At 45.7% G+C, this 144,179-nt stretch overlaps 1 protein-coding gene, 1 long non-coding RNA gene and 1 pseudogene across 2 annotated transcripts; 2 read left to right on the forward strand and 1 right to left on the reverse strand.

Annotated features, from left to right (window-relative positions):
- Positions 1 to 47,752: 47,752 nt before the first annotated feature.
- Positions 47,753 to 50,916, forward strand: LOC115330331 (annotated as a pseudogene).
- Positions 50,917 to 52,713: 1,797 nt separating this feature from the next.
- LOC8025186 (zinc finger protein Gfi-1b) lies at positions 52,714 to 73,200 on the reverse strand. Its single transcript, XM_029992158.3, has 5 exons — positions 72,775 to 73,200; positions 62,779 to 62,838; positions 58,999 to 59,149; positions 55,859 to 56,208; positions 52,714 to 53,948 (listed from the first exon to the last, which is right to left on the reverse strand). The coding sequence occupies exons 1-5, from the start codon at positions 72,908 to 72,910 to the stop codon at positions 53,722 to 53,724; spliced, it is 924 nt and encodes a 307-aa protein (XP_029848018.2). The 5' UTR covers positions 72,911 to 73,200; the 3' UTR covers positions 52,714 to 53,721.
- A 39,712-nt stretch (positions 73,201 to 112,912) lies between these two features.
- Positions 112,913 to 114,135, forward strand: LOC120836640. The gene is made up of 3 exons (XR_005714706.1): positions 112,913 to 112,989; positions 113,635 to 113,742; positions 114,082 to 114,135. It is a non-coding gene; the product is annotated as an uncharacterized LOC120836640 (long non-coding RNA).
- The last annotated feature ends 30,044 nt before the right edge of the window (positions 114,136 to 144,179 follow it).

Genomic DNA, 144,179 nt, shown 5'->3' on the forward strand with positions numbered 1-144,179 from the left:
GTCACTACGGACCGCGGACGACAGTTTGAGTCGCACCTTTTTGCTGAACTGATGCGACTCCTTGGCATCAAACGCCTTCGCACAACGGCGTACCATCCAGCCGCAAATGGAATGGTTGAACGATTTCACCGCCAACTAAAATCATCACTGCGTGCTCACAGCTTCATCCCCTGGACTGAAGCGCTACCCATTGTTCTACTAGGAATTCGTTCCACGCTCAAAGTGGACATTATGGTTTCTACTGCCGAGCTTGTCTACGGCACTACGCTACGTCTACCTGGCGAATTTCTTCACAACACGTCACCTGATGTGCCCACGTGTGCCCAGGATTTTACAAACTATGCTCACCGTCTCAGACAACATTTCAGACAACTTCGCCCATGTGCACCACGAGAGATTAAGAACCGCCCTTCCTTCATCAGCCCCCACCTTGAAACCTCCACTCATGTTTTTGTTCGCATCGATAGAACAAAGAAGCCACTTGAACAGCCATACCAAGGTCCGTTCAAGGTCCTCAACCGAAAGTCTAAGTTCTTCACCATTGACATGGGCGACCGTCATGAAACCATCTCAACTGATAGATTGAAACCTGCTTATACAGACGAATGCAGCTACAAACAATACTTTAACACAAACAAACCAGCAAGTCGGTTACAACCATCGCATTCGGTGAAACGCAACTTGCATGTGCATTGGGATTAACACTTAAAACTTTTCCTAGCGGTGTAAATAATTGTACATAATCCTTATGGCAGTGTCCAGTGCCAAAACATTTAGTTGCAATGTATGTGTCTAGGATATAACTTCGTTTCTACCGAGGGGAGTATCTGTGGTGGCTGCGGAAGAAGAAGAAAACGTCTTCCTCGAGCCCTCGGGACAATGATCATCACGAGGAGACACGGGTTAGAATTACTACAACGCTCACTGCCGTCTCCACGATTAAATTGTGATATATATAAAATTGAGTCACATCAAGAGAATGTGCTTATTGGCGGGCAAGACACGGGACGTTCGACCTGACGTCGATGGGCGAGGAGGACGTCGTGCGGCAGTTCAGGTTCTCGAAGAAAGATCTGCCCTTTGTCCGATCGGCGCTGCTGACTGAGAGTGTTCTAGAAGGAAAGACAAAGGCGGTGTTTTGTAGTCTTAGCTTGAAATACCGCCTTTGGTTGATCGGCGCTGCGCATCCAAAAGACGTTGACAACCAACGGCTGGGTCCGGGTGTCAGGGGACGAGGCCCTGGCGATCAGGCTAAGGCAGGCTTACCGCAACCACCTCGGCGCTCATGTTGCTCTCGTAGTCGCGTACGGTACATATAGCAGATGATCACGGTCGTACGGCTACGAACCGATCGTCGGGCCTTGTACGGTACGACCACGAAGAAATAATAGAGATATCTTGTTGTCACCTTACTGCTGTGCACTTGTTTTTCATTATCACCCAATGTTAAGATGGCTCGTTTTATAGGATATATGTGAGCAGTATTAGTGCACGCATTTTTAAATCATGTAACGTTTTTAAAGTAAGTATCAAGAGTCTTGTTGGAAAAAACTGTTCCCACTACTCTGTTGCCACTACAGATAACCTCTGTTGCCGCTGCCCTGTATCCACTAGATATAACCCTCATATCCATAACGGCAGCTGTAGAAACGCTTGATAAGTGCCCGAAATGCACATCCCAATGCTTGTATTGCAATAATAAAACCTAAGTGTTATAACATAAAAAAAAATTGTAGTTAAGTTGGATTTGAAATTCCCACCTTCGCTCGCCTATGAGCCCGAAACCAGTATTTTAACCGACTGAGCTACTGCACACGCGCATGAGGCATTGACTCAACGTTAAAACAGTTCTGAAAAGGGAGGCCTATCGTATTTCGTTTTGAACTTCCTAATTTGCTGACTCCAACTTCATACAATTGCTTCTGTCAGGCACAACAACGAGTTATTGCGCCTCTGTCAGGCACTACAACGAGTTATTTCATTCATGTATGTAGCCTCGGCCTGCTCCTACATCGTAATAGCTGTTTTGGAAACAAAGCGAGACTGCCGATCTCGACCATTGGTCGATCCTTACTGTTCGTACGGCGCATTACGGTAAAGCCGCAGAAGACTCGCACATGCTTAGTTGGTACCGGAGGGCCCATCGTGCCGTATCGGATATGCGAAAACGGTTCTCTAAACTAACTAATAGGTCCAGAACAGTCTGGTAGGGCCTGCTGGTGCGCACTTGACACGGAGGTTCCCCAGTTCAGGTGTGGAGAGTGGTCCGATACTTAAGCAAGAAATCTTGTATGGGCGTCTTCCTCTCTATTACTGAGGACCTACAAAAATCAGTGTTCAACATCTTGACAAATCCGTCGCGGGGGGAGGGGGGGGGGGGGGGGTGATACGGCGTGGTGAATATATGAGTGATTCCGCCGTTGTCCACAAATTCCTCCAACTCAAAGCTAAGGAACTGTCCCCCATTATAAATAACAAGTTCTTCTGGCAGGCCATGAGGAGAGAGAATCTCCTGCAAAATCGTCGATGATATCGGCAACTTTTGTGAACCTCATCGCCATACCCTCGGACTATTTGCTGAAGGCCCTCATAACAATGAGGTAACTCTGCTTTTCTAGCTCTGAAAAGCCAGCGTGAAGTCTCTTCCATAGTCTTTCCGGAGCTTCCCAGCAATGAAGGGGAACTTGGGGCTTGTCGCAAACGATGCTGCAACGCTCGTATTTCAGCGTCGTCCACTCAATGTCTCTTTCAATGTATGGCCATAAGACGTACGACCGTGCCAGCATCTTTATTTTCGTTTTTCCCACATGTTCCTCATAATTGAGATTCATAGCTTTGTACTGGAGCTTGCGTGGAACTATGGTTCGTGAATTCCAGAAGATGCAGCCGTTCAGCATGGTTAATTCCTATCTGTTTGTAGAATGATGTGAGGTCGGCGTCCGTCACCTTTTCTGTCCAGCCTTGACTGACGTACCTCTGTACTCGGACGAGGACACCCTTACAAAAATGAACAATGAGTTTCAATTGAGCTTCTAATGTGTTTTTATAGAGTCAAATGAAACTCATAAGAAACTCATCATTAAATGAGTTTTATCATTACCCACTCCATATCTATTTTTTTGAATTTACTCATTACAAATTCAAGTGAGGTTTATCGTTACCCAATCAATATCAATTCTTTCGAGTTTACTCATTACAAATTCAAGTGAGGTTTATCGTTACCCAATCAATAGCAATTCTTTTGAGTTTACTCATGACACATTGAAATGAGTGTTATAAAAAAAAAATCAATAAATCTACTCCCTACTGCATTCCACCCGAAACAAATAGCGCGTCGGTGCTTGTTCTGATATACAGATTTATTTCCTGTGCTTAAAATCATAACTGTAATCACTCTCTTTTACTCCTAAAGGCTTATTCACACGATGTATCTCTTCAACGCGCCACAGTTTAGCGAAACCAAGATTTCGCGAAATCGGCCTGTTCACACGTGGAGTTTGACGCGCGAAACCTGTGACGTATTGACTCACGAGAATTCCGCCAAACCTTGTCATCTGCACCGGGAATACCAAGCGTTTCGCATCAAAATGATATGAAGTACGCACAGTGTGAAGGGACAGCCTGTTTTATTAATGCCACTCAATGAATTTCGTCAGATTCGGCTCACTGGGTTTACTAGTCCGGCCAAACCCGGGAAAAACCGCGAGATGATCTCGAAGCATTTTAGACATTTTTACACCGCTAATAAAAAAACGTTATCCCCAGTCATCATGTTTCTATACGGTGCTTGCACCCGCCGCGACTGTTGACGAATCTGCACCGCGCCCCCAATCCGTACTGTAGGCGCCGTTCACACACCTGCAACCGAGTAGGACCAAGACTCGTCGCCCGTACGCACCGCTTCTTCGCTTGTCGCATAGGGGGGCTTGTCGCTCGCCATGTTTGTTTGTTTTCTTTCGGCAAAGCTCGGATACGGGATCGGCCAAAAATCAGACTCCTCCAAAAGCTCGCTCCTCCTCGAAGGTCAGACGTCATAGCGAAGTCGAGCGGCCATTGGCAGCGTCCGCGTTTCTCCTTCGGGTGATTGACGGGCGTCGGTGAGGTTTCAGCGAAAAATTGCTGCAGAAGTGAGAAACACGCGCCACTTTTTTCGGAGGCGCGCCACTTTTTTCGGTCGAGTTCAGACGGGGAATCTGTTTCCCGAAACCTAGTTTTGCGCCACAAGATTCGCCAACACGATGCATCATGTGAACAGACCATAAACGGCTCTGGAACAGACCAGAGGAACAGACTTATTTACAGCGCCCCACTACCGCGATTTGGTCAGTTTCGGTTTCAGTATTGTAACTTTACTGGTTTCGGTTTCATATTTTAAGGATCGCGTCTTCGACGCCCCATCGGTAGCGACACCAGTTCTTTGTTTTTTTTCTTTTTCCGCCATGGTCCCATGGTTTCGCCCACAGTGGTTTCGCCAGTTTCGCCAGTTTTGCCGACCGTTGGGTGAGTGGTGGGATGGAAATGGCCTTTAGACATGGAAACGTGCTAATTTAATCAAGTTTATCTATCTGTGAAGTTTCTCTTGTGATGATTATGTTCAAGAAGTGCGCGGAAGACCGACGACGCGACAGAACGAGCAACTCAACGCAGTTGGTAAGCATACTTCTTTGTTTGCATTGTACGCGTTGAACGAGAAGTGAACATTATGGAGTTTTAGAGTAATCTCGTGGCTGCTGTGCATGCGGAGACCCAAAACAAGCTTCGGACTCGAGCTTTGGGGCCCGTTATTTCTCGATAATGGCGTGGGTACCGCAAAAGGCGGCGCCCACGACATCTCCGTTGATCGCGTCTTCGACGCCGTCGCCCGCTCGGGAACTGCGTGAGTCGCACTCGGCGCCCGCGGTCGGTATGGTCGAAGCGTTTTCAAAACGCCACGGATCGCTGGATTCACAGCTCAGAGCTATCGAGGCGCAAAGCTATCGAGGCGCGTGTACTGACGATCGTGGCAGACATCTAAGCATGCCTGGGTAGTGGATCGTCTGGGCTTCGTAAGTACTACAACCAAAGTCCTTCAATGCTCTGGTACAACAGAGCAGCTTGGCAGTGACAAAAACAAAACATGCGGCATTGAGTATAAAACAACTATAAAAATGTTACTCTGGACAAAAAGCTTGTTTAATTTTCAAGATTAAACGTTCTAAATTCCAAATAAAAGCTGTCGCGACATCTTGGTGGCGTTTTAAGCGCGAGACGCTTGCGTTTTGGGGGGTCCCCGGCAGAGAAACGCTTTCTAAAACTCTTCGCCGCAATCCTCGCTATTTTACCGTCCGTAACGCGCGGTAAAGTAGCGCCCAATATTCTAAAACTCCCTATTTTCTCGGCACACGTTTTCTCGTTAAGCTAGAATTTTTTTTCCTTTTTTTAACTAGTTGGGTTTGCTTTATTTGTCCTAATGTTTGGTTCTATGTGTAGCGTAATGAAAAGTTGCCACTCATTCTGTGTATGGTCCAAGAAATTGTAGCTTATGTCAACAGAGCATGTATTGAATTCCTAATGCTACTTTCACTCCGTTGCTTTAGAAAATGTCTTATTGGTTTAGCAGTGTACTGATGTCATTCAACTATAAATTGATTACATTGATAATACTTCATTACATTTCAGAAGTTAGACTTCCTTGGAATTCGCTTCATGCAGAGCCAATATTCCTTTTCAGTCAATATGGTTGAAGAGGATATCCATCTTTTGTTTTGAAGTTATGGAAGTGGACTGGATTGTACTGTTAGGACAAACTTCGGTCCCCTGGCTTTCTAGAATTGAACTGGGTTTACATTTGTCGGTTAGATTGATAAAGCAGTTGTTCCTTTTGCCTTTTTTTTTTCTCTCTTTCATTTTGCAATTGTGATGTGATAAAGCCGAGGGCCGCAGTTATTCCCAAATGAAGCAGCAGCAGTGTGTTCCCAGCTTGCGTCACTTCGATTCATTTCAAGGCATGCCACGAAATGGATGCCTTTATTCATACACCGTTGGAACTGGGACTGACTTCAAAATGCAGTTTGACACAGTGTTTAAGTGGTATGGGACGTGTGTTGAGTGACCTATGCGGTTGTCACAGGTTCGTGGTTGGTCAACCTGAAACGCTCCAAGTCCCACTTCCTTCTCCTTGTCTTCCTCTTCCCATTGGTTTGAAGTTCGGCCGGCATTATACTCTGTTTCATACTTAGCTTGCAACGCTGTCAAAGCTACTGGCGCGGGTGCGTGGCTTTATCTACGGTTTTGCTTGCGCGAGAAGGCGTGCAAATGATCAACGAGATCAAGCCCCACGCTCGCGCCAGTAGCTTTGACAGCGTTGCACCCTAAGTATGAAAGGGAGTATAGTCTGATACGAGCTCATGCCTTTGGCGCTCAGGTAAACATGTGCGAGAATCGCAATTGACCCTCCCCCAAACCACCCTTAAACAGAACAAAATGACATAAAAGACAAAATTTGTGACAGCGGTGTTCGAGAGAAACTGCAGACGTTTATTACCCTGCCTGAAACTTTGCAAACATTTCAGTGTGGTTGCAGCTGTGAGGGTGAGGTGGATCCAATATGAAAACTGGACCCTGAAGCGACACCTTCAGGATGCCGAAAATAATTATGGTAAGTTAGAAATTATCCCACTAGTATACTTCCTAAATATTTGGGCCGGGTGTCGGTTAAAAAATTTTAACCCAGTTAATTTGTCACAAATTTTCAGGCATAATATCTTGAAAAGAATGAAACTGCAGATGTTCCAAACTGGCTGAGGTAAAGCAGCCTTGCAGTGCACCAAGGTTTACACTGAACATACTTTTGTGTATTGTCCACGAGGTGTAGCTCGTGCATTGAAGTTTTATGAGTTAGTTTCTTCAATGTTTGAACTTTCAGCGTGCCAGCTGGGTAGTGTGTAATTGTTTTTTTTTTATAGCGCAAGCAATATCTTAATTCTGGCGGCAGGAAGATTCGGCTAGCAGTTGACATGGTTGGACAACGGTGTGCATGCTTGCTTTCTCTGAAGCGGCCAATGAAGCGAAATAACAGCATGTGCGGATTGTCCATGCATTTAATTTTTTGTTTGTTGTTTGTTTCAGACTACATGTGCTCCCAGTACAAGGGGGTGGCCCTCCAGGCCCTGACGACCAGCATGTCGTCTCTGCTCTGCTGTCGAGGGAAATTTAAAGGGTAAATATTGCAGCTGCTGTTTTTTCTATTCTTTCCCTGCTACACTTCCTGCAAATTTCTCTGCATACTTGGTCTTTTTGTTTTCATGGTACTGTAAACTTTTGTTATAGTCCGTTGCAACTATAGCATAGCACAAGCCCCTCCCACAATTCCCTTTGCTCGCCACGATTGGCGGTGTCCTCTTGGCTTTCCTCCTCTCTAGTGTGTGCTTATTAAAAAGAGTGAAGGGCTTTGTGGGAGGGGCTTTGCTATTCTAGAGTGGCAACAGAGTATAGCATGACCTCAGTTAATTTAATCATTTCGAAGAGTCCTAGCGGGCACCCATGCATTGTTATGGGAAGGACTCGGTGTCATATTTTGAACCGAGAAAATGACCCTACAAATAGGAAAGCACGGGCCTTCTGCTACAAAATTAACCGAACCAAACTTTGTTTTCAAGATCAGACCGGAAAAAGTCGACTCCTGTCTTATAAACGGCGAGTAACAGAAATCCTGTGCTAGTCTCGCCACTTTAGGAAGCTAATGCTATGACCCCCATCTTGATTTCTTTAATGCTTGTTATGGCTGTTTTCACATCTGGTATTTTCACTGTTCTTTGGCCAAAAGTGAGTGGCAGGTCACCATAGGTTTCCAGAAGAAAGCGGTCGCATATGCAGAAATTTCTAGCAAGTTCGTAGCGCAGTGGCGCTTCGTCGCAACCGAGGAAAAACTATGGTATTGTTGGTGCAAAACATTAAGCCTCACGACTAGCAGCAACTTAATCGTGGATATACTGCACAGTACGGCGTTTATTTGAGCTCTACTCCACACAAAATATTAGAGGGGCACTTAGGTATCCCTTTGTGGATTGAAAGCGAAAGCATTGCCATTCCTAACGACACTTCCTTTTATTCCGTTGTAAGTCACACAAATATATTATAATATATATTATATATTATAATATAATATTATATAATATTATATAATATATAATATAATATTATATATTATATTATAATATACAACAAATATTCCGTTGTAAGTCACACAAAAGTTGCGACAATCTTGTTTTGTTAATAAGGATTTCTTCTCGGGTTTTGTCATACGCAAGTTTTTATCGTAAGTTTGCTTTTTGAATTCGGCCTCTGATGTCTCGATCCTCCCAATAATTCAAACTTAGTGTGGCGGATCCAGACCTCCGTTTTGGTGTGGGCGGAAAATTTTTAAGGATACTATTCTCCCATTCTTTCTTGTGCAAGGGGGGTCCACTCATATCAAATTGCCCTCCGAAAAGGGGGGAGCGAGGGGGGTCAACTTTGTATGGGGGGCCCCCCCCCCCCCCCCCCCCCTTTGGATCCGCCACTGTTGTGAAAGCTGCAGTTGACACTCACCCATTCGGAGCATGGCTTTATGATCCGCATAGAACCCTATTACCCTTTCCTTCGTGTCCGTTGTGATTAAAAATACTTCTTCAAGATAGTAAACAAACACAAAAAAGTAAATAAAAGTACACAGGGACAACAATTGTGGGCATAAAACACTGGCGCCAGTGTTTACCACCACTTATTGTCCATGTGTTTTTTGCGGCGCTTGTCTACGATCATGGATCAATTGGCTCGAATTGCCATATTAATTCTGCGAGATGCTTATAAGTCTTAGCTTCTCTATGTTCGAATTTGGTAAACTTCATAAGCGGCAACATCTGCTGGCTTATCTTTGGAAGACCTTTTCAAAAGCCGAAATAAAAAAGAGTGCAATGCGGCGGCAAAACAGTGAGCGATTGATTCTCGCAGACTCGGGAACAAAATATACTTTTGCATTATGGTGCCCCTGACAGTGTTATTAGTGCCACTCATTAAACTATCAAGGTAGTGTGTAAATTAAGTGCCTGGGTGAGCAAAAATGTAGGAATTTTGAATGTGACTTTCTGCATTTAAGGCTGGTTCACACATACAGTGCAGTGCTAACTCAGTCCTGTTAAGGCAACGAGTCACTGCTACTTCCATGGCCTGTATCGTGTGTTCTGAGGGTCCTCCTTTCATAAAGGACTGATGTCCCGGTTTGTAATACTGATTCAGCGCTGAGGTAGTGCTGCGCTGTGATCAGGATACCTTGCGCGGACATTGAAGTTTAGATAAGCAGATCAACGTGTAACTGTGCATCTTTTTTCTTTATAGGTTACCAGTACAAGGTCTCCCATGGACATGAAGGCAGTACAAGGTCTCCCATGGACACGAAGGCAGTACAAGGTCTCCCATGGACACGAAGGCAGTACAAGGTCTCCCATGGACACGAAGGCAGTACAAGGTCTCCCATGGACACGAAGGCAGTACAAGGTCCCCCATGAACACGAAGGCAGTGTACCGTATACTCGAATTTTGCATTTTTAATAAACCAGTTATTACTCCTTCCCACGGTTTTATGCAGGCATTTTCCGAACCTTGCATGCGTATATAGGCGAACATATAAGTAAAACACTTGCACTCACTTTCCCCTTCCCTCAAAACGACGGTTAGATCCGGACCACATGTTATGCAACCTATTGCCGTCTTCTAGAAACCCATGCTAGGAGTATAATTTCTAATACATTTCATTTGAAAGTCTAGATACACTGCTTTGAGTCTCTGTTGAAAATCAAATGTTATTTTCTACAGCGTTGCAATTCAGGTTTTGATGGGCCATCTCATTTCGTATATTCCGACTCGTCGGAATATACCTAATGAGGTGGCACGTCAAAACCTCAAGTACAACGTGGTAGAAAAAAACATTTGATTTTCTACAGAGACTAAAAGCAGTGTATCTAGACTTTCAAATGAGATCTATTAGAAATTCTTATGAGGTGGCACGGCAAAACCGTAATTGAAACGCGGTGGCCAATAGTTTTCGTAAACTCCTTAGGGACTCATTACAAAAAATCAATTGTTTTTCAACACAGACTCGAAACGGTGTCAATAGACTTTCAAATTATATTCATATGAAATACATTGGAAACTTTATGCGGTAGCTTTGTCGAAACATCAATTGGAACGCGGTGGCCAATAGTTTTCGTAAACTCCTTACGGACTCGTTACAAAACTCGTTTGCATTTCTATTGAGACTCGAAAAGATGTAATGAGTAGACTCCATAAACTGTCAAATGAAATTCATTAAAAATTTTTGTAAGGGCAGTGCCTGACCTAGTTTTTGTTGCGATTTCCTATGCCTTCCCCTGTAACTTGGACAAACTTCGGATGTGAAGCACACAGATATGTTGTGGATTACAGGAAATAGTGAAAACTCCGCTTGGAATTTTTTTTGGCAAAGTACTCATCGGGACCTTCTGCGAAACGCGAGGGCCCATGCCCGTTTCCGAACTTTACCGTTAGGACGTATTCAAAGAGGTAGCTGGAGTTCATGTAATGAGTGCCCAACGTTAGAGTCTGTTCGCCGACGTCAAGAGGATACCGTTCATGGGGACAAAGATGATTGTCAATGGTTTTTGGTCAGTGTAAGGTACAAACTTGCATCCAAAAAAGTATTTGGGAAACTTCCGGGTTCCAAACATAACGCTAAGTGATTCATGCTTCATTCTCCATTTCCTTCTATCACTGTGCCTACGCACACTCTAATGAATTCGATATCTTATACCCATGTCACTCGGGCACGCTTAACCGCCATTATGCAAACTTTAACTCCTGTTACGCGTCACGACAGTCACCACACTATATTCTCAAATAGCTATTTTACAATAAGTGAAGAGTACGCGTGCACTGCTTTGATGCACTCAAGGTGTTTGAGCATACGTGCACCCTTTGACCGCATAGTTGCGAAATGTTGTCCGCAAGCATTGTGTGGTAACTGCCTTAGCGTAACTGCAGTTAAGTGTCCCCGTGTAACAAGGGTATTAGAATTATGTGCTATCGGACGTTCCTTGCCATTGATCTTGCAGTAGATCACCGCGCCCACGCCTTCAGACAATGCATCTGCCGCGAGGTAAATGGGAAGATCAGGTTGAAGTGGACTGGGGGCTCCGTAGCCGTCAGTTGTTGCTTGACGTTTTCAACCGAATCTACGCATTCGGAGCTTCATTCCGAAGTAATGTCTTTTATCAGTAGCTTGTTTCGTGACACACAGTTGTCAGCCGGGTGCGCAAGAAACTTGAAGTAATTCTGCACCATGGCTAACAGAGATCTCGGTTGGTTCATGTTCTTCGGCTCTGTCATTGTTAGAATGGCCGCCCTCCGGAAACAACTTTCCCGAATTATTCAACCTTTTCTTAAATAAAGGCACGCTTTTTGCTTTTGAGCTTAAATCAGTATTTCTGTAGCCGCTGGAACACTTGGTAATTCCGGATGTTTTCAGGAGTATCTTTTCCAGTGAAGATGATGTCGATGAGGTTGCAGGCAACGCCGTCCAGCTTTGTAGTTACCCGGTTTATGATTCGCTGAAACACTGCTGAGGGGGAGGCGACTCCAAAAGGCATCCGGTTTAATTGGAATTGACCGTTTGGCGTATTGATCACGAGAGCCGTTCTTGCCTCTTTATTGACTTCCAGCTGGAAATACATCTCTTACAAATTTAGCTTCGAGAATTTGTTTCTCCATTCAACTTAGTAAAGAGTTCTTCTGGACGTGGCAGTGGGTACTATACTTAATGTCGATTGAAGGGTTCACACTAGGGTGACCACCCGTTCCGCGACCCGCGGGACTGTCCCGCATTGAAGGCTCGTGTCCCGCGTCCCGCGAGAAATTCCCAAATCTTCAAAATGTCCCGCATTTCGCACCGTAGTAAAATTCACTCTGCAACTCGTGGTGCTACGAACAATGGGGAAGCGCGGAGGTCACTGGTAATCGTGTGAATCGCAATGGTACGCCATTTTCTATCCAAGAATTGCGGGAAGCGATCGTCGTTCTGCAGGAGGCCCGACGAGCATGAGCCGTTGTACCTCTCCCCTTAGTGGCAAAATATTGTAAGAGAAAATTGCTGCTCGTTTCTTGCCATTATTTTCATATCGCTGTTTTAACGCAAAAGGGTTGCTGTGGATTTCTTTTTTTTTTTTTTGTAGTGAAGACAGCCACACAAGGCAAAAATACAAAGAACATAATGTTAAAAATTTGCGTAGGACCATTTTCATAAAAGTAAGCGTTGACAAGAAACAATAACCCGAAAAAGATTTACTGTTCCTTAATTTCATTTGATGCATTGAGTGCTGCTGGTGCTGATTTTTATGCTTTGAAATTCGACAGATTTAGTAACATATCTCGCATAAAAAGATGCATCACTGGGAGTGAAAACTATTTTAGCTTAATTGCTGCAATACAGTTTGCAGGTGTATAAACAGCACAGGATATTAAATGTGTTAACAGGGCCCCGGTTCGTGGTGTGCGTGTTCATAAATTTCCTCTATAACCCTCCCTCCCCCTTGCCCCGCGCGTCCCGCATTTCGCTAGCAGGAAGGTGGTCACCCTAGTTCACACTGACACTAAAGTAAGCACAGACTCCAACTGATCTATCCGATTTTCGAACGACAACAATTGGAGTTGCCCACTGCGAGAAGTCCACGGGTGTGGGAATCTTATTCTTGACTTGCTTGACCAAGCCATTTTCTACTTCTTCTCGTGTAGCAAACGGTATGGGACAGGGCTTGAAAAACCTTGTTTTTGTTTAACGCTTGAACTGTAAGTGGATTTTGACTTTAGTGTGACTAAATCACCTATGAGCAACGTGAGAAACCTTGCCGACATTGTTTGAAGCGAGGCTTCAGCTTCAAGTTCCACATATCAAATAAATATTTTGTTGAGATCAATTTTCAACCTGTCGATCGAGCTTCTTCAATTAAGGTTTGTGTGTCGCTTATCAGTCACTAATAGGGAGTTTTAGTAGACCGTTTTCAAAGGTCGGCTACCGCGCTACGGGTGCGCGCTTCAGAGCATGCATTAAAGTGGCAGCACGAGCTTCCGCTACAAATATCGTGGCCTGAAAACACAATCTAGTAAACCTTCGAGCTCCGCGGAGGGTTTCCTAAGCGTGACCTAAAACGAGCACCAACCCTGCACCGTGATTTTCTTCTGGTAGAAGCAAAAAAGGCTGTATTGGCATTTCTTCTGGCTGGGATATCCAATCTTCTGTCACGTGTCAATCTCAAGAAGTGTGAACTTTGGTTCTCTGTCGACCTGCAATTAAATGGGTGTTCCACGAATGCGACAAGTTACAAATTCGCCTTTTGATTCATGAGCGACGAATACGTGTTTGATCATTTTAACCTCTTCATTTTGCTTGCTAGCTTTCTTGTGGTGCTCTGCTGATCGGCAGACCTTTGCAATGTGGACTCATTTGTCACGAGAGTAGAGTTGCACCACTCGGTTTGGAAGCGGCAGGAACTCTCCGAGTGGTTAGGTTTGCAACATCGGAAACACTTGACAGGTGCAGAAGTGAACTGCTTCACCTATTTGACGACCAGCGCAGCGTGGTCTTCACTGTCTAGACGTAATTGCTCTATTTCGGTGTTGAGGGTCGACTCGACCAAGTGAAGTGCGACGTCAAGAGTGAGGTCGAGTACCAAGCGCGCTTGGTCGCATGCGTGACGGAGACCCATGATGAATGCTGTCAAAAGAGAGAAACTTCTGACGTCGGCTTCAAATTTACACTTGCAGCTCGTGATGATTGATCAAAGCCGTGCTGTAACGTCTGACTGGTTCCTTTTCTTCCTGGCGAGCCGAAAACAGCTTCGCCCATTCGAATTCCTTGAAAGCTTTATGTGCCGAGTGTTCTTCAAGCTTCTTGAAAGTTTCTGACGCCGTGTATCCACAAAGCTCCCTGGTTTTCTTAAGAAGTACAGCAACTCGAAAGTCTCAAAACCAATTAAAGCAATCAATAGCTTTCCCTTGTCCGCGTCCGCTGTGTTGTAACCTTATCTGGTATGGCTTCCAGTCCTCCTTGTTGGAGTCGAATGTCCATGGGCCATGGAAGCAGTGGGTATGGTTCTCCACCGTCATCGCTGCTGCTTTGTCGTGCTCCTCTTGACCAAGGGTTGTTTTATTTATATGTCTAGACAGCAGGTCGAAGAGGCATGACCAGCTGCTAGGTTTCCAGCTCGTCGAAGAACGGAACCCAAAAGCTCGTATGCCCGAGCAGGGGCTGTGCGGAAGAGGACGACGATCGCCTTTTGCATCACCACACAACGGAATATGATTCATTAAAAAAAATGTCGTAGTGCTACCGCCTTTCGGCGTAGTCTGCAGCGAAGCACCTAAAAAAAACTATTTTTTCAGTATCGGATATTTTTATTAGTTTTCAGGGATGCCTTAGTCTAGTCAAGAGATCAAGAAGTCTGGGTTCTCCTTCGCGTCTCTGACCAAACTCTTCAGCACGTCATTTCTATCTTATTTTTCTTTAAAGGAACGGTTGAGGCCCACTGTGCAGGAAAGTGTTAAAAGTGAATATCTACTTAAAATGTTGCTCGTGTTCTGCGCGCGGAGAAAGAACCCGTGGCAAGCGCACAGCGAAGTAAGCCCTGATCGTGGCCCTGATTGACCGGTTGGTAGACTCGAGTGCTCGGGATTGCCGCGAGGTATCAGGGAGAAATGGACAATGTTAAACTACACTTCATGTTTGAATTCATCATAAAAGACAAGGAGTACCCCATTTCGCCACTACATAAAAGATTCGGGCTAAAGTTCAAAATAAGCGTCTTCTTTTTTTTATCGCAAACACGGAGTTTTTATGCTTAAAATATTTAGAGCGATCCTTTGGGAAATTTTTAATCGTCTTCAACAATAAAACATATCGATGCTGGAGTTGTCATTATTGCCTTAACGACCACATGATAATTTTTATTGGCATCAATTTTAATCTTTGCAAAGCTAAAACTTGTTTTAGCCAAATACGCCTGCGTTAAAAAAAAAATGCATTTTAGTCTCGAAGTCAGTTCTGACTTAGCCTTTCCGAAATTTCGCCTGCCTCAAAAAATGAGTGCGTCGATTCACTTAAGGTGCGGCATTACCAACGCAGTATATGGAGCTAACGAGCTGACACAACTCTGCAGGTTTGTCAAAACACACGTTTCGCAGGCCGGCATTATAGGAATTCCTTATTTCCCGGTGACGGTAGCACACAATAAAAACTATAATGAATTCCTATCAACGCAATGTCGCAGATAAAGTGCTACTCTAACGAGAGAAAAAAAACAACCGCATCTCCACGTGGTGAATGATGTTGATTGGGGCGAAGCTCTGGTGGTGCACGTCTACGTAGACGCTGAGCCGCAGCATGCCGAGCCTTTCGTTCGTTTTCATTCATGTCACGCTGCGGTCAAATGCTCAAATGCGTATATAACCACGTTCCATACCACACATTCTCTTTCTGACATGGATGGAGGACTCTGCACAGGAACGGCCATGACCCCAGCCAGAATAAACAAGTTTAAATGGAAAGACACCGAAGAAGACCCACAAGCCCGATTATGCGAAGAATGCCTTGTGCCCGCGGATACACAGCATATATTCTGGGATTGTCCAAGTAGTGCAGAAGAAAGAACGAATGCTTTGGAGCCGCTCTCCCAGCCTGTGAGACCAAGCTGCCTGCAAGAATGGATCCTCCCTGTAGGCTGCCCCGAACACCGGAAGGCAATATTAGATTCTCTTATCGACTACATAAAGTCGGCAGGGCTTGTACATTGTATATAACTCCCTTCACCTTCCTCCCCTTCCTCCTATCACCAATGTCTAGTTTCAAGGGCGACAGGCATCCCCCACCCTCAGTTCCACAAATAAAACATTTTGTCTCTCTCTCTGACATGGATGAAAACGAACGAAAGGATCGGGATGCTGCGGCTCACCATCTACGCAGACAAGCACCACCAGAGAACCAGAGCTTCGCCCCAATCAACATCATTCACCACGTGGAGATGCGTTTTTTTTTTTTTCGCCCTACACCAGCACGGGAGCACGTGCTCACGTGCTCGTGAGCGCGTGAGCTCACGAGCAGGAGCACGTGCACCCGACGGCGGACCGACGGCGGACGGACATACGGACATGGCTAGCCCCTAACGAGCTGCACTTCTAAAATGATGACGGTTCAAACGTCTCTACTGTTCGATCGCGGCATATTACTGTATGTGCGTAGTTCAAGAATGCAACAATCTTCAGGTATGTTAAGATAACAAAAAACTGTGCTTCCATTTAGCACCAGCTCAAAAAACAAAAATGTTTCAGCATTGCTAGTTCGAAGTGTTCCAACACATAAAAAAAAAAAAAAAAAAGCACACGACACGGGGCAGTTTTCACTTCGGCTCGTTGGGCACCTGGCGCCATCTCTCCATGCTCCGGGACAACTCCGATTTTCGTCACCGATGCCGCGAGATACGCTTGTGTCTTGCCATGTATCAAAAAGGTTTCGTTCTTGGTATAAGTAGTAAACCGTAGACTCTCAGGTTTAATCGGGAAATCTATAACCTACAGAATTCTACGGGAAATTCGTTATCATCAAGAAACATCGATTGCTTGAAATATTTCTTCAGCTAGGTGTGTTTTGGTCTAAAACCCTCCCCTCCTAGGTAGAACTCTTAGCTTTTCATAAGATTTCTTTTTTTACCGAAGATCAGAATGTTTAGCGCATCTGAAACAAATGACAAAATGCAGCGATATCTAAAAAAAATATATATAAGCACTGAAAAACATTTTCCCATTTTTCTGTAAATAAACACTTGTAAACGTCTTCCCTACAATAAATGTTTCTACACATTTATTAAAACGAAGCTATTGGTGCATGTTTTCAACTCAGCAGGGCAGCAAGTTTCCGTAATTCTCTTCCCGCCTGTGATTCATTTTTTTTCTATAGTTGAATTTTCGGGAGTTCACATGTTCGGCAGTAATATCTGCCGATACGTAGATGAGGTGACATTCTTTATTGAGGCTTATAAAAAGTAAGCTGTCTTATTGAGGTATGCTGCGGCCAACATCAGTGGAAGTTACAGTGAACTTAAGGTTACTGCCAAGAGTGGGCACTATCTATTCTATAACAATTCTAAAAAAATGTTGTGTTTTTATCACTGTGTCGAACCGAAAAAAATACGGGTTCGGTTACGGTTCAGGTTCAGGGAAATTTATTTTGTTCCGGTTCAGTTCCGGTTCAATTAATTCGATCCGCGAACCGGTTCGCGAACCGGTTCGGAAATTATAAATGACAAATTCCAACATCAAAATAATTTACAAATAAAACATCTGAAATCAGCACATACGAAACGGGATACATCGTAGTGTAAGGCTCAGGGATTTCTACCAGGAATGGTTTCTTTATGTGCACTCAAAAGTTACCTCACCGACGTTAACGCATTCGGACTTCATCTAACTGGGTCCGACGCAGTAGCTGTAAAATCCGCGATCTCCTTACAAACGCACTTACAAGTAGAACTCGCTAAATATCCCGCCACCTCGGCGTGTAAGCAATTGAAGGAACAGTGGGGAGAAAATACAGCTTTTTTTTTTTTTTAAACTAGCCTTCGGTAACTCAAATTAGACCCTTAAAGAAGTTTTCATTAAACAAGATACGGAATATGAAAAACACTTCACCGAACGCAACGCCAGAAGGACGTAATAGGATAAATATTAAAATAGAAGAGTTCGCTGTCTCACAAATATGTTACCTTCTAAGTGCCTATACGACACCGGATGCATTATTATCAAACTCCACATCGTTTTCTTTTCTTATTCCGATGGAAGCAAGCTTCAAGAACTCGCGCGTTCTAGAAACGTGTTATGAAATGAGCACACAGCAGCATTTAGGATTTACGAGATTGTAGAAAAATAAAATCCCGTGACGCGATTTTTTTTTTTTTTTTTGCACAGCTGTCTAATTCTTTTTTTTTTCGTGCAAGCGGCGACCAGCGCAATGCTGGTTCCTATGTCAAGATTCATGGATGCAGCGTTTGTCAAGGTTCATGGATGCAGCGTTTATATTCCTAAGACTGAGTGGAGCAGAAAAATACGTAAGCGAGGTGTGTGTCAGTTGACGGCACTTAAATAACAAATGGCATTGATAGCACATTCATTGTCAACAGCGCGTGGCCGAACCGTTTCGACATGAGCCGGTAACCGTTATTTTTTTTCCGGTTCAGTTCCGGTTCGGGTTCATCGCGATAACAATATAACGGTTCGGGTTCGGGTTCAGTTCCGGAAAAAATACCGGTTTGGTTCCGGTTTTCGCTTCGGTTCGGTTCCGGTTCGACACCCTGGTTTTTATCTAGAATAAGATAGCTACTTTATCTCAGGAGAAAATTTTAAAAACGTCAAAGCCGATTCCAGGTTCTACCAAAAGAACAAGTCATACTGCGCCTGTTCAACGTTACACTGCAATATTTTTTCGTTGCAATGAAAGAGAAAATGACCTAATCTTTTTCCGACCTCCGTTCGCAGAGCCAAATGAGCGGCGCTCCGAGTGCTTTGCGGGGAAAGGAGAAAGCAATTTTAGAGTTTCTATATAGAGATGTTCGTAGAACTATTGTGTGAAATGCACTCCTTAAACATTATTCTTTGCGTTGCGCCCGTTACATCAAAATTTTATTTCAGCAATCCTTCGAGAGTGGCATCGGTCCCTCTGTATTGAGGGCTGGTAAATCAGTCCTAATATTTTAAAACTGGAAAAATCTAAATTATTACTAAATGACAGTCAATATATCTCATGTTATTCTCCTGCAAGCGTACCCTGACTAATCAACATCATAGCTTCCTAAGGAATTGTCAATGTCTAGTCCATCTCATTTTCTCAATATTCATTATTTAATTAATTATCCTCTACAATTCCAAGTTGGCATCACCTCAACGTTGTATCGTATCCGTGTTCACTACACTTTTTAAATGTTTTTTTTTTTCTAAGTGTTGATATTTGGAAACATTACTATAAGAATATGGAGAGTTTTTAGGCTTGATTTTTTTTAAGGTTAATAGCATTTGTAAAATATGTTCGCTTTAATACTTGCTTTCTATGCTGCGTTGTTACTGATTGCGCGCAATCTCAATTGGTTTACTGAGTTGTTTCTTAAACCTAAGTGTAAGAGTGTATTCTGAACTTCTGAAGTGTTCCTCTTGATAATGATTAGTGAAATTATGTCTTCCATATGCAAGAGCTACCTTGTTCTAACCTCTGTATTTGAAGCTTTATTTACTTTTCCCGCACACCACACCTTGCATGACCTTGTGAAAAATTGCAATGCTTCAAAATGAATAAATAAATTGCGTTGAGGCGTTAAATTGTTTTCCTAGTTCTTTCTACAATTTACTTTCTTGCTTTTCTTATGCATCTTACTTTCGTCAAGCTTTCCCTGATATAGAAAACCCCAACGTTAAAGGTGCTGCCATACCTATTAAGCCTCAGCTAGAATAGCAGTTAGAAATCCGCGGGTTTACCTTGCTAGGTACAGTTTGCCGAGCAGCCGTTGGCTGGCGCCACTTACCCCTTGCGCGCGTATATGGGCATGCCAAGATTAGAAGCATTGGGCGTAAAGTGAAGCCGAGTTAAACATGACAGGAGTGGTGCAACACAATCGCTCCGACATACTGCTCCGCAAACTTTTTGGATCCCGCTCACGTGCTTTTAGGACATCGCTCGTCAGAGTTGAGCAATAAAATATATTTTAGCTTGAATAGAAGACCCAAAGGACTTTTAAGTTGTGTTTCACCTCTACGAGCACAGAACGCTATAGCAAGTATATTTCACCATAGCAATTTATCGTACAAAATTGAATTGAGAGCAATGAATTTTTATTTTTATTTTGCAGTACTAATCCTTAAAATTAGAGATCGATTTATAATCGTGACCAAAGGAATTCCGTCCCCTCTCGAGTCAACCGATAATATCCTCTGCTTTGGCCACTTTTCAAAGCACGTCGGTAAAGCGGTATTCATACGGCGTGAACTTCCGAGGAGGGATGCGCGTGACATCGATAGCGGGCGGAATTTCACTCTTAAGGCCTGTTCACACATGGAGCGGAGCGCTAAGGTAGCGCTACGTGAGCGCTCCAAGGAGCGCTCATGTGGCGCTTCCTGGCGCGTGACTTAGTTCTAACACAGCGCGCGATCAACGCTTCTGTAGTGCCTTGTTAGCGCTCCAGTAGCGCCTTGTTAACGCTTCAGTAGCGCCGTGTTAGCGCTTCAGTAGCGCTTCTTGTACCGCGTGCTGCGGATTAGCGCGTGCACTGCGGTTCCGGTTCCTGTGGTTGGATGTGCGTCAGCAGCACCATGGCGGACATGTGGGATGCTGAAATAGAAATGTGACAAATGCTCTTACGTACGCGATTAGTGCATATGTGTGTGGACGGCTTAACGCCCAGAAGAGCTTTCTGGGTGCGCGAAATCTTTCGCCACCGTGATACCGACGGGTACCTGGTGAAGCTTGTTCCTACGCTGAAGGACCAAGACACAGAGCTCTTTCGAAGGCGGTTATTTTTAACTGCGTGTCTTTGAAACCAGGGTCACGCATATCGAATAGAAAGCGATGAGGTCGTACCCAATCAGTTAGTCGCTCAAAGTCCATGACTCTGGGTCGCCTGCCCAACCCTTTGCTTGGAGAGCGGCTGAATTCTTTTAATGCCAAAGGAAAAGCAACAACAAAGGAATCGCCGTGCACTCGCTGTTCAGCAGCAGCAAGCACGGCACAAGGAGCGTGAGAGCGCTAACAAAGCGCTTCTGTAGCGCTAACAGAGCGCTAACAAAGCGCGTCTGTAGCGCTAACAGAGCGCTAACAAAGCGCTTCTGCAGAGCTAACAGAGCGCTAACAAAGCGCTTCTGTAGCGCTAGTAGAGCGCTAACAAAGCGCTTCTGTAGCGCTAACAGAGCGCTAACAAAGCGCTTCTGCAGAGCTAACAGAGCGCTAACAAAGCGCTTCTGTAGCGCTAGTAGAGCGCTAACAAAGCGCTTCTGAAGCGCTAACAGAGCGCTACTGAAGCGCTAACCAAGCGCTACATCACGCGCTAGGAACCGCCACATGAGCGCTCCCTCGAGCGCTCACGTAGTGCTAACTTAGCGCTTCGCTGTATGTGTGAACCGGCCTTTAAAGGGGCGATGCAGCAATTTTGGTGCATTGCACAAGTACCGCTTAGAACGAATCTCTCACGTTAATGACATTTGAAACTCGTGTTCGTTTTTCACCACACGCAATACAAGTCGTGGAAAAAAATTACGGAAAACGAGCAGCGTTCACCTCCTTAACTCGCAGCCACAATAAGCGGCCACGTGATCTGGAGCCGATTATATGCCGCCAATTTTGATCATTGTAACACGCTGGCGTTGCGAAAGCACATGACACGCGCTGAGTTACAGACATCGTTGTGGTACGGCTATTGTCGTCATTGCAACGATTGGACACGGGCCACTACCCGAATGCTTTTCGATCTATCGATTGTCACGAGCTCAAATCAAGTGCACACGCAGTGTTCGGGCCCAATCTATGAGCCGCATTGAAATATTGTCATTGTGGGATACTGCGACCCCCCTCCCCCATTAAGTCATCACGTTTCGCGAAGGAGAAACTGAAAGGAAACGCCAGCTATTGTCCTTGAAATTGCACCTCAGCAAGGGAGTTTCTTGGACAGTGACGTTGTCTGCGACTATGCTTCAGTACCATTAGTGCCAGTAAGCTCGTGTAAAGGCTGAACTCCATGGAGCGAGTTATGTGACGAATAACTCACGAACATCGCCCGACGGCACGCTCGCTTTGCGCGTGACGTAGCAGCCGCTGTGCTAATGCCACGCGCAGAGAAAAAGCCGCCGCGCAAAATTCGTCAATTTTTCGCAGCACATTCATACCATGGAGTTCAGCCTTAAAGTGGAAAAGATTCAAATTGAATATTGTCACATTCACCCTTTAAGCTGAGAATGCAGCCAAAACTACAAGCGCGAGCTAGCCCGCTCTCCTGGCTTTCAGGTGTGCGTTTCTGGCGCGAGCGCTCGTTCAGCAGAAGAACGCTTCGAAGTAGCGATCTCTTGTTCTCGTGCTTCTGGCATTGGCTGCGGTCTCCCCCCCTTGTTTAGTGTGATTCTGAACCAAGAGATGGCGGTGCGATCGCCTTCCAAGCCTGTTCATCAATCCGAGAAATCGTGTGTGGTGGCGTTTCGATACAATGGGGTATTTTTCTATATCCTGAATTTGACATCCCTGGTCCCTTGCTTGTTTTTCTCTGCACGAGCTTTCTTTAGGAACGCGCACAGTTGCGCCAGTTCTCGTGCAAGGGGGCCAGTTGCCTACGCTCCGAGCTCACGTCTCTAGCAAATGGGGGCAGAACAAAACGCGAAAATCGTCCTGAGCCAAGTGGCAAGACACTTGCACAACCAAACCACCCGACGTGTTGAAATATATAAAATTGCCTGTGCGCCGTTACCGGAGATTTCAGAGGCCAATTACACATATTTCAATATGATCAGATTTATGTTGACACGAATGAAGGTGACAAGAGGACGAATAGTGAACTGAAAAATAAAGGCTTAACCGGCGAACTTGTGCCAAACAAAAAAAAAAGTAAGGAAAGAGCGTCGAGGTAGCAGAAAAGCAGGCGGCGATTGGGCAGCGTGAGAGAGAGCGAGAGCGGGAGTGACTCGACGAGGTCACCGGCAGCTGCTTATCTACAGTGCGTCAACATCTCGAAAGTTTGGCAAAGAAGGTTCGAGCGTCGCGCGCTCGGGGCGAGAATGAACTGGCACTTTCGAGAACAAGAAAACAGTGCGAAAGTTACGCCTGGTGAAAGATTGAACGCAAATCTTCTAGAAGTCCGTGACTGAGTCTTTGCTTTCTCGGCTCGGCGGGCGGCAATATGACGGGCCGGCGCTTTTGTCCTGCATGTGTTTGGCTCTTTGTGGATTTCCAGGAAAACGAGCTGACGGAATAGAAATGGGTGTCCAAAATTCTAGCCTAAGGAATGAACCACCTAAAAATAAGAAAATAAACTATTTTTGGGTGGTTACGTGTCTCATTTAGGTAGCTGGGTGATCATTTTGACCAAAACCACGAGACTGCAAAACACAAAAAAATGACGCTCAGGTTTAGATGCTGAGTTTGGTAAACCCAAAGTAGGGCTGGTGTCGGAGTCATAATAAAAAATAATGCCGAGGTTAAAAATTAACTCACAGCAATAAATGATAATAATTAATTATAATTAATTCGTTATGATAATAATTAACGAATTCAGTGATAAATGCAATGACTGGCCAGGCAAAGATTCTTGGACTGTGGATAGCTTTTCCACAGTTTAAGCATGGTACAGGATGTTATAAAAAAATTTACAGGGCCTGTTTTTTTACCGCAAGAATAAACTAGGCGTCGCCGAACGCTCATTTTCCGCCCGAAGGCAGCGCTAGAGGTCACAAACAGATGTCAAAGTTCAGCCCGATCCGATACTTTATTCAAAATTTAAGTTATTTTCTGAAACGTTCATTTGGAAAATTGCGGCTGACGCTCCGTCAGCCGCCATTTCGAATACATGCGGCTCTATGGCACCAGAAACCAAAAACGGGCAAAAATGAGCTTCATTTTCCCATTGAAATTTTCAGAAAATCACATAACTTTTGAATAAGGTGTCCGTTCGGGATGAAACTTTGGCATCTGGTTGTAACCTAGCGCTACCTTTTGGCGGAAAATGAGCATTAAACGATGCGTAGTTTATTTTGGAGGTAAAAAAAAAAACTGTATTTTTTTTTTCGTGGCATCCTGTACCAGTCTTAATTTGGTGATTTATGCGCGCAAGTAGTGGTGTGCAAAAATGAAGAAGGATGCAAACGGGTACAAATTGACATTGTATAAAATATAGTGTAAGCACTCACATGGCACTTAAGAATGAAACAGCCCTACGTTTTACACTAGCGTTGAGCGTATTGAAAGTTAAGGGTGCATCAAAAGCTAAAGCTTGTAGACATATACTGCTCAGGCCATTATGTTTGAATGTTCATAGTAATTTATTACCCCCAGATTTGGTGTAAGTTGTCTCCTGATTGCTTAAAACAGAAGGAAGGAAACATTCTAACTCTGGGTTGATAGAAAAACTTCACCTACTGACAGCCACCAATCATCTCGGCGCCGATTAAGAGCATTCACTGCATGCCGACGGTCGCGTGCTTAGAACGAGTTTTTTCCCACGTGATTTCATACAATCAGAAATGTTCTTGACAAACAAACAAGGTTTACTTGTTTGTTTCTAGCTTATAATATTTTGTATTGATTGTGGCACACGTGGCAAGTTGCAGAGGCTTTTTTACAATCCGCGAAATAGAATGCTCCTGGATAGCTAGGTTCGACATTGTACATGTACCTTTTTTTAGTACACGGAAGTGACGTCATCACGTCTGATTGGTTGGAAACAAAAGTGACGTAATTTCCCTAGAAAAATGTGGGCGGAGTCGGCAAAACTGGGCGGAGTCGGCTACCGGACGTGACAACAAAATGACGTTTCGTTTTGTACCCAGTACGTTTCAAAAGGTACTTGCTCGGAACTAGGTGTCATTGGCAGCATGTTTTCGGCGGCGAGGCGTCGCCGTCTCGTCAATTCGACTTTTTCTTTAATAGAGCTTTTTTTTTCGCCCGAAAGGCTGTATCGGGAACACCGCGATGCATTCGAGCTCCCGGAGGAGATCTTTCGGAAGCAATACCGCCTGCCCAAGATCGTGGTGCGGTGGTTGTGCGACGAACTTCGCGAGGAACCGGAGGTGAGGAGAGTGCGTACCTCGTGGACGGTCATGACTGTGGAGCTTCAAGTGTTGTGTGCACTGCGCTTCTACGGCACGGGGAGCTTCCAAGGCATGGTGGCGAGCGACGAACACGTAGCGCGGGACCAAAAGACAGTCAGCGTCGCGGTCCGCGCCGTGTCCGTCGCTATCGTGCGTCGTCTCGGGGTCCAGCGTGGCTGGATCCACTTCCCCGAGACGCCGAGCGAGAGGTTCGACTCGGAGAAGGGCTTCAGGCTGCTCGGCAGGATACCCGGCGTCATCGGTTGCGTGGACGGGACCATGGTCTCCATCGTCGGCCCGTCCAAGAACGACCCCACCGTCACGAAGGCGGCGTACTGGTGCCGCAAGTACTTCTACGCCCTCAACGTGATGGTGGTAAGTACACTCATGTTACGTTGTCAAAACGCGCCCCAAATCTGTAGAAAAAAAAAACGTATTGCCGATACGGTTTAAGTATGCCGTTTTATGACTGCGGGCTGTGGGGTCTCACGACTGCGCGAGCGTGTGCTCTACGTAGCATGTGAGCCGTGAAACTCTTCTCCCAAAAATAATACTTGTCTGTTAAAGCTTCCGTAAAAAACAAAACAAAACAAAAAAAAACATTATTTTTGTTTCAAGGTACCTTGCATCCAGGAAGGTGTTTTGACATGCATGTGTCAGTCAAAATAACTTAAAAGGTTCTGAAATTGCGACTGCTTTGTGAACCATAAGTACAATCTACGACTTGTGGATTCAGGTAATTACATGTCAATATCTCTCTCACTTTCAGGTGTGTGACGCCGACTGCCGGATAATGTGCATCGACCCACGGTATCCCGGGTCGGTGCACGACTCCTTCGATTGATAGATTGATAGACGTGCTGCGCTGCGAAGTTCTACAGAACAAACGCGTGACTAAAAAATTGAAAATGAAAAGGATGAGTTTACATTGAGATGAGGAGAAACACAACTAACACAAATGGGCGCAGACTAACAACTGTTTATTCTTTTCTTTTTCCTCCTTTTCAATTCATGAGTTTCCCAATGCGTGAGTTTGAAAAGGAGCGAACGCTATGAAATAATGATAAATGTCTTCATGAAGATGTGTGGACTTTCGATTTTGTGGTGTTTTTTCCGTTTTTTGATAAACGTTCGGTTTTTGTGGTGTGAGAGGGGACCTTGAAGCTGGTGCTGGTGTCCGCCTCGTTATGTTATGTATTGTCTCAGCAGTTCAATTTCCTTTTTGTTCAGAGCAATGGAAGGATCACTGACACACTTGCCGTGCTTCCCTGATGCCATGTGGAAGGCTTCTATGATTTCTCGTTTGTTTCTATTTTTTGATCTGTCCATTACTGATGTGTTTTCGAATAGCGGTTCACAGCTGCATCTCGCGCAATGCGCTGCTAAGTTGCCAGGTGCTTGCAGTTGCCCGCATGAATATTTATGCTCTCTGAGTCGGTCATTTAAGCACCTCCCCGTCTGCCCGATGTATGAGTTTCCGCACGTCAATGGTATCTTGTAGACGACCCCTTCTACGCATTCGACGAACTTGTTTTTGTGCTTTACCCGACACGACGATTGACCCGATGTGTCGCCTTCCTCTTCGTTAACCTTTTTGCACAGTCCTTTAAGCTTGAATGGGGCGGATTGGGCTACTTTGACCTCGTGCGTTTCGGCGATCTTTTTCAGTTGGTGCGAAAATTGATGAATGTATGGCATCACTACCAGAGGTTTTTTGACCTGATCCTTTTCCTTGGTTTTGTGATTGCCTCTGAGTGTTGCTATGCATTTTTCTGCCACAGATACTAGCAGGGACTCTGGGTAGCCGCTTGCTTGTAGTCGGGTGATTTGCCTTTGTAGGCTTTCTGACATTCTGTGGTGGCAAGATTTCTTTATGGCCTGCCATACGCACCCAGAGGCGACGCTCCTCTTCACCAATTTGGTGTGCCCCGAGTCGTACGGTAGTATGCCTTTTGCCCCTCTTGTCTTGTACATCCAGCATGTATGCTTTTCTCCAAATGCCATTTCGATGTCTAAGAATTGCAGCCTGCTTCTTTCCGGTGGTTCAAATGTGAATTCTAGGCCTCTGTGCACTTGCTTGAAGCTCTGCTTGACCTTTTCGCACACGTGGTCTGTCATTTTGTTCATAGGGAAAACATACCAGGAAATCGTCCACGTATCTAAAGCACTTTTTAACTCCGATCTCCTGGAAAAACGGCACTAGATCTCTGTTTCCTCTTGCAAGGTATATGTCGCATAAGGCTGGTGCGATGCACGAACCTATGCAAATGCCCTCTTTTTGCGTGTAAACACTTCCTTCATACATGACGTGCAGGGAGCTTAAGTATGTGCGGAGGAGATCGAGGAAATCGGATGTGCTGATCCCACTCTGGTTTTGGAATTTTACGCCTCCGTAGACGTCGATGCACTCTTCCACTGCCTCTAAGGCTCCTTGCTGTGGCACGTTGTAGAACATGTCTTTTACATCTACCGAGAAAGCAATGATGGGTTGTGTTCCATTCAGGAATTCCACCACCTCATCCGAGTTGCGTACCAGGAACGGATCATCGATTTGTAGAAGTGACAAGGATTTCTGTAGTTCTCTTGCAATCACATGCTGCCATGTGCCTTTGTCTTCTACTATTACCCGGAATGGACTGCCTTCTTTGTGCGTTTTGACTGCAAAGAATGGGTTTAGACATAGTTGACTGCTGCCTTTTACTTCCTTCGCTATCTTGGTGATGCCTAGTTCTTCACACTGTCTGGCCATTTGTGCTCTGGCGTTTTTCATACACCTTTCGTTGATGTCTTTTCGTTCCTCGAAGTTTTTCAGCATGGATTCTTTGGCTTTGTTTTTGTACATTTCCTGTTCTAAGATGACGAACTCTCCTGTCTTGTCAGCTAGCAGGAGGCTGCAGTTGTTTCTTCTAATCCAACGTACCGTGTGGTTGGTGTTCACGCCTGGTTGCCTGGCTGTTTTTAATTTGTTGGAAACAGCTCTGATGCCGGCAGCTATGCATGCGTTTTTCTCTTCTTCAGAAACCTTCCTTGCAACGTCGTGCACCATACCGATCAGGTCCACTGTTTTGGCCTTAGGCTCTACTGCATATTTGGGTCCTTTTTCTAATGTCTTGGAGACGTTGTCTGGGATGGTTAGATTGGTCATGTTGACGAGCCTTTCTTTTTCGTCCTTCATCCTTTTTTTCTTTTTCGGCATGTTGTTCATGCATTTAGTCCATTGGCTCTCACCCTGGCTCTCCGCTATATCGATGAAGTAGTTGTACATCAACTTGGCTCGGGTCGGTGATAAAAAGGCATCGCAAATACTCCTGATGTTGAGCTTCAAGAAGCGTACTTGCCTCCAAGTCTCGGAGCGCAGCATTTTGCAGCAACGCCTTGCTGTGGCCTCCCCCGGTGCCATCCTTCCGAATAAGGAAATCAGAACAGGTGCTGACAAGCCGTGTGTGAGGGCGTACGTCAGAATGCGTGTCCTGCATCTTGCCTCAGCAATGAATCCGATGAAGTGATGTATGCGTGGGAGAGGTGGTGATGGGAGAACATGAAAGCCCGATGCACTCGAAATGAAGATTAATAAAGCTTGGACTTGGGTTTGGGCTAGTTGGTTGTACATTGATAGACGTGCTGCGCTGCGAAGTTCTACAGAACAAACGCGTGACTAAAAAATTGAAAATGAAAAGGATGAGTTTACATTGAGATGAGGAGAAACACAACTAACACAAATGGGCGCAGACTAACAACTGTTTATTCTTTTCTTTTTCCTCCTTTTCAATTCATGAGTTTCCCAATGCGTGAGTTTGAAAAGGAGCGAACGCTATGAAATAATGATAAATGTCTTCATGAAGATGTGTGGACTTTCGATTTTTGTGGTGTTTTTTTCCGTTTTTTGATAAACGTTCGGTTTTTGTGGTGTGAGAGGGGACCTTGAAGCTGGTGCTGGTGTCCGCCTCGTTATGTTATGTATTGTCTCAGCAGTTCAATTTCCTTTTTGTTCAGAGCAATGGAAGGATCACTGACACACTTGCCGTGCTTCCCTGTGTGGCAATTTTCCTGGCTCCGAAACCAACTCGAGCAAGGGCAGCTGCCACGCTACGGCCGGTTCCTGCTTGGTGAGCATACTAAATTCATTCCTTACGCACACGGTGGCTCCCACTGCTTGAAAGCCACAGTACCACACGTACTGTGCTTGTTGTGAGGCACACAGACACAGTTGCTGGAACTCCCTGAAGTGAGACAACACCCAAAGTTTGGCCATTAACCTCTGTTTATGTCCACATAACTCTCACACTCTGCAGGCTACGAAAGCCACACTACACCAATCTCACGACAGTGATAGACTGCGCAAGGCATGCAACCGCAGTGCGAGTCGCTGTCCAGTTCGGTCCACTCACTGTTACTGTCTGCCTGTACCCTCTTGCTGGTTGGTTTTTGCATGAAGTTGGAGCTCTTTCGCCGATCCCTGGGGGCTCGCCTGGTCGCTTTGAGTCAGTTTGTACGGAATGGGATCAATTCCTCCTTGGCCACTTGGGGCTCGCCAAATCTGTCCTCGTGTCGTCTCTGTCCCACCCACTGGATTATTTTCCCTGACCCTTCTTCTTCGGTCTGCCTTAATAGCTCCTCCTATTAGACCCTCCGTGTCCCAACAGGACCTGACTCCTTTCCAATCTAACCACCCCCTCTCTTTTCCCCATCTCCAACTCCACCGAGGATTAGGAAAGAGGTTCGTCGAACTGGCGCCTTATCCTCTTGCTTGCCAAAGACAAGGCCAGCGTGTTCTGCTCTGCCCGTGCCTAAGGTCACGGCTACACTCCCAAAAGCAACAGAGCTGTTATCTGTCGGATGCAAGGGCCTAATAATGCACTTGCATACAACACAGCACCCCTAAGGAATCGTGCATACACCCCACCAGGAAAACATATAGTTACATGAAATAACAGGGAGTTTGCAGGCAAGCTGGTGCTAATTAAATATAATGTAAACTGATACTGTAGTGCAGAAATATTACCACACTTTTAAGTCACACTTAGGTTACATTATAATTGACATAGTTGCACACAGCTGTTTTCTTGCCTTTCATTTTAAAAAGTAAAGAATGTAATATGTTCCATCCTCTACATGTGCAGGTGACAGCGGCTACCCCTTGGAGCCTTGGCTCATCACCCCTGTCCCCGGGAACCACGCGACCTCCACCGCTTGCGGCCGGTTTAATAAGGCGCATTCCTCGATCAGGTCTGTTGTGGAGCGCTGCATCGGGCTGTTGAAAAACAGATTCCGGTGTCTGCAAAGGCACCGGGCTCTGTATTACCACCCTTCAACAGCCACCGCCATTATTTCGGCATGTGCAGTGCTCCACAACATCTGCCTTGCATCGAGCGAGCCAGAACCGGAGTCAGACTCCGACCCTGAAGAGTCAGAGTTAGAGTCTGAGCCGAGCTCGGACGGTTCTGAGCCGAGCTCGGAGAGGTCAGCGTCGGCTCCCGAGAGGCTGGCTCCTGCCGGCCCTCCGGTCGGCCTTCCGGTCGGCCTCTCGGACAGGGGGAAGGCTCTGAGGCAGCGCCTTGTCGCCCGGTTCGGAACCCGCCGCAGACGTGCCCGTGCGGAGCGCCACACGCAAGGAGTCCGCCGCCACGACGGTAGTCCCGACCACCAGGGACACCGTCGGGAAGCCCCTCAGCGCCCTCGCCGCGGTGGTGCCCAGCATGGACGCCGCCAGCGACAGGGAACCTCTCGCCACCACGACTGAGGTCCTGACCACCAAGGACCCCGTCACATCCTTGCCCTCAGTGAAGCCCTCCCCGTGGAAGCCGTAGAGTGCACACTTCGCTTCCTGCTCCACAGTCATGGCCGTCCACAAGCTACATACTCTCTTCAGCTCCTACACCTTGTGAAGTTCGTCGCACAGCCAGCGTGCTGCCTCCGGATACGTGTCGAGTGCATCGCGGTGATATCGATACAGCCTTTTTTTTATTTTTATGAGCAGAAGGCACGAGACGCAGTCGACAGTGACAGAAAAGGTTCGCAGGTTTAGTTGCCAGACCAACAGGTCATCTGGATTGCCCCTGCAAAGAACTGAGAATTAATTTAGATTACCTCTAGAAAGAAATGCTTGCTTTAGCAGAGGTTGCTTTCTTAGTTGCTGATTGAACCAGGGATATTGTTGTCGTAGACATTGTTTCATATTACAAATGCTTAAAAGCGTCCTGCCTTCTGCTCCATTTCATTATCTCTTTTATGGCACTTCATCAAAGTTAGGTGGTTGTGTTATCTCAAGACAGTGCACAGGTAGTTTGTTTTGAAAATTGCTTTATTTCTTAAAGAAAAACCGACGGAGCCCTGGACTAAGGGCCCCGACCGGGACTCGTCAGTCTCCTAACCTTTTGAAAAATAAAGTTATACCACCACCACCACCCCCTGTGACTTCATGAATAAAAGTGTGACAACATGGAATGTAATATTTCAATCATGGAAGTAAAACTGAGCATTGACTGCAACTTTGTAAACAATTGGGCAATCTGAAGTATATATCACAGATATCTTGTTGAACACTCTGGTCTTATTTGAGCACAATAGTTAAATCTCGAAAGGAAAAACAATATATATATTCTCTGACTAGCATACCACCATATAAACACAGATGTTGCTCCAAACATTCTTATGTGAGCTTTGCAATAGCAGGTTCTCGAAAAATACAAAACTTATTTCTGACTAGAGATGCACCATATAAACACTGGGTCATTCTAAAGAAATATATCACAAGGACACTATGAAGCACATAGTCCCTAGATTGCATATTGTCAGACATATGACAATGCTACATTTAAAAAGCATAAAGACCAAGTTCAATGCTTAGGTAAGACAAAATGAATGTAGCTGCTTTTGCAACCCATGACTAGACTGCAGGCCTCTTAACTTCTCAATGAAAAATTTCTCGACAATGGAAGAACACTTCCTATAGTTAGCGACGGGTTAAGAATTAAACGGAGGCTCCTCCCACCTCTTCCTACTTCAGCAGAGCAAAGGCTAGAGAGGAGCTTGCTTCCTCTCTACTGTTCGCTCTGCTAAAGTGCAAAGAGGTGGGAGGAGCTTCCACTTCACTGTTAACGTGTTGCCGAGTATAGCTGCCGCTGTTCGTCAAACACAAGACATGGCTTGCTTGGGCATAAATCCGTTGTTTCCCAGCCAATATTTTCTACTTCCTTCACGGGTCATAGCCAAGGAAAAAGTACTAACCGAGCTCTTGGCAATTGCTGTAATCTGACTATTGCGCCAATCTCGGGCTGCAAAATTAAATGGCCGGCTTGGCCATGTGGATTAAATAAAATAAATAAATAAATAAATCTAATCTTCACTTTCAGGGGGGGCGGGGGTTGTGAATGTGGCCAGGGCTGCGGCCAGGGCTTCGGCCAGGGCTGCGGCCAGGGCTGCGGCCGGAGCAGCGGCCGGAGCAGCGGCCGGAGCAGCGGGGTGAGCCGGGGCTGCGGGGAGGGCCGGGGCTGCGGGAGGGGCCGGGGCTGCGGGAGGGGCCGGGGCTGCGGGAGGGACCGGGGCTGCGGGAGGGGCCGGGGCTGCGGGGGGGGGAGGGGGGCCGGGGCTGCGGGCTGCTCCAGCGCCCTGCTGGCCAGCAGGAGGAGCACTTGGACCAAGGTGCTGTGGGTGTTTTCTTGTCCCGAGGCCGCCCTGTCAAGGTTTGCGGAGATCCGCTCAAGGACCTCCAGGAGCTGAAATGGCAAAGGAGTTTCATTAACATTGGGCAGCATATTTCCATACACCCACAGTCTGCCAAGACCTTGCTCATGCCACAACTGTGTCATTCTGCACCATTGTGGACATGCACTGCTTTCTGTGGCCTCGTGGCAGCACCTTGGTCCTAACCTTGTTAGTTGTAAGTGCGTGTAAGGTTAAGTTTGAGTCTGTACCTGGCCTCGGAACTCCCTCTCCTCTGCAGCCTGGTCCACGTTCTGCTGCAGCAGCAGGGCCTGTTGCTCCACGGCTTGGATGGCAGCCGCGTCGTGCCGCTCCTGCCTCGACTGCCAAGGGGGGGGGGCGCGAGGCACGGTGGGCCGCGCCCACGGCCCCCAGCTTGTCGTTGTGTCTGCCAAGAAACCGAGTATGGGTGATGATGGTGCTCATACCTGCACCACTGATGATAGGTCCCAGATGCCCTAGCAAGAGAGCTTACCTCGTGAGGTGGAGGGCACCGGCTCAGCTGCCATCTGGCGCCTGCTGCTGCTTGGCCTCTCCTGGAAGGGGAATTTATAACAACTCGTGAGAACACGCACCCTTGTCTGTGCTTCCCATTTGTTGACCAAACATTTTGACGAGCATGCATTCTACTCGGAGGAGAACATTTAGAGAATGCCACCTCAGAGGCAATCTCACTTTCTTTTTTTGACAACGTTTCCATTGAGTACCGGGATATATGTCTAGTGCTAGCACATCATCTTCCCAAAAATTACAAGCAAGACACCGTAGGGATTTATTGCAACAGCCAGGGGCGAGGTGGCAAAAATGACGCATGTCCCTGTTTGGGTGTCAAACATTAGATTTCGCACTACATGGACAGATGCAATGTTTTCCGCTAGAGCTCCTAATATTTGCAAAAGGTCAACGTGTTTCTTAAATGCACCCTCATTGATATTCCGCGGTACAGCGCATTGGTGACCGCTGCCCTGCACTCTTTGTTAACATGATGGTAATTGTTGAAGTACGTACCTGCTGGTCGCCCGGTTCACCGGGGACCCGCACCCCAGGGGCCCCGAGTGCCGAATCTGTGCCCACTAGCGTCAGGATCCTGGCCAGGGACTGCGCTAGTGGGCGCACGGTGGAGCTCCCGCCCCCAGTCCTTCTGTTGATAACGAAAACGACTGAATAAATTTCATTGCACTATCAGCAGACTACAAAGATTACCTTGCGGTCTCGTTGAGCTGTGCAGCTCGCTTCCGCGCCTTCATCACGCGCCGGGACCAATGCTCCTTCCATTGCTTGTAGCTCTTGGTTGGAGGCCCCAGCGCGTTCAGGCGCAGAACGAGCTGCTCCCAAAGACGCCGCTTGTCGTCCCGCGTAAGGGCGGCGGAGAGGTCAGTGGCGTTGCGCGCGAGCGACGGGTGCTCACACATGAAGGAGAGTTGCTCCTCCTTCTGAGCAGCCGTCACTCGCGCGCTCCTCGTTGGTCCCGCCGACCCCTCCGCTGCCCCCGGCACCCCCGGCACCTCGTGGTCCGACCCGTCCGACATTTTGGTTTGAAGAAGGCGCGTGGCGCACATCCCGCATAATATTGGAACAACTTTATCTCCAATTAATTGTTTTATGTATTGCAAAAGGATACAAAAAAGCGGTTTGTTTTAACAGCGCCCAAAAGGTTTTGATTGTTTTTCAATACTTTTACCTGTACTAGAACAGATGCGACGGCCAGCGACGCACAGGATTGGTTGCCGTTCCTTCGCTAAACGCAGGAACTGCTCCCCGCGTCGTAGTAAATCCTACCCCGTATCCCGCGCGTAGGGACGCCTCAGGGAATGCGTAGCTACCTCCGCTCGTCGGTGGTTGGCTCCGGACGTCGCTCAAACGGGTGACAGGCGTCAAGTTTGCGATGACGTAGCGGCGTCAAAGTGGGCAGAGCCGCCACGTGAGTGTTGCTAGGATACGCTCCTCCTTTCCATTACGTCACTTCCATGTACCTTTTCTCAAATGTCCAACCTAGCGATCCTGGGTTACCTTGGTCTTTAATGCATGTAGCACACAAAAGAACACGAACTGAATTGCAGTGGGAAACGAAAATAAATGATGATAAACAAGATAAGCTTTGTTTCACTAAATACATTACCAGTAAAGTATTTGGTTTTACCCTGCGAGCGAAGAGGAACATACAAGTGCGAGCATACTGCCCTGAACTATACACGTTTGCAAGAAAGGCTCCTGTGCGCTGCCATTTTGAGCGATGCTGGCGCCCCGTACCGTTTCCGCCATGCTGGGGTGCGCCAGGGGCACGTCATTGGGGTGCGCGATGACATGATGGTGCCGTTTGCTGCATCGCCGATGGCTTACGTTAGCGGCACACTTACTGCCTCGGAACGCAGGAGGAGGTATCCACACAGAATCGTAGCGTCACATATTGTAGGACGGGGCATCTTTCAGGGCTGGAGCTGACTTTATAACGATCGCAGCTTCTGTTCCTGCATGTTGTGGAAGCCAGAGCTGCCGCGAGCGCAGCCATCGTTGATGCAAAGGCCATGCGACTTTTGGCGCATTCTGAAGAGAGCGCCTTGAGACTTTAGATCTTTTTGAAAATTTTCGATTTGTTACCGCTTTAGGCATTTTATTTAATTGTCCTTGCTATTTCGCTGTCGAAGACGACACGTGTACGTTTTATAATTATTTTTTAAAATTTCTTTCTGCACTCAGTGATGCACGCTTCGGCGAGAGACCCTTGGCAACATTGTACGACAACCAGCGAACAGCTTGGCTGGAGAGTAGGTCCGCCTCACTTTGGCGCGCGGTTCGAGGTTAAGCCAGGATCCCACTTGCAAAGGGGTATACTTCCAGTGAACAAACGCACCATCCAAAGCATCGAGTTCGTTTTTATAGCTCTTGGTACGCTCAAACCTTTAAAAATACAATTATAATCAATTATATTATTTTAATTATTTTTATTGAATGCGCCTATGTGTTTTTTTTTTTTTGTTTTGTTTTTTGCGTTTAAGTGCCATTTTCTGAGATATATAATATTTTTCCAGAAGTCCGACACCTATAGGGAGTATTCACTGGCGGCCATATCCGTGTGCGCTGCTGCTGAGCGCGTGCTGACGGCGAGCTTCCGCAGTCCTTTTGGAGCGTGCATTTAGCACCATCAAGGTTGTCGTTCTTAGCAGGCCATTAATGTGAGCTCGTTCTGAGCATGCGCTCTAAACAGCACCCACAAATATGGCGTCCAGTGAATACTCCCTATAGTCTGGTTTATCCAACGAGGTAGAGGGGCTTAGAGCGATAAACCGGGGTTCCGGTCTGCACTCGAAAGTGACCCCCATAAGGCGGCTGCCATTGTACGCAAATTTGACCACACGTCACATGACCAAACCAAATACTTGACGTCACTGGAAAGATGGCAGCGCCCATGCAGCGGCTGGCCCCAGCTGGGCCGGAGCTTGTCGGATGCTTTGTTGGTTGTCGTTCGTTTCGGCGAGTTGATTTCAGACGCGGAAGCCGTCATATGAGGCCGGTCGAAAGCGAGTTCGGAGTTCAGCGTGGTGTATTTCCGAGGTTACTCCACAAGGAGTAACCTCGGAAATACACCACGAAGCACCTGAAATCCGAGTCAGTTGCTGCTACCAGGAAAGACCACCGGAATTCGGTCTCCTGTCTGAAAATCCGAAGCTTACTAAGCCAACAATGACAAACCTGTAGCAGCGAACCGTGTCCCCTCCCACCATTGTTTGCATGCCTGTCGCAAATCACACTCCGACGCTTTTTCACGCAAGCTGTATGAAAACGTCAAGGACTGGATTGAACAATATGACAGTGTCGCCCGCCACATTGGGTGGACAGACAACCAGCTCCTGCAGAACCTTACTTCTCGTGGAAGAAACTGCCGGCGCTGGTCTGACAACCATAGATCCTCCTTAACGTCATGGGAAGTTTGCAAGATCGAGCTGAAGCGCGCATTCGTAGCCAACATCAACGAGAGAGAGCCGCATTCTTGATTCTGTCCAGGACACTGCCCCAACGAGAGCGCCACCGCACTCGTAGAGGATGCTTTGCGCTTGATCGAGCGCCCGCGCCTACGCCCACGCCGACCTTGATGCTACAGAAGACAAGAACCTAAGAATCCCATGCCCTCCACGTGAGGGACAACACCTTCGGCAGCCTTGTCCGCAACCCCCCAACAACAGTCGAAGTGTTCATATCACCGAGGCTTCCGACATGGAATGTGCACTGCATGCCCGAGCCTGCCACTATGAACAACTTCCCGGCGTCTCGACACTCGAGTTGTCCAGCTTCTACTTCGACGCTAGCCTCCCAGACATCCACGACATCATCCACGACGTTGTCTGGGAGGAGATCGGGAAGCTACTTCCTGCCATCAGTTGCCCGGCTTTTATTTTGACTGCCAAGATTGTTTCAGAACAAGTTTGACAGGTATTTCAACCGAGACTTCTGTGAGCGAAGCGGCATCTGACAAACCGAGGGCAACTTACGCCACAATGGCACGACGACCGCCACCGGCTGCCCCTTAGTATTCAATGCCAATTCAATGAGACACTCTAACGCCGAAGCATTCCCGACATCGTGGGTAGGTCTGTGCTCAACAAAGTACACCGAGGAAAACGTAGGTGATACGAATGTGCGACCGAAAACCACTTTGCTACCACTGCATGAAGCCGACCATGTCTACCAAAGCAGCCCGTACCAATGAATTGGTCTGCGAGGGTTCGTGCCAAATGACCCTCGATTACGTCTCGAGGAGCGACCACGGGAGATTAAGGATTACCTTCGGCGACCTTTGTCCCTGATGCCGAAGGTGCTGAATCGAAGATTCTGAATCCCTGATTACCCCGTAGCTCCTCATGTCCATCACCTCAACAAGAGGTAAGCACGACAAAGCAGGTGAGCGGCGATGCAGTGACAGTTGATTTGGTGTTAGTTGTCGTCCAAGGACAATACCTAATAATTTGCCGACACCATTCATCTGTGTCCATGCAACGAAGCACACAATTTCCAACTTTGAGGGAAAATGCCCCTGAGTGACTTGAAGGAATAGAATGGTTGGTTGCTCTCAAAAGTGAACTGCAAGCATCACCAGACTTGGATAGCAAACAAAAATTGTTGCCAGCTATCAAGTCAACGGTACAGCAAAAGGCACAGCCACGTAAGCAATACATGCCCGAGCTTGCTACATTGATGCCGAAAACTACCAGGAAAATTTTCGGATTAGAAGCCAGCCCTGCAGCTTCACTGCATCAGACGTCAGTGGCCGCACATGACGTATGATTACAAGACAGCATCAGTCGGTCAAAGTTGCCACTCGACCAAACTGAACACCGACGTGCCAGGAGCGTCATCCGACAACAAGGTCCACAGGTACTACGACTGAACGCCTGACACGAGACTGTCGCAGAAAGAACTCGTTATTTAACCATTTACTAAGAATCAATAATTATGTAATCAAGTGGAAATAAACATATTTGATACACTAACCAGATAAACATATTTCCGCTTGCCTTCATGCCTTGAGAGTCTACATACCGAGAATTGTGTCCACTGCACGCTCTGTACCTTACGAGTACACTCGCATCTCTGACCCTTCAATATTAATTAAGGGGTCATACCAGACGGGCAGACTTCTTGCAAGGGGCTGCACTCGTTCAACCTTTCCTGAACATGTGGTGCATCCGAAAACCAACTCCAGTGATGTGAAAATGTTATTTATTAATTTATTCCTTCCAGGGGCCTTCGTAGGCATTGCAGAGAGGATACTTAAAACTACACACATGATAATAGCATTAAAGCACACTGCTGTAACTTGTTAATTGGAAAAACAAACACAACTCTGAGCATATAGTTTAATAGTATGCATTGTTATATAGCATGACACTTCCTATATGTATGACACAAGAGACCCTTTGCAGAACCTTATCAAGCAACACAACTGTCATCATTTTTTTCGGCGTAAAGCACACGAATGGGCCCCAGTTCAGGTTGAACGCTAATGCAGCATTCGAGTCCAATGGGTGCTGAGCCGAATTCACAGGGATGGCGGACATAACATTCTTGTCGAACAAATGCCCGAAGTATGAAAGCCTGGGGTAATTACAGTAGTAGCTACTGTAATTTGTTTTATCAGAATTTGGCAGACGGCAAAGGCTACAGTCTCGGTGAGTCAATACACACATTGGACAGAGGCACATGACAACATATCACCAGAGTGCTCGTCTGCACAGATTTGTCACACACCTTCGCTCGGTCTCTCTGATTGGCTCGAGGGGGCTGTGGCGGTTGGCCTTTTCCAAGTTACGGTGATGCGAAGTATAGACAGCCCACACTTTTAAAAAGAGTCTATTGAAGAGACCGAAAGGAATGGTAGTCAACATTTTTCAACAAGACTGCTGTCCAGGCAAGGGATGAACAAAAATATGAATCATCTTATCCGGGTAATTAGAACAATTAAATAATTGACCGACTAATACAATGCACTCTTGATGGAAAAGAGTATAGCTGCAATAAATCCTACAAAACAGACAAAAAGCGCAGTTAATCTATGCATGCACCAAAACAGTTGTTCTTATAGCAAGTCGAATAGCTTTGAAGCAGGTGCCTGCAACGATTTATTCTTCCCCATACTCAATAAAACGCCATCCTCGTAGCTGAAAATAAGGGTGCACTTCGCACTCACACACACAAAAAAAAGGAAGAAAAGCGATTGAATGTAGAATCGTGGATTAGCACAAAAGGTTAAAATCGCAGGAGCTTCCTCGCTAAAAGTTCCTATGGTTGTTCGGTGACGGAGGGCTGAAACAACTTCCCTTAAAGGGGCCCTGCAATCATATTTAAGCGTCAAGCTTTTTTGCGGTTTCCACGTCTCTTGGGGTTCGGGCAACCCAGCGGGCACGCGGAAACCTCCTCCACCGACGAGGGCGACCCGCGGTACCGAAAACGTGCAAAATGCGACGTCTTTGGTCCTGGGCTTGCCACTGGTCAAAGCCGCTAAGAGCTTTTCTTTAGTCGAGATACAAAATATAAGTGTCGCGAACCGTTTCAATTATGTATGAAAGTAGTCTTTTTTCACTATTTTAGATCAGAAAAGAAACAAATGCAGTTTAGAAAGTACGGGAACGAGAAATGACCCGTCGACATACCCGCGACCAAGCGACGCAAAAAAACGGCCCATACTAGAAAAGGCTAGTGGGATGAGGCTACGACGAACGAGGAGCGTAGAAAGGTCCCGGATGTACGCGGCGGCGCTGTGGTCGTATACCGGTTCAAGAATCCGACCGGTTCCGAGCGTTCCGAAGGCCTTCGGCGCAGGCCCTGCTGACGATTTGGCCATTTGGCGGTGCGTCAGCGCGAAGTGGCTCCCTTTCTGAACTGATATTTACCCCGTGTTTTCTGTCGTTTGTGGCCAATGAATTGTTATGCCGAATTAGTGTTTAGTCGCGCAGCAAATGCAATGCGAGCTGCTCTGGCCGCCCGCTTCATACAGCCTATCCAACACTTGCTTTAGTGGCGCCCTCTCAAGCCGTCGACACGGAGTGCGGCAGCCGTGTGCGCTCGATGAGCTCACTACTCCTCCTCTAGTTCAAGGCCACTCAAGCCAGAACCTACGACGTCATGAAGGAGGTTATTTTGTGCTTGTTTTTGTAAATCTAATTTGCCTATAACTTTTAAAATAAAGCGAAATTTGAGAAAAGAAAAGTTGGATTAAGTTACTACGTTCAGTACGCTCAGGTTCAGTGCAAATTAAAAACCAGTCAAAAAATCATTGCAGGGCCCCTTTAAGCGCGAAACACATGTACGACGAAACCGTCCGATCCGACGTCCGACCGCGCAATACGACGGTCGGAGGCGAGGGTTTTCAACGCTCTCCGATGCTACGAAAACCCTCTCCCCCCAAGGTCATTCCGGCTGTCCGCACGTCGGATCGGAAGGTTTTCGTCATACATGTGTTTCGCGCTTTAGGCCCTAACGTGACGTATACATTTCGCGTATATTCTCAGATATTTCAACGTTCAAACAAAGCTAAGAGAATGCGAAAATTTCATGTTAAAAGCACTCAAAGCAGCTCAAAGTTCTATCGATCCTCGGACACATCCCGGAATCCGAGCACCGGTACGGCGATGCAGAGCTGATGCTGTCTCACAGGCGTTAATATCCAGATGATCCAGAGCGATCTTGCGCAAAAACGGTATAAAGTATCATTCCTTCATATTTTCACATTATACCTGCGTCAGCGAGCACGAAGAAGCCCGAAGTCGTCGGAAAGCAGCTGCACATCACGACTACAGCGCACCGAACAAACTCGCATCCGCCAGCTCTGGGCGCTGCCATCTTACCTGTGACATCACGGCTCTTGGGAGGTCATGTGACGAGTGGTCACATTTGCGTAAAAAATGGCGGCAACCGGGGGGGGTGCCACTTCCGAACTTCCGGTTTATCACTCTAAGCCCCTCTACCTCGTTGGGTTCATCATAAGTAAGGGCCGAATAATCAAAGATGTAGGCCAAAAAAAAAACAAAAAAAAAAGAACGCGAACAAGTGAACACACATTAAAAATGCAATGTAACGGTACATTCAAAACTAGTCTTTAGTTTTTTAGAGAGCAGCAGTTTCGTAGGGCGACATTTGTACCCGTTGAAGGTTATAAAACGTGCAGTACAACCGTTAGCTCGGGGTCTTTAACGTGCATTACGCAGTATAGGTGGTACACGATCGCACGACGGTAGGATGCAGATGGGCGACTGAACCCAGGGTCCCTGCTAAAGCCCCTTGATAAAGGCGTTTATTACAAGTACCGACAACCATTGTTGGGGAAACGGGCAAGACACGTGCCACGAGCGGGTGCTCCGCCGACATTCGCTTTCAAGGGCCAGTCATTTTAGTGCTGCGCCGCCATTTGCCTCCAAGGGCCACTTGAGACACGGACCTCGTGCACTGGCACCTTTGAGGTTATTTGAAAGACCAACGGAAACACATCGAGGGGATTTAGTCCCTACACGTTCCGCCAACGTTGGGCTCCGAAGCGTGAGCTCCGTGCTTTGAACGGAGATCGCGCTCGAGCTTTTCTCCACGTGCTCTGATCTGCGGTGCCACACCACACTCGGCCAACGGTCCCCCGCCGCACTTGGTTTAGCCTGTGAGCTAAACCAAATGGGCTATGCTTAGAGTATCGGCACTTTTTCCCCCAAAATTATTGTGGGTGCCGCCATCTTGGTGGTTAGTAACCAATCAAACGCAACTGCGGATAGTCATGATTCAAAAGTTTCGGTGTCAGGCAGCTCGCGTAATATTGCTTTGCTTTGTCACGAACTGTTTAAACATTTGTGGAGGACGGAAAGGCGTTTCCTGTGATTTCAAGAGCTTCAGATAACTGACAACCATTATTTTAAGCACCAAGATGTCTAGGAAGCGTAACTTACTTAGTTGTTCTAGTTTAGCCCGACCGCATAGGCACAGAAAGAGAACAAACAGCTTGACCTTGCGCTCTTGGCGCTGCTTCAGTGGCTTTATCAGCCCGTAGCGTTGGCTGCGTTGCTAACTAAGGTAAAGCAAAGCAAATGTTAAGATCTTAGGGTTTCACAAGAAAAACCAACAAAAATCACTTAACACACTCCAATAAAAAAAAAAGCGGGTTTATTTTGACTAATTGGAGATCTTTTGACGTGCAACCGAAATCTCAAGCGCCGTTCACACTCTTGCGACCGAGTACGACTGACAGAGACGAGACCGGGTTTTAAGCCTCTTGCGACTTCTTAGGACCAGCTCCGCTGCAGCGCGGAGCTGGTCTTAAGAGATCGCAAGAGGCTTAAAAACCGGTCTCGTCTATCTCAGTCGTACTCGGTTGCAAGAGTGTGAACGGGCCTTCAGATTGTCCTCCGTCGGATTGCGGGCACCTCGGCCAATATTTAAACCCAACAAATATAGATTTATGGGCCAGCGCGTTGGCTCAGAGACACTGAGACCATTTAATATTTTGTGTTTTGTTTTAATATCATCACCACTTAAAAGCCACCGAGGTGGTTTTTGAAACAAAATATAGTCAAATTATTCCGACAAGCATAGTTTGATTGCGGAAATGGTGTTTCCATGTGATAAAAAACATTAAAATATTTTTGCATACGTGGCGGAATCTGAAATGGCAGAATGCATTTCATGGCTCCCATTTCATTTGGATCGCGTCGGGAATGCGTACCGACGCACAGTAGAACGCGCGCAAAAGTAGCTGTGGTGCACCCGCAGCCTCGCGCTTGTGTTTCTGACATCTCTGGCTCGCTCACTGCGGGCATCCAGGCATCTGACACTGTGACATCTGGCGATTTTTCTGTCTTTCACGTAGTGTTCCAAGCGGCACACGACGGAAGATGCACATCAAGCTGTTCTTGAACACGTGTCGCCATCTGTACTTTATATTAAGAAACTACAATTTGCCGTAACTGAATGGGAAAAGTTTGAGGTCTTATAACATTTTAACGTGCAATATGTCAATATGGAAGTTCTGGAAAAAATAATATTGAAGGATGCTTCATAATTTAATGTCTCGTTATTTTGATTAGTTAACGTGATTCCGTTTTTATAGCACCTTAAAATGATGCCATTTTAAACTCTATTTTTTGTTTTAAAATGTACACCATCTGTACAACTCGTTGCTTACTTTTTTTAATTTATTACATGCAACCAAACTCTCACGTAAATTATCGTGGACAATGGGACGTTATAACTCGAGAAATAATTTTTTCAACATTAGAGACTGCGGTCTATTAAAAGATACATTATTAACTAACAACTAAAAGTAATCGTAATTTTGAGGCGTTAAAGGATTGTCGAAAAACAGCTCTTTAATTTGACATTAACTTTATAATTGTAAGTTACATAGAATGAAAGTTATAAGCCGTCAAAAAAGCACCAAAACGTCCTGCACGGTGGGGTTGCACCTTAAGGGTGTACGGAGCATAGCTCTGGTCATTCACACCGACGGGGTGCTGAGGGAGGGATGTCAGAGCTTGCAGTTCAATGCAGCGGTTTTCTCTTATGACAAGTTCAGCGCCAAAATGAGAATATCGACCTGAAATGGAACATAACTAAAAATACCCCGCCTTTATTTTAGAGACCAGCATCTATCCCTGAGTTCAAGTGGCGAAGCTCGCTGCCTCCCACGACTGCTCAAGAGTGACATTACGTCATTGTCGAAATCTCAGAGTCTGCTTCAAAGGTTGGGTGGAGGTCACAAGGCAGAGACTGGGGGTGCCAGGGTGATCATATAGGTAAGAATTTTGATAACCTTCTTATCGTGTTTACGCCAAGTGTCTAAACACTTTTTTTGGTTCAAATCAGTGCACGTTCGATAAAAACTTCATTACAGGTACAACACAATGTACCTGATCGAAAGCTTAGTCACCTGTTCAAGCTCTCACTTCACGCATCTGTCCGAAAAAGCTGATCTCAATTGTCGGCGCGCACGTACTCCGTGTCCTTGAGCGAAAATCTAAAGAATCACGCCGCCTTTGAGTGGCACGTATTTCGTAAAGATTCCCACTCCACTTGCATACACGACAAATTTTGGAGTTTATATTGTCGCGGAGGTTCTGAAACAAAACTCGGTTGTATTTTCTGGACCGTGAGACCGACAACTTTCACTGCAGTGCCCCCCCCCTCACGTTAGTCTTTGTGTGTGTGTCTGTGCGTGTGTGCGTGTGTGCGTGTGTGTGTGTCTGTGTGTGTGTTTGTGTGTGTGTGTTAAGTGTGCATGTGCGTGCGTGCGTGCGCGCGCGCCTGGAGATAATAAAAATTTCCACTCTCGCGACCACAAGTGTTTATACAGCCGGATTCCGCACAGAGCATAGGAACGATGAGTTCGACGCTTCAGTGAGGATTACACCGTCATCCCGCGCACATTCTTTGGGACACTTGGCCCCCCGGGAAAGAAACGTTCGGCAGTATACAGCGAACATATGGGCTGTGTTACTCGCTGTTGCTCTCGCACGAAATATCTTTCCACTTCGGTTTATTTTCTAAGTTCACTCCTTCTTTCTCTCTTTTTTTTTTTTTTTTTTTTTTTACAGCGTTGAGCGCGCAGCAAGATTAAAGGCTACGGAGACTTTGTAAATGGCGACTATGTCAAGCCCCGAATAAAACAAAAATAAAAAAGTTTGACGCACACAAATGTGAAAGTGTCTGCATCCAAACGTTCGAAGCTTTATAACAGCGATATCTTCTTCGGTTTGCCTTTGAAATGGTAAGCGGGTTTCACATGCAGCGGTTCCACGGCCGAAATCGCTGCCGCTAGCGACGCGGCGGCGCGGATTGCGAGGTTTTATTTCACATTAGCGTTTTCTGGCGTTTTGATGGCCAATGTTGCTTGCAGCAAGCAGATGCGCACAGTCGGTTACAGCGGCTTCTAACAACAATTTTAGTGACTTAGTTTTAAATTTCCCCTTTAATTTAACCTTAATGAAACAAGAAATACGTTTAAAACACTAAATAAACCTTAATGTTATTTGTTTATGCTTTTTTTATCAAACCTTGTTGTTGCAGAGGACGAAACCTCGGATCGTCCTTGGCAGCGTCATGTGCAGCGCGTTCCTCGAATGCAAAGACTCCAACTGATATGGCCGACCAGAACCTCCTGCTCGGCGTTGGAGTAGTTGGTACTTCCTACAGGGGGAAACGACGACGGAGTGTCCTTTAGCGTGCAGAACAATTTTACTGCTCCTCAATTTTTCTGTACATAATCCTATATAACAGAAGTCGCCAACTTTGCGGTTCCCGTACGTGCACCTGCCGCTGCGGCCCGTCCTCAGCAGACGGGGATGGACCACCTGCGCAACCACAGACTGCACCAGAGACCAACCCAATTCCGTCTCCACTGCCGCATGGTTTATTCTCGCCAACTCCACCACCTAAAGGCCAGTGCACAAAAGTCCCCCAATCCTTATCCTTAGCTTCGGAAATCAACATGGAAATAGAATATTTGACACCTGGGCAACGCCTTCATGATTTGAGTGACTCAGACAGCATGGGCACGACTGACGATGAAGGCTTTATTATGCAGCTGTCAAAGAAAGCCAAGAAACGTCGTCATGGGGCCCAATCAACGTCATCAAGCAGCAGTACTATCATTTCCATCGAGAACAAGTCTTCAGCACTTACTGTTATTTATATGTCCATAGACCAAACAAAGATAATAACAAAGCTGAACGAACTGAACCTCACCGAGCTGCTCGAATCACAAGCGCCAGCGTCAGTAATTCAAATTCACCCGAACTACGGACTCAACTTATTATCTGTAGACACTCGAAACATGGCTGCATCCTCCTCGCTTCTGAAGGTGTCGTCACTGCTATGAATTCCGGTTAGAGCATTCGAGCCACGGTCGCCCGCTCTAGCAACAGGAGTTATTAAGGCTATAGACCCAACTATCAAGATCGACTCAAAAGACTCCGTAGCTCATCTTAGATCGAGTGACAACACGCCGGTGATATCTGCACGTCGGTTCGGTACGTCCGCATCTGTCGCAATAATATTCCCATCTCCAAGACTTCCAGATTACATATTCCTAGGGCTTGTCCGGCACAAAGTGGTACTTTTCGTGGAAAAGCCGATACAGTACCACAGATGTTTTCGCTTCGGACATACTGCATCCACATGCCAACATGCACCGACATGTACACAATGCTATGGGCCACACCAGCGAACACAATATCAAAGCCAATGAGACACCTACACGATGTTGTAACTGTGGAAAGAACCACGAGGCTTCATCTCACCAGTGCGTTTTGTGGAAGATGGGCTTGAAATACGCCGCATACGTCAAGGCAACAATCTCGACTACAGAACAGCTCGCAGCTCGGTCACAAATGCCACCAACTTTCCGGCCCTAGAACAATCAATCCCCCAAGAGAATCTGATAGCCTCTCGCTCCACCACTACTGGAACTTCAAACACTACACAAAAGGCGGACTCCACTAGAATAAATGGACAGCAAACTATTTCAGCGAGAACACCAACGGGAAGAGGCACTTCCCCTAAACCAGACTTCTGTCGAAACACTGGCCCAGAACAAAACCCTGGAACAACATTTCTCACAAAGACAAGAACGCACGGAACCATCCTACAGCCAGATACTGACAACAAAGAGGTGCAATGAACAACATCCTCTCCGTGTTGACCAACCATCTGACCTTTCGCAACCAAGCTCTGGAGTCTGGTCAGCAATCATCTTTGTGGCAGAGAAGCGCATCCCCGATTTCCTTGTCCAATTTTCTTCTCCAGTGGCTCGACTTGCGCAACAGGCATTTGAATTTCTTTTTTCTCTTTTAGTTCATGGTACGAAACCCATCCACCTCTTCAACACGGTAGGTGGGTGAGCCGGCCCGTTCAAAGCCCTCATCTGCACTTTCACCGTCCTCTTCTCCTTCACATAACACACATCCCGTCATGCGCGTTCCAACTTTGCATACATCATACGCCCAAACGATTCAGCGCCCCGATGCATCCCGCACAGCAGGGTCCGCACCAGAACTCACAAGTATACAACGTCTTGAACACACCTTCAAGCTGCTAACGACTAGAGTAGATAGCCTAGTGAATGAGGTCGCGATCATTCGTACCATACAAACCGAAATGCACTACATAAACACAAATTTGCACGCAATGACGTAGTAGTTAAACAATTAGTTGCCAATTTGCAAATGATGACTCGCGCGCAAGCACCCACACTTATTAACATCGAGGAACCGTCATCTTCTACGTTATCTCAACATGGCATCCTTCAATAGTTCGCTAACGATTTGGCATTGGAACTGCCGGGGTCTCCGAAGAAAGAAAGGCTTTCGCCAATAATTTACTCATAAACAGACAAACAAACCTGACATCATCCTGGTTCAAGAAGCCAACAGTCCTATTACATTGGCTGGATACGATCACTTTATGCAAGGCCAGTATCACCAAAAAAAGATAAACCAACCGCACAAGGAACCCAGATACCAATTACCACCATCACGTACGTAACTAGGCATATCCCAGCTATTCAAATCGACACCGCCTCTATAAACAACTTAACTCAGATGCAGTTTGTAGTACAATGTCGCCTCAACAATCGAGATTTATCATTGCCAATGTGTACTGGTCTCCAGGACTCGATTGGCCATCTGTGAGGCGGATAGACGCGTGTACACAGCAACATTAGCACATGGAGATCATCCTAGCCGGTGATTTTAATGCGCAGAACACATCCTGGGGCTATACGCGTACCACCGAAACCGGAATTCGTTTCGAACGCAAAACTCAGGACAACAGATATACGCTCCTTAACGACACAACGGACCCCACGCGACAGGACAACAGCGTTGAGCGGGACACTAACCCAGACCTCAGCTGGCACCACGGTGTGGGAAACGTCACGTGGACGAATCTTTACGAAAACCTAGGCAGTGATTATCTCATCGTCGAAATCGCCCAAGCTGATCCTCACATCAAGCCCCGTCCCGCTCACTCAGGCCCAAAAACACAACTCACTGACTGGCACCGGTTTTGATTAGACCTAGACGAGGTACACGGGCCGACAGATCTAGTCTTGGGTCAACGCCATACGTGAAACAAAATCGAAGCACGCTAAAAATATCACATGCACACCTGAACACCTGCAAGTAGACTCTCACCTGATTAATCTTTGGAACAAGCGACACAGATTGGTCCAAAAATGGAAGAAACAAAAAGGAAATCGTGGCCTTTGCAAGGCCATCCAACAAATCACGCTAGAGGCTGACGAGTACGCGCAACAACTCTGTACTGAAAACTGGCTTGAGACGTGTGAAGAGCTAAATGGTGAACTCCACACTCCTAGTGTGTGGAAAATATTACGCACGCTTCTAGGACAGGGCTACACACGACACACAAGGGGCAAAATTATGATGCACTGTGGCAAGACGCGAGAACAGACAGCAGAAGAAATTTATCAAACGTTCTATCCGGTCGGCCCGAGTACAGAGCAACTTCCTAGCTATCCACCCGAATCACTCGACCAAATAGACACAGGCATCAACAGCAACTTTACGGTAGGTGAGCTACACGCGGCCCTATCTTCACTCAAACGAAACACGGCTCCAGGCAAAGACGGCATTACATACGCTACTCTTCGTAACCTCCCATTTCCACAATTAGAACAGCTTCTTGAATGCATCAACATCGTATGGGAATCTGGCAGCTTTCCACAAGAATGGAAAGCGGCAGTGATAATCCCAATCATCAAACCCAGTCAAGCCCCCCAACTCCATTACCAACCTTCGTCCGATCTCCCTCCCATCATGTGTAGGAAACTTAATGGAACGCATGGCTCTCAGCCGACTCTTTTGGCACATAGGAGGTAGCGACGCTCTCCCCTACACAATGACAGGCCTTCAATCACACGTCAGCACTCAGGAAATCATGCTCCGAAGTTCGGAGGATGTGTACCAAAATCTTAGCTTAGTCCAAACTCGAGCTATCACGGGAGTAGACATACACAAATCGTTCGATAACGTACCACATTCAGCCATCCTTACCAACCTCCTGACACTACGACCGGGCGCTCGCCTCTACAACTCTATAAAACCTTTCTTAAGTGGTCGTTATATACAAATTCAAATCAATGGAGAGCTTTCGACACCCAGAGCTTTAACTACGGGCGTCCTTCAATTTTCTATTCTTTCCCCCACTCTCTTTAATATAGCCCTACTTCACCTACCTGCCCAGCTTAGTTCTATATCCCACCTCCAACACAACATTTATGCAGATGACATTACAATTTAGTGTTGCAAAGGACCTCTTGGACAACAAGAACACACGATCCAGTCAGGACTGGATGTCATTCAGAACCCACTTAGCAGTATTGGCCTCTAATGCACTCCCACCAAATCCGAACTCATTGTAGTTACCAAACAGGCCGTAAAGCAGAAGAGCAACGCGACAGCATTAAGCTCCACATTGACCACACCCCTATTCCTCGCCACTCTCACATCCGAATACTAGGATTCCTCCTACAGGAAAATGGCAAGGCCCACGTATGAATGGACACGACGCTCCGGCAACTCAATCAGATTTACCACATGCTAAGTAGACAAAGAGGACGCAAGGAACTGGAGTTTCGCAGGACTATCGAGGCCCTTGTCTACTCTCGTTTACTGTACCAGCTTCCATATCAATCCATCATCGACACTCAGCTCTCCAAATTAGAAGCAGCGCTCCAAAGATACACCAGACTAGCCCTAGGAGTAGTGCGATTTGCCGCAAATTGTCTAGTGGCCTCGACTGGTCTTTTTAACACACTTGAAGAACGTATTACTATTTGCCGCCAAGCACATATTGCAAGGCTTCAAACATCCCCCCAAGGCCGCAAATTCCTCTAGCATCAAGGCTACGACACCACCACCTTGCCTCCTTTTCCACCACCCCTACCGTGGGAGTCCCTACCCCGCGTCACAGCCATGCCCATACCTCAACATATGCATCCCTACAAACATGCTGCCAGGCGCACACAACTAGTCGAACGGATAGAACACGAGACACCGAAAACGGATACCACATATTATTACACAGATGCCAGCCACAGTCCCAGCAGAAGCATAACGGCTGTAGTAGGGCCTGGATATAAGCATGTTGATGGACACAGCAATGTCCCCACCCCATCCGCCGCGGACACCCTAGCGGTTCTTGAAGCCATCACTGGACCTCATTATCCTACTAACCACATTTACGTTCAAGCAGATATCCAGAAAACATGACGCAGGTTTCGTGACCGTGCGCTACCTGGACATATCCACAGCCTTCTGCAACGTCACCTTGACACCCATCCCTCCCTCCACGTTACCCTGCAATGGATCCCCGGACAGCAAGGCGTAGAGGAACACAACCGAGCTCATCAGCTCATCCGCGTTACGAATTTTCCGGGTCCTCCGTGCCTCTGGCCGTCCGACTATGATCCCAGGGAACACAGAAAACTCTTGCGCAAGAAGCGTACATCTTCCCCAAGAGAACTACACGCTAACGCCGCCACAACTATCGCTCCACCCCAATCCCTCTGGCGGGAGGACAGCGCCATCCTCCGCAGACTTCAAACCAATTCGATCGTGACTCCCCTCTTTCGCCACTATATCCAGGGCCTTTTTGGACGCCCCAAATGCCCCAACTGCGGCGAATACCCCTCCCTAGAGCACTGAACGGCAATGCTCCTACATTCAACCTACCCTCCTATACTCTATTTCATCCCTATCCCCCAGTCTCCAACCTCATTCATGGACGGACTGGCTTAGTCCACCAACCGATGCCCATATTCTCCTGCCGGCACTCATTCAGCACGTGAAAAACATGTTGGGTGAGGACTGGCAGGTGACCAAATACAACTGAGCGCCGGACCTTTGCGTCTAAATAAAGAAAGTTTTTCTCTATCTTTCTCCGAGAGGGGGGTATGTGCTCATGATTCGGAGTATATCCGTCTATGGAGACTTCTCTTTGGTTCCATTGTTCTTAAATTCTTTGAGCTGCGCGTCTCAAAGTACCCGACGCTTCGACATTTCACTGATAAGCTGTTCGTTGAACTGGGCGCGATACACTTTGTCTTACTTGATGTGACGATCTGTGTTGAAAAAGACACGCCAAGTCGCTCAGTTCTTCTTTCGTTTCTCTGACTAGCGCTCCCACAAGCCGCTTCCGATTATAGACAGTTTTAGTGGACCGTACGCTATAGCTTTGCCTACGCAAGGAGATTGCGGGTCGTGAGTGCGCATGCGCAGAACGCAATAGAAGGGCTAGCGTATTGCGCACGCACGCAACGCTGGGGATTTTGCGTTGCTGGCTAGCGGGCATCGCGGGACGCTCTCGAGAGATCTCGGACCCAACGAGAGGGCCAGTTTCAAGATGGCGGTTGGCTCAACTGGCGCAGCAAGGGTGACGTGGTGTTTTTGAAGTTCTGTGTTACGTGAAATTGCATGGTGTTCAGCTCGACGATTCTTTCTGGGACTTACCGCGGTCGAATCAGATCGCCCTACAGCTGAAGGAGCGCACAGTCGAAATGTTCGCCGCTCGCAGTGTGCGTCGACGCTGCGATCTGCTCAATGCTAAGCCTATTCCCACAGTTCATCGCCGACGGACGAACGACTCTAAAAAAAATCGCCGAAGTTCTCGCTATGCACTGGACATCAAAATCATGAATTTCATTCCGCGATAGCAATGATAAAAGGTGCCGTTTCTACGGGACGACTGACGGAGGATCCATGATCGAATTTGGTTACGCACTCGTACTCGTAGCCTCTATATCCCGCAGAAAAGCGCCCTTGGCGAGGCAGCTGTGGCTTGTTTTAATCTGAAATAAAATGATTGGACACTTTTTCTTTTTCAATATTTCTTTCCGGGAGCATGGTTGCGCTATAAGCACGCGGAATTCTACGGCTCTAGCAAATTTAACCACGGATCATGCGCGGTGTTCACTCGAAAACGTATAACACACAGCTAAATTCGGTCCGAGCAGGTCATTCTTAGCGTACGCTACACTATTGCGTATTGCGTACGTAAGATCCAGCAGCGCTATACTAAAACTGTCTAGTGTCCCTTGCGCTCGCTACAGTTGGCACTCAGGTGAGGAAGTAAAGAAGAGCCGCGTAATTCATTGAGAAAACAAATCTTGAGGAAGGGGACAGCCATCCCCCTCCTCCATAATCTCCTGAACAGTTCCGACGCCACTGCTGAAGCAAAGAAGCTCGACCCGCCGGAAAAAAGAAACCGCAAGCCAGTCGCTTGCGTATTTTCTCTGCTTGTCTGCTTCAAGAAAGTGAAAACGCCGCCGTCCTATGCGCTAGCTTTCCCGTGATGCTTCTCCTCCTGTCACGTGATTTCCCGCATGCTGTGAGATGGACAGCGCGGAAGCTGCCGCTCTGCCGCGACGAAAAGGTTCCAACCCGGTAGAACCGCGCCGCTCAGCCGCTGCTGTTGGCCAGAGCGCCGCGACGGCAGAAATCGCGGCGCTCTACGGCCAAAATCGCTGCATGTGAAACTCGCTTTACATCTACAACGAATGCCCCTTTATCGCGTTGCCAACGATGGCGCGTTGCAAGTGGTTAAACGTTTCAAGCGGTTTACATGTAAAAGCAACCTGAGAAAATGACTGAAATCGACAGTAACAAAATCAAAATCGGTTTATTATCGTTGCGCGATTAGGACAATGCAATGCAAGGTGTAAAATTTGCAACTTAACCAAAGAAGCGGTACATTGAACACATACGAAATTGCTATTAATGTAATTTCTAATAAACAGACAAAAACTGTATAATCGATGCATAAATTCGCATCACGTAAGGTCCCTGTAGACTAGAACACGCCTTCAGCCGGGGACACACTGCTCATAAATCATGCGAGAACCAGTCTGCAAACACGAATCACCGGAATATCCGTGGTTCGAACGCCGTGCGACGAGTGTCTCTCGAACGCATTGCCATGCGGCGTTCGAAGCAGGGATCTCGCGGTCTCGCGGTGACTCGCATTCGAATCTGTATACAGACTGTCTTTTGTATGATGTATAAGCAGTGACGACCCCGGCTTTACTGTGCGTAGTTGTCACACGTGGTTTGTTTAATTTTGGGCGGACTTATTTCGTATTGTACAGTCCTTGGTTTTTTCATCAGGGTTGTTGCCCATAATCTCTAAATTTAAACTAAGCAGGCTCGTCAAAATCTTCACCCCAATATGACGTCAAGATATTTTGATGACAATATATCTTCAGGTTCATATTCGTGACCTCGGAACCTGTATTCGGTTGATTGCCCGTTATTCCGGTCTGAATATACAAAGCCGAGACGCACTGGTAACACATCATAAAAAAGAGGCAGTCCGCATACACAGTCTGTGGCGTGTTTGTTCCTTGTACACATTGGTCACACCAACAATGTCTTGAGACATGTTCCAAGCAAACATGCACCGAACATGCGTGAAGTTTGTCTGTAGCTAATTATGTTATCATGACTGCAGTGAGCACCGTGTCTCCTGCATGATGTCTGCGGAGTGTGGCTGCGGCTTGAAGATGACAAGCAATGTGAATGGTGCCCGCACGCTCCCTCTCCGTAGACTTCACTTAACTCATTGTCTACGCGGATTGTTCGTTTTTTGCTGTTATATTTCATCTGAGTGCGAAAATCAGATAAGCCTTTGTTCTGGATGTATAATGACGTCGTCAGTTAAAATGCCGAAGCCTTGATGCTGTGTTTCTCGATGCCTTCGCAGGTCCACTTTTCTCTGGAAGGCTCTTCCGCAGACGTCACAGGCGAAAGGCTTGAATCCCGTGTGTTTTCGGCTATGGGTGATCAGGTTGGAGGACTGGCTGAAGGCCTTGCCGCACACTTTGCACTTGTGAGGTTTTTCACCTGTGGAAGAAAGAAGCCATAAGAAATAAGCAACTCGAGTCTCAAAACAGAATAAACTGGATTGTTGTTTGTTGTGGCGTAAGAATCGCGGGAGAATGACCGCCCTCTCCGACACCAGTGGCAGGTGTTAGAAACCGTTGATGTGACTATTCTGAAAAATTTACAACGTTAGGTTCATACAGCTGTGTGTGGTTAGGTCATATAATGTTTTGCGGAGTTTAATTCTGTGACACGAGAATATAATGTATTTTATTTTTCTCCAGGAATTGAAGGGTGAAGCTTACGGAGTTTCTTGAGGGCGGGACTGTAGGAGCGTCCTGTGTCCTCTCTTTTATATTCCCCTTTACACTGTGCCCCGCAACTTACATGTCCTTCATAATACGCCCTGCATTGCACAGGTCCTTAATACTTGAAGATAAAGCAAGTAGGCAGGCCAGCTGCTTAAGGATGGACATGGGTTACAATGTCTGTCCTTAATATTGTGCCCCGTCTCATCCTAGCCCTTCACATTATGCCATATTTTTACAAGACCTTAATACTGTGCCAATTTTCTACATGCCCTTCACACTGTTCTATGTTTTACAAATCACTCATACTCTGTGCTTTGTTTTACAAGACCCTTCATACTGTGGTCTGTCTTTTACAGGTTTTGCACATTGCGTGTTGCCTTTTATAAGCACCTCCATTCTGTGCCCCGCATTTTACAGGTCTTTTATACTGTGCCATGTATCGTGTAGTGTCCGTCGTCGACTGGACACTATACTTGACATGTATTATACCAATTTTAGAGAACGCCAGCATCTCATGGGATCCCTCTTAGGCCTATTTTGTCTCGTCTATCTTATTGATCAACTGGATTTTGTCGATTAACTATACCTTTGGATGGTGTGTTAGTCTAATTTAAAATCAACTATGACTTAACACTCTTAATTCACAGAGGGTCATTCCCGCGATTAAAACTATCACAGAGTCTCAGATTGAATGGACAAATCCCAGTGTATGCTGCCTCCCCACTTCGCATTCAGAAGCTAGACCACTTTAAAGTGGCTCGATAATATTTGTGGACAACGGAAGTCCTCAAACATTCTTTTTCTTCTACCCTTTTACGGCGGGCAAATATGAGATTGTGCACATGACGTATACCGCACTGTTTTTCTATCATCTACTCAACATTTTTTTTTTTTAGGTTCACTTTTTTAGGTTTTTCTGATTATTTGTTTCTCCTTTATATTATCATTAAACCGAAACCTGCGCACGCTCGTTCCAAAGTAAGTTGCATTTGTACCGTTAGAAAAAATGTACAAGCATCCTATACTCGCAATAATGCCTTTTAATTTCTAAAAGGTAACCCTAATAAATAAATAAATAAATAAAAGAACATTGAACACTGTAAAGCGCCACGCTAAATGGCACAACGCTAGCCCTTTTTTTTTTTTTTGCGGTCGTTTCGCGAGGGATTATGAGCTCCAGATTTCTTAAACTGCAGTCACATATCATAAAAACGACACGATGTTCGCTAAAGAACATGATGAGACAAATATCTGAGGATCCGCCTCAGACAAGTTTCGAAATATGTTTCTTTCAATATGCTTCGAACATCTTTGCAAACTAATTTTTCTTCGTTTCATTACCAATGTGGAAGCACGCCTCAAGACAGCAGGGAGTTTTAGGGAACCGTTCTTGCGCATCCGAGGCGGTACGATGAGCCCTCCGGTAGGCACTGCGCTTGCGCTACAGCAGAAGACAACCATACGCGCAGTCTGCACCGGAGGTTCCATCATTCCATATCGGACGTGCAAAAACAGTTTCCTAAAACTCCGTACTGCCTGCAGGCCGTCCTTCTTACGATCCATTCGCAGTCTGACCAAGGCTTTACGGTGCAGCAGCATGACGACGGAGTCCCCACTCACCGGTGTGTATGTAGGTGTGCTTCTTCATGTCCGACTTCTGGTGGAAGCGCTTCCCACAGTACTCGCACGGGTAGGGCCGGGTGTCCGAGTGAATGAGCAGGTGAGTAGACAGCGTCGAGGAGCGCTTGAACCGCTTGCCGCACTGCTTGCACTCGAACGTCCTGGGGCTCGGGTGGAGGGACCGCGGCTGCCGCGACAGCACCGGGTCGGAGAAGGCGGCGGGATAGTGCGAGCGACACGGGGCCGGCGCCTCGGGCCCGGCAGCCAATGTGGAGTCACTCGCGGGACGGCGCGCGGCCTGAGAGCCGCTGCTGCACCTCCGCGAATGGAAGTCCCGGGCACCGCCGGTACTGCGTATCCGAGAAGGGGCTAATTTGAGGGAATTACGCGCGTCAAACCCAAAATTACCAACGAAGAGAAACTGGCACGCCTCGGCGGAGCAGAACAGGGCATTAATTTCGACCAACTCGGGATCTTTTCGAGGTGCGACCGAAATCTCAGTGACGCGGAACCCTTTTCCGCAAATTATCCTCCGTCCGATTGCGGGGCGCCTCGGCCGGGAATATACGGAGCGCAAGTTCGTCCGCTTCTTTCACAGGAGTCGCGATGATGTCGAAACGCCGAGCTCTTATGGGCCGATGGGAAGCAAAAATAGTGGATAGACCTTGAGGCATCTAGCGTCGGGGTTCACCCACTGTCCTTTCGATCGAAGCCAGTCGGAGCTCGGCTTTGTTCTGACGTCACCGCAACTTCTTCCCAAAAAAGTAGACGACTCGGTCTCCGCATATGTGATTGACAGCGCGAGAAACCGCTCTGCGTGGATTATGTTCTCTTATCTCGCCTCGCGATTGGTCCTCCGGTGTTCCTTATCGCCTAACGCCACACTCTAAAAACGTTTGTGCGTCTACATCCACGCACAACACTCCAAAAGCAAATCGGCGCAACTTACGGAGGCAGCTCAGCGAATGACAATGCCGAAACATATGTTTAGACCAAAAAACGCAGTCTGGGTTGTGATATTAAGCAATGCGAGCGTGACGTTTTGCATTGCTTAATATCACAACTCAGACTGCATTTTTGGTCTAAACATATGTTTCCGCATCGTCATTCGCTGAGCTGCCTCTGTAAGTTGCGCTGGTTGGCTCTACGAGTGTTGTGCGTGAAAGTAGACGCACAGACATTTTTTAAAGTGCACGATATCATAGGCTGACGAGCGATAAGATGTTGGGGATTCGCCACACCCTTCGTTTCTTTGGCTGTCCGTGGGCGCCTAGGAGCCACTGAGGGAAGGCGTATACTGGAGAGAAAACATCGATCGGCTCAACCGTCTTTCGCTCTGCACAGACATTAGAAAGTTGTAGGAACCAGTTTTTACACATTCGATACAATACGATGGGCTTTCCGTTGCCCACTGCGCATATGCTACTGCGGAAGACTCGAACATGCGCAGTGCACACCGGAGGGCACATCGTACCGCATCGGATATGCAAAAACGGTTCCCTAAAACACTCTATTCCCGTGACCGTATTTCGGGTGTTCCGTTTCACTTTTAGTCGGACCGCAGCTGACAATCTGAGGAAGACAATAAGGTGGCGCACAAGAATGCATCGTCCGGTGCTCATCGCCCTTGTTCGTTTGCGATCGCCACGACTAAACCAATGACGCACAAAAAATGCACCCCGATCTAGCGCTTTTTGTTTTCTGCGCAAGTTTAGTTGGCGTTAGCGAACCCACAAAAACAACGAGCGCCATGATGATGCATTTTTGACCCTGCTTCATTTGCTCCATAGGATGGAAGCGTCGGCCGGGGGGGTGCGACTCGAAATGAAAAGGAATGTACACCATCTCTCTCTATGCGGAGAGCAAGTCGTCTGGTTCTTTTGCAGGGGTTATTGTGACGTCAGAGCCGCGCAGAGTTCTGATTTACTCTGACTGAAGGAGAGTGAGTAGACCTCAAAGCAAGCTGCCATGAAGTCTACCCACTATCCTTCAAGCAGAGCCAAGCAGAGCTCGGCGACGTAACCACAGCCCCTGGAAAAGAAGCAGACGACTTGCTCTCCTCATTAGACTGTATAGACCGCGATCTCAGCATACGTTGCGGGTCTTTTCGGCGGCGAAATTTCGTTTACTCTGCGCTTGCGGCAACATCTAGCCCAGTGACGAATGCGACGTTTCAACCGGGTGATAAGCACTGGAACGGTGTATATAGACGTTTGCAAGTACAGTCTCCGGGCGCCGCCATCTTGCTGCTGGTGTGGGCAGGTTGTCCGATAGGCTAGCGTTGCTGAAACGTACCCTCGGCCTCAGCAATCCTTGACTATCTGGCGATATGCCCACACCAACAGCAGGATGGCGGCGTCCAGAGGCCGCACTTCCAAAGGTCTATAGTCACTCAGGCCTTCAGAAAGGCAGGGCGTATGGCCTTATCGCGATCACGCTTCTCGCTCAGTGATTCGTCCTTCGGCGTTCTGGTTGCCTCGTGCCGCAATCTCGTTGGCTGCTCAGCTTTAAAAATATGGCCGACGCACACCGTGCCCCGAGAATTTCTTCGACTGCCATTGACTGGTACGTAGGATCTGCCTCCGTGGCTCCGCGATTACTTTGTTTGTTTTTTACGCTCGCAATTAGTATTTGGGTGCGGCCCCTAGGGATACGGTTTTCATTTTCGACACGTACGTCGATTCCCCGTGTTCTTCAGCTTTTATGCTCACCTCAGATAATAGTGTAAATATATTTCCTCATTTCTTCGCCCGATCCGTGAATTCCGAGGCCTCGCCTCGAGCGCGAAGGGAGGGTCGGTGGCCGCGTGTGCGAACGCGGCGGGGCTCGGAGGACGTGGAGCGAAAGATTGAACTGCAGAACCCGGGGAAACCGGAGTTTAATCCCTACCCTCGCCCGTTTCCATCTGGATGCGCATCGCAATGGCCTGCGGTCGCGTATTCCTACCGGTTGACGCCCTGATGCACGTTAAAGACGCCAGGCTAGCGGTGGCATACCACACAGTGGATAAAATTGCTCACCTAAGGCGGAGACACGAGACGCTCATTTGGGCCGACTCACTTCCCATTGTATTACCAAACACGCGAGAGACTTTCGATCACACTGCGCTGTTGGCAGCTTCGATGGCATTAAATACTCACGGGAAGCTCCTGTGGCAGTGAATGCATTGATGGTCCTCGGGTTCCGTTTTCAATCCCAAAAGCGCCTGGATTGAATAGTCTGTGGGCACGTTCAAGGATCCGGCGCTGTTCTCCTGCTGGCCAGGACTCTGACTGGGACTGCGGGAGATATCTGCAAACCCACATAGCCATGTAAAACTCGAACAAAATTGTGCTGTTGCAAACTCCGCCTTTGTTTTTGTTTCTGATGATGAGCGTATACTTGTTGGGTAGCACGAGTTGACGTGACACGTACCACATGTCTAGAGCCCTGCATTTAGGCGGATAACCGGCGGATATCCCCAGTCAACTAGCGGATGCGGATAAAATTGAATTCGAATTGGCGGATTGCGGATTGGATGCGGATGCCAGGAGCTGCGAATGCGGATCGGATGCGGATATCCGGGGGGTCGTATCTACATGTTTGCCGAGGTGGCTCATAAACGTGTGCGACCGTAGAGAGTAGAGTGATTAGGTGAGTGATACAGAAACATCCTCCAGCACGAGTTTCCGTACCTCCCTCTTCTAGCGCCCTTCGTGTATGCCACCCGGCATCAAATGTACCAGAGGAAAGAGTCATCATTACTGGGTCTTAATTTAAGGGAGACAAACAACTCTGAATCGACCCATGGTGACGCGATTTTGTTTCTTCTACAAAGCAACCTAGACAAATAAAACGTTACGTGCGTGTTCGTTTTTTTTTTCTTCGTTTTTCTGCTTTTCACAGTTGGTATGTTGTTCCTATGTATGCGGTTCTTGAGGGTTCGTGTTTAAAGCTGAAATCGATAGGAGGTGCTGACATTATTGAATATTGATATTTTCTCAGTGGTGTACTAACACAATATAACCGAGTACTTTGCTGCGGTGACTGACCAATTTCCCTCTCCCATTGATTTTAGTGTTTGGCCTAAGTGAGATGACGGAATGTTCTTTGTTAATATTTATGTTTATAAAATGTGTCTGCATGATGTGAGTTTTACAAAGCAAAAAAAAAAAAAAAGCATTTCTTTGTTAGCGCATATTCTGGACATGTTGTCGCCAACTCCCAAGACGATCTTATAACTGCGATCATCTTTCCACCGATGCAAAGTGTCTCTCGAAGGATGATCACTTATATTATAAATACGATAAAGCAGAGCATATGATAAAACGAGTTTTATCAGATTCTGACTCGAAAAATTTCTTGTACAAAAGTAAGCACACGGCTTATCGGATACCATTCAGATAACTTATATATATATATATATATATATATATATATATTCATGCTTAATTTCACGACGTAAAATTAATCCGCGGATTCCGGGTCCGATGTGGTTCCGAATTTTGCGGATGCAATTCGAATGCGGATGATCTAAGTGTTTTTCGCGCAGGGCTCTAGCCACGTCCTATAGAAACGTAGAAATGACAAACCATGTGTCCCTGTGGAAAAAAAAAAACAGAAAGCGCATACACAAAATATATATATATATATATTTTTTTTTTTTGTGCCAAAAAGTGGCACGAATAAGTTTTTTTTCATCTCTTGGCTACACATGGCGTTATAGGTAAATATATAGAATAGCCCGTTTTGGAGCGGCAGGTAGCAAATCGAAACTGTATACCCAAATGGTAGAGCGTCCGTGCTCTTTCTACACCACCTGTTTCTGCTCTTATCTTCCGTGCTCTTTCCGTTCATCTCCACCCCGCGCGCTTTCTCAGACCACCTCCTTCAGCTCCTTCCGCTCCTGCATCCTGGTCCGTAGCTCAATCAGCAACGAACTCGGCTTCCTCGCCGGCAACCCGTGTTCAATCCCTTACACCGGTTGTTTTTTTTTTTTTGTTTTTTTTAGAGCGCAACTCTTAAGCGCCCGTTTCCGGCTTGAGCGGCGTCGGCGTCGGTGTAACCGCGAGCCCCCCCCCCCCCTACCCCCCCCGCCCCCCCCCCAAGGACCTCGGGAGGACCTTGGGTTCCTTCGGGAGGACCTCGGGAGGACCTCGGGTTCCTTCGGTAAGACCTCGGGTTGCTTCGGGAAGACCTCGGGTACCTTCGGTGACCCCTCCCCGAGGTCACGTGACCCCCCCTCCCTGAGGTCACCTGACCCCCACCCCCCCCCAGGTCAGACCCCCCTCCCCGAGGTCACGTGACCCCCCCTCCTCGGAATCACGTGCCCCCCCCCTCCCCGAGGTCACGTGACCCCCCCCCCCCCGCCGAGGTCACGCAACCCCCCCCCCCTCAATGCCTTTCCCTTCTCCTTCCCAAGAGCTGCGCTCTAATTTGGCGTTACAGGGAGTTCTAAACGGCTTTCAATTTTTTTTAGGTTTTTTAGCGGCTATATACGGTCTGACCGACCTACACATTTCGTACTTCCGCAACTCCTGAGGTTGGTCGTCCCTGTAAAGCTAGTGCCTTCAACAACTTCCATTTTCCTAAATACACATCATTAGCAGATTGATCACTTTTTGTATCGACAATCTTCTAATCTTAAGGTCAGACTTAAGAGATGCTGGCTTCCTGACCAATGCAGCTCAGAAGTGCCTTGCATTCGGGACGCTACAAATGGGCGTGAATTCGTAATCAAACCCTCTCAAACGTGCGATCTATTCGGTAGTAGTTGCCGCCTCAACTGTCCGAGTTCGCCTTTGTTTGGGCGCCTTCTCTGAACATACATTAGACACGAGGGTTGCGCCAGCGCTTGTCCAGGACTCCAATCCAAACAACCATGTGTCTTTGGTCAAGAAATTTTCTGCACAAATCACGCAAAGTATTATTAAAATAAAAATTTGCGTTCGGCTTTGCATGAAAATAAAACACCGCTCAAAAAGTGATTTTGTGATTTCTTTTTTTTTTTAGAACAGCCTCTTAATTATTATGATAGGAATTGAAAACATTAGACAAGTTTGGTGGTAGTCTGTATGTTATATTTCTCGGTTTTGAAAAACTATTCTACTTCCACTCCTAAATTCATTTCCCTCCCCTTCCCCCCTCCTTTTTTTTTTACTCTGATGGCTTGTGATTTTGTAGGTATCTGAATAAATGAAAACAATAACTAAATAGGAAATAAACACCAACTGAGTGCGTCCCGTGTTTCGCTCTTTTTAACCTGCCCGTTAATGCAGTAACTCAACCTCATCAGCAGGATCTATCAGGATTGAAGCATTATTTTTTGGCACAATATCTGCAATACATGTCCGCGCTACCACCGGAATGGTGAGCCAGAGGAGTGCGTAACAAGAACGTTTTACAAGAGGTCGCTAACCGTCTGGAAGTCAAAGGAGGTTATACCTTGTTCTTTTTTCAGTGAATACAGTTCCCGGCAATTCTAGTGGAGCTCATGAGATGACCCAAGTCTGAAATCTCCTACCTCGCCTCCTCGCCTACCGCTCCTTCTTACTCTACCCCTGGTCGATCGGCCTCCCCAATAACCAACCAGCGTTGAGCAGCTCACTCCTCCTCTCCCACCTGTCAACCAATCAGTGTCGAGCCTCTCGCCCACGCTTTTATCCAGGCTTCACTTTGGTCTGGGGTACACGAAATGCCGAACACCTTTACTCAGTTCACCCCTAGGCTGAGACTGCGGCGGAAGCTGCGGCTTAGTTGGAAAAGTCTACGCCTCCCTTTCGCCACGTCAACACGCTCCCGGCCATACCCACGCGCGGAGAGTGGGGTCAGGTGATAAGAGGGCGGCTGATTGGTCCGGCGGGCTTGTAGTCTCAGCTTAAGGCTGAACGGAATATAACCAAAGAGTGTTTAACTTAAAAGGAAAAGGAAAGGTCGCTCACCCTCGTCGCTGCGCAAAGCCGTCCAGTCGACCGAGGGGAACCTCATTAGGGGGCCCCCACCTGAAACCAAAAAAAACGTATCTAGAGTTCTGAATCGGAATCAACCACCGTTTGAAGGAGCAATTTATAGTGCGTCGAATGACGCTAACAAAAACATGCTATTTTCAATGGGTCACAAAAAAGCACAAAAAAAGCCTACTAAGATATACTTAAAAAATCAGTTTAGAGTGCTCATGTTCTGAACTTTTCTATTTGTTTTATAACTTTAGCGTCGCCAATCCCGAGCGCTAAACACAAAACGCATTTTTAATATAATTTATAGAAATGGGACTGCCTCCGAAACCAAACAACTTTACTTTTTTTTTTTGTGCCTAGACATTTGTTGTTGTTTGTTGTTATTATTTTCGACACCTGAGTGCTTGGTTTAAAAGGCCCACATTATTTTCGCGTAATCTTTTTCTCGGTGACTTTGTCATCCCCTCTCGTGCACTCTGTAAGGTACTTTGTATACGTCCTCCAAAAAAAACTTATAAACATAAAACTATAATGCAAACACAAAGGCTTCTAGATATGGACTGTTTTTTGTATAAACTGCATGCTTCTCGACGAGTGTGAGCTCCACACCCTTTGATACCGTTTTATTGAACAGCAACCGTCCTCAAGCAGGGGCACATGTAGCGCAAGTACATAGAGCAGTAAAGAGCTTATAACAATAGGTTCCGTGTTTTCTGTAAGTACCGAAAACCCTGAATGGGAGCAGCTTTTGAATAAAAAATAACTTCGCAAAGCATAATTTTTTTTTTATTGACGATTGCAGTAGTTGTTGAGCTGCCTCCGAGGCTGCTTCGTTCTTCAAAACCATAGCCCTTATCTCGTATCATTCCCTCATTAGTACATGGGTGTTTTCTAACTATTCGACCCACGCTCGTGTTACCTGGCGTTTGGGTACCTCGGAACTCCACCCCGATAAACACCAATCCTTTTTTTTTTTTTTTTGTCTGGTACCAAACTTGAAACACATCAAATCTTAAGAGAAAAAAAAAAACAGGAAAAAAGACAGTCCACAGTTTCAAGAAACGTCAATATTCAAAACACGGAACCCTACTTATGAACGCGATTCATCTGCGCGTAGATGTTTTATGCCTGTCTTTTGCGGTATCCCCATACTCACTGCCAGCTTAAAGGGACACTGACAGAGTATTTATGCCCGCCAAGTTTTTTTTATTTGAACATGACATAGGGGAGCCCAACTACTCAGCACACAATTTGCTGCACGAAATTCGTTTTCTTTCTGCCCCAAAACCGCCGATCGAGAACTGGCCAGTTTGAGTAACGCTCACTCCCTTCTCCGTGGTCACGTGCCGTATTTTTTGGTTCAGACACAACCCCCAAAGATGATCAAGGTTGTGAGTCATCGAAGGCACATACTCAATGCTAAAAATAGACAAAAAATATAACCAGTGTTTGTGGCTTCTAAAATAATACAAATACGTTGTTGAAAAGAAGAAGAAGAAAAAAGCTAGCACAGCCACGTGACTTCCCGTAACGTTTTCCACCTCTATTCGTGACTACAATTCACTATAGGTGGCGCCACTCGTTTTTTTTTTTTTTTTAAATGGCGGGTTTGGTGAGGGTCGGAGATGCGTGCCGCCGCTGAGCCTGTCTAGTGTAATAATACTAGGAAGCTAGGGTGTTATGAGCGCAGGTCACCTCTTTATCCTGACAAGGAAAACGGAATTTCACGTAATATTTCGGTCGTAAAGTACGTCTTAATTCCGGAACAAAACCGAAACTAACCTTTATTTTGGATTTAATTTCTCAGTATAGGTCCTAATTTCAGATTTTTTCATAACTCAAGATGTGACTCGCACCGCAATTATTTAGCTAAAGAAGTTGTTCGCAGAAGCTTTTGTCCTTTTAAAGACAGGGTCTTTGATACACCTTAGAGGTAGCATAGAATATTATTATTTGTTGAAAAAATCAGTGCTGATATTTGTGCGTTCTTGCTGCGTTTTTTCGCTCAGATAATTGTCATATAGACTAATGAACTGCGGGCCTTTTAAAGGCTTTTCAGGTATTTAGGTGATTAATCACCTAAACATTTTTCCCGATACAAGAATAACAGAATAAATCCAATTTATACATTATGCTCACAAAACGTCTGAAATAAGAAACGCTGTTCTCACTAGAAAAATTCAAAGACGGACTCCGAGTGAGGCAGCTGAAGTGTGCGTGTTTTTAAAGCAACGGCGTGACGCATATGAGTTTATTTTGCATTCAGTGTTTGACAGTTTGTCCATCTTATAATGATGTTAGAGGTTTTCATGTAATAAAAATAAAATAAAATGATACCTTTCAGGAAAGACTATTCTGGTTAAATGGCGCATTTTTGTGATAGTCGCGTTAATTGGGAGCATACATTGCCGCGATTTGTAGTAATAATAATATAAATATTAAAATTAAAATATTTTAATATGCAATTTTTCAAGCTCTAAAATAATTTGCTTATGAACTATTTACAAACGCGCTAACAAGTCTGACAATCTAAAATGAACTATATATCATCACTGGTGCCAAGTTATAAGATAAATAAAGTCTAAAATCGATGACAACATTCTAGCTAACGTGAGAAATTCATGTAAAATCAGATTAATTGAGGGTGCTATCAAAGTAGCGACTTTTGACAATTGGTAAAACTTCCAAAGTCACCGCGAATCCTTCCAGACGCCCCCCCCCCCCCCTCCCCTCCCCTCCCCCTCCCCCTTCCCCCCCCCCCCCCCCCTCCGGAAAACAAAGAAGCAAAAACGGATTATTTTTTTTAACTACTACTCTTCTTTAACATTTATTTACTTTCGTATTTACTCGCCATCGTCTTGCCAATCTCAGCCTTTCCACTTCAAAGGAACGTCTACCTGCTTGCGCGTCTGCTCACTGCAGCACGTTTCGTTGGCGTTGGAAGCCGGTAAAGCAGTAGTAAGTTTTCGTATTCCATATACAGACGCGAACGCAAGCGCTGTGTGTCTACGTTAGCTTTGCGTGCTCCACGCTGCGCGTACGCGGAGCCCAAAATTACGGTCTTGGACCGGAGCATGGCAACGACGCGCACGCGCAACGTGGAGCACGCCAGCCATACGCAAACGCGCAGTGCTTGCGTTTGCTTCTACACGCAATATTAAAACTCTCCAGTAAGGTACAATCTTACACCGGCTGCAGCACCACGTTGGGACAGTGAAGGTTGTTGTTCGCATTCGGAAATGACATTTAGCGAGCCATGATCGCGAGTCGTTCCGCCGTGCCCGCCGAGCAGGAGAATCGGGGGACCCTCACTAGAGCGCTTCCCGTTTCCGCCACGGGAGGGCGAGCGTCTAGCTGGAGACGCGAATATTCCTTCAACCTCCCCAGTCCAGTTCTGGTTTCGGTTTCCAACAGTTGCGTTTCTTTCTTTTTTTCTTTTCTTTCTTTTTATTATTAAGCATACGAGGGACGCTGTAGCAAAATATTGAATTAGTAGTCTTCTGACACCATAATAGATCGCCTGGCAAAACATAAACAAATATATTTAGGGTGTGTCAGCGTCCCTTTAAAAAACGCAGAGCGTGGTTTGATTGAGTTTATGCTTCGTAGTTTATTCCTTTGGCGTTTTTATTGGAAAATTCTGCAGTCTGATAGACTGCGCTGGAACTATGAGCTGCTTGGGATTCGCGGCGTTTTGCGTTTCTTGAGCTGTCAATAATACTCTAAGAAAAGGTCTGCAAGTTTGTTATTTTTTTGTTTTGTTTTGTTTTCCAGGAGAATACAAAGACAGCAAATCACGGCAAACAATGACAGAATCTGCACAAATGACGATGCTCTGTAAACGATTAGACCGATGCAGGGATTCGTTCGCTCGTTGCCCCTGCACCCTTGAAGTTTTTCGTTTTTTCAATCTTCCCAACTCTACACGTGACCTGCAGTCAGGGTAGCGGATGAAAATAAATCAATGAAGACGTTTGCTCTCTCTTCCCCTTTCTTTGTTGTTTTCTCTCTCTCTCTCTCTTCCTTTCTCTCGTTATTTTTATCTCTCTCTCGCTAATTTCTAATTGTATAAAGGGCTGTTGTTATCCGCTGGGATCTTTTTATTGTTCGCTTTGATAGGATGTCACCGCGTTCTTCGGGAAAGTGAACTCGCTTAATTTTTGTGAAATGTACGGCACTTTATAATTTTTGTAGAGTATACAAATACCAAGGTATCCCCCGCATTTGAAGAGAACTATAAAAATATATTTTTTTTTTTTTCAGTTTCTATGGGATGCTTGTTCTTGCAATTCCCGGTTAGCTGAACCGGGTATGTGGATGCTTGGTCACGTGCTGCCAATCAGAAAGGGAATAGAAAATTTCAGCATAGAGGGCACCTACCCTTCGTTTCCCCCAAACACCTTAAGGATTTGCATTGCACAACCGCGGAAGTTTGGCGCGTGCGCTATGCGATGCGCCAAGCTGTTTGGGGACCCAAAGCGTGAGTGCTTCCTATTCTAAAACTCCCAAATACAAGACAAAATACAACAAAAGAGCACAATGACATTCTATATACTAAAAGCTCACTTGTCGAGAGGAGAAAAAGCCAGGCTGTGGGATCGGACTCCCATATTTGCGAAATACTTCCGCATTCACACTTACCCTACCCGCGGAGCTGAATGTTGGGAGGTGATCACACCGAGAACAAACAATGTACACAAACGCTGAAATAAGCTGCTCTTAAATTATTGAATCTGTATTTATAGCTAAAAGTATTTATTGGCATAAGTTATCGTTGAGTGAAGTGAAATCACCCTTTATTTCACTGATGATTAGTATAGTTACTCTCTTTACTTTGTGCTTAGTTCTTAATACCATGAGCTTATTATTTTTTCCCGTCATGCCCAATATGTTAACACTATAATTATCTAAAGTCTTGAGCTTATAATGTTGTGACGGCGATCATTTTCTGTACATTTGTGTTTGTCTTTTGATTGCTCTATTATTTCCTCACTCTGTTGCTGCTGCTGAAGGCGGTCAGGAACCCGTCAAGCTGTTCCTCACAGCGTTATTTCCTGATCGCCACCATCCCCTTATGGTGGAAATAAACACTATTAATATTGTTATTATTATGTTATTCGAAGAAATATACCATGCACTTGAGAAGGAAACATAGATTGACTGTTATCGGTCGCAAACTTCGACAATTACGTCAATGCAAATTCGCGATATCAATCAAAAATTTGCGTTGCATTTTGGTGAAACTTTTCATTTTCATACTTCAACTTTAATATTATGTGGTGACACATCATTCATTTTAGGGTACGTCTAGTGTCTTCAGAGTACAGCTTTATTGTATAAATTATTATCTTTAAGAACAAGCTATACTTGAGTTGTCCAATCGATGCATAATCTCTTTGATGCATGGTTAGCTGCGGGAGAAAACTGGTATATAAGGGGGACGCGCAAACGGCACGTGTCTGTGAGTTTATTTCCTTGCTGATGGCTGTCCACGCCTGTTTGTCTCCGGAAAGTGGGACATGTACTTGCATAGAAGGAATAACGACCTCTTGACGCTATTTTGTTGAACTAGAAACGGAAAGCCCCGGTTATCCGAGGGCAAAGAACCTCAGAAGTTCGAGCACGTGGACCTGTGCAGAGGATGGACTACACTTGCAAAACACTATGACAAAACTAAAAAAAAAAAAAAAAAAATCGTTTTTTGCGTTGATTTTTTTTTTTTTTTTTTTTTTAGCGTTTTGACGACTTTTTATTTGTTGGAAAATCATGCACTTCTAGGGTTGTTTTTGTAGAGCATTTGAGGGCCTCTACATGCCAGTCAAAAGGAAGGTCGCAACTAATGTTCGCTCGCTTTCCTCTGGCATTGCAATGAACAGCGCGAACATTTGGTTCCGTGTAACGAAACAGCAATGTTTACTGCTAGTCTGCTGTTTCAGTCTGCGTACTTTTACAGTATATTGCATAGTTCTAACTGCTGGCCCAGTCTGTCTATTTAGTCTCTAAGTACACAGACTAAATCAGCAAATAGAACTAGCAGTGAACTTGGCTGTCCAAGTACGCAGACTGGTACAGCAGTTAGAACTAGCAATGAGCTTTGCTGTCTCATAATGCAGATTGCAACAGCAATTGACACTCTAGCAGTGAACTTCGCTCACTACCAGTCACGATCAAGCGCTGGAAAGGGTTGTCAACGGAAATCGTTGGAGTCATTTAGTACATATTAGTGCAACAATTTACCTTCTTTAAAAGGAACAAAATCTTTTACATATCTACTTTACCTCCCATGTTCACCTAGCGCCTAAAGACCGGTTCACATAGTGCGATTTGGCTTGTGAATTCAGAGCTACGACATCGGACACCAAGCTTCCCCCAGGTTTTTTGTCGCACGGGCAACCTCACAACTGCGAAATTGCAAGTAAAATCGCATCATGCGAATCGGACTTAACTCGCCGTTCTATCTGGACGTGTCATCGCACCTATAGTAAGACGATGCTGTGTGGACGGAACTTCACTGCAGAAAGGCCTTCGATTGTAAAGGGCACTCGCACCAGGAGACTGCGTTCTGATCTCATCCTCGGTAACGATAGGTTCATTTTTGAACGTGACATATCTTAAAGTTGTTTGCTATGATAACTTGGTAACAATAGTTAACTCTTGCTGCTAAGCGCAAACTTACAATGAGCGTCCACACCGCTTCCGCAACTTACACCTTATACCACTAGGACTGTAAATCTTCTTAGAAGATAAGTGCGGTATCGTTCTTAGCATCCGCTGTGAACGCTGCTTTTAATTATGGCGCCCAGTGAATACCAATTAACGCAATTTGTTGGGGTTGCGACAATTTTCGCTCTCAGCCGATATCGTGTCTTTCTTTTTTTCATCGCTCCACGTGCCAAACCACCACGTGCATCCACCATTTGTAAAACCATTCCTTTGCCATAAAAGGTGGTTCCAGCAAATTCCCCGAGATCTACCCTATAGAGCCACTGAGTGGCTTAGAAAGGGGTTTCTAAACTCTCGACCGCGGGCCAAATCCGGTCCGCGGAGGTCTTCCTACCGGCTCGCGGCAGGCCGCGGTCCTTCCAATAAAATCCAGGCTCGCGAAGTACCAAAAAAGCGAGAAAAAAGACAGAAAGCAGTTTATTGAAGGAGCGTCCTCTTGTTATATTATTCACTCGACATTGTTTTTCCAGCTGCATTACCATGTTTAGTTCCCTGTTTCACATATGTGCAAATTCGTATCTCGAACTTCTTGTACGTTACCACGCATATCGTGCCTAGTGTCCTGTATCGTATCTATTGCAGATTGTCAGTATATGTTATATCATTCTAATTAATCTTCTGCACTGTTGGAACGTGACAAAGTTTATTCGCACTTTAATTCATGTCTGGTGAGTTCTCAGGGTCACCATATTGTGCAATGTCATAATTTAGATTTAGCTCAATATTATATAAAAAATAAAGTTGTTTTCATCCAGCATACACTCGTCTCTCCTTTTTTTTGCGATAACTTGCAGTTTTGGAATTATTTACTTATTTAGGATTAGTTATTTAGTTTTTCCTCACTTGCGGTTACTTGCTTCATTTCCGGCCCTCGACACCTGCGACAGATCCCTGATCCGCCCCCTTAACAAAGAAACTTGGACAACCCTGACTTAGACTATCGATGCTTCATTCTCCAATCTGGCTGTGGGCGTCGCTATTTTGGTGCTCAATCGACAGCGGGAGCAATAGATCTCTCGCGAAATAGAAACAATCTTGGAGGTGTAGTGCTGCGCAACGCATCTTGGGTACCTTTTGGTCATCGTTTCGGTTTCAATTTGCCAATTTCAGTTCACGACATCCCGACACAATCAAATACAACGCGTGCCTTTTAGAATTTGTGATCTTCTTTACAATTCTGGGTTTGCATATCAATACAAATATAATGCTGGGGACCGTTGTTTTTTTGTTTTTTGTTTTTGGGGGGGGGGGGGGGGAGGGGGGGGGGTGGGGCTCCCATCGTACCAGAGTTTGTGTGCGAACAAACTAATGAAGAAAAATATGCACTGGGCCAATCAACCTGCTCCATCTTCTCAATCTCCTAGGCTTCTTATATAATTTCTGACCAGGGATGGTCACGCTGCACTCTGGAGTTTATGGTAACCGGGTCGTCAGAAAGGTATGAGACGCGGCAAGCCTTACTCCTACTCCTCGGTAAGTCAAGACAAGTCCTTACGGTCGCTGGAGGTCCGTGTCTGAACGGGGGCTCCACGAGGGTGATTAGGAAACTTTATTTCAATTCTGTGCTGAGATGCACTGTAATTTGTCAATCGAAATCGAAACCATTCCACTCCGCTTCATGGCCAAAGGGGATCCATAAAGTAACGCGCGCTGTGTTAAATGCAGGGATTTTTTTAAGTAGTCTATTGAACTTTTGCACACAAAAAAGGCTTCTGCGTTTGCGGGAAAAGATGCTAGCGTCCCCAATCTGGTTGAAAGGAAACCGGCTTGCCGCATTTCAACATAGTTCTATAGCTGTTGACGGAAGGAAGAACTGCGTTGTGACTCGTGCCAGCGCACTGAGTCGCCAATGGCTGCGGGAGTTAAATTTATGAGAAAGTGGAAGTCCTATTCTTTTAGATTTCAGACGTCCAATAAATGTCCGCGAAAAGAAAAGCTTGTATAGCTGCCACAAGAAGAAGGAAATCAATATGCTCTCCATAGCAGGCTAAAAATGGCACCGCCGGACCTTCAGCTCGCACTTTGTAACGGATACGTTGATTTCGCAAACTTCTGATGACTCTTTCGTGCACTGTTAAGCCTAATTTTGCAATCGTTTTCAAGCTTTTAAGAGCGAAGTTCCAAAGTTTTTGGCGCTGTAAGCGGGCAGCTATTTTCAAATTATCAATTGACGTTCGTTACTATATGAAAATACTGCTTCCTGAGCTCACATATATCGTCAGGAAGCTTCGGCGATATTGTTTTCCTTTGTCGCGGACTGTTTTAACATTTCTGTTCAAACAGTTCGCGACTGTTTTTGCTAAAACGGTTTTGAGACGGCATGAGCACTGCGAACTGCCTCCTATGAACTAAAATTATGGCGGCGTCACGCATGCGCCGAACGCTTGGTGAGATTGGTTTATGAGATGTCAGTTTCATCGAATGACGTTGGAGAGAAAATAATCCCGGAAGAAAAAGAACAAGGGGAACAAAGACAAACACTTATCTCCAAACACAGCTAAATAACTGCTGCGCGACCGGTCGTGCAACGGTCACGTAACTGTGTTTGGAGATTTGTGTTTGTCCTTTGTCCCTCTTGTTCCCCTTCTCCAGGGATTATTTTCGTCATTCTTGTCCGGCTCGCTTGCACTTTTCCATTGATTGCATTATCGACATTTGAGCGATCGGCGAGCTGATTCGCCGATAACAGAAATATCCTTCGATGGTACTGACATGAATTTTCCCGTGTGGCAGGGAGGGGTAAAAACCACGAAAGGTAAACAATTTCACAGGCTGAGTGTTTCAATTGAAACATATGTTTTGCGAAGCAAAAATGGTGACAATTAACTGGAAGCCGTTTTATGGTGTGTTTAGGCGGCTTGCAGGATGGAAGGATGACTAGCATGATCACAATACGCAAATTAACTAATATCTGTTACTTAACTTATTTATCGACAGTTTGTTGGGCCACACTGCAAGTGCAGAATGGACGGCAATCAATTTAAAGGATATACTAAGTTTTAAATAAAAAAAGCCACCTAATGTTTACCATTTAATGAAAAAATCATACTCAAGACGGCATATACGTGGAGGTCACTCGAAGAAATAAACTTAGCTTCTTTTAAAGGAATCACATTATGTAAAAAATGATTGATTATGATAACCATGAATTAATTTTCTTATTAAGTACCCGGGAACAGCCACGCCCTCTCGGTGCTGTCACACCGAAACTTACACTCTATAAAACTCGTATCAATAGTAATGACTCTCGCAGCTCACCTCTTTCCCCGACGCAGTGAAGGCGGTGGGTCCGCTGCCCTCCCGCGTCTTCGTTGTCGGCGGCCAGCGCACCCCTCACGGCCGCGCTCCAGCGGGAGTAGGTCCCGCAACGGCGCACGAGGAACGACCGGGGCATCCTGGCTGCTCCCCAATCACGGCTGCACTGGCGCACGAGCACTGAACGCGGCGCGTCCGTCGGCCGACGTCGAGGACCTACTGCGGAGGCGGCAGCGACGCTTGTTGCCCAAGAGGAGGGGGGGCGGCCACAGCCTGCCCGATTTCGCCTTCTTCCCTCCCCCGCTGCCTCCTATCGCTGTCGCCGCTTCGAGTCCCGCTACAGCATGGAGGGCGCATCCGAGCAGCCCGCGACAGGCCCCCACCGTCATCGTTCGTGCGATGTCGCGCCGCCGCTGTTGTGGAACGCACAGACGCATGAGGGGCGAGAGGGTGCGGGTGGGGAAGAGTCGGAGGAGCCTCCGCCTCGACCAACTTGGTGGGTGCCCGTTGTGCTGCGGGGGGGCAGCAGATGGTGGCGCGGATGTGCGTACCTACCTGTGCTGGCCGCGCTCATTGCGGTGTTTCTTCTGTTTGAGAGTGCGTGTTTGTGTGCAGAGGGACGAAGGGGGGTAGGGAAGGGTGGGGGGCTGGAGTGGGGGGGAGCTGATGTACGGTTTGTATCTGACCCCCGCTCCTAGGCTACTTCAAGGAAGGAACGCTATCATGCTTCCGTATTTTTTTTATCTAGTTTTTTTTTTTTTTGTACACATTGATTGTGTCTTTTTAGAACTTGAAAATGCAACTTAGTTATTAAACATCGACTGCTAAGTATGTAACCGCAGTACCAATGCCACCTCCCTCCCGTTATCTCCGGATAAAAAAGAAGCCCGAATTCGAAATCTCAGGGGTATTGAAACCTCCAGGAGAGGGAACGCAAAATTGAATGCAGCCACCGACAACCAGAAAGTTTGCAAAATTGCATATGGTATCTCGCGCTCTCCAAACGCAATATATGGCCCTTAAATCTAACAGCGTAGACGCTGCGAGGGCACTTGTGCGAGTCTCATACCTCCGTCTTTCAATTTTAATTTTCTTATTTCTCTTTATTTTCCCTTCAGTTTCAACCTTAGAAGTGAAGGCAAGCTAGGAGCATATTAAGGTAAAGTAGTTTGAAGTTCAGATCCCAAACAACTGCAACCGTGAAATGTGCTTACTGCTGCGAAAGTATAATGGAAAAACACGTTGACCCACTAAATTTAACGGGCTGACGTCCAGCCAGCTGGCATCACAGCCAGTAGCACGCAAGGCTTCCATGAGTCCTATAACCTTCAGGACGCCACAGATGCGTCCGCAGACCAAGAAAGTATTTATGTGCTACAGCAGTGTTTCCCCGACTGTGGGTTGCGACCCCAAAAGGGTGGCGACACATTCCACTGGGGGTCGCGAGGCTGCTCAGGAATTTTAAAATTTGCCAATTTTGCCTCTTTGCAGTGACGTCGATGCAAGTACAGTATGGGTGGCAGCTCAAACTCGAGCTGGAATAGAGAGTTGCAGTGTCCAAACTCTGCACTTGTCTTGAGATGCTATGCTCAATCAAACAAGCTTACTTCAGTCATTAAGAATAATCATCCTTGCAGGCTTGCGTTTTCATTTTTCTTTCCCGGACGGATTTTGGTTCAGCTGATTCGCTCTGTCTATATTAACTGTAAAAGAAAACTCTAGTAGCGTCCATTCTGAGTATTATTGTTTATGCAGTAACATCGAAATCATTGTTGCATTGGGAAAAGCCAAGGAAGCGGAGTTACGGCACAATATCTTATATTTTTATGGGGCGGGGGTATTAGAGTTTGGGAAGCACAGTACACTCTAAAAAAATCCAGTCTCAGTCGTGACATTAAGCGATGTAAAACGTCATGCTTGCAATGCTTAATGTCACAACTCAAACTGTGTTTTTTGGTCTAAAAATATGTTTCGGGATCGTCATTCGCTGAGCTCCTCCGTAAGTTGCGGTGATTGCCTGTTCGACTGTTTTGCGGAAAAGTAAACGCACAGGCATTTTTTTTTTAATGCAGTACAGGATTGGTCGCCAAATGATCTGCAGCTCTGCAGGGGAAGGGGTACTACTTAGACGTGATTCTTGTACCTTATTGTCGTTATATCAAAAGTCGCTGAACGTTTCCGGAATATGGTACGCGTACAGAACATGTTTTTACTCGTGACGTTTTTTGACAGCAGTCGGCCTTTCAAACAAATCACTGGAGCACCTAAGTGCACGGCCGGGCCAGACAGCGACATTCTTTACTGCCTTTGTTTTCAATTTAGGAGCCATGGGAGGTTTTTTACCGCGTGGGGGCGCGACAACGCCACTCTTCTGAATATTGCCTGAACCGCTTTGAACAGCTGTTCCGACCACCGGGATTGAAACTGTGAGCCCGTGTACTCACAGGAAACAAGTATAGTGCGCTGAGTGAAATAGTTTTGGCTTGCTATTTATATGAAATACGGTGTATATAAACGCTTGTATACCTTTTTTATTATTTCTTTTTTCTAGAAGACGAATAAGTGTTGTGCGTAAGTCCCTGAAGGCAGGCGGCCTCAAGGCCTGTGGCTCTTAGAGTAACTCTATACACTCCGTGCGACGCGACTGGCGCGCCGCCGCGCGGCCGGTACCGAAGGTAGGCAGTGAGAACCCCAGAGAAAACGAAACCGAAACCGCGCCGCGTACGTTGGTACGCGTTGAAGTTGGAGTGGTGCGGATGCGCTGGTTTCACAGCATGAAGTGCCGCCTGTGTTGCGTCATTAAGTGCTTTAATAGTTACGCGTCGTTTCTCGTGGAGACAAAGTTTCACAGTTTTTCACCTCGCCGATGTTTTGTGGGACAGCGACGACGATGGAGCCGTGCCGTATGACGCGAGAAATTTGGTCTCCCGATCATGTCTGCTACTGTGTCGGCACGGCTGACATATTCTACACTGCCGCTTTGCGCTCTGCGTTTGTTTTCGTACCAGTAACGCCTACATGTGTCAGCGCCGATGGGACGAACTGAAATGCCATCCCACACTCGCGGGTATGAAGTGCCAATTTCGTTGGAGGAATGAACTTCAAAGAAGTTTCGTCCCCATCGTACGTGTTGATGATATTTCCGGACAAGTATGGCACGCAATCTGTACTTCATGAAGAAAGATTCGAACGGTAAAAAAAGTGACAAATATGGATCTAAAGAAAACAACAATGAAACTCGAAATACTGGAGATTCGACGTTCGAGTATATATGGAAGTTTATGTGGCGTGCTTTCTTTCTTGATCAGCCTCTTTTTGGATGTGGAAACGCTGACACCCCGACTTCTGTAGACAACAAATTTTTTTCTCGGCTTTAGAGCCACCTATCGCAAAGTAGTTCGAACTGGAAGTACCGTCCACTGGTCCCTTCCTACCTGTAAAGTGTGCACCTCCCACGATGAGTGGTATTATCTTGGCAGCCTTTCACGGTCAAAACTGGTTCCCATTTAGTTACGCTGCCTAAACTAAATTTTCACCTGGTTTCCCTATGCCACCTTTTTTTTGTATAATAAGTGCTGTGTCATGTTACTGTCAAGTCCAAGCACCTGTGTGCCCAAATCTGCACTTTGCACAGCCCGCTACAACACAACATTTTGGGTCCAATATTGGATATCCCGTACAGCTTTATTTCTTTATTCGTTAGAAACATAACTTTCACACCTGCTGTCTTAAAGAAACTTGGCACTCTTCGTGCACAAACTTGGTGAACATCTCACTCGCCTCCAAATATCATCGTATCAGCAGTCCTAAGTTTACAGCGACGAGCGAAATAAATTTCCCACTCGGAGCAATTATGGTAGCGGCCGTCTTGTTTTTCGGAAAATTCCTCCAACTCCTTTTTCAGCCGCAACTAGAGAAATTATCCCAGAACAGCTAAATGCCCTTCTGCCCCAGCACTCATGCAACGTCACCCTCAACTTATTGGCTCAAAAAGCAAAAGTTTCGTCCGTGCGCGCTTCCGCCGCCACAGCTTGGCATGCGAAAAGGCGCCGCAGGCTGCTGAACGCGCCTCACAGTCGAACGCCAGCTCCTCCGCTAGCGGCGCTGCGCGCGTTTTTCAAAGCGCCCCCTATAGTTCCCGCACGGAGTGTATAGGCTCTGTCTGCCGAGCCAGAGTATCGCGTTATTTTTCCTGTCGTCGCCAAATCCGTGTTGCCGAAAAAGCCGTCACGTGCACCAAGCTGGATCCAATTTTCGTGCGGCAAAGCGACCTTGCAGGCACCGAGTCTCGGGCGGATCATGTTTCTCGCTTTGCTTTTGCGAAATATACATCCTACACTGAAATAGGAGAAACTAAAGGGTTCCTTGACCGTTCGACATTACGTGTAGCCACGGATGTAGTATAATCGCGTTGTCCTTATAACGCGAGCGATGTTTTAAAACATGTTTTTAAAGGACGACACGAAGGACGATCGCGTAGCTCGCGCATCCGGGGCTCTTGCAGAAGCGACAGTCGCTTCCCGCAGTGCGGCCTTGAAACAAATATGGCCGCCCTGGTAGAACCATTGCAGTGCTCTCCTCCGCAAGGCTGAGCATTTACAGAAGTCCTAGTAGCTCTAAGTCGTCTGGAAATTCCTCCACTTCATCCCCGGAGCCAATACGCCAACGTGGTGAGGTTAGGGTGTCTTGCCAGAACGAGTCAAAGCGCAGTAGCCTCCTACAGCGCTTTAACTCGTTCTAGCAAGACACCCTAATCTCACAGCGTTGGCCTATTGGCTCCAGGATTGAACTGCGCTGCGACCCCACAGAGCTGCGGTGGCAGAGAGAAAGAATACACCAATTCGTGTTTACAAACAAACCGGAGCGCCCCTAGCGGACGCCACCTGCGCTGCGCATGCACGATGGAGTGTGGGCGAGAAGCTCGCCCTCGCCCATAAACACACCATTGAATTGCGATGTTGTCGTCAAATACTTTATTAGGGGCAATACATTCACTCCTCTCAAATACAATAGCCTCGGTGCGGAAAGGTTTTCTGGGCTTGGCGAGAGCCATCTATCGTCGGGGAGGTCTCTGCTATCGGGCGGTAAATGATGCTGATGATGATATTCGTTCTACATTTCAAATTTATTGTTCTGGAAATGCTCCAGACACGTGCCGCGCGCCACTTCAAGGAAGAACATGGCGTCTAAAATCTAGCTCAGTGCTGCGCCAAATACTTTGCTGCGCTGTGCCGCCATGATTTTCCCAAGGATTGCACGTTGCACGTGCCTCGTGCATCGACGCACCTTGCGCTACTTTTAAACATGAAGGGGCTTTAGGTGGAATCGGAGACGACACCGCTGCGGCCGCCGCGGACATCCACGTGCACATGCGCGTGGACTGATACGGACCTCCACTCCGTCAGGGCTGGATTCGGCGCTGTAGGCGTTCTGTCTAATGCAAATGAGCGGAGTGGAATGTATTCCCCCTAGTAAAGTATTTGTTGTCGTCGTCGGTGTGAGTCCCCCTGCCTTTTTCACGTTCGAATTGTTGATTCTATGTCTTCCTGGCAATGCCTGACTACTTGAGCGGTCTCAGCCAAATTACCAAGGTTGGTTACACCGCAAAACTTTACGTGAATAATATGACAAGCGGCGATTCATCCCGCGTGGACGCTGAAGAATATACGCTAAATCATGATTCGCATGATGAGATTTTGCTCGCAATTTTCAGTCGCGACGTCCCTCGGGATGTAAAAGCGTGAACCGTAGCTGAGATGGTCCACGTTAATACTGAAAATCGCAAGCAGAATCTTACCAAGTGAATCAGGCATAACAAGTCGGTGATGGCCACTGGTAACAATGATCAACATCTCCTTGTATATACTGTTTACATCGAGCCTGCTTACCAACCTTCAAACTTAAGTCCTTTTAGGCCTGCACTTACTTATTTTCGCAAGTACCGGGCCAACGCTTGGTCTACGCGCCGGTGTCGTCTCAAAGAGCAGACGACAAGCAGAAATGTTTGAAAGAGCAGACGACAGTTCGAACGAACAGGCGGCCGTTTCAACTTGAAGACGCACTCAACGTAGTCCACAGGTGGTCCGTACAACTTGACGGTTTTCCGTCGTTCATTTTGAAACAAAACAAATAAATCTGATGACCCCAAGTATCCGTGAATTCAACCCAAAGTGCTTCCCGCCCAAGCAATCGTGGTGCGACGGCGTCTGGTTATACCTTTTCATGGCACATATCCACGTTCTCGGACAAACCGAGCACATGAAAACTGACCTTCAAACCTTTCTCGACTCTTTTGGTACAGCCCCAGTCGCAGCGTTTTGACAAGAAGGCAAGTTTTTGCCTGGTTCCTTTCAAAACAACGCAGGAATACATGTCTCGCATGGGGACTTCAGCCCACAGCCCCAGACAAGAAGTGCGTCCGACGCGCCACCACCGCGCCGTGACGTAACAGAGATGAGTTCGTGCATTCTCAAGGCCGTAAGAAAGTTCGCTTTTCATTTTACAGCCCGGTCGTGCTAAGGGTCAAAGATAGCTGATGTATTCGAGAGTTCCTTGTCTGCTTCGCTTGCATAAAGATTCGCAGTTCGCACTCAAGGAAACACGAGAATGTGAAAGAGGAAGAATGAGAAAAGGGGAAATGTTTCCTTTTTTGCATTCTTCCTCTTTCAGATTCTCGTGTTTCCTTTAAGAGTCTGCTCCTCCCTCTCCCCCCCCCCCCTTTCTAATTGTAAAGCACCGGGAGCAATGCCCAAATATTTTACTATAAGAAAGCATTCTACTTCGCTCATTAGCATTAGATAGCGCGCCTGTACGCCGGGAAACTGGGGGAGAGGAGGTGCCGGAAGAGCGCGGGGACGTGAGAACGCCGAGCCCTGGTTGAAATGACTAGTGGGTAGACCTACAGCTAGCTGACTTTGTCTCCACTGCACTCGTCGAACGCGTTCGAATGCTAGAACCAAACGCCGGCCGCCAGCGTCACTGCTCTCTACTGTAGAGTAGGCTGTATCGCGGATCCAGAATTTTCTTGCTGGGTTTGAACGGCACCACCGGCAACCATCGCTTGACACCAGCTAATGAACGGGAGTCTATGGGAGAAACGGGGAAAACTGCAATTTCTTACCTTAGTAGGGTGTTCTCGAAGACCAAACTTTTATCGTGTTTTGTGGCGATGAAAGGTAATATTCTGAGCACAAATATAAAAAAGCGTTAGAATACCAATCTTTTTTCCTTTTATAAATGCGTAGTGGTTGAAGGTCGAGAGTGGAGACATTGTCTGGCGTAAACGGTGATGCAGTTCGGTGAGACAAACGGTTGCCGAGAGTCAATGTGGAGTCGTTCGTGATCTGGAAGCTTAGCCGACGACAAGTTTGAAGGCATTTACTGGGGACATTCGCACCTTGTCAAGAGCTTGTACAGACTCCAGAGTACTTCTGGTGCGAGCTTTTGCTTTGAAATGCAGCAAGGGCTTCTGTGATAAACTAATATTCGGAGCGTGTCGTACGTTTGCTGGACGTGTCATTTATTTAGCAAGTAAAGCAAGCGGCGCCAGCACAGTAGGTGTTGCTCTGGCACATTTGATCTTTCAATACGTTAGAATTAATACCTACACGACAGCGAGGAGCTGACGGCATCCATCTGTGGACATAACAGTGGAAAGAGAAGCACGCCGCGTAGAGAGGAGGAGAGAAGTGAAGGACAAAGGCGAGAGGGGGGCGACGTCAATGGGGTAGAAGCCAGGAGGCGCGCGGAGCAGCGAGGCGACAGAGGTGACGTCACGGGGTGGAAGCCAATGCTCGCGGGAAACCGGTAAACAACGAAAGCAGCGCAATGCAGCGGATGCCGCTGCTAAGCGTGCAAGGCGGGAGAACGAGACAGAGGAGCGGAAGCAGACGCCTAGCTCAGCTGGCCGAAATGCGGCGCAAGTAGCGGCAAGCGGGCGCGGGTCTGCGTGCGACAAAGCCTGGGGAGAAACGAGCTCGGCGAGCTCGCGTCGGCGGAAAAAAATAACGGAAGATACATGGGTGGATCTTTAGAGAATGCGTAACCATGACCTTTGGGAAACGCCACACACGACCCCCTATGGGAAGCGCTTACGCTGACCTCGTAACGAAGCGAAAGGGAGGCAGCAAAAATAAGGGAAGCAGAAGAGAAAGCCAAAAGAAAATTCAAGACAGAAAGTTGAAGGAATCAGCGTTAGCGTTTCCGAAAGAGGGTGGCGTTTTCCAAGGGGTATACTAACGCATTCCCTAAAGATCCTTTAATTTTCGAATGGTGTTGACACCGATTGAAAAATACCGATTCGATCTTTAAACACTCGATATAATGGTCGCGGTAGATCAAATACTCGCCTTCGAGCACTGCGTACTTGCTATAATAATCCTACTTCTGTGCGTTTCTTCCATGGACTTGCGTGTATTGTCTGGTGTAAAGCAATTGCCTCCGGGGGTGCCACTAAAAGGCTCGCGATCCGCGATCCAACCAACTGCAATAGAGATAAGCGGCCGGCGTTCCGCGTTCTCGCGCGTTCGACGAGTGCAGTGGACGCAAAGGCTCTCTTTGTCTCCGTCGCATTCGCTGAACGCTTTCGAATGCGAAAGCCAAACGCAGGACGCCCGCGTTCCATGTTAATGCGTTCGAGGAGTTCATTGGAGACAAAGGCAGCTAGCTTTAGGTGTATACCCACTAATCATCTCAACCAGAGCTCGGCGCTCTGTCATCTCCGTGGTCTCTCGTCCCCTCCTCTACTTCAGTTTCTTGATGCATGTCACCAAATCCTACAGCCCGCTTCCAAGAGAACGCATGGGCATCGAGCTGTCCCCGCTGTCACGCTTTCGCACTGCGGCAAGCGAGAGGGCTGCAACCGTTGCAGCGAGATACCGAGTTCTGCAAGACAGCAGAAACGGCGGTCACCGCTGTCTCGAAGGCTATTGACTACAAGCTATGCGGAGAGTATGTCGTCTGTTTCTTTCGCAGGAGTAGTGGTGGCGTGGGAACGACGCCAAACTCTGATTGGCTTTGATTGAAAGGATAGTGGGAAGACCTCAATGCTAGATACGTTGAGGTCTACCCACTATTGTTTTCAATGAGCCAATAAGAGCTCGGCGTTCTGACACCATCGCAACTTTTGAGCAAGAAGCAGACGAACTTGCGCTCCAAATAGATGGCGGCATCCGCCCCTTTCAAATAAAAGGGGAAAACCACCGAGGCTGACCGCGTCCAGTCGTTCCTACGCATGAGCTGTCGGCGCCAAGGCCGTTGGATCTTCACGGAGTTAACATATATTCTCAACTAAAGGATATGCTATGCACATCTCTCTTGGCGACTTTCGATCCTGGCGTGGGAGTAAACGGTATGCGCACAGGGTCGCAACGTAACTCACAGTTTAGACGAACCGGCGCCAACAGTAAAGGCTGAACTCCATGGAACGAATTATGCGACGAAGAACTTACAAACGTCGCCAGACGGCACGCTCGCTTTGTGGGCGACGTAGCAGCCGGAGTGCTGATTTAACGCGCAGAGCAAAAGCCGCCGGTTAAAATTTGTCGATTTTTCGCAGCATATTCGTCCTATGGAGTTCAGTCCTAAGGCTATCCGATTAAGATGTTGTGTTTTCTCTAGCACCGTAAGTATAGTTTGACACGCATGATGGAAACTAATCTAAACCTGCTTTCTACAGCTATAGTTTGAAGTATCACTCGAAATTCATATTTATCAGGAACATTCCATTTCCTCTTAGCTGTTTTTTTTTCCTGCTCGGAATTGTGTTGCGTATATCTTCAGATAGCCGGAAGTTTGGACACCCCCTACGGGCGTCTCGTGCCTTTTCTCCAGAGTTGTAAAAGTTACGTCGAAAATGTATTTACGATAAAGTCACACTTACTCATACGAAAAGGTACCTAGGTACGTACGTAGGTCCCGCTTAAAAATGTACCTAGGTACAGGTACAATCACTTCAAAGATACTTTATTTATTTTCCCCGAACTCGTCAGAATATATTGGAAGTAAAGCTTTTGTAGCGCGAGCTACACTGGCCGAGGTTGAGCAGTTTCGCGTGGCTCCTGGAGAGCCGTGCTGCGCAGGACCGAGGTGCAGTGACGTCACATGGCACAAAGCTGGCGCGCCGGAGCCGCCGCCGCCGCGCGCTCCGCCGCCACCGCGCGCGCCTCGCCCGTCTGCGCATTCCAGAGGAGTTGCGCGTCATAGCCGCGGCAGACGCACTGGTGCCGCCGCGTGCCCAACTGCGCGCCTCTGTTGCGCAGTAGCCAAGTCTGACGTGGCACCGGAGCCACTTGATAGCGCCTCTCATTTTGTGCGCATGCGCAGAGGTATCAGTGGGGGTATACATATAGCGGGGCGTTTGCCAGTGTGGCATAGCCATGGAGAAGGAGAGCGAAATTGCTGCTCTCACATAATGCATATACCGTGCGTGTGTCATTGAAGCAGCAGTAAGCATGACAATCAATCTAATCCTAGACAACCAGGAAAGCTAAGAATAACCAGCTGAACCTAAGCTCACGCTGTTTATATCCTGGCATAGCCAAGCTAAGCCACAGCAATTTTTTTATGCTAAGGATACACACAAAAACGAGTTCGATAAATATGCTTTATTGGTGTCGATGTGATGTCCACATCAAAGTTGAGTCCTCACGTGTCTTATCCCCACGCTCCAATCGGGTCACCGAGGCCAACAGCGTCCGCTGTTTACCATGTCGCGGCGAAACCGCCGAAACTTGCTTGTGCACATTCATACCCTCAGAGCCAGTGCTGACGTCGACGGGAGCAAAAGACGTCGGATCCTGAAGAAACGCCGGAGTCGAGTGCATGTGTACCTCACCTTTGCGACGACGAGCAAAAAACTGCAAACTTCCTTGTTTCTTTTTTTTTTTTTTTTTTGTTAGTCAGAAGGAAAAGAAGCTTTTTTTTCTCTCTCAACTTTTTCAGTTTTGATAGCTGCAAATTTTGAGTCCAATTTATTGAGTGGAAACTGTATTATATACGGTCGATGTTAGAGTGCTTTACGATCGTAATTATAATTTATTTTCAATTATAATTTATATAGTATTTATGGCAGAAGAGAGCCACCGCCAGGACAAGATACAGGCAACAGAAACTGCGCCCATCTCTTAAGTTATCTCCTCCCTTGTATCACTATCAAAAGAGCTTTAAACACGCAATGAAGTCGACTTTGGTTTGAGCTAAAGGAAGCGGGTCGCTATTTTCCCTAAACGGAGTTCCGAAGTTATTCGATAAATTGGTGTCGCTAGAACGGCATCGCTAATCCAACGTTCGCTCAAATCAACACCGCCTTTCGCTAAAGTGTCGTTCGATGAAACATTATGGGCGGGGCTTCGCTCGCTAAAACGTCGTTCGATCAAGCCAGCGCCTCCCAGGTCTTACCCCACTCAACATCAATCCCGGCACATGGTAGCGTGTGGATACTTGAAGATTTATAGTTTCTACCATTTTGAAGAAGTGAATAGAAAAGTGCATGTAAAGGTAAGTTTCTTTATTTACAACTAACTGGAACATGTACCCAAGATACAGATACAAATACCAAGGAATTAAAGTACCTAGGTTTGTACCTCAGGTACAGCAAAAGTACCTAGACACCGATTTCTAGTTAGTCATACCTAGGTACTTTACAACCCTGCTTATCCCCAGATGAGAAATTTGGCCATTGGAGTACCACTGCTAGCGTGGAAGTGTTTAGCCTGCATCATGCAGCATTGATACACGGCCGCACGCCGGTACAATGCTCATTGAGAACGAAACAGGCAGGGGTGGGGATTGAGCCCTAGATCCTTGATTCTGCAGCGCGAGTTTTCGCTTCACGTGTCCCGACCTGCAATGGTTAACAACACTCGGCCACTGATCCCCCTTTCCTCCTCAAAGGTCGACCAGAAAGCAAAGTCATATATTTATTTTGATGAATGACATGACTTTCCACATGCATTTTTGTTTCTTGTAATATCACGAACTGTGCTCGAACTCAACGCGAAAATATGGGTTTCCATAGATATCCACACATAAAGCGCTCATGGTATTTTTTTTTCTTTTTTTGTAGCTAGAGGGGTTGACACACTTCACAGGGGTCCCACTCTCCGTTCCCCCATAAGCTGACAGCGTGGTTAAAGCTACGCGTTCATTGGCCCATTCACACGTCCATCTTTCGCCACGTGGCACCCACACCCACGCGCAGAGGGCGGTGTCAGGCAATGCAGAGGAGGCGGTTGATTTGTCCGGCGAGCGCGCATGTAGATCCCACCACACTGTCAGCCCAGAAGGGAACGGAGTATACATAGTAAGGTCTGAACGTAAACACACGTGCCGGAACTCCGCAGGAAACGTGGAGACACGCGCGCTTTGAGCACAAAACAATGTCTGAACCAGCTGGACCTGTTTCATTTAATCATACCCTGATATGTTTTAAGGACGTGAATCGGTTTCCCGACGAAAGCTAAAAAAAATATTAAAAAAACAGAGTGAAGTGCAGCTTATATTAGCTTTATACTCTACTGTGGTACAAGAATCAATCTGTGTCGACGATCAGGATTGCATAAAAAGAAACATAACGCTCGTAAAACCGCCGGCGTCGTTACTTGAATGGAGTGCACTGAACTTTCCCAGCCAAATTTTTGAAACCACTTCCAACTTTTTCAAACAAACTTATTTTCTTTGTTTTTTTCGCCCGATTTATATGCGAAAAACTTAGCGCGTGTATTTAGTTTTCCACGTATGCATCATAAAATTAGTTCGGAATTATGATTTCATTACAATTACAACAACTTTATTCAAAGGGCGTTAATTAAATTTAGAGCTATACTAGGGCGTAAAAAGTAAATAATTAAAATCATAATTTCCTCTCAGAATGTAATGTAATTATTCTATATTTACTTCCTTTTGAGAACCATACGAGAACAGTGATGCGGCTGTGATAACTAGCAATCATAGCACTCTCCAGTAATTAGAGGCATTTTCACATTTTTTATGCGACCGCTGAGGGCGCGTTTGACGGCATTTTACGCTTAAGGGAGGAGGAAATCCCCGCTAGAGGATTTTGTTCTTTACAGCCTCCTATACCCCGCTTCTCCTTACGTCCGGACACAGGGGATGCTACGAGCTATCTTAGCCAATCCCGTTCTGTGGACGTGGCCCGTGATACGCTTTCCGCACGTCACTGTGCCCCCTCCCTAGGTCAAGTGACACTCACAGGGCCTCCGATTGGCTCCGATTGCTCGTAACATCCGCTGCGCTTAAAGGTTAGATGAAACGGAGTATAGAGATGTCAAAGTAGCGTAAGTAGTTTTGTTCAGAAGTGAGCGGAGCTCACCCAGTCCCAAGTTTGTGAGCGAGTCCCATGCATGGCTGAAGGGCAAGTGGTTATAACTTGCTCTTGGAGATTACAGCGAAATCCACGCCGCAGAGGGCAGCACCGAGAACATCGGGGAGAAAGTGGCTTTACCACTGTCTTCTGCTTTCGCTACTTGGTTCTTTTAGGATAGAGAGCTTCACTGGCTTGTTTATTAAGGTCAACAAAATAATCGCGGCTCAGCAGAGCCGCACCAGTATAAAGGGTGGACAGGGACGTCAAAACAACAATATGGTTGTTATTCTCTGTATCCGCGCACTTAAAACAAATGTGAAAACCGAATAAAACTTGAAAAACGTGTTCCTGTGAAAACTTGTAGTGGAACGCTCCGACTGAAGTGCATTTAGAAAAATGATTGCCACAAAAATAGCATCAGCAATAGAGAAACGTAATAAATGCTTAGAAACTGCATGCTTTTTGTTTGTGGATCAAAAAGAATTTCAGTACTCTGCACATTTAAAACATCAACAAAATCAGATGTCATCACATGCGCTTTATCAAATGTGATCATGGTGTCGTCTTAATAGGCGTCAAAGCTTATTCTCGCGTACCGTTTTACGCGACGATCTCATTTTCGTGAATTACCTACCCCTCGAAAGAAATTGATCGGTGCCAACGAGTCAAGCAGAACTTAAGGTGACTATTGCGCTGAAACAATAAGCAGACTCTCCGCTTCATTCAGCCTCAATTGAGATCTGCACAAACAAACGTTTTTACAAGATTGCACGTGATTATGTGTAGGTTCTCTACCAATAATATTTTTGAAAGAAAAAAAAAAAGAAAAGAGTATATGTGAGTATATGCATGCCTACCTGGATAGTGCTACTTCATGCCTTCGCCGACATTTTCTGCAAATGTGTAGGGTCGTATTTTGCCCTCATGCTCCTCCAGGAAAATTTCGTCAAAAACTGACGGTTTCTTTTTTTTTTTTTATAACTTACATTAAGCAGCATGGGTGGACGCCATTTTTTGCTCACGAAGCTTTTTAATTGGACGCCAGACCTAACCGAAAACCACATGATGCGACCCTCTGCGTCCCGAACATGTTCAGAGTGCACGGCTGAGCAGTGGGGTACTCGAATAATTGACGCAATATCTATTCGATGGCGCGAACTTTAGAGAAGGATATATTAATTACCCACGCTTTCGCTTGCTAGTGCAAAATAAAGGTTCCTGTAGACTCGTATTTATGCGGGTTTGGTATACACCGGACCTGTCGTACCGTACTCATTTACTCAATTACTGCTTGGAGTATTTTTAATAGTTTGATTACTTTTAATTAGGAGGTAATGACAAGAGAAATCCGACTACTTTTTTTAAGTCCTAAAATTACCTGTGACCGTTGCTATTGTCCCTCTCTTTACCAAATTGACGGGCTTGTTGCTACAAATCTACTGTAACAGGGAATCCTCGAACCAATTGTTTCCCTGACAGAAGGACGGTCTGCGATAATTTGCGCATTGAGAAGATGAATAGCTTGAAAATCAGCTGATTCTAATTTAATTAGGGCAGCACATAAAACATTTTAAACCTGCAAAAAACGAATCCGTACTTTTCAACTAGAACTAATCGAAAAAGTAACGTTTATTTTTATTAAATAACGGTCAATTATTTTTTTGTAGTAATCAAGTTATCGAATTGAATACCTTTTTAATCAAGAGTAGTTGTGATTGTAACCGATTAGTTTTTTTTTAAGTAACGTGTACAAGCCTGCGTGGAACCAGGTCATGGGTGGCCATATCGGTGCCGGCCGCAACGCCTCTCTATCCTCGTACTCAGAGTGAGCGTTGAGAGGGAGCTTCACTTCGACCTTTCTTGGAATTTTGAAGGCGGTCACGAGTGTACTTCGGACCAGAGATGGGCAAAATACTTCCGAGAATGTATCTAAATGCAAATGCAAAATACTTTGAAACAAACCTATTTAATTACAAATGCAATTACAATTTTAGGAAAGTGTTTAAATATACGATATAAATACAACGAACAGGTTTTGATAATTTTCACATACTTGAAGATATACATTTTCCTCCTATAGTCTAACATCTTAGTCTTAGATATAACCCCGTGTAAAGAAAATACCGTGCCCAAATGAAGAGCGTTGCGCGCGTGTCAGCCTTTTTGTTGGAAAGCAATAAATTGACGACATGTCGTCGTTGGAAAGCGTCAATTATCCTAAAATGTTTGAAATGGTTGCCTCTCGGTAGCCGTAAAGAAATTAGCATCAAGGATCTCATTATTCAAATAAAAAGAATCGCGCAGTGATCTGAGAAATTTCCCCACCAAATGCGGATTTCTAATCCTGAGGTTCTACACGGTGTCTTATGAACAATTGCTACCTCTGTAATCGTGTTTTTGTGTGTGCGCGCGTGCGTGCGCGCGCGTGTGTGTGTGTGTGTATGCGTGTGTGTGTGTGTGTGCTTGTGCGTGCGCGCGCGTGTGTGTGTGTACGTGTGTGCGTGTGTGTGTTTTCAGTGAAAAGATGTGAAAATCGCAGCTGGCAGTAAGGAGTGTTAGAATAGGGGGTTCCAAAGCTTTGGGTCACACATGATAAGAAGTCATCCGCATGCGCAGTACGACTCCCCAAACTCCTCTGGTGATACAATCTGTTGGGGCACCCTATTCTACAACTTTATGTGTGCCGTAAAAATAGGGCTCCGTGTTTTCGGATAAATCCTAAAAACTCCGAAAAACACCCGCCGGTAAAATTTTGGTCAATTCGGATTTATCTGATAAACTCCGAATATTTATGTGTCAATTCCACATTCCCTCCCCGCCCCCCCCCCCCCCCCCCCCATAAAGAAAAGAAGTAAAACTTTTTTTTTACAGTTTGATTAGCACAGAGCCAATGGCCCTGGGAAAATTTCACCATAATTATCTTTCGAATCTCGGACCGTTGTCAAACAGGTCTTGCCGATTGTCTCTTCAAGGTTGATTCAGGGGAACAGGTCGTTCGTTGTACATTCGGGTCACGACAAAAGCCACTCTTTGGCTTCCAGTTTGGGCCATGCGATTTGTGATTTAGAGAAAGGAAACGGTATGCTTTAGTAACAGTGAAAGTTATGGACCATAGGGATTGTACAAAAATGGGAAGAGAGACAGTTCAAACTCTCTATTACCTCCTTAAAGGCCGAAGTACACTTCGCGCTTTCCACTCTTGCCCGCCTCCTCCTTTCCTATATCCTCTCCAGTTTTTACATTGCTCCAACTTGGCTCCCCTCGCAGCTTAGGAGAGGAAGAACGCTAAAGGATTATCTTCCTTGCGGAAAACCGAGGTTGTACGTCGGCCTTTAAACACTCCACCTCGCGCGGCCGCGGGCTAGATTAATGGACTGTGATAAATGACTACAAGTATCCTAGCGACTACCCCCGGGTGTTCATTGATTTTAGGGTATCGGCGTTTATCGAAGCGCCACTTGTGTGTGACTTTTCTCGTGGGAAATTAGTATTGCCAATGGCAATGGCACCAACGCCAAATTTAACTGAAGATATTTTAATTAATACAAGCGCGTTTTCTTTTTTATCTGGCATAGATTTACATTCGGTTATTATTTACTTATTTATTTTTAATAGGAAACACAGTGAAATTAAACTCCGAAATTTGGAGAATTGGGAATCGAAACAATATAAACTCCGATAAACTCCGAATAAAGGGTAAAAGCACAGGCGAGCTGGTGAAGAACTTCCATCGTAAACCGGAGACACGGACAAATAAAAAAACGGACAAAACAACAACAAGTCTCAATTGTTGAGACTTGTTGTTTTGTCCGTTTTTTTTATTTTTCCGTGTCTCCGGTTTCCGATGGAAACTCCGAATCTTCGGCAAAAAAACTCCAAAAAACACCCTCCGAATTTGACAAAAAATAAACTCCGAAAACACGGAGCCCTACTTATAAAGTAGCCAATAAACATCCCCGCAATCCCCCCCCCCCCCCCCCCCCAGAAAAAAAAAGGCTTTCCAACATCAGTTGGTTTTCCTGTCACGGAGTTGTTTTTGAGCTGGCAAAGCGCTCGAAAGTTCCATGCCTTCATTCCGTTTTTATTTCATTACTTTTTTATATAACCTATGCTGCATCCGTTGCTTTTATTAATTTCTAAAGGACGGTAGACCGTTACGGAGCCTGCGTAAAAAAAACAAAGGCCACAAAAAAAAAAAGCTGCAACGCATTGCTCTCGTTCGTAACACAGAAAGACTAATCCTTCTGACTGTAAAGGCTGGTTCACACACTGCGAGTTGCGAACGACTGTGCAACAACCGGCCTTTAAGCCTCCAGTCGTAAGCAGTCAAAAGAGTGTAAACCAGCCTTAAAATGACTTCGGGAAAAAAAAGGACCATCGAGACTAAATGTCCAATCTGGTTGAAACGTCCACCTAGTCAAAATGTTCACCGAGACGAAATGTCCAATAGGGTCAAAATGTTCACCGAGTCAAAATGTCCAGCGGGCCAAAATGTCCAACAAGTCAAAATGTCCATAAGGACCTCTTTTTTATGTGCAAGTTTTGGAAACCCGACAAATGTTATTACTAAGCAGGGTTGAACTCGGAATCTAGAAAACAAAGGTGACTGGGAGCTTTGAAACCACAAAGTCTGCCAAAAGTAAGGTGGTCTTAGAAATTTATCTTTACATATACACGTTCCATGATACGCTTTTCTCGGTGTTTGACCAGTTGACTCAGTGACGAAGTGTCCTATGGCAAGTTCCCCTATGTGACCAATAGCCCTGCTAGAAGTAGCCCTTTAACACATTTTCTTTTAGCTAACGCCCCGCTTTCTGCGCTCCGCTAAGTATGTAGGATGTACAGATTAAGGTTTATTGTATTCTGCTGTGTCCCGGGACATTGACGGTGTGAAGTGTAACGTGGCTTGAGGCAACAATGTTGCACTTGTTCTGGAGCTCTATTTCGATGGTTTCTGCTACAAACGTCAACATGCGCAGCTCGTTCCCTTTCAGCCGAAGCTAGCTCTGTTAATGTTACACATTTCAAAATTAGTGAAGGGGAAAGAAAATTGCTGCCTTTCATTTGCAGCAAAGAAAGTATTCTCGAGCGCGTTCTTTTTTAATCTTTGTCTTCAAAACTTCTGCAGTAATTGTGTAGAATTTTTAGCTCTATAAAACAATAGCTACTCCCAACAAGAGGCCAATGGGATCGGATAGAACCCTGTTTTTCTGAGTGTTAACATAATTAAAATTTGCCAGAACGTAACTCCAGCAGTTCGATACCGGAGCAGAGGTTTTTAGGAGAAAGCGCTACATCTTAATGTTGAGCTAACAACCAACAGAAACCGTGCATACTGTAAAATATTTTTTTGCGAGTAATATATATGGCGAATTTTTTCAACAAATTTCTGAGATTTATAGTGGTACACTGCGTACTGATTAGCGTGGTGTGAATGATTCGCGGGATCAGACGTTTGTGATCCCTTTGAAATTGCTAAATTTGTAAAACTGAAGTCAGCGAACGCACCGTATTTTGTCTTTGACAATGTTTTGTTTTGTTTTTTCGCTCACACCTTTTTAGAATTTTCAGCATTTTTTTTTTAAGTTTGATATTTTGTTCCAACCACTGGTCACGTTCTGGTGTAGGTTGAGCGGGGCGTAATGTATGGTTTATTTTTCCAATTTAAAAAAAAATGCTATTCACTTTGCAACATTTGGCACAGGAAAATATGGTGTCTCACAAAAAAATAAAAAAGGTCACTCAGATTTGCGCAAGCAGTTAGATTATGACCGTTAAACGCGTGTAAATTTGTATATATATATATATATATATATATATATATATATATATATATATATCAGTGTGTCGAACCGAAAAAAATACGGGTTCGGTTACGGTTCAGGTTCAGGTAAATTTATTTTGTTCCGGTTCAGTTCCGGTTCGATTAATTCGATCCGCGAACCGGTTCGCGAACCGGTTCGGGGCGCTGAACCGGTTCGCGAACCGATTCGGAAATTATAAATGACAAATTGCAACATCAAAATAAATTAGAAATAAAACATCTGAAATCAGCACATACAAAACGGGATACATCGTAGTGTAAGGCTCAGGGATTTCTACCAGGAATGGTTTCTTTATGTGCTCTCAAAGGTTACCTCACCGACGTTTACGCATTCGGACTTCATCTAATTGGGTCCGACGCAGTAGCTGTAAAATCCGCGACCTCCTTACAAACCCACTTACAAGTAGAACTCGCTAACTATCCCGCCACCTCGGCGTGTAAGCAATGGAAGGAACAGTGGGGAGAAAATACAGCTTTCTTTATTTGAACTAGCCTTCGGTAACTCAAATTAGACCCTTAAAGAAGTTTTCATTAAACAAGATACGGAATATGAAAAACACTTCACCGAACGCAACGCCAGAAGGACGTAATAGGATAAATATTAAAATAGAAGAGTTCGCTGTCTCACAAATATGTTAGCTTCTAAGTGCCTATACGAAACCGGATGCATTATTATCAAACTTCACAGCGTTTTCTTTTCTCATTCCGATGGAAGAAAGCTTCAAGAACTCGCGCGTTCTAGAAACGTGTTATGAAATGAGCACACAGCAGCATTTTGAATTTACGAGATTGTAGGAAAATAAAATCCCGTGACGCGATTTTTTTTTTTTTGTTTTTTTTTTTTGCACAGCCTTCCATTTCTCTTTTTTCCGTGCAAGCCGCGACCAGCGCAATACTGGTTCCTATGTCAAGATTCATGGATGCAGCGTTTGTCAAAATTCATGGATGCAGTGTTTATATTCCTAAGACTGAGTGGAGAAGAAAAATATGTAAGCGAGGTGTATGTCAGTTGACGCCACTTAAATAACAAATGGCATTGATAGCACATTCATTGTCAACAGCGCGTGGCCGAACCGTTTTGACATGAGCCGGTAACCATTATTTTTTTTCCGGTTCAGTTCCGGTTCGGGTTCATCGCGATAACAATATAACGGTTCGGGTTCGGGTTCAGTTCCGGAAAAAATACCGGTTCGGTTCCGGTTTTCGGTTCGGTTCGGTTCCGGTTCGACACCCTGATATATATGTATATATATATATATATATATGGGTGAAGTAAGGTAAATATAAAAACAATAGACCAGGAATACGTACTTTTGGAGTTACTACTTCGAAGTTTATTACGACGTTTCGAGCGGAGACCGTTGTTCATCAGGTGCATCAGGTGCATCAGGACCTGATGAAGAGCGGTCCCCGCTCGAAACGTCGTAATAAACTTTGAAGTAATAACTCCGACACTACGCATCTTTACCTTATATATACACCAACTCATGTTTACAAACAAACCGGAGCGCCCCTAGCGGACGCCAGCGGCGCCGCGCATGCGCGGTGGATGGTGGGCAAGAAGCCCGCCGTTGCCCATAAACAAACCATTGAATTGCGTTGTTGTCGGCGTCGGTGGGAGTCCCCGTGCTCTTTTTCGCGTTGGAATTGTTGATTTTACGTCTTCCTAACAATGTCTGACTACTTGAGCGGCTTCAGCAAAACTATCGAGGCAAAACTTTGCGTGAATAATGTGACGTGCGGCGATTCATTTCACGTGGACGCCGCAGAATGAACGCTAAAGCCTGACTCCCACGATGAGATTCCGCTCGCTATTTTCAGTCGCGACGTCGCTCGGACTGCAAAAGCGTGGACCATAGCTGGGATGGTGGACATCGATACTGAAAACCGCAAGTAGGACCGGGCATCACAAGTCGGTGATGGCCACTGGTAACAATGACCAACAACTTTTTGTATCTGTTTACACTTAGCCGACTTACCCCAACCAACCTTCAAAAGTGTTTTGAAGCCTGCACTTAGTTCTTATCGCAATTTCCGGGTCAACGTTTGGTTTACGGGCCGCTGTCGTTTGAACGAGCTGCCGACAAAAAGCAGCCAAGTTTGAAAGAGCAGACGACAGTTCGAACGCACGCGCAATGGAGTACGGGCAAGAATCACCGCGTCCCGCGTCAACAAACCATTCGAATGTCACGTCGTCGGCGTCTGTGTGAGTCTGCATACTCTTTTTCGCGTTGGAGTTGTCGATTCTACGTCCTCATCGAAATGTCTTACCACTTCAATCACCTGAGCGAAATTATCAAGGCTCGTTACGCCGCTAAACGTTCCGTAAATAATTTGACGTGCGGCGATTCATTCGCATGAACGCTGCAGAATGGACGCCAAAACCATGATGAGATTCGTGTAGCTATTTTCGGTCGCGACGTCGCTCGTGCTGCAAAAGTGTAAAAGGTAGCGGCGATGATCGACGTCGATACTGAAAATCGGAAGCGGGAACAAACCAAGCGTAACAAGTAGGCGATGGCCACCGGTACCATTATTAATATCTTGTATCTACAAATTACACCGAGCCTACTTAAGTCTTTTGAGGCCTGCAATTACTTCTTATTGCAATCACCGGGTCAAAGGTTGGTCTACGGGCCGCTTTTGTTTCAACGAGCAGACGACAAAAAGCAGACAAGTTTGGAAGAGCAGACGAAAGTTCGAACGATCTGGCGGCCGTGTGAATTTGAAGACGCACTGAATCCGTGGGTGGTCCGGACAACTTGGGGGTTTTCTCTCGTTCATGTTGGAACAAAGCAAATACATCTGGCGACCACAAATTGTGGCCCGCACACGCAATCGTAGTTCGATAGCGTCTAGTTTGCCCTTTTCACGGCTGCTATCCACGTTCTCGGACGAACGGAGGGTGCAAAAACACATGAAAACTGATCTTCAAACCTTTCCAGACTCTCTTGGTAAAGCCCCCATCGCAGCATTTTGACGAGAAGGCAGGTTTTTTGTCTCGTTTCTTCCAAAGGAACACAGGAATGCATGTCTGGCACGGCGACTTCTGCCCACCGCCCCAGACCGGAAGTGCGTCCGGCGCGCCACCACCGCGGCGTGACGTAGGAGAGTTGAGTTGGTGTATATTTATATATATATATATTCCAAATGTATACAAATCGGTACCAGCACCAGTTCTAAAATATAAGTCAACGAGGTACACTGACTAACGGGTCAAAAATCCATCGGGACGATATGTCCCTCGCGTCAAAATGACCATACAGGTCAAAATGTCCAACAAGACGATGTGTCTATTGGGTTAAAATGTCCAAAATTGGACATGTTGAATCAATGGACATTTTGTCTCGATGGACACCAAAATGCCCATCGAGACGATACGTTCATCGAGTCAAATGATGTCCAATATTGGAGATTTTGACTCGATTTACATTTTATCTCGATGAACATTTTGACCTGGAATTCCTTAAATTGGAGGTGCCTGCTTAGCATCAATCTTTATATGTGGTTCCAAATATAACAACAACTTATTCATCGATTTAAAGCCCGTCATTCCAGAAAAGTGAGTATTCTCTTGCATACAATAACTTTTTTACTCAAGATCATAATAATTATTAGTAATAATAACGATCTTAATTAACATGAATATGTATGCAAAAACGAGCTGGCCCACGAAAGCAAAGTTGCTTATATATGCAAGAAATGCGCCGCTATGCCGCCTTTGTCCGACGAGGGAAATCACATTTTATAAGTGACACAAATGCGTACTATTGACGGAAATATGATCTCCAGCGATTCTTCCTTGGTCACAGGTACTATCGCCACAATACAAATAATAGCAATAAGATCCTACGCATATTTTAATAAATTTAGATAGACACGTAATAATTATTGAACAGAATGCAACAAATATTAAAACTGCTATTTACAGTTAGGTTTTGCCTCCTGAATAACGAGCCAGATTTTACATCCAAATGTTCGAGAGAACATGGGAGTACTTTTCAAGCTTAATCGGGCGACAAATCTTGCTGAACCGCGTACGTTCTATCGTCTACACTTGGTATTAAGGGTCACAGCTGGCCGTCGGTAAAAATAAAGATTCCGCACGCAATAGCTAGAAAGGCGTGAACATTTGTTTTTTTGCCGTCAAGCAGTGTGCCACGTTATCTAAAGGTAAACGGTAATGCTCAAAGTGTAATTCTCCAGGTAAAGTTTTTTTTATTATGACTCGAACTATTACAGGTCAGCAGGATACTGCGCCCCCCCCCCCCCCCCCCCAATTAACCTCTATAATCTACAATACATATAGCCATTTTTCAAACGAGCATATAAATGCCTTCTATTGCAAGACTAGGGAATACATCGCCTGTGACATGGCGGATTCAGAATGCCACAATACTACAAAACAATTTGAGAATAAAGACCAGACCTTTTTACACACAAGTGCATCTCCAAAATTTCCAGATTTGGCGTCCGTTTGGTTGGTGTCTCCAGTTTGTGTTATAGGGGTGACTTGAGGAGAGAGGTCTTACCGCTCATTCACACTGGAAGCGGATCCGCGTTCGCAAAGCGGTTGCGAACGCGGTTGTATAAAGATCCAGTACAATTGCGCGCGCACTCGATGACATCAAGTGCGCGTGCCATTGCACTGGATCTTTATACAACCGCGTTCGCAACCGCTTCGCGAACGCGGATCCGCTTCCAGTGCGAATGAGCGGTTAGACTTCTTGAATACAGTCACCTTTCAGAAATGAGTCCATATTCGTACATATTTCATTCCAGCCGTAATAAGAGATAAGTTGTGCAATTCACCTGCTCCATCCAAATCGATGTACTTCTTTCAGTCTGAATCAACATAACGTAAAGAGACACCTGTTGATGAACTTATCTTGACTTGGCCTACAAAGACTTGATCTGCGTCTGCAGTAACCCCATACAAAACTTTTTACTTATAAAATGAAGCCATGTCTGTAGGTTGGTTTAGCTTGACTTGACGCAGAATGGATTCGTATGCGTCCAAAGTAACCGTATGCAAAACTTATTTTAGACACATTTAAGCATGCCTGTAGATTGACTTTGCTTTACTTGACCCAGAAAGGCTTGATTTGCATCCTACAGTAGGCATGCAAAACTTATTTTCCAGACACGAGCACATGCCTGCAGATCGGCTTGCGTCTACAGAAACCACATGCAAAAGTCAAATTTTCAGTCATGAAGACATGCGCTTCGCTTGACCTCACGCGGTAAGGCTTGGTTTGTTTAGTAACCGCATGCTAAACTATTTTAGGCATAACAGGAATACGCGCACGTCTCTGGACTGGCTTAGCTTGACTTGACTTGCAAAGGCTGGGTTGGCGTCGACAGTAAGCGCATGCAAAACTCCCTTTTAGTCATAACACGAACACATGCCTCTACATTGGCTCAGCTTAGCTTTATATGAAAAAGTTTGGTTTGCGTCTACACTATAGTTGACCGCATGGAAGGAGGGTAAGAAGTATCGCATTACATTTACGACGTTTCTGGTGACGTGTTACTTTATGACGTGTTATATCCACTAGCGCACTAACGTACTCGTTAGAATTCGAAAGCACCAACAAGTAAAGTATTTTCGCTACTCTTTCACGGTATTCTCTATCAAATTACCTTACTCGTTGCTCGTAACTTTTGACTAAAATTAGTTACGTTTTTGGTCCCTTTATAAAGTTAACGCACCATCGCGACCGCGCTACATGCTACAGGCTTCATAAACAACCCAAAAACAATATTCTCAAATCGATCTTTAAAAGTTTAATTGTTTTCAAAGTTCATAACTGCGGCTCATCCCTACCAAATAGTGAAGTCTAATATAATCGAGAAGTAACGTTTGTTAGATTTTGGAAGTAAGCAGTATTTCGTTAGGACTGCAAAACGGTAACAAATCTTAGTAACGGGTTAATTTTTGACAAACTAACGAGTAACGCAATTCCGTTACTTATTTTCGGTAACGGGCACGATTCTGCATGCAAGACTTTTTCTGGTCACACAGACACGAAGTTAGGTACCCCTTACTTCAGTGAGATTGGAGTACTAACGTATTCTGGAAGAATTAAAGAACAAGTAGCTAAACAATAATACTATATCGTCTAACATACTCATAAATATGAAATGACGATGCAACGAACAAGATTAACTTCCGCAATCTTTCCTATTTACTAGTAAGTAGAACCCTATAGGTGTTTAGTACGTCTATAAAAAGCCGGTTTCTGCCGTGTGGCATTTAGCAAAGTAAAGTTATTCCTGGTCAGGAATTGATCACACAAAATACAAAAGTTCTCGTTTCGACGAAGTTAACAACGATCATATATCGGTTACCATAGAAGTAGTGCAAAGAGTAAGGATAGCGACTATATAACTGAATATTGCTGTTCTGACTATGCAACAGAAATTCTTAATCAATAGCTAGAACTTAGAAAAAAAGTCACAAAAAAACATAACCGTGAACATTCAACACCGGGTCATCAGCCCAACACGCGACCGGAAATAACGGCAATAAAGGAGGCCAAACACACACAAAGAAACACCCTTCCAATTCGGAACCAAATGCACGTAGCGTGAACGGCTCAAAGCAGACGCATCGCCGCTCGCGCCATCTGTCGCATTAGCAAAACAGTCGCCAGATTACAGCCTATTAGACTCCTATCCTCTCTCTCTTTCTCTCCTTGTGGTCCGTCCGTCCATGCACGCGGCATATACGTTGCACGCATGCGTGGCTGCGGCACCACGCCTGGCGTTTATTAATAGAGGACCCCTAATAAGGGGCACGCGGTCCTCATTAAGGCCGAAAGGGCAGCCTGCAGCGACGCCGTCGTTTACGGCACAGAGTTGTGGTCCCCGGCGATGACCCGTCTTTCATTAGCATCATTGGTACGCCTGCCAAGAACCACGGCCTGATCGCCCACGCGAAGCTCAGCCGCAAGTGAGCAGGCAGGATCCAGGACGGACCGTCGCTTTTGCCACGAGCATTAGCAGCTTTCATCTCGCTAGTTTCAGAATGGTTGGACTCGGCTCAGTAATGTGCGGATAAAATCTAAGAATTAAATATGTTTCTATACTTATTGGCGGTCTACGACGTTCTTATTGAGTAGCAATTTAATCTCATCGGCTTCTCTGCGATAATGGCACGCTAAGGTGTTGCCACGCCCTGAGTTTCTTAAGTTGTCGGCGTATATAGTTCACATTGTCTTCTTTGACTAGTCTTGCAACCACATCTCGCAGAATTTGAAATCTGTGTTCTGGATTATTCAGAGGGCTGCCCGAAATGTGGTAGCTATATTGTAAATCTCGATCGCTTCACAAAAAGAAAAAAGGGAAGTCCTTTGGGTATCTTCAGTGAGGTCACAGCGACAGCTGCGGAACGTAATCAGACCCTAAAGCATTCTTACGTATCTCGCACATATGCACCTTGCACCAGAAGCCAGACACCTGACGCCAGACGCCCACCGAGGCGAACTTCCAGATGTACAAATACGATACAATTATTTTTTTCCACCTCATGAGAAGGAACCATCACCATGGGACAGCACGATTGTCACGTGATACCGTGACGTCATGTGACGGTGTGTTGTACAACTTCAGCGTGAATTACCGTGGCATTGTGGTGTCACGTGATGTCACAGTGTCACGTGACGTCACTATGTAGAGTCACACCACGATGTCACGTGACAACACGATGTCGAGTGACGGCAGGTCACACCATGACCGGCGACGGACGTTCTACGTCATCATTCGGTTGGAGGGAAGAGCCCATAACAGTAATCATTTTGTGCGTACGTTCATACAACCGGAAGTTAGTCAGCTTCAATGGGCGTCTGATGTCTCAGCTGTAGATAAGAAATTTAGCCAGCGCAGTACAATCGCTAGCCTAGTGTCTTTAACTTGTACGACGCAGTAGTGATATACGACGACACGCCGGTATACGATGCTCATCCAGATCGAAACGGGCAGGGCTGGGGATGGAACTCATCGCTGTAAAACTGCAACAGATGGCTAACGCTACACGCAAAGTTCTCCTGTTGACCATTTCACGATTCGCCTTCTGCGTGCTGTCATTTTTGTCCAGTGGGCTGCGGAAAGTGCTTTGAGCATGTGCAGTAAGTCTCTTCTATGGAATATCAGACCCCGCGCATGCGTCCCCAGCACCGTGGGATTTGCTGTCTGATGGCTGAGTCCCACTAGGGCGACAAACAGAAATAACGGACGCCAACAAGCCTCAAACACGTGCAACATGCTTACGACGGTACCTTTAATGGTGAGCGGCATTTGGCAACTAGCGGTTCCTTAGGAAATTGTGTTAAGCTGTTGACAAACGACGACGATGATCTGCAAGCCTGTCTAAGTATGGTTCTGAAAACAGGAGTCTGGAGGTTTTAGAACCATGTTTGCACAAGCTTGCAGCTCACTGTCATCAACTATCAAATTTAAAACCAAATTTCCCAAGGAACCGGAAGTTGCCAAACGCCGCTCACATTTAGGCTTACAGTCGCTCGGTGTTTGTGAAGTAAGTGCGAATGATTGCGAGCCTGCAAGTCATGTCTTTGCGTGCATGCCGCACGTGTTCTAGATTTGTAATGTTGCTTGCTTGGGTTTGTCGCTCTAGTGCAGAAGTCTCAAACACGCGATTCGTGAGCTGCATCGACTCGCCGGGTCGCGGCCCGCAGGCAACCGGCTACGAGTCCGGGTTCCCGTGTCTCGAGCGCTAGAAATGGCATGCGCCATAGTGATCTCATCTCGTCGATTCATTTTTACTCAGAAACTTAGCTCTGCTCTTTTAACGTGTTCACATAGTTTATGCTTATCTATGTTCAGTTGCCCTTTTTATGCTTTATTTTTTGCTTCCCGTATTTTTATAATGTACAACAATTCCGTTACTATTCTGAAAGCGCGAGCTATTTCTTGAAGGATGCATTTTGCCTGCGCGAACTCTCAATCAACAGGAGCAACTGCCAAAAATAAAGCCACGAGCTCAGGATTCTCGGCTTAAAAAAAAATATCACCGTTGAAAGACAAGTACTTCTTCAAAGTGTTGTAAACAAAATCGTCAGGAAAGCAATAGCTGTCAAATTAAATGTTTTTCTTTTTTTGAAAACATATAAAGTTTGGTTAATTCCTGGTTTAATTGAGCAACGGGAACGACAGTGTACTTGCTCTCTTGTTCTAAAAAAATTGCAGCATGTTGGCGTGCGGTGTCAATTTAATTCGTGTTATCAAATTAGGTCAGGGCCCCAAGTAGATAAGTAAATGGAATCTAAAAATGCCACTGGCAAGACTGTGTCTACAAAACTCATAGAGCACGAAGCCTCTCTCCTTTAGAAATTTTGAACCCCCCCCCCCCCCCTTCCGCCTTTTTTTTAAGTTCGGCCTTCGGCCTTCCCAGTGTTGGCTATCTGGCCCCAACACTCAAATGCGTTTGAGACCACTGCTCTAGTGGGACTCGGGCATGAATGATAAGCGCTGGAAAAGTGTATGCAGGGTGTTAACAACTTTGACGATGACACAAAAGAAAAAACACTATACACCGAGCCACTAGTTGTGTGCAGTGCGAGCGAAGGCAACGCCAGGCGAAGGGATCATGTACTAACTGACCTATCTGCCATTACTGATGAAGAGAGAAAGGCCGAGTTCGAGGAAGACGGGACGAGAGAGGAGGGCAATGGGGGCGAGGGGAGAAATTGGGAGCACTGGAAGCGTTTAGAGGAAAGGAGGTTTCTCTCCTTCTCCCCAGCCTTCCTAATGCCTGCCCTTTCACCCCTCACCTTGCGTTGCCTTCGCCTGTACAGCACGGAACTAGAGTCAAGGAGAGAATAGCTCAGAGTCAAGCTTAGCTTTAACACTCCTAAGAGAACCGGTAGTCGTGGCTGTCGCTTCCACTGTGAAGGTTATAAATGACGCAGTACTATTCGAAATAAACAGGTATCCGCGCTCCCCTTGACAACACCATTCCTAAGCTGGGAACGATGCGAAGAATTGTTCGGTTCGCCCCAAACTATGATCTTGTTGTTTTGGGTGGCAATGTCAGTTCCTTTGTTTTTGCCTGTCACGGGGACTTTTGTTTTCCATTCCCTCTTACTGACAGTTTAAGAAACCCGTGGTTTATTACCCTCACGCTTTGGGATTTCTCGCTCGGTGTTCTTATCATGTAATTAAGCAACCTTACTGGCTATGGAGAGATAGCAACATGCTCGGGGGTCAGCACTTGCCTCGAGCTAAAGAGGTTCAGGAAAAAAGGAGTGAGAGGAAAATCAAAGGGTATTTTTGTACCGTATATTCGAATATCATTCGGCCTGAACGTATAACTAAACGCAAGATAAAACAGCAAAAAGAAAAACTGGATGTGATGTTATACCCAGAGGTTTCAACTGCCCCGCGCGTGCCGCTTTTGCGGGGGAACGCGAGCAACGTTTTTGACTCCTCGAGTAAGACTCTGCAGAAGGTGTGAAAGAACGACGAGAACTCTGGGTAATGCGTCGCGATTGCCTCCTCCCACCCAACGCGCTGGGATAGAGGGGTTTCGATGCTATTTTTAAAGTGTTCTCGTGTGCCACTTGCTGCATCAATCCGAAATACAATTTTGGCATCTGCGAGCCTGCAGGTAAAAAAAAAAATTAAGTTTTTTTTTTGTTTTTTTTTTTTTATGGAAGAACCGTTTTAGTTTTCGTTTAAGCCGTCAGTGACTGGCTGGGTAGTCGTTTTACCAGTCGCTCATGAGTGCTAACTACGAAAAGCCAACGTCCACTTTCTTTCCCTTCCCTGCCCTAAAGCACCGAGCCTCATTCCCCAGTGTGCACCCATCCCCGGTCCCGTACAGCGCTGCTGCCCCTAAATCGAATAGACTTCATTTTGCCGCGGGCAGATTATTAATCACGGCCGTAGCAGGCTGCTTCGTCTCTGAGCTGGCCGCATAGCGACCATACCTTCCCATGACGTTCTCCGAGGGTGTCGTCACCACCACCGCTGCCGCGCGCGCCATTAATCTGCGAACCCCACGGGTTTAGGGCGCAAATATCGGCCCGATGCTCGCTGGATGCTGCTTGCTCGCGCTCCAAGCGCGTTCGTGCCACGTGCCTTGGCTTTTGTGCCCATTGCCCGATAGTGCGAGTGTGTGCAGTGGCCTCTTGTTTGCACAAGTGGCGGGTTCGCCTCTGCCGAATTTTTACTCGGCGTTTTTAAGGGCTTTTCATTTGCCTTTGTCGCCCTCAGTGGACAACTTTTAATATGATTCGTTTCATTCTAAGTCAAAGGTCCTGAACGTAAACAAACTGAGGCACACATGCTACGGACGTAAGCTACGGGGTTTTCATTGCGCTTGGTTGGATTAGGCCAGGGGTCGGTAATCTTTTGCTACAGTGGGCCGAATCGTCGCAAAGTGTAGATGGGGTGGGCCGGACAGAGAAACGGAGAGGGGAAAGGAAGGAGAGGGGGGAGGGAAGGAAGGGAGGAAGAAAAACCGGGCCTATAGAAATAAAATTTAAAAAACTGTCACATACCCAATGTGGTATGCAAAGATGCTTTCTTGAAAGAGGAACCGGTAAGGTGAACTTTCTCAAGGCGCGCCCTTGTAAAATTTTGGCTGTTCAATATTTTTTGCGGGGATTGAGAGTAGTACAACATTTTGGAGGTGCACATCTTTCATTCACAACATCCACGTAACTTCACGGCTTCCATCTTGAGAAAGTATATTCGCAGATATATACGTGCTCTAGCGAACACTGCGAGCAAGGCCGCCACAAGACTGCATAAATTTGAAAACTTTAATCCAGAGAGGACCCGCTGAATTCTAAACGAAGTCGGTCGCTGCAAATGAATCCTTCAGCTCTTGGAATCAGATGATCAGCGAACTGTACTTGGCAAATCTCTTGAGTTAATAGGACTGATTATGCAGAGTTTGCGACGGAAGATACTTCTTGTTACTTTTTTGCCTGTGTGTTGTTCTTTGTTTTGTTTTGAACGGGGTGCTTCTTTGGCGGGGTCGTATGATACTGCCTCTTGCGGGCTAGATTCGGCTTCCGAGCCGTAGGTTTCAGAGTCCTAATTTAATCAATGACAGATCATGAAAAAAATTAACGAGCGTCAAAAAATATATATAAATAAGCTGTTTTTTTTTTTTACGTTGTCGAATTTTTTAGGTTTTTCGTCGAACTTGAGGAACGTCGAACCCGATATTCGACAGGTTCAGTGAACCTTAGAACTTTTAGCAAAGAGCGACTAAAGATGGACGGATGGTAATGGCTATACCCTTTGTAACGGGCGGCAGCTTGGGCCACTTAGCCTAACATTTCGTCATCCCTCCTTTTTCTTAGAGGGCAGCTCTTAGGTGCCCCTTTCCGGCTTGAGCGGCGTCGCCGTCGCCGTCGGAGTCGGCGTAACCGCGCGTAACCCCCGTAACCGTCGTGAGGGTTACGAAATTTATTCTTACGAGGGTTACCCTCACGAGGATCACGAGGGTTACCCTCGTAACCCTCGTGAGAACAACCTTCGTAACACTCGTAACCCTCACGAGGGTTAAGAGGGTTAGTTACCCTCAAAGGGGTTACCCTCACGAGGGCCACGAGGGTTATGAGAGTTACCCTCACGAGGGTCACGAGGGTTACCCTCCAAGGGCTAGTAAGGTTAGCCGCACGAGGGTTACCCTCACGAGGGTCACGGAATTACCCACACGAGGGTCACGAGGGTTACCCTCACGAGGGTCATGAAGGTTACCCCCCCTGAGGTCACGTGACCCCCTGGTGTCATGTGCCCCCTTTCCTGAGGTCATGTGACCTCAGGGAGTCACTTATCCCTCAGTACCCTTCCATCCTCCTCCTCAAGAGCTGCGCTCTAATCCGGCGTTACAGAAAGTTTTAAATGGCTTTCATCGTGTTTTTTTTTATTTGTATAAATTTTGTTGTAACACAACCCCCCCCCCCCCTCTTTTTCAAAGTGATTCCATTGCTTATTCTTATCTGTATCTTTTAGCCCTCCCTTGATCTTTTTCACCAATCTTTCAATCTCCTCTTAGTTATTGCAATTCTTCCCGTATCCATTCGTCCATCCATGTCTGTAAATCGCCAAGTGCCCCCTCCAAATCTGTAGTCATCCCCCCCCCCCCCCCCCCCCCCCCGAGAGTGGGACGAAGCCCCGTGCACTTTAATATTACGTGTCCTATAGTTTCACTTTCGTGGTTGCATATATTTCAGAGAGTGTCAATTTCCTGGAATTTAGCCCTATATGCTCTAGTTCTTAGCACCCCCGTGCTAGCTTCGAACAGTAATGAGCTCCCCAATGAATTATCATACAGCTGTCCCTTCTATATTTCTTGTTTTTGCGCCCTGTATATTGTTAAAGCTGATTTTCCCTGGATTCTCTTTTCCCACACTTTCTTCTCTGTTTGCTTTACCCCCTTTTCTACTGATATTGTCTAATCAGCCCCATCTAGTTGAATGTATTTAGATCTCAGCTTGCGGGTTTGGTTTGTCCACTCAGTGTTTAGACTTTTCATTTATAGATACTGGTACACTTTCGCTGCCCACAGCTAGTCTTTGTACACATTTTTCTTTATTGATAGCCTCTCTTCTATCGAACGACGCCCAACCCATATTTCCATGTGCTCCCTCATTTGGTGTATTCCGATGTGTCCCCAATGCCAACCTACACACACTCCTTTGCTGTATCTCTAAACCTGCCTGGATTTCTGACCTCATACAAAGTTCGGGTTATGGACAGTGTTGTCCGGCTTCTATAAAAAATGTATTAAATTGCAAGAAAAAAATTTATAAACAAGTTTATTTGATATTTATCAAATTATTACCAATATTTGCTCAACAGCAAATTATGCGCTCTTAATAGCTTAGTTCATTTATGGTTGCCAGGCAGTCAAACAATAGGACCCCACATATGTTGGACTTTTCCTCCGCCATAGGGCATCAGCTCGTTTGCTGTTGTTATTCTATTTTTTAGTTTTCTATTATTATTTCTGCCAACGAAAGTTGACCTTCGGTGAAAATTGTACCGAAATTCGTATTAGAAGTTCGAAGGGGTTCAACCTGGTCGAGCTGGAACTTCGTCAAGTTGATAAGATGCCTAGTTATAACCGAATATTTGGCTACAATAAACACACACCGCACAGACTTTAACAATGTGAAGAAATAAAAAACGCATTCGATGAGGCAGTGTATGCGACCGTGCTGAGCACACTTCTGCGAGGGGCAATTTATTTTCAGAGAAAGAATAAAACAAAACTTCACCCATTTCCTTAAAGCAATATGGGCCTGGCCAAAGCGAATCCTGCACTTAAAACAGCCCTGTCGATTAGGTCTATCATATTGTTGCAAACTATACATTCAGAAACGCTGTGTAGTAAGGCGGCTAGGCTACGCGGCGGAAAGATTCCATGAGATCTCTTCAAGACGGGAACTAAGACATCTGCTTCAACCTTTCAGATTTGTTATCGCCCATAGCCGAGACAACACCTTGCGCTGATTCCAAGACGGAGTAATGTTTCAGGTGGCTCAACGTGTATCCTTTACTCGGCGTTTATGAACAATCTAAGGGCAACACTATCAGTGCACACAGCTGTGTGGGAACTAAACATGTGCCCTTGTTTTGTTTTCTCTTTTTGTTTTGTCTAGCCATCTTTAAAGTTTTTTGTGTTTTTTTCCGGAATTCAGCACGGTTATAGTGATTTCAATGTGATTTATAATAGAAAACGCGTAATACTGATATAGAGTATAGTGAGCGCTTTGATTAGAAAGAGATGGTTCCGACACCTGCAGTGATTGACACGCACGCAGATGAAACAACTCGATTCCTGTTGTCGGAGCTCACAACTTCCTTTTCATTTCATTTATTTTACCTAGATTCATGTAACAAGAAATAGACATAGAAAAACAAACATATTCAGAACAAATAATTAAACTGTCTAAGCGAGAAAAAAAAAAACAAATATTCATAACAAAAAAAAAAATGTTTTTATAAGGTCTAAAAATCTTCCGGGGCTGTAATGGTGACTTTGGAAGATGGGAGACTGTTCCAGTCGTTGATGGCTTCTGGAAGGAATGATTGACGGAAAGCGCTTGTTGAACCAGAATTACGTTTGATGGCAAAGGCGTTGCTAAGGCGAGATGGTGTTCGGCCGTGAGGTGATAATAAGACAGTCTTAACGTCGAGACAAAAATTATAGATTCTGTGAGGAAGCAAGAGTTGAGAAATATTTCTTTCGAAGCTGTATCTGAAAAGGTTTTGTTGACCATTTAAGGCAGAGGCACTGACGGAAAGACCAACCTAAGGCGCATACGGTGCTGTGCTGTAAAAAGTAAAAAGATTGGACGTTTCAAGAAGGTGCAAAGTGTGTTCCACAAATATACATTATATCTGCAGTTTTATTTGCCTTGGCAGTTTTTTTTTATTTTATCTCTTTACATATATATACTGGTGAAAAGCCATTTCGAAACATAGACACCCTTCATATGAAGCAAACCAAAAATAGTATAGTAATTTTTTTTACTTTTATAATACATAAAAAAACACTGAAAATATATTTTTGGCATTGTTTCACTAGTTCAAGAATATGTTTGACGTGCTTTTAGTGTTGTTTTTGTGTTTTAGCGACCCAGTCAGGCAACTAATAATAATAGTACTAATAATTTCTTTTTGTACCCATAAACAACTTTTCAGTCTTCACAGTGGCGAACGTAACATAGTAAAAATAGCCAAAGATTGCTGAAACAAGCGCAACACAAAACGTCGTGCCGTATTTCGTGGATAAACATTCATTCGCGAACAAGCAAGATAAAATCCCTAAGGCACATGAAAATCTACAGTTGCTGTTTCTTATTGAAGGTCAACTGAATCTGCGACAAAGGGAATACAAGGGACATGCAAGATGGATTAATCGTTGACGAATTTCGACTGACTCTTGGCGGAACATGGGAATCTGTAAATCTTTATACATCCATCGAACTAACATGGCCGTTAACCAACTTTGTGAATCTCTATGAAACATTCTAAACTGCTTCCTCATGGCAAGCTTATGTAGCGCGAATCGTCTAAGTGACGTTTCATAATGATAAAAACATCTTCTTAGCGGTCATATACTATTTTTATCGTTCGTTTCTGTATGTTTTCGATTCCAGTTGCCTGTGGTATAGATAAACAATTCCAGATGACCGAACCGAATTCCTACCATGAACAAACTAGTGACTTAAACAAACGCAGCACACAAAATTGCAATGAAAGTTGGCGACATGATTGATAAATTACGCCAAGCACTCTAAACGCAGCATTAGCGGATATGGACACGTGTTCATTAAAAACCAGCGCACTACCAATATGAACACCAAGGCCCGTGACAACAGACACGCGGGGGATTGAGGCGCCTTCAAAGTTGTAGGAAGCACGAATGAACTCACACTTTCTAGGTAGCACAATATGTTTAGACTTCTCAGAATTAAGCACCAAGCAGTTTTGGACGCACAAATCCCAAACATGTTTTATATCAGCCTGAAGGCGCCTGCAATCCAATAGCGACTTCACACTTAGAACAGCTTAACATCATCAGCAAAGAGAAAAGTATTTGCATCACTAACACAGGAAACAATATCATTTATTTTTATTTAATGCAACAAAAGCGGTTCCAGGATGGAGACCTGAGGCACTCCAGATTTCGAAACAAACTCGTCAGAGTAGCTATTATCAACCGGAACAGAGTTGCGACGTCCATGTAAAGCGAGTTTCTTTTAGCAGCAGATCATAATTAACGCGGTCGAGCCCTTTCGACATGTCGAAATAAATCACGTCCACCGGTCCCCTACTGGAAGCAATTGGTGCTGAGAAATCTAAAACCGAGCATCAGTTCGATTCAACGGACCTTTCCTTTGCAAATCCGTGCTGAACTTACAATATAATTATACTTAAATAGGACTAAATATGCTTATGTACCACTTTTCAAATACTTCAACGAAGACACATAACAATGACACAGGGCGGTAATTTTTTTAGCAATGTGCAATCACCAGATTTAAAAATGGGCACCACTGCAGAAAATTTCCGAAATTCTGGGAAATAACCCTATCCAAAAGACAAATAAAAATGTGCATTAAATCCGGGGGAAATATATAGCAGCAGCCTTTTATAATAAAACTAGGTATTCCATGAATGCCGGTCGATAGTTTGGGTTTCAGCTCTGTTATACTTTTAAGATATCTTCAATGCAAACAGTAAAAGAAGAGAGATATTCGAAACTCTCAACATTAATTGCACTTAAGGAGTTACCTAAATGAAGAGATGAATAATACGAACTAAAATACTCGGCAAAACAAGCTCCTATATCAGCCGCACGACATTGGTACCCAATATCACCACGACGCCAAATATCCGACTTATTTTTACGCACGTGCTGTTTAGTAAAGCGCCAAAGTTCATTTGGATATTTTTAAAGTTACGGTCAGTGCTATTTAGGTAGAGTCGGTTATCATAATCATGGATATTTTTGAACAAACCACAATAGATACTAAACTTCTGATACCATATATCCAAGCCCGTCTTTTATGGAAACCATGAAAGTGAAGTTGTTTACGTGATGCCTCTTTAAAATCTCTTGAAAACTACCTCGGATAGAAAGGTTCGCATTCACAGTTTAGGAATAAATATGTGCAGTGCATTTTTGACTTTCGGAGTTAAGGTTTCTTTAGCTGAGTCAACTGTACGAATATTTGAGATATCTGACCAGTCGCACGGCTTCATGTATATGAAGCAGTATAACCCTAGGTAATTCCCTCTAGTATAGCAATACGCAACAGAACGTTTTTTTAGAGCGCAGCTCTAAGGCGCCCGTTTCCGGCTTGAGCGGCGTCGGTGTTGGCTTTCCCGCTGGCGTCACCATTGGCGTCACCGTTGGCGTGATTACAGTGATTATAGCGATTACAATCAAATAGATTCACAAACGAAATTAACCAAGAGGGTTTCTTAGAAGTAACTCTTGCTAAGCAAGAAGCCATATATCTGGACCCGAAATTTAGTTAAGTCAACCTTTTTCTGAACGTTTTCGAGATGTTCTATAAACTCAATTCATCGGCAAAAAGGGAAGGAAAATAGTAGACACCAAGTTAAAAGTTAATGCCATCATTGGTTGGTATTTCTATTCACACACACTCGGCATAGCTTTTCAAATCTGTCCTTTGGTGACACTAAATTGAAGAATTAACTGCAACTAGTACTTCACCCCCAAATTTCATGCCACTTCCAGCATAGTCTCTGTCTTGGCAAAACACGACATAGTTTTGCGTGCGTAATAAAGGTGCATGTTCAATACACTTTTCGTAAGCTATAAATATACCTTGGGTACGCTTTAATAAAAAGATTCACAAAAGTGCAAAAGTAGTATACTTGTATGCCCGAGTGTTAGAGTGAAAAATATAAACAACCCACACCGACAAGCTTCAAGCATGTGCAGCATGTACGCGAAGCTGTCCTTTTAAGCATGAAACATATGAGCGGCGAAACTGGATACCGCGCGGCACTCGCTGCTTGCCGCTAGGTGCAGCCCAGGCGATGCACCGCGTGCAACGCGCGGCAGTATCTCTATCGGCCAGATCCGAGCAATGCGGCGTCGCGCGGAAGGGCCAGCACCGGTTGCTATGATACTGCCGCGCGGCGCCCGTTTTCAAGGCTAGTGCGTCCCCTGCTTTACAGTTTCTCGATGCGCGGGAAGCAAGCACGAGTGATCTTAAGCTTGCCATAGCTACCTTTGGGAGCGTGCTGCACCTGCCTGAGGTTTGTCAGTGTCGGTTGTTCCTGCCTGTCGCTTCATTGGGACTCGGTCATTAGTTTATTGCTTTTTACCATGGGCTTATCCAGTGTGTTCTTCATCCCGTAAATTAACGCGGATATGGTATGAAGTTTTCAAAGCGATGGTCCTCAAAAATTGGTTTCTCAACGTATCACGCAGAGATTTGCTAGAGGGGTGCAGCTATGCACCCCTCTGCACGAATGCGCGAATTCGGAGCTAAAATGTGAACGGATGAGCTTACCTTGTTTTAAACTAAAAAGACAAAAAAAAAACTGTTACTGGCTATCTTTCGCGGCATTCATAGACGACGTCATGATCGGGCCCGCTTGGTTAAATCTACTGCCGACAAATGTCGGAAACGTTGAACGCGGTGGTGTTCAGCATAGCAGGCAATCTTCAGAAACGTTTCACTGTGCCGGCTCGCGTCTTTGCCGGCGCGCTCGACACCTCCCACATCTGTCCGTGGCAGATTTAACTGGACAAGTCCGGTCACGACGTCGTCTGCGATTGGCGCGGCAAATAAAAAAAACTATTCTTCTTTTTTTTTTTAGCGTAAGCTTATCCCTCGATTTTTTACCTCCATGCGTGCACCACCCAGAAGCACCTTTGAAGTAAATCTTTGCGCGATACGTTGAGAAATTGATTTTCGCGGACCGCCCAAAGTGGGATCGAAGGGTTAGTTTACATGCTGTATATAGTCATGAACCTTTCTTATACTAGTTTACCATATTGTTCAACGAAATGGGGACAAAAATGCTTAGGAAACTATCATTCCTTTGGCCTCAAAAACTGTTTTTTGTGTTATGTAAGTAATTTTATTTAAGATTGTCTTTCAGATGACGAATTTACTATCCACGTTGCATAAAGAGTAATCAACGAACGTGTCAAAGAAACAAGAATAGACCTTGTTGTGTCCCCTATACGAATAGAAACTGGGAGAGAGGGGGAGTTGAGAGAGAGCGCAAGTAGACGCCAGTTGGCCAGCTCCGATTGGAAGGATTAGTGGGCAGACGAAAAGGCTCGCTGCTTTCATCTCTATGCCCACTGTCTCCCTCCAATTACAGCTAATAAAAGCGCCGTCTGTTCCACGTGCAGAGTCTCACGTGCGTAAGCCGAGCGCCGGAGTTGGCGTTCGAAGCCGATCAAGCAGTGAAAGGCAGCTAGTCTTTGTGTTTACCCACTCAAACAGAGTTCGGCACTCTGCCGTCACCGCGCGCTGTCATTTCCTCCTCTTCCTCATTTTCTCTCCGTATATACCAACGCACTGCCGCGCTTGTTCACACCAGGTATGGACATTTGCGTGAGATAAAGCGGCGGCGCATGCGCGCAGTGCCGACAGTAGCGCCACCTCAGTGGCGTCACGCCAGAGAATGGATATTTTCCAATAACGAGCGCCGTCTGGGGAGTCGTCTGTGAACTACAAAGGAGGAGCAGCCCAACATGCCTCCGCCCGTCAAAACTCATTCACCCGTATTCACCAGGCGCGACTAACTAGCGCCGTTTTAAGGTTAGTAGCACGACTAAGTAGTCGCGAGCTAAACAAGAAATCCGCGACTAACAAGCGATTATGTTCTGCGGTATTCACGAGCGCCGATTTGCTCTGTGCGAGCGGGCGACTATCTAGTCAGGAGTTACACGGCGGAAGTGACGTCAGCGGCCTTATCACGCATGCGCTCAGGCCCTACCGGAAAAAAAAAAACCGGATGTCAACAACGCGACGCGCACAGTTGACATCCGGTTGTCGAGTTTAGCCGACAGAATCCAGTTCAATCCCATCCGACATCAGCCGTCGCGCCAATTTGGTCAGGTGTTTCGGTCGTGCTTTGTTTCGTGCGTGATGGGTTCGTCCACCGTTCGTTCGTCCTCGGCTCAGAAGCAAAAAAGACCGCGAGGTGAAAACTGGGACCAGACGGAGAAGTTAAGGCCCTTGGATCTGATTCTACCTTACGTTGCTGTCATCGAGGACAAGTCGAACGACCACGAAGTCAACGTACAAAAAAAGAAGGCCTGGCAAGTAATTGATTCAAACTTCAGAGCGGAGTCGACAACGAAAGTTCGCGACCTCGATCGTATCAAGGAGCAATGGAGACGCATGAAGCTGACAGCAAAGAAGAATTGGCGGGATTACTCCAAAGAACTCTCGAGGACGGGAGGTGGTGCACCACCGAAGGAGCCATCCGCCGTGGACACCCCGATAAAAGACGCTCTCCCTCACGAATTTGTTAGAGACACGAGTGCTTACGACGACGACGTGGAAATGGACGGAGAAACGTGAGTTCATCGAGTTATTCTACTTCGTCCTTATAATAAATGGGAAACCCTACTTTTTCACTTTTTTTTTTGAGCGATGCTATATGCACTACGTAGTGCACTTTGGACGGAAATTGCTATATGCACTACGGGGGGAGCTCATGCCGCTCGGGCCACCCTTTTTCGAACTGCGCGTGTATCACTGGGGAGCTCGTTAACACAGCCCCCCGCCTGCGTTCACGCCGCTTCGCGGCGATAGTATGCGGCTGCTAATTAGAAAAGTTAACCAGTACACGCCGCTTCGCGGCGTCCAGCCGGCAACCCAAGCCCCGCTGTCCCCGATCTGCGAAGTCTGCGAAGTTTCGTCGACAACATTCGGTGTTTTTTTTTAGTGTTCATCGCAAAAAAGAAATATAAATATCGCCAAATGCCTCGAAAAAACAACGCTCAAGAAAAAAAGAAAAAGAAAAAAAAAACAAGTTAGGCTCACCGCGATTCGAACCCGCGTCCTCTTGCGTACGAAGCAGGCACCCTCACCCTTACGGTTTGCCACCGGTTGGAAAACTTGTTGTGATCATTCATTTTATACGAGAAAAACGTAGTGCATATAGCAATTTCCGGCCGAGCTGCACTCCGGAGTGCATATAGCATTACTCTTTTTTTTAGAACGACCGCACCAGAGCAACGTTTCGACTGCGTCCAAGAAGATTGTGTATTGGTGGAAGAGGCCACACTGGAGCACGTACCTACACCAGTGGAGTTGCTGCTAAGCACGTGTGTCCTACTTTTGGGTGTATTTAGAATATAAATAATAAATAATATTTTTCTTATCAAACTTTATTGCACAGAATTCAAAATTGGCTAGCTATTTTCATTTCTTGATATTTCCTACAAAAATGATGACGACGCATATGGAAGAGTAAAAGAATTTCACCAGTGCACACAAAAAGACGATTACATCCCTACCCCCCCCCCCCCCCAAAAAAAAAAAAATTATGAAGATGCGAACTTTTAGTGGATTTGTTAGCTGCGAACAATAACTAACCAAGTATGGGTGCTAGCAAAGCAAGAAAAGCGTGAATCTTGTAATAGAGGTTACTGTACTACCTGTAGCCAAGTGCCTGCGCCGGAACACCTTGATGAACCGGAAGAGGTGCTGCTGAACACGTGAGTATGCTGATGCAGATGCTATTACCTGACAGGGAACATATCTGATGCAGGCTGAATGTGAAATAGAGAATCTATCTTCGGTAAGGAAACAAAACAACCTGTATTGAAGTGAGTGCTCAGTATCTTGACTTTCTTCTGGAGGTTGTGTGAAGTCCGAAGTAACCTCACTAGTTTCCCTGTGGAAAATCATATTTTTGAGTTTTTATCTTAATCTTTGCAGCAAATTTGCTAAATTTCTAAGCAAAGCATGGAAGTAGAAGCTGGTAGAGAAACTTGAATTTTGTCTTGAGAGTACCGGTCTAGTTAATCAATGATGGTACCTAGTCTTAATGCATATGTGTGTGCGGTTTCTACTGTGTTGTGCTGTGTATGTAAGAAACTTAACAGTGCATCATCACTCAGTGAACGTCCAGTGTGCCGCCTGTAAAACCACTGCACTATTGTGCGTTGAGTGACTTACTTCCTTGTGCTGTGCTTAGTCAGGTATGTCCTACTTGTGCGAGCTTCAATGTGTGCATTGAGTGCTCCCCCTAGACCTGAAACTGTTCCCTGTTTTCTTCCTTTTTCTTGCCCAAGCAAGCCTACCACAAAAGTTACCGGTCTCACCTTATTGTTCTATTTCCGTAATAACAGAAATACCTTAAAGAATCTTTTGAGCTCCAGAATGGCTGAATACCTTTGCTAGTCATTTAGTTAAAGGTAATTTATCATTCCTAGATCTTAAATCTATTCCTTTTCAGCCTGATATGCACCAACATGCCCAGGATAGTGTGACCGAGTCATGACATAATAATCTGATATGTCTTTAACTATGTGGAATGCAGCCGACCATCCAAGCTTCATTTACCTCCTGCTGGATCCTTGACTGTAAGAAAGAACAACGGTACTGCCACTACAATGCAGCGACGTGCTGGGATCAGGCATCACAGAAGGTGTGCATTCTTGTACTCGTTGCAAAACTCCGCCTTAGGGAGTGAGTATTGAGTACGCTAAAAATAATGTTGTCATATAAAACCTATGATGACACTATTCTTTGCATACACAAAACGCTTGCGTCTGCTATACTAAATCTCTCTAGTACATCGCAGACAATACTTTTACAGGGGCGGCAGTTGGGTTGCTCTAGGGCAAAAGATTTGTCTTGAAGCATTATACGCCTAACTTTTGGGGAAAAAAGAGGGCCTTGGAGCTCTTACTTTCAACATTCCTTTGGTGACATGGTTCTCCCAAAAACCTTTCCCAGGTTTCAGTTACCTCAAGCCACAGGAGCAGCTAATTATATCACTTTTATTGAATTTCCACCGCTGAAGTGACTTGCATTTTTTGTAAAACACTTTTGTGAGTGCAAACACGTTTTCTCTTGCTTAGGCAGCCAGGTCTCCGTGGCAGTGCAACAAAGCGTACCGAGCTCGTAGCTGACTGCTATAATGAAAAATCACAGCAGCAGATGCAGTTCGACCAGCAACAACACGATCTTCAAATGAAGATTTTACAGCAACAATTCAAGAGGGAGGTCCAGCAGCAACAATTCCTGGAAGAGCAAAACAAGCTTCAGCTGAGTGTGCTTGGCGAACAGTTAAAATACTGGCAGCGAAAAAATCAGACAATGCTAGCACAGGACTAAAACAACCGTGATGGCTTGTGAGAGAAAAAACATCTTTGTCACATAACTTCGTTCCAGGCCGTGTTTTATTTTGGCAACAGGCACGTGTCTGTTTCGGTCTAAAACTTGGACAACACTACCTAGGTCATGCATAAAACGTGTTTTAATAGTGAAATAAACTTTCAAATCATCTTCATTGTCTTTTTAAGCAGGATTATGTGACAAGGATGCTTTTGTTTACAAGCCACCAGAAATGTTCACTGTAAAAAAATTTGCCCTCTTTTACGGAGAAATTCTCTGGCACCTATGCTGCCGGAAAGGTCATCCGTAATCCTAATAACGGAAAAATCCTTTTAAACGCATACACAATCCGCAAATTAAAGGACGTTCCGCAAAACAGATTACGGAAAGTGCTCTACTATCCGTAACGCTATTCAAGAGCTGTCCGTAAAACAACGGACTGGAATATGCATTCCGTAAAACCTATTACGGAAATTGCTCTAGTATCCGTAAAAGTGTTTAAAAGTTGTCCGTAAAAGGGCACTCAGAGTAGGCTTTCCGTAAATTATATTACGGAAAGCACTTTTGAGTATCCGTAATCCTATGCGGAGCGTAAGTTTGTCTGCTTCTTGCACAGGGGTTGCAGTGATGTCAGAAGGCCGAGCTCTTATTGACCGATTGAACAAAAAAAAATAGTGGGTAGACCTCATGCTGTCTAGCATTGTGGTCTACCCACTATATCTTCCGCTCAAAGCCAATGAGAGCTCGTCACCTTTCTGACGTCACCGTAATGTCTACGCAAGAAACAGACGACTTGCTCTCCACATAGGGCGGTGTCAATTGAAAGGTGGGCTGTAAAACGAGCTGGATGAATCAATGCCTTCATTTAGCAAACTGAACTTATTATCAACGGTTTTCTTTGTGACACAGATTCCCATGAAAACTTTTAAGGTGCAACTCCATTCTGTGAAAAATAGAACTATATTATTAAAATTTTTGACAATGGGCACCGATGCATACAACTGAGTCGTGTTGAGTGCTCTTGTCGAGAAGTGCCAACACCTGTTGTGGAAAGCAGGCAATACAGCTGAGCAATCCATCTGCAGCAAGTTTCCTCAATGTCAGTTGTGTTTTCTTCTGCAAGTTCTGGCATTCAGATCAACATGCAGAATTATAGAAGGCAGTGGGATTACAAAACATTATCTGCAGTCTGATCGGCCACTGCAATCATTGCAATTTCAAACAGTGATATAAAGCACCTTCTCAACAACACCAAACGTCACTCTGTCATCTGCGTCGGCACTCATGCTTGAAAATATAGAGAATGCTGTTTTGACATTCCACAGAGACGGAGCTGTGCCTTGACATGTCACAACAGTGTTCACTGCTAAAATAGACCTTTGGTAAGAATATGAGCTCAATGCTTATAGGAGCAAATTTCGCCAGTTCGTTTTACAGCCCGTCCTTTAGTGATACTGCTCTATACATAGAGTAATGTTCATTATGACGCTGAGACCAACAGGTTTTCTATAAAAAAAAAAAAAGGTTACAGAATTTTGAATTGGAAAAGGATCTCTTTAAAAGAATATTGAGTATTCTTTCCTATGCTGCTTGCAACAATCATACAATGTCACCTGAATAATTGATCAGAAAATAAGAAAAGTACCTTGGAACACTTTATTTCGGTCCTTGAGAAGCCAAAGTGGAGCCCCGTGGTGTTTTGCCTTTGTCTTCAGATGCTGCATGTAACGTGATGTGCTAAAGAAGAGAAAACAAAGAAAAAATAATTAAATATCTGTATCAAATCAACATGTGCAAATTGAGCTTTGTGCATAAGACACAGCCCCGTCAGCCCATTTAATTATTAGTCATGCATCTTATACAAAAGTCAAATGGACATAGCCCCTAATTGTTCATCCTGTGATCCGATATCTAAAACCTATGTTTGACTTGAGGGTCTTGTTCTCCTGTTCCTTAGTCAAAACCGATACACTTCATTCAAGCTTAGATTCGTTCGAAACTGAAAAAATGCAATGCCGGAATTACAATAGTGATTTGCTTTATAATGTGAAACATTTCTTGAGAACTGATGAACCAACCGGAAAACTCGATCCAGTTTGAGTAATGCTTTATTTCTAAGGTTCATGAGATGTTGCAGAAGAGTCTATGTAAAACTGGCTAAGCTCATATCCTAGACTTTTCTAAGTTTGGGCAGCCACTTAAAATCTCCTATTAGAACGAAGGGCTACTTGCACTCTTTCACCTCGTCGAATCAGGTGGTCAGCCTCGAGTGCTTAGAGAGCACGAGCATTAAAAACTTTATTTTCTCTTTAGATATCCCTGAAAGTTTTCACAGAACTGAGGGGGTGAGAGAGTGCATTTGTACTAAAACTGCTTTCAAAAACTGGGGACTAAGCAGTAGCTTCCTCCCCGGTCCCCAATCCAGGGGTGGAACTCATGAAATGTACTTGGGAGTAGCCACGGGAGCAGCTGAAACAGCTGTTTTGGAGCAGGTTGGGAGCAGCTAAAACTATGCTCTGGAGCAGGCTAGGAGCAGCTCAGATCAGTTTTTATTGCACTTCAGCTTGTGTCTTAGACAAGCACGGGAGCAATATCAATCGTGCTTAGCAGCACAGATGAACATGACAGGGACCTAGGTAGATGGGATAACAGCATAACAGATGCGAAAACTTGAAACTTTGTGAGCCTTACCACTCATTCACACTGGAAGCGGATCCACGTTCGCAAAGCGGCTGCGAACGCGGTTGTATAAAGATCCAGTACAATTGCATGCGCACTTGATGTCATCGAGTGCATGTGCAATTGTACTGGATCTTTATACAACCGCGTTCGCAACCGCTTTGCGAACGCGGATCCGCTTCCAGTGTGAATGAGCGGTGAATGAGAATCAAAAAGCAAGTATTCTATGTTTCTGAAGATAGTATCCTTGACATTCTCTGAGTGGATTTCAGTTGCTCAAAATGCAAACCAGCACTGCTTATCGCACAACCCACACATGCTCGACATAGTAATTATATGTGCGAACCATATGACGTGCATAAGCAACGGACGTGGAGTTGCATGGAGGAATAGGGCAACACATTTCGACTTTAACCTATTGTGCAACTCGATATCGAAGCAGCAGACTACGATTAACGAAGTTATCGTATTTGAAGCGATAAGCAGGAGCAAGGTTAATGTATGCCGAGCAGATTTACCACTCGCGTAAGAGCTGCTGGCCGGCAAGGTTTCGGATCGGACAGTGTTTCAGTTCTATCAAATCACAATTTATCTTGCGGGAATGCAGTTCCAACTTCTAACGATGAAGTACTAAAAGGAATATTTTGCTCATTTGTTTTCAACTGGCTGACGTCCGGATCCCGGGCCGCAGAGCCTCAGGCAATCTGACGCTTAACGGCTCGACCTCAGCTCAGCCGACTTGCTTAACCGCTTATGGTTAAAAAATAACAATCCAGTCGCAGGAGGTGGTGTAGAGCTTAGAATCCCGAGTTTTTTCGCGCGCTTCCTACTCGGGATACACAGGGAGAATAAACAGAACAAAGGATTACAAGGCCGGTCAGGCTAAACGCGCTCATTGTGGCCAATCAAGTCAATAAAACCGAAACCAAGACAAAATAAAAAAGCTTTTGGCGCACGTTTTGCCATTTGGCGCATAACGGCACGAGGTATTAACTGCGGCGCAGGATGGCGCAGACACATGCGTCTGGCGCAAAATGGCGCAGCCGTTCCACCCCTGCCAATCTCACAATTTGGGAGCTCCATCCTATCCACGTTTGAGCACACCTGTGCACACGCTTTTGAGTCCAGCGAGTTAAAAATTAACAGAGTATTTTTATATGGCATGCATGTCTGTTTGCAAGCTCCACACTTTGTGCACCTGATTACCCCCCAAATGTGATCTAGCCATTTTTTTTACCCAAGTGCCTACCACTCAAGGAGCTCACTTGGCCACTTCGTCAGTGCATTCTGACTGCGCATTTTCTTTTTGTTGCCCGTTGAAAGGGAGATTCTTCTTTATAATTTTCTTTAAGAAATTGTTCTGATGTGTGCAAACGATGCATTTTGGTGTACCTGCATGCCATATAGGTACTCCAATTCATAAGTTGGTTTTGGAGCTGGCAAAGGCATAGGGTCAGATGCACGATTTTAAAAAGCGTTCTCTCTGCATGAGTGCTCATACAAACCAAGCTGTCCTCAAGTGCCTGTGCCGTTGCCTGTGCTAGAGTCAAATCGGTCACACGAACCATCCAACACACCAACTGACCAATAAAAAGTGATAAAAGGTTCACCCACAAATGCTGTCGCATTTAAATTGAAAACAGGACAAGCTGAAACAAGCAACCCATTAAAAAAAAAGTACCATGAAACTTTCATTACATCAGTTATTTTATATCTACTAGAAATAAATATGTGAAGCCAACCGCTTAAAATTAATTTACAGAGACTATAATCGGGTCTGCACAGATAAAGAGGAAAAAGCCAATCTTGTGGAAGGCCTTCTTAATAAATGTGGCCTTTGATCTAGTGAAGCTGTACATTTTAGGATAAAATAAATGTTAGACGCAGATTTTTCTTCATAAATTGTAGACAAATAGACATCCGACTGCGACTGTGGAGGGGAGGGGGACAGAGGAAGCAGCTGCAGCTTTCTTCTCCTAGCACCACAACCAAGTCGCATTAATTTGGATTGTGGGGACCTGTACCTGCATGTCGTGGCACAGAAATCTGGCGAGCACTGTGGATTTCCAAGCCAAAACATGCAGGCCACAAGACATTTTTCAAGGAATTGGGTGGCTAGCAGGACTAGTTGGCAGCGAAGCCACTGCCACCCACCGTGGGAAAAGCCCTGGTTAGATGTGACCAATATTGTCCAAACAGTTTTCAGAAGGGTGCTGTCAGTCACATCAGGTTTGCTTTTATCTCAGACATGCTAGATTTTAAAAACTGAAGTATTTACTTGGAAGTAAAAAACATGTGCAGCCAACTCCACAAACTGACTTTTTCAAAGTTCTCAATCGTCAAAAACTGCTCCACGTTGTAGTTTCAAATGTAGTTCCTGAAAAAAAAAAGACAAACACGAATGACAATCTATACAAATGAGAGTTGCTTAAATTGTAGCTGGCTATAAGTATGCAAGGTAATCTCGCAGTGCAATGGCCACAGGAGACTGCCAGAAATCAGCGGACCTGTGCTCTAAGAAATTCCTACAAACAAGACTAAAGAACCATGCAGTTCCCTTTAGTTAAAGGTTACATTATAATGTGTTAGAATATACAAGAAAGCAGATTTAAAATCTTCTTGCAGCAAGACCTTTCTTCTTGCAGCAAGACCTTGTATGCATCCACATAAACCAAGCGAAAAATATGCATTTAGAGGGCCCTTGCAATATTTGTCGCCTTGGTCAAGATACTTTATATACAAAAACTACCTAATAAAGCTAGTTAAGAAAAAGGTAACCTATAACAGTTATTCTTAAGAGGTAATTCCATCATTTTACCTGACTTTTTTATTAAAGAAATAAACAAGAAAAAGTAGGAACCGTCTATGCTCAGGTTTATTGCACAAAGTGCCTGTATCCGTGTTATTACATCTTATGTTAAAGCAGCGGTTGCTTTTGTAAATTTTCATCCAAAATCTTTACTTTACTGAAGGCAAGCGCATCTATTTCCATCGCTGAACAAGCTTTCAACTGGCACACTCGGTGGAATGGCTTGCACACACAAGGATTTGTTCCTGGTTAAGACCTTAACGATACACAAAGCCATTGCCGCTGAGGTTATCTTTCTCCACCACTGCGCCTCACAGTACGCACAACTTTTGGAGGGAGTTGAAAAAAAAATTCTCGTTTATCTGTTGTCAGTGTTTTCTCTGTATTCATAATCCAAAATGCGTAATCTTTTTGGTCGTTGTCTATCCATGACAATCTAGATATAAGGTATGCATCAGATTATGCTCCTCAATGTAACTGTAATTAGAAAGATTAGAAAATTAACTACAAAAGAACATTGCTACTTTTTTTTTATCCAGAAAAGAATAATGTGATACAGAAGTTACTTCCAACAAACTTAGCGAGAAGTTACAGAAGTTACTTCCCACAAACAAGAAAACGATTGTTACATTAATATGTTACTTGCAACGTGTCACTACTTAATACTACTTGCGAATCAAACGTGGCAAATCATCGGCTACAAAAAGCCAGCAGCAGGTCACCTAGTAGGCTTGAATTTAGCTATAGTAACTAGATTCAAATGAATTTAGCATATTAGGTTTGAATCTAGCTATTGGGCAGGAGATCGAACTATAGGGGGCGCTCTGACCCGTTTGTTTTCCCCACGCTCGGTGTTTACTCAACACAAGGCCTGTACACATGCCAACAGGCCCTATGGGCATGGCCATGTCATCTTCTACAATAGAGCGCGGGGCACAGTTTAATGTAAAAAATACTAACAATCGACGAAACGACGTTAAGTGCCGGATCTATCGTCTGAGAATGCGAGCTTGACCCACTTCGGCTTTTGTGCTAAGCTGGGATCGTGCATGCTGCATTGTTCATGCAGGCCGTCGTGGAAACAAAAGCGCCCCTCCTCCCCCTCGCCGGAGAACACGAACCCCAGTCGAACGCTGACGCCGCGTTCGGTTATGTCGGCCAAGCGCTGCGTCATTGTATTTGTTGTCCCCATCCGTGTAGTTGATAAGTTAACCGCTTGGGGCGTAACGGTCTGTCCTCCTCCCCAATAGTGCATGGTAACACCAGTTGGGGCCAAAACAATGTTACATGTGATGGACACTACTACATAACTTGTCGGAAAAGTGACACGAGGTAGATCAGCGTTGTCTCCCTCTCAGAGTCCTGTTCGATCTGTAATAACTCAGACCTTTTACTTACCATGAAAATACACCAGCGAAGTTGACTCCGTAACTAGAGTTGTTCAAATGGTTAAATCATCAAACGTTGCTCGACATTTCGAGATGCTAACCGTATCTTCTGAAAAACAAGACATACACAAGACTGTCAGAATACCAGTTTAAGCACGCGAGAGTAGCTTGAATCGCAGTTGGTACTGGACATGCAAAGTAACCCTGCAGTGCAAGTATGGGGAGGCTGCCAGAGATCAGCCAACTTGGGCCCTGAAAAACCTCTACAAAACAAGAATGAACCATGCTTTTCCATTGCGAAGTTAACTCATAACCTGCTAAAATATGCATTAGAAAAAGGCTTGATAGATGCTCCAACTGGGGCTTTAGTGGCACCATGTTAGATGTGGCTGATATTGCTACAACAGTTGTTGAAAAAGTGACATCAGCTACATCAGCGTTGCCTCCCTCTCAGGGACATGCTCAATATGTAAGAAATCAGACTTGTGACTTACCATAAAAAACACAAGCGAGGTTGACTCTGTAACTCGACTTGTTGAAATGGTTAAATCATCAAACATTTATCGACGTTTCGAGCTGCTACCTATTTTTTCTGAAAAACAAGACACACAAGACTGTCAGAATGCTAGTTTAGGCAAGTAAGAGTAGCTTAAATCACAGCTGGCACTAGACATGCAAAGTAACACTGCAGTGCAAGCATGGCTGCAGGAGGCTGCCAGAGATCAGCCAACTTGTGCCCTGAAAAACCCTCTACAAAGCAAAAATGAACCATGTAGTTCCATTTTGAAGTTAACTCATAACCTGCTAAAATATGGAATAGAAAAAAGCTTGATACATACTCAAACTGGGGTTTTAGTGGCACCATGTTAGAAGCGGCTGATATTGCTACAACAGTTTTCGAAAAAGTGACATCAGCTACATCAGCGTTGCCTCCCTCCCAGGGACATGCTCAATCTGTAAAAGCTCAGATTTGTGACTTACTATAGAAAAACAAAAGCGAAGTTGACTCCGTAATTCAACTTGTTCAAATGGTTAAATCATCAAACATTGCTCGATGTCTTGAGGTGCAAACTGTATTTTCTGAAAAACAAGACACAAGATTGTTCGACTATCAATTCAATCAAGTTAGAGCAGCTTAAATAGCAGTTGGCACTGGACATGATAAGTAGTCAAGCAGTACAAGCATAGCTGCAGGTGGCTGCCAAACCGGCCGACTTGTGCTTTGAAAAACCTGTATAAAACAAAAAGAAAAACCACGCAGCTTCACTTACTTCGAAGCTTAAAAGGTACTATTTAATAATAATACATTTAAATATTGAACGAATAATTATTTTGTGCGAGAGCAAGGGGCAAAAAAGTTGCAAGGAGATAAGCTGCGAAATGGCAGGATGCTGGTTGCTGTAATTAAACAGATGCAGACTCCTGATAACACAGGATATGAATACCATATCATGTCAGCCACATCTGCCTTGACATTGCAGCACTCGCACTGCATGCATGCATCACTGGTTCACAACAGCGTATCGCAGCAAATCATGCATTTGCTCTGGGGGCTCAAAAATTTTATAAATCAAACATCTTTGTTTACAATTATAGGATGACTTCCAGTTTTAAATGAACGAGTGGAAATAAGTTTTATTTGCATACAGTTTCCAGACTTCTGTGTGGGCTTTTGCGAGTCGTTTCAGTTGCTTGTTTAAGATGGTGTGTCCTGGAGCATTCTCAGATTGAAAATTGGTACAACTGCAGAACCGTCATATTCAATGAAAGTATAAACAAACTATGACATCATTCGCTTCGATATTTGGAAGTTTTGAATATTCCCAAAGCCCTTCCTTACACTTCTTAAAAGGTTGGCGTCCGCCACATTAGAGTTATCTCCCTCTTAGAGATACGCTAGACGTGCAGGAATTCAAATTTACACTTACCATAAAAAAACATACAGATTCAAGGGATTTCTGTGGAGACTCATTTGAAGCCCTTCAGCAGCGCTAAAATCTTGTGATGGGCCGTCGTTCGCTTCACTGCTCCCATTTTCTTCAACCCCTTCTCCAGGTTGATTTGGAAGATTAGTCTAAGAGGATATATTGCATCATCTAACATTAATGCCATGCTTGCTTCATGAATACTCAGCCTGGTGAAGGTAAAGCCATTTTTTTTCTATTATCAGGTCAGACTATGGTAGTGTTGGATCATGTTAAACCTGAAAGACTGCTGAACAAACACACATTCTATACACCGACACGCTCTTTATACACAAGCCCGCGTTTGCCCACACCAGGTGTGGGCACTGCGCATGCGCAGAAACCAAATTAGCGTGAAATGAAGTGTGCGCGCATGCGCAGTGCCATTGACAGCACCGCCGCAGCTGCAAGACGTCAGTGCTACGTGCAGGTCTATACAAGATATCCATGTTTCCCAGCCTTTAAAGTTACAGCCTAATGACAACCAGTGTTCACATGTTATCAATTCATTATAAAAATGGATCAGCGTAATTCTTTGTAAAATTAATACAGCTCAAATGTTTGTGCGAGTTGTGAAAAAGGGCATTACGGCACGATAAATGAAAGGGTGATATAGATTATGTCATTCTATGACATATCCTGTGGACTTGACACATTTTAAGATTCTCTCCCCGTTGAATAAACTCGAGACTGGCCAAAGCTTCCTTTAGATAGGTAAATTCAACACGCCAAAAGCTCCAAACAAGACGCATACCGCCTTCAAGAATGGCATAGGCTCTTTAAACATTGGCTGACGCTCGGTGACAAGGAAGCGTGCAATTGTTGTTGATGACGCCTCCTGAAAAAAATATGAGCTTGCATCTCAGACGATTTGAATCTGCAGGAACGGTGGCTAAGCTCTTTACAAACAGTCTGACTGCAGAGCCAAGATTAATACATACAATTTTACAGTCCGTGGAACAGTGGTATCACGTGCCCTCCGGAGTGGCGCCATGCAAGTAATGAGTGGACGTATATTGCTTTAATATACACATAGAATATTATGAGCATAAAAATTAATATCAATACGATGGTCTTAGACCATGTGGTTGGGGGGAATCAGCGTACGGTGACACAGGTGCATTCTGTGAAATGAGAAATTCACCAGCTGCATTGTGATTGCTAACTAGTGAACGCGCATCACGCAGTGGTGATACACCGGTAGGAATCAGTTCATCGAACGACGTTTCCTCGACAGATCGTTTCATCAACAGCTCAAATTAATTTTTTTTTTTTTAGGGGGGGGGGGGGGGGGGTTAATAACCTGCACGAGACTGTCGCCGCGAAGCGACCTGTACGGGTCGGTTAGGTGGGTTAACATTTTTGTAATGTGCAGCCGCAGGCTGTCACCGCGAAGTGGTGTGAACGCAGGCGGGAGTGTGGGTTAACGCGCACTTCACTGATACACGCGTGGCGAAACGACCCTGCAGCGTGAAATTCGCGTAACGAGTGCCGATGAAACGTTCGTGTCGACGAAACGTGTCCATGAAAAGCTGTCCACGAAACGTACTTCCGCGAAACGAATTTCGACGAAACAATAAGGACCCCCCGGCGAAAAGAGCAGGCTACAGGCCGCGCGAACAACGTTGCGAAACTCGCAAAGCACACTCACGCACTCAGACAATGCGTTGTCATGTGCTTTACTGCAACACTCCTGCCAGCCAGCACGCGCGAACAGCCTCCCAATCGCTACGAACGACGAACCGCGCGTACCAGCGAGCTCGCGACATGACACAAGGTTCAAACGAGTACCGGACATGAGCTTTCAATTCTGAGAAGAACGTCAAACACGAACTGAGATAGCGGCGACCGTCATTGAACCCGAAAGTTTAAAGCGACGCAAATCCGTGATTTCGTTCCTTTCGAGGAAATAAGTGTCAAAAATACGAACGCATATATGACAGTCCCCAATCAATGTTAATAAAAAGAACAGAACAAACTCACCGTTTTGATAACAACAAGGTAGTTTAACGTAGAACAGTCGCAACCGCAAAAATCACCAAGCGCCTTTACCCCTCGACAAAACAAGCGCGGTAGCAAAACAAGGAAAACAAGCGAGCGGAGATGGGTAGATGAAGAGATAGCGGTAGTGGGATTGTACTAGACAAAAATCTCACCTCGAGCCTTTTCGACTAAGCGGTAACTAGCGCCACCTCGTTTCGGAACCTTTATTATAAGTTGTTTAACAGTGCAATAAATGATATTTTAAAGAGTGAGAACCGTTGTCTATTAGTCTAAACCAAATAAGACCATTTTCAGCTTGTTGCAAACAACTTTTGTTGTTGTTTACAGAATCGTAACTTTAGATTTACGGACAAGTCAACCGTATTTCAGATTACGGATGCTTCTCCGTAGCTTTTAATGAGAAGTTCTACGTTTTTTTACGGAACGTTTTTACCGTGTTTGATGTCCGTAGTGTTAACTTTGGTGGTACTCTATTTCTTCGACCAACATGTGCTTTTTTATTTTTAGTTTTTACTTCAGTCGCTTGTCAGCGCTTCTGTATTATGTGGTAGTGTAGTCGATACTGCACGACATGCACCTAATACCCCAAGTTAGTAGTTGTACTGCACTAGTACATTGTTCACGCCAGGGTGTCGCCATGCTTCTAAGGCAGACCAACTTCTCTTCGTCTAAACATTTATTTTGCTTGTGTTTCACTGCGTTGGCCGTGCTCTTTTCATGCTTTTCACCACTAGGTTTACATTTGTCTCATGTACCTGAAGAAAAATGGGTTTGTATGAACTGCGACCTGAATGCAGTTCCACTTGGAGGATCCTCGGGAGTTTCATGACTTTCGGAACTGGTGTCACTTGAATCGCTTGATTCGTAGTCAGTGTCAGAGTCTGAACTAAAATCATCCTCATCTAAAAGAAAAAAATGTAGGCCGCATTGAAACGAGTTTAAAGTATGGATGTCTATTCCATTCATATTATGCAATCTTATTACCGTTGTGGTCCTTGGCAATGTTGAAGAGCACACATGCCGCTACTATCACAGCCTTTGTTGGGTCTAAGGAGATTTCAAGTTTTCGGATAAGGCACCTGAACTTGTTTTTCAGTTGCCCGATCACTCTTTCAATGGCATTCCTTGTAGATCTGTGTCGTGTGTTGTACTCTTCTTCTGGACTATCCGGCCGTGCACCGAGGACTGGTGTCAAGAGATGCTGACTGCACGTATATCCGTTGTCTCCCAGTAGGAGGCCTGTCACTTTCTGTGTGTAAATAAATATAAACTGCATAAACATTGAAATATGTTCACAAAAGAGATATGTGTCTTTATTTCAGAGTGATTGAATCCCAATATTTATTATTTTTAAGGCTGGGCAGTAATGAGGCTACTATGTACCACTTTAGAATGTTTGCGAACAATAATCGTAGCAAACACTAGCTTACCCCCTCTTGAAACTTCTCCCGAAGGGCACATTCCTCCCAGATCCTTGAATCGTGAGCACTACCGCGCCACCGTGCCACTAAGTTGGTTATTTTCTCCTTAGCATCACAAACCAGCTGGAAAGAAAATGCAGTGTTGTACGTAACATACTCTTCTTAAAGGGATTGTCCGGTCCAAACCGGAAGTAAGTTTTTGCGCTCGTTGCGTCGAGGGAGCCTCCATGTAGACAAACGTTATTTTTATTTTGATATATGATCTCCCGTTATTAATTAAACCTTTTATGAGCGTATGTACGAAACTGCACCCTGAATTTCGCCAGTGTCAATGGCTGACATCCGTAGGTGCTGCGTGACGTCACAGAACGCAAAGGTTTGTCGGATGGTTGGGATAACAAGCGTCGATCGATGGATGTCTTGTATTTTGTTTCGAATTATATAATCTTCTAGGGTGTACCCTACTGAAAAACGGTTCTTTGAATGCAGTTCCTAAACATGTGCAAAAAAAGTCACGCCTTTTAGCAGGATATTACTCGCAAACAGCCATAAACTTCGAGCAAAGGTATGCCGTTTCGCGCAAACACAACTGTGCAACTGCGACGGCCACCGATCGAACTAGGGGTGCTTGCAAAGCAAAGGTGGCAAAGGATGCAGATTTCGCCTCTGAAGCTGCACCTAGGTACACGAAGCGGCATCTGGGTACACATGTCGGCGGATCCGCTGGATCTGTGATGAGGCTGCGGGACGTTCCCTCAGAGGCGATGTCCGCGGGTCGATGGCAAACGGCGAATCGTTCAAATGCATGTCGTCACTTGACTTGGGCGAGCTTGGTGAATTAATCGTATAGTCACGCTCCATTTTCACACACGGGTCAAAGAGAATCGGGCTGCAAGCGTGCTAAATACAACTTCTGGCATTGTTTCCAGACGGCCTAGCTGTTGGTTTCTGTCACAAACTCTGGCGCCGGCCGACTGTCCCACGAGCGTTTTCTTTGCGATTTTGTGCTGCTCACCGTGCCCCTTCGCCATTTGCCTTTTCAGCGGGCAAATTGCGTTGCGGCGACCACAAACGGGAAGACGAAACCCGGTTTTGTTTGTTTCTCCTTTTCTTTCCCCCGGGGGTGCCTTGGGCGCCGACAAAGGCGCGAAATACGTCGCCGTGGAGGGGGACGGTTTTCGTGGGGAGCCGAATCAGCCGATGATTTTTGCGCAGAGCTTTTTGGGTCGTCAAGGGGGCAAGACGTTCATGGTTGCGGGGTGAAGTCGGCGGGAATGGCGTCCCGGCGACGCGATATCTTCTGAGTCTTCTTTATCGTCACCGCCGCGGTCTTCCTGCCAGTTCACCACCGCCGAGAGGCTGACGATGCCCCTTCGACACCGAATTTCAGTCCGTACACTTCGGACTTCGCTTTTGCGGACGTTTTATTTCGATTTGCTCTCCGTCCGTGGCTTGGTTCCTTTGTTTCATTGTTGTTTGTATTCTGAACCGTAGTATCGCTGTAGCGCGCCGACCGTTTTCTTCATTGCTTCTTTCTATTTTACACTTAGTGAAGTTCCTGTGGAACCTTGGGGTTTTCTTTTTGTTGTGTATTGTTTGCCGGTGCGCCAAACCTTGAAATTTATGTTTATATATATTTTTTTTTTCAAGTAAATATATTGTTCATTGTTCAAACTCTGTGTCCGCCCGAGCTCATTTCGTTCTTCCCCAACTTGGGCACACGCGCCAACCGCGCCGGCTGACCGGCCTCAACAAAAATAAATGTTGTTCACAGTCGTTGTAGAGGGCCAGCGGGAGAACCGTCAAAGGGGAATCGAAACTGTGACAGTTTCGGTTTCGCTGCATAATCAAATTGATTGATCCGATTTGGGCGAGGAGTGGATGAACGTAGTTTAATATCGTTGGCACAGCATCGCACCTCAGCTTACGAGCCTTCTGTTCGCTTAGAGCTCAGCTCGTAGCTCTTTTCTGTGAGGTGATTGCTGCATAAGCGGGATCTCGATCTTGACGGGAACCCAGTCCCTACGCACAGCGACGATCCACTTTGCTCGTCACTGCACGTCTCGCGGAAAAGTGTGGAACGTCATGTCTTGGCTCACATGTGCTGCCCGGTGGTTGTGGCACCCAACCGCACAATAAAAATCTCACCCAACCACGAAATAAGTCGAGCACAACAACAAAAACGAAGCACGCTGAGGCGTTCACTCCCAGGCAAACGACGAGACAGAAATGCTCGCCTGCTCGCTTTGTGTTTTGTGACGTCAGAGTTTCAATGTTGCCAACGAAAGCAGCGCTTAAGCTAGAATGCGACTGGAACAGTATAAATTCAATTACTCACGCAGAGGGGCATATAAAATTCAGATATTGCACGTACGATGCTTCTCGAGGCAATAACAATGATATTCAATGATATTTTCGAATACTAAATTTGACCGGACAATCCCTTTAAGTTGCCCCACCCAAAATACTTTTTAGGGTGGGTTGATAGTTTTCAAATAATTTAAAAAGCCAATATTTGGTACACTAACCTATCAATACCTTTTGCAAGTATGTTGTACTCATTTGCTACACTGGTCGTAAGATACCCCCACATTTTTCATCGGAAGGCGGGAAAGTAAAAATATGACTAATTGCAGTGCTTTGCGACCACAGGCTTTTCTTTTTATTTTTTTTTTTAGACACTCTTGGGCCGAGATGCAGCACCTACCTCTGAGGTAGGTACTGCATCTCGGTAAACAAATGTGCCGCCTCAGTGTAAGCAGACACACGTCTCTTGGCAGGGCAGGACACCAAAGACATCTGCTGGCCGTTCAATTGTCGCTTTGCACGCCCCAAAGCGTTAGACACAGGGGCGGATCCAGACCTCCATTTTGGGGGGGGGGGCGGTTCCTCGGCGTTAAACGGGGGGGGGGGGGGGGGGGGGGGGAGTGTTTATATTTTTTGTGGAGTCATCGTTTTTACTAAACTCTGATAACATAATATAGATCTTGAGAGCTTTTGTATCGGTTTACCTGTAGGGGATGAACTCTTTGAACTTTCTCTGGCTATGCACACCAAGGCACACGCTCCCGTACTTTTGACTGCATAGCCTCAGAAAGCTGGGCATCTGGCCAACGCAATGTCTCTGCTCGTGCGGAAAATCACGTGCAATTGCAAGCCTACCAAAGCTATATTCACGTGCACGCCACACGTGCCTGCTCGAATGGGGCACCAGTCAGGACGCTACACACAGTCAGGACGCTACACTGTAGCGTCCTGACTGTAAATTTGACCGTAAAATTTACGGTCAAATACCAGGCAGCTGATGCTGCCAAACTTGTACAGTAAAAATAACGGTGCACTGTAAATCTGGTTTACGATAAATTTAAACGGGGACCGTAGAAATCTACGGTCGGCCTTCAAATTTGCGGTAAAAAAAAAAAAAAATTACAGTGCGCCGTTATTTTTACGGTGCAATTTAAACGGCGAGAAAGGTGGTAGTATTCAGGTTCATAACATCACTGTATAGTGATGTTATGAACTCAATGATGTTATGAGCCTCGACTGAACCAAGCACGTTTTGAAGGCTTTCAGCAAGTTGGCCGAACATGTATTGTTTGTACAAGAAACGCCGACGTTGAAATTCATAAATGGTTTTTTGAACTGTTGATATCGGCATAAGAAGCGTTCCGTTGAACTTCAGATAGAAAAAAAAAAAAAAAAAAACAAGCAAACAAGTTCGTATTTTACGGTTTTCCTATTTTCTCCTGCAGACACAGACATTAACACGTCGTAGTTATCATTAGGGGATTGCATCACGTTAACAGCACCGTCTTCATTAGAATCCGCACTAGTGGACCGAGCCGAAGAGTCCTCAACTTGAAGCGGGCCTGCAGGCGATGCGCCGTCGCCCAAGAAACCCGTCACTCGTAAATGCGCCCAGTTCAAATGTGCCGTGATCGAACTATGATTTCACACCTTCTGACAGTTGGAGCACGAACACGAAAACAAAATACTGTCGGTGATGTGGCCTTTTAGATGTTTTAGCAAAGCCTCCCTTGTGTGGCACTCCTCTAGGCATGGTGGCAATGTGCACTGAAAGCTTTCCAAACTCCTCGAAACAAACCAAACTTCCCTTAGGCGTACCAATGCCTATGTCTTCTCAAAATATGACACCTGAGAGCATCCTACGTAACAAACTGGCGACAGCATCCTTCGTCCACACACTGAAGAATTCGAGAGCTGAAAACGTGCTCATCGAATTGCACAACCATCAAGCGTGCTTGAACAGAAACTACAAATTCTGCAAGTAAACATCTTTTAGAGTGTTGTATTTATGCCACCATTACACTATCATTGCCAATCAAGCAGCATATTGATAGTGAAATACCTGCCTCGAGTATCCAGTTGCCTTCCGCTCCACATTTTCAGGTGCACAAAAATCCGGGAATGCCACAAACGAACGAGGACAAAATGGCGCGGAGACGGGTGGGAAGGCGGGAAAATGAACTGAACGTCAGCTTTTTCCACTTCTTCCGCGTTGTCCCAACCAGCGTTCCTTTCTTTTGTTTATGCTTCTAGCTCCTCGCATTGTTGCTCTACTGTTTGCTCTTAGTTCTCTTTTTTTTCTTTTTTCAGTTAAGGCAGTTACGTTCTGCGTTGGCGCGGCTGGCGCGGACGAAGAAAGGAGGTGAAGGGGCGAGAGGAGACTCTCTGGGTTCCCGCAGCTTCCGAAAGGTCAAGCGTGGTGACCAATTAGCAAAGCGCGTCTTTTCTTTCTGTTTTCTTGCTCCATGAAGTTTTGCGTTTCTCTCTCGGTTTGTTTGCTCGTTTACGGTGCATTTCAGATAATTCCTCTTCACGGCGTACTTGTAGTTTTTATTAGCGTATAGCGCCGTGAATTTGACGGTTACTTTTTACAGTCTATGCTTTCGAAGCTAAGCGCTTGTGAGCCCGAGCATGCTGGGCGCCGATAAAAGCTGCGCACAATGCCTGGTTACTACTACTGATATGTCAAAAAACACCTCGACCGCACGAACACTCGTGTGGGGGAAGCTCCAAAACTAATAGATCGCGTTTGTCCAAAGGGAAGTAGGGTAAGATGGGCCAAATGAGACGCGGGGCAAAATGCGACAGTTGGAGTGAAGGCACCCAACGAAAGTTTTTGTTTAGTGCCAGCTATCACCTAGACACAAGTTTCAAGCTTCACTGAGACGTGCCTTAGCCTGTTCCCTTTGCGTGAGCCATAAATGACTGCCTTTGGCAAGTCCTTTCCGGAGAAAAAGAAATGCCGATTTGAGATTGCCGAGTTGACCGCCCGTCAAAGAGGTGCATAATTCCGCGCGAGATTTCGCTTCGAGAAGTACGCCCCGGTTGGCACGGACTTTCTACAAAGGTATAATTTAATTTCATTCCTAAGTTTTATTCGCTGCATGCAGACCAAATTTGAGTGTTCAGCGTGCTTTGTTTTACGGAAATAATTATTCACGTAACGGGATACGCGCGAGACAAAACGCGACAATGTGGCATTGTATGACGCGTGTGTCAATAATGTACCAGTTTCCTGGTTGTTCCTGAGTCATATTTTCCTCTCGGTGTCTAGGAGGATCAAAACGTACAAAAGAAAGACAACAGGGGCTTCATGGCGCATAAGTAACACTACGAATGCTCTTGAAAGTGAAGCAACAGTCTCACTCCCTTCGCGTTGCCGCCACACTTTTTGGCGTACCAAGGGATGTGCTTCAAAAGCGAGCAAAAAGACAAAAAATAAGAAAAGCAATGGCTCCACAAAAAAAAAAAAAAATGGCGAGGCGTTTGGGGGGGGGCGATCGCCCCCACCGCCCCCCCCCCCCCCCTTGGATCCGCCACTGGTTAGACACAGCCTAGATTTCGAAGCAGGAATGCCTGTAAGCGAGCACCAGGGTACGTATACAAAGCCAGGGTGGAATGACGTATTCCTTATAGGCTCATAGCCAGGAAGCACTGCCACAAAACACTGGTAAAAGCCTATAGTAAACTGATGTTCTATTTCCTAGGAATCTGGAAAGAACGGTGAAGTGACAAGGCACCTTTCTTTCGAAAGCTCTAAAAAGTTTTTACTGGTTAGTGATTTAAATATATTCTGCTTGAATACTTTTTTGAGAGATGAGTATTAGGTAGTTGCTGTTTTGCCTGGTTCTCACTTATTTAACTTAAATACTCTTTTTGGATATCGTTTTGAATGTCCACAAAAACGTAATGAATTTGCTAGCGTGCTAGGAAAGGAGGAAATAAATTTGTTAGCTAACTCACTTGAACGTTTAGGGCATGGAACTTCTTCCTGCAGATGTACAAAGCCTGCATTGGCCCTCCTGGATTCTTTATCCGTATGTGAGTGCCGTCGCTAAGCCCAACCACAGAGGGAAACCCGTATCGTTCGAAGAAGAGCTGGATCCTGGAGCGCTGCTCCCTGCGGTTTTCAGGAAAGTGCACAAACTGGGCGCGTCTTCGCGCGAGAGCCCGAGAGACCCGACCTACGATCCGCGACTGGGTGGGCTGGCTGAAGCCGTGAATGTCTCCAGCGTCGTCTTGATAGCTGCCTTTCGCAAAAAAGCGGAGGGAGCTGTGGACTTGAAGCTCCGGCGTGATTGCGTTGTTCACCGAAGTTTCGTTGAGGTCTGACCGAAGCAGGTTCACAACAAACATCACAGTCTCCTTCCTCAGCCTGTACCGCCTTTTGAAATTGTCGTCGCTCCATATAATGAATGGGTTCTGCCGGTCGCGTACCGTACGGGGCATCACGCGAAGCGCTTGCACTTGGGAAAGCTCTTCGAGCTCGAAAAGATCTCGCAGGTCGGCCATATTTGCCCCTAAACGCCTACTGGTCGCCCGCTAAACTAGCCCTACCCCATGACTAAGATTTGTTAGTCGACTTCTTAGTCGCGCGGGGCGACTAGGCCCTAAACAAGACCGGTGAATACCAAGCGCTCACTTAGCGGCGACTATCGCTCGCCACGTGATCATTTTAGTCGATGACGTCGCTAGTCAGTGGTTAAACAGGCGCTACTCGCGCCTGGTGAATACGGGTGATAGTCATTGTGCCCTTGCATCGGGGTTCAGTGCTTTTTATACCACATACTGCAGATACTAAAAACCAAGCGTTGAAATAGACTAAGTAAGTGCGAAGATATAGATGCTGACAATGTTGCTGTCGCCATTTTCGCAGAGCACCGGCCCGGTGCCCTGAGAAAATGGCGACAGCGCGAGTGAACAATTACGCAGAAGCTTACTAGAAAAAGGTCTATTGACTTGGTGTATATAATTCTCTATCTGTGCGCTTGTTTCTTTTTATTTATTTTTTTATTTTTTTTTTTCGTATTGCCTTTTTGTGCTTTGGTCGGTTTCGTGTTTTCGAATGGATCCGATAAAATACGGACAAATACTCGCAGATAATGTTTTCACAAATTTGGATTTATACGATAGACTATAACAATCAATACTATAATGTCAAAAAAAGTAAGAGAAGGACGGTAAGTTTGGTTGAAACACGAGGTCAGCGGCCCCGTAGAGGGGCCACCATCAATTTTCTTTCGAATCTCGGACTAATTGCTCAAAGATGGTTTTCCGTATACCTGGTCAAGACTCGCTCAAGACAACGACTCATTGCACTTCTAGGTCACGATAAAAGCCACTGTTCTGGCTTACTGTTTTGACCACTCTATTTGGACTTCTTGGTGGAGGAGGGGTCGTATGTTGATAACGGAAAAATATAAAACCACAAATGTCAAAGAATGGAGGCAGGGCAGTTCAAGCTTCTATACTTCCCAACGACTAGGCCCAGGTGTTTAGGGGTTTAAATGTATCCACGTTTATTCAACCAACGTTTGTTTGCCAGTTTCGTCGTTGGGCATGAAGTTTGTACTTTGAATGGCTAGGGCGCCAATTGCCAATCCAGCTAACAAAATATCATTCGATACATGGGAATTCAGGCAATGTGTGCATCCAGTTTTTTGTTTCCTTTTTTATTATTATTATGTTGTTTTTTTAATTCAGATTAGAGAAAAAATTTCGGAGAATTGTGAATATGGGTAAAAATAAACTCATATAAACTCCGAAAAACATCATCCGAATTTTACTAAAAGTAAACTCCGACATCGCGGAACCCTAGTCATACACTGATTACAATAGCTTATATTTTACAGGACTACTCTAAACTTCCCCCAATGAAGGTCTTTGCTCATGTCCGTATTTCGATGCGGGACCTTGTTGACTCGCACTCGTGGGCCAGCTGAGGAGTGCTGTTATCGGGAAGAGAGCGCAAATCCCTCCGGCGGAGAAGTGTCGACAGCTCCGTTCACCTGCGCGTCCCGAACACAATGCAATCAGAGCCGGCGCCTTCTTCCATACAGTGGACACACCATCTTCAGAGGAAATTGCTCGCTCTTTGTGGTCTCGAGGCTTCGAGAAGGGGGATCAGGTGGTCAACACTTAAAGCGACAGCTGCCGCCCCCACATTATCAACTCGATGATCTACCATGTGCGTAGTCAACTCTGTGACAAAGGTGGGCATCATAGCTAAGTAGCCTCAAGCCGCGGTAACACTCACGCGTGGATTTAAGGGGTAGGCCGACAAGAAGGAAAGGGGGGGGGGGGGGGGAGGGGGGGGGCGAATACGGACCGCCATCTTTAAGCCCCCAAAGGGCAACATTTTTTTAGGACAAAATTACAGACACGTCTCGAATATGATGAGGGCGTGTTGGCTTCATAAATGTGTGTGCTTCGAACTTGTCTCCTCGCGATTCATGCATGGCCAACGTGATAGGGCTGTGATACAAAGAACAGACACGCCTCGGACAGTATCGGCAGACTGTCCATTGTACAGTGTATTCGTAGCGCGACCGGGGATATTTTGGTTGGCTAGTGCAACTAGAATTGACCACTTTTGAATGCAAAAAAAAACAAACAAAAAAAAAGTCTTTACGAAGACCGAATGGATAAAAAATGCTGCGTTCGTTCACATCTTTTCTAGGAGCTGAACCTGGAAGTTCCATCAGCAACGGCTCTATGGCCGCAGCTTCCTTCTAAACTACTGGGGAGCAAACCAAACCCGAAACAGCTTTCGCTCATTAAAGCCGCCTGAACTAGCGGCGTGGCGCTCCTTTAAAAGCCCCCAAGCCGAAGCAGAACCATCAACCACCATCACCGATTCCAATAAGGGCAAAAAGGTAACTATACCGGACCAAGCAAAAAAAGCGAGTGACCAAAATTTTTCGTTCATTAGGGCACCGCGCCGAGTGCCGCGGAAGATAAACACTCTCCAAAACTGACTCGGTCCTCACTTTAGGGCGCGGGAGGGGAGGGGAGCAGAGCATCCGATGCGTCTCTCCTGCCAATCCAGCGACCCATAACAGAGCGTACGCCACCCCAACGCAAACTAAAACAAACAAACCAAAAACCAAATGAAGTAATGGTAAACAAGGAGGGCGAGAAACAAACGACAAAAGAGAAATAAGAGGAAGCGGTAATGGGGGAGACAAGCGGGCGAGCCACCACCCGACAGGAGGTCCGAAACCACAACCGGAAGCCAGACTGGGCGCGACAGACGGCTAGCAGAGGCAGTAGCAGTAACAGCAGTCAATGGGGACCAGACCGTTCTACGTACCACCTTTTCCCGTTCGGCTTTTGGAACTAGTCAAGTGTAACCAACCAACCGACCTACGCACGACGTTTCAACTTACAATGGACCGCAGCGGAGGCTGTTAGCCATCTCTAGGCAATCCAGTAGAACTGAGAACGCCACTCGAGAAGATCACGTGACGACCACACGCCACACTGGGTTGGTTACGGTGGATCGTGCTGCCTCCACCGCTGTTCATCGTAGGGCGAAGCGGAGTGCAACTATACCTACCGCTTTCTAAAGCGGGACTGTTCATTCCTATGTCAAAAAAAAAAAAAAAAATGAGAACCGGTAAATGTACACGTTAAAAACAAACAAAAACAAAGGTAGCGAAGAGCGGCTCGCAAATTTCTGCCTTTTTTTGCCCATTTTTTCCACTATTTCGGAGGCACGCGTCTTTTTTTTTTTTTTCTTTTGTGAGGTTTGTTTTGTCTGGTCGTGTCAAACAAACATCACTGCTGGTTGCCCTTGTTTCTGTAGCGGTCGGTCGTTGGCGTGTGCCGCTCGTGCGGGTTTTGTGAGAGAGAAAGAGATAGTATTAGCTCGTGGGTTGCTCGTGGACGGAGCGAAAAAGAAAGAAAACAAGTGGCGTAGGGGTGGCATTTTGAGGGGTGGGGGGGCAAGGGAGGGGGAATTGAACTTCAGGTGCGTGCACGAGCGTGTCGACTCATTCCCGCGCTCGGGGCGCGTGCACGAATCTGCCCTTCGTGTAACTGCGCGCTTGTCTCGCTGGCATGAGCGCCGCCGCGGGAGTCAGCTGGTGAACGAGCCCACGCGCCCCATGACTTACTGACGCGCGCTCAGTGATTTTTTTTTTCTGCTGGGAAGTTTATTGCTTTGGTTTGTTGGCCTGCTTGTTGGTTATCTTGCGTTTCTTTACCTTTTGTTTCACTTTTGTGTGTTTCCTCGCGTCGGTTTTCCCGGCTGAAAAGTCTGTGTGCGAAGGAAGACGAAGGGGTTTCGATGAAGAGGACCAGCTAGGAGATAACAACTATTAGGGCTTATTACTTTGTTTCTTCTTCACATGGGCGTCCATGTAGTCGCCGGATGCGCACGCGACAGTCTGTCTGTGCTTGATGTCAGTGCGTGGTTAAAACTTTCTTTTTTTGCGTTTGGCTGGCTTTTTTAAACCACGGTTTCAAACAACTTTTTTTTTTATTTGTTCAAAGTAAGGGTTGAACAAATTGATATAAATCTTGGCTTTTCTTTAATCTGTCAATTGTGATCTGCCTGAATAAACTTCTCGTTTTGGTGAGAGCTGTGTGGCGTATTCACTGATATCTATTGTGTTAGGCTGGATCCCGGATCGGGAGCCCGTCGGTGCCACCACCGGCGGCCATTACTTGACACCAGGCAATACACGCAAGTCTATGGGAAAAACAAACAAAAATAGTAATATTGAAGCTTTTAGGCTGTGCTCGAAGGCGAGTATTTTATGATGTGCTGCGATCATTATGTCGGGTGTTTGGAGATGGAATCGACATTTGTCAAGCGTTCGAACGCCGATTAACAAAATCAAACGTGCCGAAGCACCCACGGCTGAGCTGGCAAACTTTCTCTCGTAGTTCAGTAAACAAAGGAACTTGCCGTCAATAAAACCTCCCTCGGGGAAGACCTGAAGTTGATGAATATCGAAAAAAGTTCAATGTTGACAGCGGCTTTCCAGGAGTGGGCGAATTCCATGTAGCAAAGCCTTCAAGCTTGTCGTCTGCTAAACCCAACTCATATAAACCGCCACAGAATCCGCGGTAACTCTAATTGACTCTTGTCTCATTAAGTCGTGCTAGATTTTTCGTCCAGCGAAGTAAATCTCGTCAGCAATACATTAATTTATAAGAACTGTAAAAGCTGTCAGTTTTAATCTGTGTGCACTAGCTAATTGGCTGGCTTTCTGAACAGCAGTCAAAAAGTTTCAGTGCCGACAGCAGCTAAAAAAAAAAAAAAAGAAGCGGGGAAAATGAAAATTTGTCTCGTTTTTCTCATAAAGTCTTATGCACAAAATGTAATGGCGCAAACGAGCTGGTGTACATTGCACATGGTTGGAAAAAAACCGAGACTGCGAGTAAACGACAAACAACTAAAAATCTCCAACGCAGCTAAAGTTTTTATTTTCCGAAACCTGGTTATATAGGCACTTCGATACAAAAGAAAAAAAAAGGGAAGAGGTTGAGAACCCAAAGAATGCCACTTTCCCCCAACGTAACTTCTGACTAAACATCAAGGACAACGGACTCTGCGTCATGCACTTCTCTTATCTTGGACCCCTCGCTTTCCGACCGCCAAACAACCTGGTAACCCCAAGCCCAGTAACACACATACAAAAAGAAAAGAACAACCCATCGTCCCCTCTACCAGAAAACCTACCGACATAAACCTTGAAGGTGAGAACTTTTCACAACCTAAGAAAACGCCGAAGTTCGTTGTCCAACCCAAACGACGGCTTATTAACTGCGTTCCCGTGACCTAATATTGTTAATGACTCTTTTATCAACCTCTTATGGTCGTCTTTTTCCCGCAACACTACTGAAGTTAAATGCCACAAAGGTACACAGTTCCTACATTCGATCAGATGTTTTGACATTTCGGAGTACGGGTCTTTTTTCATTATACAACTTTTGTGTTCCGTCAACCGCTCCTATGCGTTAGCTGGTGTCAAGTGATGGCTTCCGGTGGTGCAACTTGACGCTACAAAGACAAGCCTCGATCCGCGATCCAGCCCACTACAATAGAGATCAGTAGACCTATATTCGTCACCTGTTCTGCTCACAATACTTGCAGACACATATATACCTTGTCATCTTAGTAGTTACACGAACGGCGGATAGAGGGAGCTGGCGTACTCGTAGCCATTGGGTGACTCCAATCTGGTGGGTTACGGTTTTAGCGCGCTCGCGGCTGTGTTGCTGTTTAATGTAATGTTCGTTAAATTTTGTCATAGAAACGTGACCGTTGTAGTACACAAGCAAGAAATAAGTAGAATTGGGCTACTTTGAGAACTACGAACTGGTTTGGAGTCATAATTGCGGACCCTTTCTACGAACAGTTCAAAACTCATATGTTCATGTTCGTCGTTAATTGCGGCCAGGTTCTGCGAAAAAATGACAAAACTGACGCACAGGGAGGATTGCCATCGTCTACAAATGTACTCACTGACACTTGTTTAAAAAACAAAAAAAAATTCTAATGGCATGGATGAGTGCAAAAACCGAAAAAAAGTAGACAGCCTGATTAACAGTGTGCCGAACAGCAAAGGACACGTGAAGTCGCAGACTCACTGATTACCGTTTGATTTTTGCGGAAACCGACATTTCATGAAATTAAGACACTAGAAAATAAAAATGTCTCCTATTAATATCTCGTATAATCGAGACAAAGAAAAAGAAGTGATATTGTTTCGGGCTCTTTGCTATAAAGAAATTAATCATTTAAGAAAACTTTTGATATTGCGTATCCTAGGCCGGTGAGAAATGTAAAACTAGCGGCCTCCTCAAATAGTCAATAGGGAGTTTTAGAATAACGTACGCAATTTTAGCGCACGCTAGCGCTAAATTTAGCGCTTGTATTAGCGCACCCGACGCGAGAGAGTTTTAGAATAGCGTTTCTCCGTCGCGACGCAAAAGCCCAAGCATCTCGCGCCTGCGACGCCACCAAGACACAGTCACAATTTTTATTTCACCCACGAAATGCTGTAACTTAAGAAAAAAAAAAAGTTTTTTGGTCCAGAGTATTATTTTAGATTTGTTTAAACGTGATAATGCGACGCGAGCGGTTGACCGGTCGTGTCCGCTTGCGTCGCCTCGGCAAGAGAGGTCTCGTGGGCTGACCTTCGCACATCGTACCTTCGCCGAGAAATGTTCGCGCGTCACAAGCACCAAGCTGTCGGTGATCGTTGGCAAACCGAGTACAATGCCGTCCCGTACTGAAAATCGCAGCCGCGAGGATGCCGCCGACGTCGCACTCACGACGTCGCCAAAGCAGCCGCTGACATAATCCTGGAAGCCGCCATTTTTTTTCAACTCTGCTCGTCTTGGCTTTAGCCAACTTCTCATCACGAATCCTCCTTGGAGAAGCGCAAAGAATCTTTGCGTACGCACGCTATTTCCGAGAAATAGCGCAAGCTAAAATTGCGCACGCAAAGCGCAAAATCTGGTTTGCGTTCGGAGCATGCGCAGTGGCGACGACGCTATTCTTTGCGCACGCAAAGCTTTAGCGTGCGCTATTCTAAAACTCCCTAATAACAGCATTTCACTGCGTTAACGCTTAAAAACATTTTTTTTTTTTTTACGGACTATTATTAACGGCGCATTCATGATATGAATAAGGCTCGTGAAATGTATAAACCGTTTAACTGTTTTAGTGAAAGAAGGTAAAAAAAGGGGGAAGGAGGGGGAGAAGGGCTACCGGAGCTTTCCTCCTTACTGGTTAGTTAGGAACGATTGGAAAACCCGGATGAACACCTCGGCGTGTGTGTTGTTCCGTGTTCGCTTGTTTTCTTCGCGGTTTCCACGATTTTTTTTTTTTACTTCCAGATTTAATAAGAGCTAGCGCATTCAATAAAGAAAATTTCTTGGTCATTGGGACACCGTAATTCGGCAATTGGCTGCACCAATAACAACCGAGAGCGCAGAATATTATCGGAAGACATCTGTATCGGATCTGACAAGGAAACTGCGGCTGCAATGACTTCAAGCTCCATCGCTTTCCAAATGACCAAATCCACCGGCGGCAATGAATCGCGTTCGTAAACAGAAACTACTTTTCCCCGACGCCATCTTCTCGAGTATACTCGGAACATTTGTGAATAAAGCGCGCACCGAACTTACCGCTCTACCGTCGATGAACATGGTCTACGCTCGCGAGGTGGGTGCAAATTTTCTCGTGGGAATCGCTGTTTCAGCTTGTAACTTTTCGTAACTTAATCTACCTTAATGGTGATATTTTGCAGTTGCGATAATGACACGATTTCATCATCCACACCGCTTAGCTGAAGGCTCATTTGCGCCACCGAGTATGGCTGAAAATTGTCGAAAAGTTAGTTCTCTCGGTTTTCTTCAACGCGATCTCCTGCGCGATAGCCGATAGCCGTGAACGTATCTTGACCGTCACAGCGTGACTGCGTTCTTCTCATTTTTCAAATTAGTACACGTAGCTGAAGAAGAAAAACGAAATTTCTACTGGTGAAACATGCTCATTGCTCACTTATCGATATCGAATCGTTAAATCATTGATCGACTTGCTCCGGCAATGGGCCCATCTCGTCTTCGCTGTTTTCAGTTCTCGACGGAGGACACACTCGTCGACACGGGATCATCAGTTAAAAATTTGGTGAACATCTGCAAGCCTGAGGGAGCTGCCTTCGATCGTTCCATGCAATGCACTTATTTCGCACGTCTTTGTTCACATTCCATTTAATTGTTGTGGACGACACCAAACATCAAAAATATCCTCGGTGTACTGCATCTAAAACAAAAAAAAAAAAGAATCAATCGCTGTAAACTGATCCAAAATTTTGAGTAGTCACCTCCGAGTTCTGCCGGTGGCGCGTTAATAGCCGCTTTTTGCGGCATCGCCGCACTGGCGAATGCCATAATGCGGGGTAAGAAACGTTCCCAATGAGCTAAAAAACGCCAACCGCGGTACACAAGAACACAACAAGTGCCCTAAGTTGGATACGCAGCACTTTGGAGCACCCAGCCAGCACACCCAAGTGACCCAACGCGGTAGCGGCGCCCGGAAGAGCACGTTCGCCAACGTTTCTGACCATGGCAGCGGAACCTGCCGCTCGCTAGACGGCACTAGAGTATTTAAAATGGCGCTGCCCACATTAAAACGGCCTATAAGGTTTTTGCACGAGATCATGATACAACGCTACTACCGGGCTCGTAAATCTCACCGGAATCCATGTTGGAGGCATTCGTCGTAGCTGTCATGCTATGTTTTCTGTGCCTTGGGGCGGTGTTCCCACCATAGTTTGTCTACTAACTCAAGATTTGAATAGGTAGTCGCGCCGTAATTCATTGTTCCATCCCTAAAAGGCAATAAGAATACGGCCAGCAGTACTGGGTTTCCTAATATTCCGGAAATCATTCAGAACCAGGACGAGGCGACGCTAAAGAAATCGCTTCGCCGCCGTTATGAATGGCTCCGACGGATACTCCAACACAACCTTGACCAGACCGGTAAAGAAGGGAGCAGCATGCGGCAAATTCTGGGAGCTGACATCTCCGGTTCCGAAAGAAAGAACGAGAAAGAAAAGGACAAAAGAGCAAAGAAAAAAAGTGGACAAAGGGTTAGGCGTGTTCGTCTTGCGCAACAAGTTGAAGTTGCTTGAGCGCTTGCCAACTTCATTTAATTTTGTCAATGCACGATTCCTGTGTTTTTTTGTAATGTAAGAGAAAAAATACCAATGTACAGGTCTTAGAAAAAACGTTTCGCTATTTATTTGTGCATATTAAGGCGTTGTCAGCGATATGGGCCAATAGAGACCGCCAACTGGGACCGCCAATGTCCGCTCCTAT

This window comes from Ixodes scapularis, unplaced genomic scaffold, assembly GCF_016920785.2.
Source record: "Ixodes scapularis isolate PalLabHiFi unplaced genomic scaffold, ASM1692078v2 PGA_scaffold3__209_contigs__length_174095766, whole genome shotgun sequence".
NCBI lineage: Eukaryota > Metazoa > Arthropoda > Arachnida > Ixodida > Ixodidae > Ixodes > Ixodes scapularis.

Excerpts from the sequence above, each read along its gene's own strand:
- LOC8025186 (XM_029992158.3), bottom strand. The coding sequence starts at position 72,910 with ATGCCCCGGTCGTTCCTCGTGCGCCGTTGCGGGACCTACTCCCGCTGG. Across the intron at positions 62,839-72,774 it reads TCACTGCGTCGGGGAAAGAG|GTGGGGGCCCCCTAATGAGG; the intron begins GTGAGCTGCGAG and ends TTTTGGTTTCAG. Across the intron at positions 56,209-58,998 it reads CACTGCCACAGGAGCTTCCC|TACCGGCGGTGCCCGGGACT; the intron begins GTGAGTATTTAA and ends TCGGATACGCAG.